Raw genomic sequence first — 144,179 nt, 5'->3', positions numbered from 1 at the left:
TGGCCACTATCACCTGTAAGGCGTGTCCTAAGAGTCAGTGGCAACTTTTACCTGTAAGACGTGTTCTATGAGTCAGTGGCCACTATCACCCTTAAGACGTTTTCTATGGGTCAGTGGCCACTATCACCTGTAAGACGTTTTCTATGGGTCAGTGGCTAATATTAATTTAAGGTGTGTTCTAAGGGTCAGTGGCCACTATCACCTGTAAAGCATGTCCTATAATCAGTGGCCACTATCACCTGTAAGGCGTGTCCTATGAGTCAGTGGCCACTATTACCTGTAAGGCGTGTCCTATGGGTCATTGGCCACTATCACCTGTAAGACGTGTCCTATGAGTCAGTGGCCACTATCACCTGTAAGGTGTGTCCTATGAGTCAGTGGCCACTATTACCTGTAAGACGTGTCCTATGGGTCAGTGGCCACTATCATCTGTAAGACGTGCCCTATGAGTCAGTGGCAACTATTACCTGTAAGGCGTGTTCTATGGGTCAGTGGCCACTATCACCTGTAAGACGTGTCTTATGAGTCAGTGGCAACTATTACCTGTAAGGCGTGTTCTATGGGTCAGTGGCCACTATCACCTGTAAGGCGTGTCCTATGAGTCAGTGGCAACTATTACCTGTAAGGCGTGTTCTATGGGTCAGTGGCCACTATCACCTGTAAGGCGTGTTCTATGGGTCAGTGGCCACTATCACCTGTAAGGCGTGTTCCATGGGTCAGTGGCCACTATCACCTGTAAGGTGTGTCCTATGAGTCACTGGCAAGTATCATCTGTAAGGCGGCGTGTCCTAAGAGTCAGTGGTCACTATAACCTGTAAGGTGTGTTCTATGGGTCAGTGGCCACTATAACCTGTAAGGCGGCGTGTCCTATGAGTCAGTGGCCACTATCACCTGTAAGACGTGTCCAATGAGTCAGTGGCCACTATCACCTGTAAGACGTGTCCTATGAGTCAGTGGCAACTATCACCTGTAAGGCGGCGTGTCCTAAGAGTCAGTGGCAACTATCACCTGTAAGGCGGCGTGTCCTAAGAGTCAGTGGCAACTATTACCTGTAAGGCGGCGTGTCCTATGGGTCAGTGGCCACTATCACCTGTAAGGCGGCGTGTCCTAAGAGTCAGTGGCAACTATCATCTGTAAGGCGGCGTGTCCTAAGAGTCAGTGGCCACTATCACCTGTAAGGCGTGTCCTAAGAGTCAGTGGCCACTATAACCTGTAAGGCGGCGTGTCCTATGAGTCAGTGGCAACTATCATCTCTAAGACGTGTCCTATGAGTCAGTGGCAACTATCATCTGTAAGGCGGCGTGTCCTAAGAGTCAGTGGCCACTATAACCTGTAAGGCGGCGTGTCCTAAGAGTCAGTGGCAACTATCACCTGTAAGGCGGCGTGTCCTAAGAGTCAGTGGCAACTATTACCTGTAAGGCGGCGTGTCCTATGGGTCAGTGGCCACTATCACCTGTAAGGCGGCGTGTCCTAAGAGTCAGTGGCAACTATCATCTGTAAGGCGGCGTGTCCTAAGAGTCAGTGGCCACTATCACCTGTAAGGCGTGTCCTAAGAGTCAGTGGCCACTATAACCTGTAAGGCGGCGTGTCCTATGAGTCAGTGGCAACTATCATGTCTAAGACGTGTCCTATGAGTCAGTGGCAACTATCATCTGTAAGGCGGCGTGTCCTAGGAGTCAGTGGCCACTATAACCTGTAAGGTGTGTTCTATGGGTCAGTGGCCACTATAACCTGTAAGGCGGCGTGTCCTATGAGTCAGTGGCCACTATCACCTGTAAGACGTGTCCTATGAGTCAGTGGCCACTATCACCTGTAAGACGTGTCCTATGAGTCAGTGGCAACTATCACCTGTAAGGCGGCGTGTCCTAAGAGTCAGTGGCCACTATCATCTGTAAGGTGGCGTGTCCTATGGGTCAGTGGCCACTATCACCTGTAAGGCGGCGTGTCCTAAGAGTCAGTGGCAACTATCATCTGTAAGGCGGCGTGTCCTAAGAGTCAGTGGCCACTATCACCTGTAAGGCGGCGTGTCCTAAGAGTCAGTGGCCACTATCACCTGTAAGGCGGCGTGTCCTAAGAGTCAGTGGCAACTATCACCTGTAAGGCGGCGTGTCCTAAGAGTCAGTGGCCACTATTATACGTAAGTCGTGTCATTAGGGCACTGTGAACACGTCATCCCCGGTGACAGAAGCCCCTGGGAGTGTTTCCAACGTGCCAGCAAGTTCACACACGGGTTTCTTGTTCTTTGTACGGATAAAGTGAAAGTTCCGACACCCCTCCAATTGAAGACATTCAACTGCACAATGCAGTCTTGTCCATGAAGACGTCACGTTGCTAGGGGACGTCAGCAGGCGAGATGCGACCGTCTTGAATGTTGACTCTAGGATGTAAAAGTATAAACAATATTATACTACTTGGTAATGCATGTACCTGCTAGAATCAAGAGTGAAATGTTTATCAAGGAAACAGTTGGTGAGTTGACAAACAAACTCAAAGTGGTAACTGGAAAACGATTGTATTCCGGCGTCTTGCTGCAAATTAGTAAATAACAATCGTGTGGTGCGTGTGTGTTGGGGTGCTGGTGTCTCTTGGGTGTATCAATTTAACATTGATTGTATTTACTGTATTCCAAAGACCTATTTGTTTACGTTTACTTTAATTCTATTATACATGTGAACTTTAATACTGACACCAGCTCATTCGTCTGAGGCGCCATAATTCACTCAGCAGAGTTGCGTGCCTTAGGCGTGTCAGCAACTTATGATTGTGGAATTCGAATCCCGGTTCGCCCTTATAATGATTCCAGGTTTGTCAGCACCATACCCCTGCTCGTGGGTTTCACCAAAGTGGCGAGAGTCTGAGATCTACATCACATCATGCTTTCCTCCACATCACGCTGACACGCCGTCATATATAACTGAAATATCGTTCAAAGCTGTGTAAATTTGTCACACGTGGAGTTTGACTGAACCAGTCTACCTATCAAAATACAAGAGTAGGAATGAGTGCTTTGAATAGCTTTGCTAGAACTATCGATCAGGAAAATGGTGCTGACAGTCTAAAGATCTTAAAAAGGGAAAAATCGTAGGCTGACCCCACGACAAGAATAACTTTGAAACACAGCGGAACCTTTGTACAGCGAATTCCAGCCTAATACGACTGGGCCACCCAATCTCCCTCTTTATGGTAAGAAAAATAACCTTAAGCAGTGTGACAAATAAACAAAACTTTAAATTACGAAAATGATCATAATTAAAGGATAGAAAACTGGTTCAAGTGAATAGTGGATGTACTGACCCTGGAAGCCCCGGAGGACGGGGTCGGAGAACACCTGCACTTCACACAGGATCAGAGGATTGGTCGCTTTGCGATTTGTTTTGGTAATCCGGACATATCTTCCTGTGACGGGCTCGTCACACTTCACTCGGAAGTTGTCGGCTGAAATCGGTGACTTCAGATGGTAGCAGAATACCCTCGGGGCGTCGGTTTCTTTCTGAACCTCGATGGTTATGTTCTTGAAGTTGCGGTCTAAAAATATACATTTCACCAGATAATACCAGCGTTCAACTGTAAATTTCGACAATAGTTGTGATAACTGGTCGACAAGTACCGCTGCTTTATCATTGTAAAACCTTAAGAACAATTATTATTTAAAACATTTTCGATATAAACCCGTGTTCCAATTGAGAGTTTCGAACATGGATTTGATGTCTATAAAATTCCTGCTCAACCTAAATTGAAAACACATTACTTTATCTTCTCAATGCCAATGCAAAATTTCGTAGCAGGGGAAGTGGTGAGTGACTATGTTATTTACAGAATAACAACTTTCAGAGATCAACGACGACATTGTACAATGCGCTTATGTTATCTTCAATATATCCAAATCATGATTTAAACTATAATCATCTAACTTGTTACATGGGAGATAATAAAATGACCTGGCAGAATTTCACGTAAAGAGACCGATAATATGATATCCTTGAGGGGCCTGGATTTTATTTAGAGAAAAACACGAATTTGTCAGATTAAAATAAAACATGCAGCAAGGAGGGTTTGGGGTTGATCCTGGCACAGTCAGGCTGGTTAGGCTCATTGTCAGCTCAGGGCTCTTTCCCCCTCTACAGCGAATGGGACTTCTCCCAGGAAGCGCTGCCTACTCGAAGCCACGTAAAACTTTTCGGAGAATGTGAATACTCCCCAACACTGCAGCCTTCTGCATTACCCAGTCAGAAGGGTTGTGTTCCTGGTAGCAAACCCGGGTACTCTCCTAATGTCAGTCAACAGAATGGGAGGTACCAAACCTAAGGCACCGAGAACAATGGGTAGTCGGACAACTTGGTACTTGAGACGTAAGCGTGACATTTAGAAAGCGAGGTCCTCATATTTGCTATGTTTTTTCCTGAATCTTGTCAATCACATTAACGTCAATAGGGACAGAACATTCAATAAGATAAATGATTTCACTGAATTAAAGATTCACTAAAGATCATTTTTGTAACCTAGATAGGTCTGAGGTTATATACGGGCCTATTCCAAAGACCTTTGTATTCATCATTTTCCATGACGCCCTCTACATAATCTGATGTCGTACCCATAGATGGACCTCTGTGTCAAAATCACAAGCATGGCGAAAACGGTACTAAAATAATCGAGTCACTTCATCATATCCTTAAGATACTGTGTTTGTGCCAAAGCTGTCCACTGCCAATATGTTGGAGAGTCTAATTAAATTCATTCCATAATCTACATTTCATATTTACATTTTGACACAAAATCACACATTGACGGTCCAGAAGGACAGAACCATCAACAAAATCAACATTGAAATTGAGATTATGTCCCACATCCTTGGCTCGATTAAGAAAATTGTGGAATGCCTTGTTTTCATCATGAGGTTTGATTTGCTTCACAAGAGGATTACTACTTGTTTAATATGAAGTTTAAAATATTACGAATAACCGTAGCACAATTTAGATGCAGCTCCCAAAGACGTATGATTGTAGTAGACAAAGATAGAAACATACCTAGAGAGTTGTGAAATCAATTGCTATTAGTTCTGTTACTTTGTCCAAAATACGACTATCTAGGAAGAACAAAACTCAAAAACTCAACACAAATTTATATCGATTGTCAGCAAATGATAATTGTACTCTTTAAAAACTGTCAATGTTCATTTTTTATGCTTTTTTGATATGAATTGTTAATTGGAACCACTCCAAAGTATATTTGTACCATTGCTTTTTGGCGAGCAATAAACTTATCTATATCTCTTTCTAAACAGAAAGATTTTGACATTATCCGGATTATCGGTATTTTCATGGCCTTAAAAAGAAAGTACCCGATACGTGATCTTTGACTACCATCAAGGAAGTGTTTGCTACTCTTTACGTCCAAGGGCTCCTGTACTGTGTAAACTCTCACAGATATTCCTAATGGAAAAAAGCCCAATATATTAGCAAAGCATAAAAAACAACATCGTGACGAGCAACCTGAAACTTCTTATTTCTCACGTGTGTCCCGTGTATGCATACCTCAAGGAAACGCGGTTTTCGAAAATTAATATTCTGACCACAAGCAGGGGTCGGAACTGATCTGGTCCAGGTTTGTGTAAAAGGTTTGATAGATGGGCAACGGCTAACGCTTTTATTCAGTGCTCTGTTCATGGACTGTAGGATCCTTCCATATCTTGCCCATTAATGTGATCTTCTCAAGGCAAAGGAAGTTTCCACGCTTGCCGAACCAGGCTGCAATTATGGAGTTACATTTTGGCTGGACTGACGAGTCTAAGCATAGTCCAATCAAATTCGCCTCACGAACTAGACATCTGGTTCGTAAACAACAAGGATTTCAACGTACGGATTTCGGTCGACTGCAAGAAGACAGATATTTTGCAAATTCTTTCATGTTTTTAATTACTCTCTACGACTAGACCACGGAGGTGGTGTCCGGACAGACGCTCTACGACTAGACCACGGAGGCGGGATTCGGACAGACGCTCTACCACTAAACCACGGAGGTGGTGTCCGGGCAGACACTCTACCACAAGACCATGGAGGTGGTGTCCGGACGGACACTCTACCACTAGACCACGGAGGTGGTGTCCGGACAGACACTCTACCACTAGACCACGGAGGAGGGATCCGGGCAGACACTCTACCACTAGACCACGGAGGCGGGATCCGGGCAGACGCTCTACCACTAGACCACGGAGGTGGTGTCCGGACAGACTCTCTACCACTACACCACGGAGGCGGGATCCGGGCAGATTCTCTTCCACTAGACCTAGGAGGTGGTGTCCTGGCGGACGCTCTACCACTAGACCACAGAGGTGGTGTCCGGGCAGATTCTCTAGCACTAGACCATGAAGGTGGTGTCCGGGCACACACTCTACCACTAGACTATGGAGGTGGTGTCCAGGCGGATGCTCTTCCACTAGACCATGGACAGACACTCTACCACTACACCACGTAGGTGGTGTCCGGACAGACCCTGTACCGCAAGACCACGGAGGACTGACGAGTCTAAGCATAGTCCAATCAAATTCGCCTCACGAACTAGACATCTGGTTCGTAAACAACAAGGATTTCAACGTACGGATTTCGGTTGACTGCAAGAAGACAGATATTTTGCAAATTCTTTCATGTTTTTAATTACTCTCTACCACTAGACCACGGAGGTGGTGTCCAGACAGACGCTCTACGACTAGACCAAGGAGGCAGGATTCGGACAGACTCTCTACCACTAGGCCACGGAGGTGGTGTCCGGTCAGACGCTCTACCACAAGACCATGGAGGTGGTGTCCGGACAGACACTCTACCACTAGACCACGGAGGCGGGATCCGTGCAGACACTCTACCACTAGACCACGGAGGTGGTGTCCAGGCGGATGCTCTACCACTAGACCATGGAGGTGGTGTCCGGGCGGACACTCTACCACTAGACCACGGAGGTGGTGTCCGGACAGACTCTCTACCACTACACCACGGAGGCGGGATCCGGGCAGATTCTCTAGCACTAGACCTAGGAGGTGGTGTCCTGGCGGACGCTCTACCACTAGACCATGGAGGTGGTGTCCAGGCGGATGCTCTACCACTAGACCATGGAGGTGGTGTCCGGGCGGACGCTCTACCACAAGACCACAGAGGTGGTGTCAGGACGGACACTATACCACAAGACCACGGAGATGGTGTCCTGGCGGACGCTCTACCACTACACCACGGAGGTGGTGTCCGGACAGACACTGTACCACAAGACCATGGAGATGGTGTCCGGGCGGACACTCTACCACTACACCACGGAGGTGGTGTCAGGACGACACTCTATCACTACACCACGGAGGTGGTGTCCGGGCAGATTCTCTACCACTAGACCACGGAGGTGGTGTCCGGGCAGATTCTCTACCACTAGACCATGGAGGTGGTGTCTGGTCGGACACTCTACCACTAGGCCATGGAGGTGGTGTCCGTGCAGACACTCTACCACAAGACCACGGAGGTGGTGCCTGGACAGACCTCTACCACTAGACCACGGAGGCGGGATGAAGGCAGACGCTTTACCACTAGACCATGGAGGTGGTGTCTGGACAGACGCTCTACCACTACACCACGGCGGTGGTGTCCAGACAGACACTCTACCACTAGACCACGTAGGCGGGATGAAGGCAGACTCTCTACCACAAGACCATGGAGGTGGTGTCTGGACAGACACTCTAATACTACACCATGGAGGTGGTGTCCGGGCAGATTCTCTACCACTAGACCACGGAGGTGGTGTCTGGTCGGACACTCTACCACTAGACCATGAAGGTGGTGTCCGGACAGACACTCTACCACTAGACCACGGAGGTGGTGTCCGGACAGACACTCTACCACAAGACCATGGAGGTGGTGTCCGGGAGGACACTCTACCACTGCACCACGGAGGTGGTGTCAGGACGGACACTCTACCATTACACCACGGAGGTGGTGTCCGGACAGACACTGTACCACAAGACCACGGAGGTGGTGTCCGGGCGGACACTCTACCACTACACCACGGAGGTGGTGTCAGGACGGACGCTCTACCATTACACCACGGAGGTGGTGTCCGGACAGACTCTCTAAGACAAGACCACGGAGGTGGTGTCCGGGCAGATTCTCTACCACTAGACCACGGAGGTGGTGTCTGGTCGGACACTCTACCACCAGACCATGGAGGTGGTGTCCGGGCAGACACTCTACCACTAGACCACAGAGGTGGTGTCCGGGCGGACGGTCTACCACTAGACTATGGAGGTGGTGTCCAGGCAGACGCTCTACCACTAGACTCTGGAGGTGGTGTCCGGACAGACACTCTACCACTACACCACGGAGGTGGTGTCCGGGCGGACACTCTACCACTAGACTATGGAGGTGGTGTCCGGGCTGACACTCTACCACTAGACTATGGAGGTGGTGTCCGTGCGGACGCTCTACCCCCAGACCACACGGAGGTGGTGTCCGGACAGACACTCTACCACTAGACCACGGAGGAGGGATGAAGGCAGACACTCTACCACAAGACCACGGAGGTGGTGTCCGGGCGGACACTCTACCACTAGACTATGGAGGTGGTGTCCGGGCTGACACTCTACCACTAGACTATGGAGGTGGTGTCCGTGCGGACACTCTACCCCAAGACCACACGGAGGTGGTGTCCGGACAGACACTCTACCACAAGACCATGGAGGTGGTGTCCGGACAGACACTCTACCACTAGTCTATGGAGGTGGTGTCCGGGCAGACACTCTACCACTAGACTATGGAGGTGGTGTCATGACGGACGCTCTACCACTAGAAAACGGAGGCGATGTCAGGACGGACGCTCTACCACTAGACCATTGAGGCGGTGTCAGGACGGACGCTCTACCACTAGAACACACGGAGGTGGTGTCTGGACGGAACTCTACCACTAGAAAACGGAGGCGGTGTCAGGACGGACGCTCTATCACTAGACCATGGGGTTGATCTCGATGAGAAAGGAAGGTTCTGGTCTGGTATAAAGTTTTTAAGGATGTCCGTATCCAAAGAAGGGTGATAACTGCATGAAGTCACATGATATGCCCTGTGTATGTGTGTGTGTGTGTGTGTGTGTGTGTGTGTGTGTGTGTGTGTGTGTGTGTGTGTGTGTGTGTGTGTGTGTGTGTGTGTGTGTGTGTGTGTGTGTGACATGTGATGTGTGTGACATGTGATGTGTGTGTACAGTGCATGTGAAATATACACATGTGTGTTGCATGTGATGCGTGTGTACAGTGCATGTGAAATATACACATGTGTTGATGCGTGTTTTCAGTGCATGTGAAATATACGCATGTGTGTAGCATGTGCTGTGTGTGTACATTGCATGTGAAATATACACATGTGTGTGGTATGTGATGTGTGTGTACAGTGCATGTGAAATATACACATGTGTGTGGCATGTGATGTGTGTGTGTGTACATTGCATGTGAAATATACACATGTGTGTGGCATGTGATGTGTGTGTGTACATTGCATGTGAAATATACACATGTGTGTGGCATGTGATGTGTGTGTGTACAGTGCATGTGAAATATACACATGTGTGTGGCATGTGATGTGTGTGTATACAGTACATGTGTAATATACACATGTATGTGGCATGTGATGTGTGTGTGTACATTGCATGTGAAATATACACGTGTGTGTGGCATGTGATATGTGTATATACAGTGCACGTGAAATATACACGTGTGTGGCATATGATGTGTGTGTACATTGCATGTGAAATATGCACATGTATGTGGCATGTATTATGTAATTGCACAGTGCATGCGAAGTCCAGTATACGCACCTATTGCTCGACGAAATATTTTGAGACTTGTTATGAGGTATTCTGACTGCAAGTCAACCTGCCACCAACTTGTCTGCTTCTTCTCAGTGTAGGCACAAAGGCTTCCTTTGTCTTTACCATTCCGCTCCGATCCATCAACAGCCCTGGAGGCTGGGAATATGGTTGTACTTTGCTCGGCTGGTTTCATGAAGGCGAGGTTTATAGGATCTGAAAGTGCAAGGCCTGGACACTGACTGTGTTATTCCAATGCAATACCTCCCCAGTGTTTTGCTGACATAATGCAAGAATGTTTGTTTCGTGTGTTTGTTGTTTAACGCCGCACTCAGCAATATTCCAGCTATATGAGCCCGGTCTGTAAATAATCGAGTCTGGACCAGACAATCCAGTGATTAACATCAAGAGCATCGATCTATACAATTGGGATACGATGGCATGCATCAAACAAGTCAGCGAGGCTAACAACCCGATCCCGCTAGTCTGCCGTTACGACAAGCATAGTCACCTTTTACGGCACGCATGGGTTTCCAAAGACCTTTTCTACCCCGGATCTTCACGGATAGAATGCAAGAATGAAACATACTCATGGTTTTATTGAGTGGGACGTAATGATGAAGTATTGCTGTTCTATTGATGAAGTACAGATGCAAATGAAGCATTCATGTTCTTTTAGATAGTTCATGATATTAATTAAGGTAATTTAGGAATTTAAGTCTCTTTATGATTATGGTGAAGCATAGTAATAAGTACCATCTAGATGTAGAGTGAGATTCAAAGTATGTAGAATGAAATAGCGTTATCCATATTGTTATGTGACTCTCAGGGCGAGGTGTATGATTAAATTGTAAGCTTACAGAATTATGATATTTTGCAGTTTTGTCTTACAGAAAACCAATGGGGTGGATCGCTGCTTGTTTTCACTGAGGTTCAATTGATCATCCATAAACTTTTCTCCATTATTTTGTCTTTGGAATCTGTTTCGGTAGTATGATGCGAAAATTCCAGGAAAATTGTTCAGGTTTCGTTTTCAAGAAATAAGAATATTTTTTTTTACTATAAAATTTAAGAATGACTATGAATTATCATGACGATGTGTTTTGGGATGGTAAATATCCTATATTAGCTAACTATAGATAGCTACGTGTAGTTTCATATAGTTACATATTCTATCAGGGGCACGGGTGGCCCAGTCGTCTAAGGCGCCGCGATTCGCTGTGCAGAGTTGCGCCCCTTGGACACGCCAGAAACCTATGATTGTGGGTTCGAATCCCGGTTCGACACGATTATGTTTCTAGGTTTGTCAGCATCATACCCGTGCTCGTGGGTTTCACCGAAGTGGTAAACGTCGAAGACATGCGTCACTTCGGGCTTTCCTCCCACATTTAGCTGACACGCCGCGATATAACTGGAATACTGTTAAAAGCGGCGTTAAACCCAACTCACTCACTCAGTCGTTCATCCATCTCATAGCCCAGATAATGCCGACAGCTTTGAAGGACAACCCAATGGAATACATTCCGATTATGTCCATCTTTGCTCACTCACTACATATTCTATCCTCAGAGGTTCAGATCAATTTGCTCATCTGCCATCTGAAGTTTACTGCGAAAACAATATGAGAAATGTTGAATTTCCTCATTGATAGCATCTATGTAGGCATCCCCATGGGCAACAATTGGCACCATTGCCCCTTTCATCCTGATCTGTTTCTTTATGCAAATGAATCCAATTTTTTGCTTGGTTCGGCATAGAAGAAATATGGTAATTTGGCCAAGTCGTTAAACTTAAGCTTCAGGTATATCGATGATCTGATATCATTCAATAACAAATAACCTATTCCCTTGCTCTGATTTACCCGCCTGAACTAGAAATAAAGGAGACCATATGTTTCATATTTTGATCTATGAATAAGGATTCAGAGTGACAAAACACTCACCAAAAGACTGCATGACAAGAGGGATGGCTTCAACTTTCCAGTAGTCAACTTTACCTTTATGTCGAGCAATATTCCAGTAGCTCAAGCCTTTGGTGTCTACATTTCACAACTTTTGAGGTACAATCAAGCATGCTGTTTCTACCAAGATTCCAAAGAGCATCATGCAACTCTTGATCAGAAGTTGTTTGATCAAAGTTACAACATTCAAGGGCCTTCAAGGCCAGTAAAAGGGGGCACGGGTGGCCCAGTCGTCTAAGGCGCCGCGAATCGCTGTGTAGAGTTGCGTCCCTTGGGCACGCCAGAAACCTATGATTGTGGGTTCGAATCCCGGTTCGCCCCCTATCATGTTTCTAGGTTTGTCAGCAACATACCCGTGCTCGTGGTTTTCACCAAAGTGATAAACGCCTGAGACCTGCATCACTTCGGGCTTTCCTCCCACATTAAGCTGACACACCGCGATATATAACTGTAATACTGTTAAAAGCGGCGCTAAACCCAACTCACACTCTCACTCACTCACTCAAAGCCAGTCAAGCCAAAACGTTTTATGGAGCACATTTCCAAATTTGATGCATCAGTGACAAAAATATGCCTGATGCAATTCTTTACATTGACCTGTACCATATGTTTTCGTGGTTTGTTTCAGGTGAACAATTGACTTGCCTTTGCATGTATTTATGACGGTGTCACCGATGGGGCATGATACGCTCACATTTTCAGCTGGTATCATCACTGTTTGATAGTGATTCATAAACACATGTTCGGAATGTTGTCGGAATCGTACAGTCGACTGTTTTTTTTTATAGATTTCTTATGAGAATGGTAAAGGGGTTTGTCGCTTTTATGTATATGAAGAATACGTGTTAGCACGCTCAGGATAGCTAAATAAATGTCACCCCTAACAGAGGATTATTACCATCCCAAATCACGCGTCCGTGATAACCTGTATGTAAACCAAATAAGTAGCTCACCAGACCAACAATAAGAAACAAGTTTTTTAATCATCCCGTATGAAAATAACCCGCAGCTATCTATGATTAAGATGATATGTAAATCACTTGGTTATAGAAGATCTACCATAACGCCATTAACGCCTGAACAGTATGGACAACTTGGAATACAAACAGACGGGATATGGTTTTTAAAAATCACTAGTTCGGCAAGACTATTAGCGATCACAGGCGGCTATTTCTGGTCTAGTTTCATCGTTCATCCGAGATGAGCAAGGGGTATTAATTATGGATTGCTCTAGCAAGCATGTCACTCCTGTTCGTCATCATGACGTTAAGTCGTGGCCGACGGCGAACACTTTTAAGGGACGAAAGGTCAAAGCAATAGGCGGATCAGATAATGAGCGAGATATATTTAACTGTTAAAATGCGAAAGCACTTTAGCCAAAACAAAGCTCAGTATCTGCTCCTAAATCTACCATTAAGAACTTTGTTGCAGCCATTTAATGATAACGTTGTTTCAATGGTTATCCGAGACGATATATATCTATATATATATGTCCGTATCCGTCTTTCCGTTTTATAAATTGTTTAACAATGACAAACTTTTACGAATGGAAAAAGAACAGATGTTCATTAGATTTTTGAAGCCTAATTATAAACTTAATTCAAAAGTATAATTTTCAAAACATCCCCATGTAGCTCATTGTGTATTTGTGCACTCACACCATAATAATTAAATTTTCGCTGTGTTCATGGAAATTCCTGCATTCTGATTAGCTGAAATGGTCACGTGTTATTGCATTCATTTCCCAATGAATGTAAAAAATTAAGCCACGCCCACCGCTGCGCACTACTTTTATTACTGCGGAATGTCGGGGAATCCCAATATTACAGTCGAGGGAATGCCCTTTCTGCTCACGTGTATCGTCATGCACAGGACATTTAGCGACTTTCATGCATATTCATTGTCCAAACTACCCTTTGAAACCGAAGGCCGAGAATGAATGAAACAGCAAACGTGCAGGTTCGCTCGGCAGTTTTTTTTCCCGCTCGCCTCGGTTCAACTTTCATGTCTTCGCGTTTCATTTCTAACTAGCATTTCTCCAACTGTTTTACCGTAATCAGAGAAGTAATGTTTGAATCACGCAGTAAATGACCATGTTATTTGAAACAGCCGCCTTCTCTCGGACATATTTCTTCCGGTTCGTTACAGTCTGACTGTTGCAAGTCTTTTCGCCTCTTGCCTTAATTGACAGGTCAAATGAACATTGTTTTAATCCCACTCTCCGTTGATTGGCTACTGACTGTGTAGGCGTGTCAAGTTATGTGCATAAATTAAACGATCACCTGATTCATGTCACGCCACTGTATGTATTCCTACACCTGGAATGTTCATCAATGCCGTCATTTTTGTCTGTTTTGATATATGCAACTGTTTTGGGTTAAACTATTGTAGATAAAACATGTTTTACGTTGTCGAATTTAATTATAAGCATTGACTGTGTATTTTTTTCGGTTCATTGAGGTATGAATCGAAAAACCGATGTGCAAACTTTTGTAAGAATCCGCTACGCGGACCGCTATGAACCGAAAAAAATACACAGTCAATCCTTAATGTATTCATGCCTCCCGCTATTATCACTAACTATGACGTCATATGCTTTATGACGTCAAAAGCATAACGTTGGCTGTCGCCTAGGACTACGTTGTACTTCTCCCTCTATTGTCACTGTTATACAATGTTTGGCCCTCACTCTATGAAGGTTCATACTCCAATGAACTCACACAAAGTGAAAGTCAATTCTTAGAATTTTTTTATCACAATTTCTTACCTCAAAGGATGTAGACCAGGATCTAAACACAAAATTATTTAGTACGTGTGACTTCATGTTTACACCACAGCCATACAACAACCAGCTATATCGCGGAGTAAAATAGTTCCTCAAAAAGAGAGGTGACATGAGGGTATGGATGCACAACTTGCTCTTCAGAAACATCTTACGCAGCACGTGTTCAAATCATATCCTCATTAGATAAGAAAGTTCTGTGAAGAACTACCTCAGTAAGTCAGTCACAATGACAGCGCGTCGTAATACATTTACATCAAGTACAAGACGTCAACATTGCCGACACGATAAACGTGACGGGGGAGATTTCCGAAGTTGTTAATGAACCTGTGGCGGTTACATGTGTTAGTCATCATTGATCATCTGGCCGATCATTGAAAGGTGAATAAAGATGCGTCAAACAGACACTAAGGTAAATTCATAGATGGCTGGAGGCGGTCAGTGTCAGCCTAGGCACGGATCGAGTCGATACTACGATAGTTTAGATGTGCATTTCTTCGTTTGTTCATTAGGATAGGCCGTAGCGAGGATATTCGTGAACAATCATGCAGTCACGCTCTCTCACATTTCTCAATGTATACTGAAACGCTGAGATCAAGAACAAAGGTTCTAAATGATCAGAAAGAACGCTTATGTATGTTTTTGTGCTAGGGAATTCCCAGGGGTTTCCCCAGGAATGTGGACGTAGTCCGTCAGTGTTAACGCCATTTCAAGAACACGGTTTCGTGAAAAACGTATGAACGTCAAATTGTTTCGTTCATACACTTATGAACGTCAGTTTCGCGGTCATGTGACCGACCTCTCGTCCAATGGAAATGCCGTATATCGCGTAAACTTCAAATTAAAAAAATATTGTAAGTTAAATTTTTCATTACACCTGAAGAGCCGTTGAACGGCGAAAGATCTTGTGTGGATAAAGGAGTTTTGACAAGCACGAATATCTGGACTTCCTCCCCACACCATAACAGCCCGACCATAACCATACGGCACGACCTGAACGCAACATGCCGCCATTCGTTCATCTCTTCGGCGGTAAACAAACTATCTTCCATCGGTTCTGAACAGATAGAACCATCTTTTATCAGTATAGACGACTCTCTGCAAGTCATGTCGCTGCCAACGGCGTAGAGTCCGGACCTATCTCAATCTCTGACGACGATGTTGCGCTGTCAATAACTGTCCCGTCTAAGGTCTGTAAGCCCTAATTCCTTGAGCCCTGAGTCGCGTGGTAACTATCTTTCGACTAACCATATGTCCCAAGGCATTTGTCGCTGATGACGTCACTCTCAGGAATCGATTACTGAGATGGAAAGTACGCAAGTACCGGTCTTCATTGGGCGTAGTTACCCTGGGTAGGCCTGTTCTTGGCCATTCTGATGTTTACTCGGTCTGTTTGTAGCATTGCTTCAGGTTAGTTGCAGCAACACGGGAGCAACCAAAAGTTCCAGCAATGTGGGCATGGGTGGCTCTCATGTGTACCGTACCCAGGGCCCGCGCGCGTTTTCGGGTGTCAATCGGGACATTTCTTTGATGGTATTTTATCAGTGTGAGTGTTGTCCGTATAATTTTTATACCCTTATTGCACGTGTAGTTTGAGCTGCCCAAGCGGCACATGTTTTTCACTTTTTCTCATTTTAAACAGAATAAAACGTACCGTAGACGTGTGTTAATTTCTGTAAAGAGCAGTGTTGTGTCTTGACGATGTGTTTTGCATTGAAGTATTTTTAACTTTTGTTTATATTTTTTTGCAGTTTCATCTTTAAAATGGAAATGTTTCATTTAACTGTCAGTTTATTTTGCCTTGCAGTCCTCGTGGAGTCACTATCATTTAGACGGACTCCTGTTTGCAAAGTACCGCTCATCTCAAGGACCCACATCGCAGTGTGTGGGACTACATTTAGTGTTACATCTTAGGCTTCTGACAATATGTAGGGGAATATTAATCTTTCCATGTAATAATATTCTTTCGATTTGGTGCTGTTAATGTACATCTGCTTTTGAAAAAATTGTTAAGCACCCCATGAGAATAATAGCATGGCACCATTAATTTCAACTGTAATGGCAGTGATTATTATGACAAGAATGGCGTATGACAAGAATCGTAAGGATGTGACCGTTCATGTTTGACGGTGACATCACAAATCGCCGTGGCATACACATGCAGCACGACACTCGTGCATTCTACAAAATGCAATAATTCAAATTTTGGTTTTAAATCCGCTGTCTTGCAAGGTTTAATCATTTCTAATGACCGTGGCAGGAAGGAGGATATCAGAGGCGCAAAGATGGACATAATCGGAATGTATTCCATTGGGTTGTCCTTCAAAGCTGTCGGCATTATCTGGGCTATGAGTGAGTGAGTTGGGTTTAACGCCGCTTTTAACAGTAGTCCAGTGATATCACCGCGTGCCAGCTTAATGTGGGAGGAAAGCCCGAAGTGATGCAGGTCTCAGACGTTTACCACTTCGGTGAAACCCACGAGCACGGGTATGGTGCTGACAAACCTAGAAACATAATCGGGGCGAACCGGGATTCGAACCCAAAATCATAGGTTTCTGGCGCGCCCAAGGGGCGCAACTCTGCACAACGGATGAACGACTGAGTGTTTGAAGGCACAGGAATACGGGTTTATACGCTGCTGTCCGTTCGAGCTATGGGGGTCATCTAGGGGCTCAAAGTGACATATTTATCCTGAAATAGTCACCTGAAATAGTCGTATGACATCTGCAGCACCACACGTAAAATGGATATTGTTTTGGGGTGAGGTGATGTCGCGTCCAAGATTGTTTCACTTATATAGCTACGTGCATGCACGTGTGTGTGTGTGTGTGACTGCTTGTACTAGTCCGGACTGATGCCGATTCATAGTGCTAGCTCACTGAGATACCATGCCGCAGTTTAACATGAATACCCCACTCAGACACAGTATACCGAGCCGACCAGTTTTATTTTAGCCCCTTAATGCCAAGCGCCCGACAGGGTCACAACAAGTACCATCTTTGAACGTCTTTTGGTATGACGCGGTCGGGGATCGAACCCCGGACCTTCCACTCTCCGGGCGGACGCTCTACCACTAGACCACGGAGGCGGTCTTGTTTTGGGGTTAAAAAATCACCGGTGGTTGTGGTTGTGCTAAATCGTGATTAAATGTAACCTCATTTGACAATGGTGGTTGTTTCCTATTGGCAGAGGGATGTTCTTAAAGATCACGTTCGTTTATCAAAGTTAATTTTTAGGCAATGTTTTTACAACGCTTAATTAATTAGTAATTGAAACATTTCCGGGCGTATATGTAAAGCCCGCAATAAACTCAAAACTACTCACCGGCATGTATTGTGTGGACAACGCACATCAACACGATGGACCCGAGCATGCTTCGGCAGATCGATTACTCCTACCTGAACACCACGCATTTTAACAAAACCTCCCAAACTCAGCCCAGTGGTGTCACGTGGTCAGAAGATAACCTATCAGTTCATCTGATGAGAATACTTATCTTGGAAACTCTGAATTGGCTATGCACAATCGGTCCCATCGTTTTATTGATTTCCTTTTTCTTGCCAACCGAGTTTGCGCCAACGGAGAAGGCTGAAAGACCAAAGTATACTGCCGACACTAAATAAAGGATCTAATGATTTAAAGGTAACTATCGTTGAGGTGTACATATACAATAACGAAACATCTGATCACAATGAATTTTCTAATCGTTCATGAACACGTGATGCACGTGCACACAGATGTAAAAATGTGTGCGCCTACAGAGGAACTTACAATCACTGATCCAGTTGAGCTAAGGGCACGTCTAAAAATGTCTCGAGGCAATATCTTAATGAAAAGACCAAATGGCATTTTGTGGGTACGATAAGGCCTCGGGTGGAGGGACGTCAATATCCCAAGTTGCCCGAATGTTTTGGCAAGTCAAAAGTAAAAAAAGTGTAATTTCTCGACTATGGAACAAGTACCGTACTGGGTGGGGTCACCATGAGGGGTTCCATCTCTATTCGCCTATAGTATATTTCGACTTTGAACAGTGCCGATCGCCTGCAACAAAGCTGTTTTAGTGCATTATGCCTACACTATGAAAAATGCACTACAAAATATACTGAGTCAAATTAAAAACCTCCCATTTTTAAAAGTAATCCCATATATGATATACAACGGACAAATGTATCAGAAAAGGTAATTTTTAATCATTAATGTCCAAAGAAGGATTTACGGTGGTAACCATAATTTGTTCCAAGTACTTACGGTATTCGGTAATAACATCAATAGTTTAAATCATAAGTCCCAAGTACGAGAATCTGATTGCACACAAGTTCAGACGCCATTGTTGCTGCAAAATGGTGCCATGATCTTGCAAATTCTGTGGTTGGTTCTGGAGAGTGCGCAGACTTCTGCCAAGAGCATCCCAGACGTTTTCGATGGGATTGAGGTCGGGAGACCTTGACGGCCTGTCCATGACGTTTACTCTCGCATTCTGAAGGAAATTCCTTGTCAGAATTGTTGTGTGGGGTCTGAGCATTGTCGTGTTGGAAGATCAAACCGAGTCCATGTGCTGCCATAAAAGGCAGACGTTCTGGTGCCAGTACCTGGTCGCGTTTAGCAGCAGCGTTGAGGTTGCCACGGATGACAAGAAGCCTGGAACGTGCATTGCCACAGAAAGCACCCCACACCATGACACTTCCGCCTCGAAATCTGTCTACTTCCTGTACACAACACTGGGCGTAACGTTCATGACGGCGCCTCCACACCCTCGCCCTACCATCAGCAAATCGAAGATTAAATCGGGATTCATCACTGAATACGACTTGGATCCAATTCCTCTGAGTCCATCGTAAGTGTCGCTGTGCCCACAATTGACGTTGACGTCTGTGTAATTGAGTCAGAATCGGCCCGCAGTATGGCCGTCGTACTTGAAGGTGAGCAGTTCTCAGACGGTTTCGAACAGTTTGCGCACTCAGTCTACCCCTAAACAGTTCATTTCTGGTTGATGTAGCCGTCAACAATCGGTTATGGAGGTGACGTAAAACAATCTGACGATCCTCTGCATGTGACGTCACATGTGGTCGACCTGACCGAGGGCGATCAGCGGTGGTACCCGTTTGCTGTAGACGCGTCTGTAAAACATAAACAGCCCGTCGACTACAACCCATCGTCCTTGCGACTTCAGCTACGGACGATCCCGTCTGCAACATGCCGATGGCACGTTCACGTTGCACATTTGAAAGGCGTGGCATGACAAATGGCCGTAAAGACTTTTGTTTTCTGGAGTTTGTCTTTTTTTTGTTAATGACTGCTAACAAGTATGGCTGAAAACACGTGCGGTATCAAGGCCACGTGACCAGTTGCACGTGAAAAACCACTTTTGCCACTATAGTTCTATGCACATGATGTAGATCGATTTACCTGCACAAAAACGGGTGTTATCTGAAGACAATACGTGGCCATTACTGTTTAAATACTACACAATAAGGACCCACAATGATAACTGGTCAAAATGTTAAAATTTTAGGATTGTAAAGTTTTTTATTTGGTTCAGTATATTTTGTATGTTATTATTACTTTACTCTCTGTTGAAAAACCTGTGAGTTGCTTTGAAACATGTTGCGGTTTATATATTTCCTCTCAACACCCAGTAGATGAAAGAGGCACTCTGTGCGTTCTATAAGTTATTAATCCTTCATCAGTCAAAGAAAAGCGGGGAGGAATGCTGACTGCTGGAGTTCTCCTATTTCATGACAATGCCTCTTCTCACACCTCTCAACTTGCAAAGACTGCTGTGCGACAATGTGGGTCCGAAGAGCTGCCTCACCCTCCATACTCGCCAGACCTGGCACCAAGGGATGTCCTACCTGTTCCCTAAACTGAAAGAACACCTTCGTGGAAAGCGCTCTGACGTCAACGATGAACTCAAAGCTGTCGTGAATGGATTTCCAGGGTGGCTTCAGAAAACTTTTTCCTGACTGGAATTGAAAAGCTTCACTTTCGATATGAGACGAATATTGAAAGGCAGGGAGATTATGTTAAAAAGGTAAAATGAAATACAAAGGAGTTGGTAAGTAACTTCCAGTTTAGTTGATTATGTCCTATCTTCATGTTTGTGCTTCCATGTTTTAATGAATTTGATATTTCTGAATTTTCCCATCTGTACTCAGATATTCACTCACTTTAAATAATAATACAACCATAGTCAGTACTGCAAGTAAGCAAGATATTTCAAACACCCCCTTAAAAGATCACGATGCAAAACCAAAACATGAAAAGGATAAAGCAAATGCATTTGTGAATAATATCAACAGAGAAGCTGTCCTAAAACTGACCCAGGCGTCTAGTCCGCCACGGCCTGAGAAAAGGTAAAAATAACAAACCCTGCTTTGGGACAGAATGTCGAAATAAACGTAATACATTTTATAAATCAAAACGTCGATACTTTAAACATGAATCAGAAATAAATAGTGAGTGAGTGAGTTGGGTTTAACGCCGCTTTTAACAGCATTCCAGCTATATTTCGGCGTGTCAGCTTAATGTCGGAGGAAAGCCCGAAGTGATGCAGGTCTCAGACGTTTACCACTTCGGTGAAACCCACGATCACGGGTATGGTGTCGACAAACCTAGAAACATAACCGGGGCGAACTGGGATTCGAAACCACAAGCATAGGTTTCTGGCGTGTCCAAGGGACGCAACTCTGCACAGCGAATCGCGGCGCCTTAGACGACTGGGCCACCCGTGCCCCCTGGGTATATTCGAAACAAGGTGACAGTATCAAGGGTAAATTCTTCCAGTTAGATAAAAATATACATGCAAATATAAGATCATGTGTGTAAATGGTGTTGTATCAGATTATTTCCCGTATTACTCGGCGTGCGGCAAGGAGAAAGTTTATCACCTCGTCTATTTTGTCTCTTTATCAATGATCTTGGCGATGTTAACGATTTACATGTACATCTATTTATCTTAAACCCTTCTGTATGCTGATGACACTGTCCTCTTTGCTGATTCTGTAACTGGACTCCAGAATACATTAGAATCTTTTAAAAGTGCAAAATATGTAGATCAGGCGTATACCTAAAAAATCAAAGTTTTTATCTTTGGAAGCGGGCCGTCGAAATAACAGTAGGTTATCTTTATATTTGGAAAACACGGAAATTGATATCGTAGACAATTATACGTACTTAGGTGTTATATTTAGAAACAACTTTCTTCTCCTATCTAAACAAATTTATTATCCTGTTCTGAAACATAGAGCCTATGTATGTCGCCAGCTATTGCCGATGAATTCCACTACCTCTTTAAATGTGAAGCTTTCTGTGAATCTTGATCTGAATTTATCTCGAATAAATGTACGCAGTTTCCTTATACAATAAAATACAAAAAAATTGAGAACCAGAAATGTAACTGAGATAAAAAAAAAAAAACTTTCAAAATTTATAATTATGTGGAATAGATAAGTACCTTTGAGTGTGATTGTATATATGTGTGCTTGTTTATGATATATGTTTCTGTTCAAATGTTCCTACAAATTTTCAAGCAAAATGTTAAAATGTCGCCAAATATTTGTATAGTATAACCGGCATCTTGTTAAATTTTGATGATTATCAAACTTCTTCTCCTGTACCACCGTGGGTGGTTCTTTTTTAGAAATAAAATTAATGATGACTGATTGATAAGATCGTCTCATGAATTACACTACGCAAAAGGTTCAAATCTGTCCCTATTATCAATAGAGAATTGACAATAACAGGAAGGCGAATTTCAACATCTACCGTCAAAAACCGTATCCATGCAGCTCGCTTGAAAGCAAGGCGTCCTGAGAAATACGTGACCCTAGCAGCTTGCCATAGACGGCAAATATTGGAGTGGGCTAGCCAACATCAGGGGGCGGACCATGCGCCATTGGCGTTACACCATGTTTCCAGACCCCCATAGAGCATCTGTGGGATGTCCTGGGGCGGGGAGTGTACCCTATGACCCAGCACCCGTCAACGTGGGTCTGCTTGCTTCAGGCGGAATGACGGGCAATACCAAGGGCAACCAGACGCAAGTTACTCAACAGTATGTCATCAAGGCGTCGTGCATGTATCGCCCAAGATTGTGATCTTCACGCAAATTCATTTTACCGATATTTATCGTCATTATACCTTCACTATTATTTCATCAGTTCCCTTATTTTGGTCGGTAGTAAATAATATGTCTTAATTTCAAATGTCCCAGGTTAACGCAACCACAATGCCGGTGTTTACCTCAACCGGAACCGACCGTTTAATGTTCTGTGTGAAAACAAATATTTATAAATACATAAAACGTTGTACAATGGAGGTGCAAAACAGTTATTGGGGGACCCACGATGGGAACCCAAATATTGTTTTTTCAAAAGGTCAATTGTATGTCTTGTGAGCTAAATTGAGGAGTTTTAGCTCAGTGGGTATATGATCTGATGGGTGGCGGTCCAGTCTATAGGGCGCCTTGTGGAGGTGTCCCATTTGGTGTGCGAGCGTCGTATGAAAACCAGATTCGAGTGGATCATGAACTCAGGTTTGTCAGCACTATACGGGTGCTCGCAGTAATCATCAAAGGGTTGCCAGGCTGAATTCTGGCTGAAATCGTGGAGGCGCACGGCTCACCGGAACCGGACGTGACGTCATCTTGGAGGCGAACCCCTCCCGGAAACGGACGTGACGTCATCTTGGAGGCGCATGCCTCCCGGAACCGGAAGTACTGCCATATGGAGGCGCACGCATTACCCAGCAGGTGCATGCGCAGAACCACTTCCGGACACTAGGGTTCTGTCCTATTCTACTACTGTGACGTGACTGATACTCCGTTGAAAAGGGTTGCCAGGCTGAATTCTGGATTTATTTTCGATTGTTATCATTAGCATAGATGTTACGAGATCACAAGCTAGTTTATACTCACCACAATCAGCCATCGTTTATGGAAGTTCAGTATGTGGTCGCTTTCAATCCTTTGCACCACATTCACCGTGTATATATAACTCCTGTTTTACAGACAGTGTTTCCAAAACCAGTTGTTTATAATCCTGACAGGTTCAATGTTAATTTCCCTTGTTATAAACCAAGCTGAGATACTGTATCAGGCATTTCTACCGCACAAATCTTATTCATATGTCATTGTGACACACACTTTTACTGGTTTGTAGAAGGAACTGCCCTCTGGCTTTAACTTATTTTCAGTTCCGTAAATTAAGGTTTTAGGGGCAGATGTTTTGATTACCCGGTGCGACTGCAGGGTAAAGGATATCAATTATTGCTGGTGGTTGTGCTGTGCAGTTACAGGCCACCTGTGAACTTTGAGGGGATGGTGCTACCGTTAGGGTGTCATCACTGATTTTCAGTGATCCATTCATATGATTTTAACCGTTGTTTTACCTTTTACGCCCCATGGAATATGTTTCGTCTGATAATCAAAACTGGTTATTGTCCGACGTTGGCCTTCTGTATTTACATGGAGACCAATTATATGTGAGCAGTTCCAGGATGAGAGAGTCACCTAATAATTCTGATGACATGGCTACGGTGTTATGAATAATGAACTACACTTTTGACGAATGGGAAATATATTTGAACACTTTTCCCACGGTTCTGATGTGGTCACCAACATGACATCTGCTCTAAATATGTTCTACAACTCTGATAAGACATTCCATATATAACAGGAAAACAACATTCCAGTCTCCATATATCTCAGGAAATTATGCTATTTTGTTTTCTGAGATATGTTTTGTAATAAAAAACAAAACCGTTTACCAGACTCTGTTATCTGTGATGCCATTAACAAGGTCTTTTGGAGCTAAGATCAACAGATACATACGTTCGTGGTAACTGATCAATACATGGATAACATCATGTAGCTCACCTGCCCTACAACCACTTTCACAAGGCGATCGTAGTTACATAAATGTTTGGAGTAATAAAGTCACTTCTGACATCAAGTATTTTAGTTATATCACGGCGTGTCAGCTTCATTTGGGAGGAAAGCCCAAAGTGTATGCAGGTCTCAGACGTTTACCGCTTTGGTGAAAGCCACGATCACGGGTTGGGTGCTGACGAACCTAAAACCATTATTAGGGCGTACTTGGATTCGAGGCCACCACCAAGAGGTTGCTGAGGAAGGTAACACTGCGTTGCAAAACAGCCTCTCAATTTACTCTGAATGACATGTCCATTCCCCTTTTGTACTGGATTCCAAAGCTCCATAAAAATCCGCAGTACAAACAGAGAAATATTCCTTGGTCCAGCACATGTCACAAAGTTTATGCATCATCAGTAACACAAAACAAGGAAGACATTCATTCTTTATATTCACGAAAGTGAGACAAGTGGAATTTTCTGAGGTTCAGTACATTAAGGGCAAAATGAAAGCAAATGTCATCTGAAGTTTACTCAGAAAGCAATATGTCAAATGATGGACTTCCAAACCTTATCGATAACATATTTAACAAGGGATATTGACATGCTTCAAAGAACACAGCGAGATGTAGACAAAATGTTCAATGTTTCTGTATGTCTGTGGTTTGCAGATTGGTAACAGGTTTATGCAGACACAAAATGTTAATAATCGGCCCCGTCCGAGATCGATTAATCAGAAACCAGACTTCACGAAATGTAAACCAATGGAGGCATTCTAGCCAGACGCCAATGGTGTTTAGGGCGTAGAAACTAGGGGAATAGCTGATGGTCTCGTGGACGTTCACTCTGGACTTTCTGTATCACCTTGGACGTTTCTGGGGGCGTTTGTTTGTTGTTTAACGCCGCACACAGCAACGTTCCTGCAATTTGACGGCGGTCTGTAAATAACCGAGTCCGAACCAGACAATCCAGTGATAAACGCAATTGAGATGCGATGACAAGCATCAAAAAAGTCAGCGAGCCTGACCACCCGATCCCGTTTGTGGACCCAATTCTAAACCGGATCTTCACGGCTGCGTCCTCACGAACTTCATCATAATGCAACATGACAGATTTGAGTGCGTGTCTGTTATGATATGGGACGGGGTCGCTGTGACTGCCAGAACAGCACTGCACATAGCCCGTGGAAGTGTTTCTGGACAGTACCACTGAGAAAACATACCGGCGCCATGCTCCTTCACGTTTTCCGTCAAGCCGATACGCTCGTGCCCACCATGCACGTAGCGTAACCTCCTGCAGCAAACCAGGGGAGATCCAGCACACCTTATATCCATCTGTTTGATTTCGTGTTCTGGGAAGGTATTAAGTCACTTAGCTTTTGTAGTCACTTTCAATGTTATACTAGTATATGTGTGCCAGTCTGTTTGACGAACAATGACAACACTGTTTATCAAGTAATTAAACTATCTAATGAAATCTGCACAGTAATTAATAAACATGTTTGGTGCTTAATTGTCCTTGACATCACATCATCACTAAGAAACAATTAAGGTCAAAATTGTATACATTCACATTGTGAGAACTGGGCTCAAGCTTAAACGTGAGTACGTTTTGATTCAAAACTGTTCCTCACAAATCATTCTGCATTGCTCAAAGAGAATGTGCATAAATATCTAAATGTAATACCGTCTACCATAACTGGTAAAATGCATATTACTGCTTACGTAATATTAAACAATTCACTTTACCTACAAATTCAACCTCGTTAGAACGATTAAGAAGACGGTGTTAGATTCTTTCAATCCAAAAGTTTTTTTTCAATATCATAATTCTACTTATGCCTAGATGCGGTTGGATTTGGGAGCTATGTATCACCATTTTCTTATAAAATGATTGTGCAATGGAACGTGTGTATATTCTCAACGACCATGTAAGTTTCACAACTTGTGTCAGTTCCATTTGCATTTTGACAATACGGTATGCTTTACAACAATACGAAACAAACTATACCGACAGAATGTATGTGATTTATGTGTACGTGTCTCGTTACCGTTCCGGCATTTATAAGAATTATGCTGGTGGGAGGTTACTTGGTCGCAGTAAGAGATTTTACGTGCGCCTCAGATTGTAATGGTAGACAATTTTTATTTTCGATGGGGTACAGTATTTATATAGTGAACATATTTATACTGAGTCAAATTAAAAAAAAAAAATTAGAAATAATCCCATATATGATATACAACGGACATATGTATCAGAGAAAGTAATTTTTAATCATTAATGTCCAAACAAGGATTTTAATTAACAGGGGTAACCATAATTTGTTCCAAGCACCTAAGTCCCCAGCACGAGAATCTGATGGCACACAAGTTTAGTAGCGTGTATGGCCACCATGTGCGTTGACAACTGCCACACAGCGTCTCCGCATGGACCTTGTGATGCTTGTGAACACATGATTGGGAAGACGACACCATTGTTGCTGCAAAATGGTGCCAAGATCTCGCAAATTCTGTGGTTGGTTCTGGAGAGTGCGCAGACTTCTGCCAAGAGCATCCCTGACGTGTTCGATAGGATCGAGGTCGGGAGACCTTGACGGCCTGTCCATGACGTTTACTCCCGCATTCTGAAGGAAATTCCTTGTCAAAATTGCTGTGTGGGGTTTGAGCATTGTCGTGTTGGAAGATCAAACCGGGTCCATGTGCTGCCATAAAAGGCAGACGTTCTGGTGCCAGTACCTGGTCGCGGTAAGCAGCAGCGTTGAGGTTGCCACGGATGACAAGAAGCCTGGAACGTGCATTGCCACAGAAAGCACCCCACACCATGACACTTCCGCCTCGAAATCTGTCAACTTCCTGTACACAACACTGGGCGTAACGTTCATGACGGCGCCTCCACACCCTCGCCCTACCACCAGCAAATCGAAGATTAAATCGGGATTCATCACTGAAGACGACTTGATTCCAATTCCTCTGAGTCCATCGTAAGTGTCGCTGTGCCCACAATTGACGTTGACGTCTGTGTAATTGAATCAGAATCGGCCCGCAGTATGGCCGTCGTGCTTGAAGGTGAGCAGTTCTCAGACGGTTTCGAACAGTTTGCGCACTCAGTCTACCCCTAAACAGTTCATTTCTGGTTGATGTAGCCGTCAACAATCGGTTACGGAGGTGACGTAAAACAATCTGACAATCCTCTGCATGTGACGTCACACGTGGTCGACCTGGCCGAGGGCGATCAGCGGTGGTACCCGTTTGCTGTAGACGCGTCTGTAAATCATAAACAGTCCGTCGACTACAACCAATCGTCCTCGCGACTTCATCTACGGACGTTCCCGTCTGCAGCATGCCGATGGCACGTTCACGTTGCACATTTGAAAGGCAAATGGCCGTAAAGACTTTTATTTTCCTTTTTTTGTGTTAATGACTGCTTACAGGTATGGCTGAAAACACGTGCGGTATCAAGGCCACGTGACCAGTTGCACGTGAAAAACCACTTTTGCCACTATAGTGCTGTGCACATGATTTAGATCGATTCACCTGCACAAAAACGGGTGTTATCTGAAGACAATACGTGGCCATTACTGTTTAAATACACAATAAGGGCCCACAATGATAACAGAAAAAAACAACTGTTTGCTGAGCATGCTGGTTGTACTGGAATATAACGTGTGTGGTTTCAACCTCCTGCTGAAAGATTCCGGATGTGTAATATAACTGTGATTTTGTTGATTGAAATTGCCACGTCTTTATCAAATTCTCACAGATATGAATGTGACTACCAAGGAGTAAGTGAGTGAGTTGGGTTTAACACCGCTTTTAACAGTATTCCAGTTATATCACGGTGTGTCAGCTTAATGTGGGAGGAAAGCCCAAAGTGATGCAGGTCTCAGACGTTTACCACTTCGGTGAAACCCACCAGCACGGTTGTGTTGCTGACAAACCTACAAACATAATCGGGGCGAACCGGGATTCGAACCCACAATACCACGATCGCTTTGTCAGTAGACACAACTTATCGCGTGAGTGACAGTGAACATTCAAAAGTAAATTGACCTTGGATTTTCTTGAATGTATTAGTCACTCCGTATCTGATGAGATGATTTGTGGGGTTCCAAGGGACGCAACTCTGCACAGCCAATCGCTGCGCCTTATATAATTATACTGGGCCACCCGTGACGCCGGCTACCAAGGCACTTTGTCAGTCTTGTGATTTTAGGGGAACTAGCAACTCCCATGACACAACAGAATATAAAAAATATTTATTTACACAACAGCATTCACCAGTCACATCCAGATAACAAGTCACAGAGGATAGCAATACACCAGTACATGATTCTGCATTGACTCCCACACATTCAAACTATTTTATTGTACTTCCAACTCTTACCATCACTCATCCCCCAACAGGACACCTTCCTCCCATCCCCATACATGAAACTACCCCTTCATCCCATTAAGGGCATCTACCCCGTCATCCCCTACAGGGCACCTGCACCCGTTTACCCTTAGAAGACACCTATATCCTCTCCCCCTCAAAATGACACCTACATCATGACACATCAAAATAATTGGTCATCTGATATAATATATATCACAAGAAGTAGCAAACAGTCATTTTCATACATTCATGAATATACAGCTTACATCGGCTAACAAGGCAAGAAATTCTAGAACTCTAAGGTACAAATCAACATGATGCCTACAGGAATGATATTCAAGTATTACATGTATCAAAAATAGATTTTTTTCATGCTGTAGAGGTCTAGATCTATTCAACGCATCTTGAAAACAACCCAATCAGCATGTTTTTATTACTGGTATTACAAATGCTGTGTGAAATTAAAAGATAAGAATATTTTCCTTTTATTCACATTTTTCTAAATTTAAATAATAATGAGTGAGTGAGTGAGTTTGGTTTTACGCCGCTTTTAGCAATATTCAAGCAATATCACCGCGGGGGACACCAGAAATGGGCTTCACACATTGTAAATAATAAAAAATGTCAGGAGCAGATTTATGTTGGAAAGGATGTAACACCTTGAAACCAGCCAAGCTGCATGCATTTTTCATCACATTTCTTTTCAACACAGAGATATTGTTAATTTTACATTACATTTAATATTTAATACTTATTCTGTGCTACAGGATGCATAGTGTGATCCAGGGTAAGTGCAAATTTAAATTTTGTAACCTTAGTTTTAAAACCAATCATAAAATGTGGCTTCAATTGTTTTCATTCCTTCCACAGCAACAAATAATACCAAGCTCACATATATGGTGAAGTCATATACTAAATTTTCTGAAAATGGTTTAAGGATGATGATAGACTTACAAAGAAACGTACAGATGTGTGTGTTTGTTGTTAAACTCAGCAATAGTCCAGATATTTGACATCAACCTGTAAGTATTCGAGTCTGGACCAGACAATCCAGTGATTGATATTATGAACAATCCACCCAGTAGAAACACGTTGACAAGCCCTCAACTGAGTCACCAAGCCTGCCAACTAAATTCATTTAGTCGCCTCTTACGACCAGCTAGGGACCAATTCTAACCTGGAATCCCCATGAGTACATCCTGTAAGTAGACGGCCATAACTGAGAGATGCACATGTGTGTTCCACAGATGATCAGAGATGCACATGTGTGTTCCACAGATGATCAGAGATGCATGCATGTGTTCCACTGATGATCAGAGATGCACACATGTGTTACACTGATGATCAGAGATGCATGCATGTGTTACACTGATGATCAGAGATGCATGCATGTGTTACACTGATGATCAGAGATGCATGCATGTGTTACACTGATGATCAGAGATGCATGCATGTGTTACACTGATGATCAGAGATGCATGCATGTGTTACACTGATGATCAGAGATGCATGCATGTGTTACACTGATGATCAGAGATGCATGCATGTGTTACACTGATGATCAGAGATGCACACACGTGTTACACAGATGATCAGAGATGCATGCATGTGTTCCACTGATGATAAGAGATGCACACACGTGTTACACAGATGATCAGAGATGCACACACGTGTTACACAGATGATCAGAGATGCACACGTGTTACACAGATGATCAGAGATGCACACGTGTTACACAGATGATCAGAGATGCACACGTGTTACACAGATGATCAGAGATGCACACGTGTTACACAGATGATCAGAGATGCACGCATGTGTTACACAGATGATCAGAGATGCATGCATGTGTTACACAGATGATCAGAGATGCATGTATGTGTTACACAGATAATCAGAGATGCATGCATGTGTTACACAGATAATCAGAGATGCATGCATGTGTTACACTGATGATCAGAGATGCATGCATGTGTTACACAGATGATCAGAGATGCATGTATGTGTTCCACTGATGATCAGAGATGCACACATGTGTTACACTGATGATCAGAGATGCACACATGTGTTACACAGATGATCAGAGATGCACGCATGTGTTACACAGATGATCAGAGATGCATGCATGTGTTACACAGATGATCAGAGATGCATGTATGTGTTACACAGATGATCAGAGATGCATGTATGTGTTACACTGATGATCAGAGATGCACACATGTGTTACACAGATGATCAGAGATGCACACGTGTTACACAGATGATAAGAGATGCACACATGTGTTCCACAGATGATCAGAGATGCATGTATGTGTTACACAGATGATCAGAGATGCACACATGTGTTACACAGATGATCAGAGATGCATGCACGTGTTACACAGATGATCAGAGATGCATGTATGTGTTACACAGATGATCAGAGATGCATGCATGTGTTACACTGATGATCAGAGATGCATGCATGTGTTACACAGATGATCAGAGATGCACACATGTGTTACACAGATGATCAGAGATGCACACATGTGTTACACTGATGATCAGAGATGCACACATGTGTTACACAGATGATCAGAGATGCACACATGTGTTACACAGATGATCAGAGATGCACACATGTGTTACACAGATGATCAGAGATGCATGCATGTGTTACACAGATGATCAGAGATGCATGCATGTGTTACACTGATGATCAGAGATGCATGCATGTGTTACACTAATGATCAGAGATGCACACATGTGTTACACAGATAATCAGAGATGCATGCATGTGTTCCACAGATGATCAGAGATGCACACGTGTTACACAGATGATCAGAGATGCATGCATGTGTTACACTGATGATCAGAGATGCATGCATGTGTTACACTAATGATCAGAGATGCACACATGTGTTCCACAGATGATCAGAGATGCATGCATGTGTTCCACAGATGATCAGAGATGCACACGTGTTACACAGATGATCAGAGATGCATGCATGTGTTACACAGATGATCAGAGATGCACACACGTGTTACACAGATGATCAGAGATGCACACGTGTTACACAGATGATCAGAGATGCATGCATGTGTTACACAGATGATCAGAGATGCATGCATGTGTTACACTGATGATCAGAGATGCATGCATGTGTTACACTAATGATCAGAGATGCACACATGTGTTCCACAGATGATCAGAGATGCACACGTGTTACACAGATGATCAGAGATGCATGCATGTGTTACACAGATGATCAGAGATGCACACACGTGTTACACAGATGATCAGAGATGCACACGTGTTACACAGATGATCAGAGATGCATGCATGTGTTACACAGATGATCAGAGATGCATGCATGTGTTACACAGATGATCAGAGATGCATGCATGTGTTACACAGATGATCAGAGATGCATGCATGTGTTACACAGATGATCAGAGATGCACACATGTGTTACACAGATAATCAGAGATGCATGCATGTGTTCCACAGATGATCAGAGATGCATGCACGTGTTACACAGATGATCAGAGATGCATGCATGTGTTACACAGATAATCAGAGATGCATGCATGTGTTCCACAGATGATCAGAGATGCATGCATGTGTTACACAGATGATCAGAGATGCATGCATGTGTTCCACAGATGATCAGAGATGCATGCATGTGTTCCACAGATGATCAGAGATGCACACGTGTTACACAGATGATCAGAGATGCACACGTGTTACACTGATGATCAGAGATGCATGCATGTGTTCCACAGATGATCAGAGATGCACATGTGTTACACAGATGATCAGAGATGCATGCATGTGTTACACAGATGATCAGAGATGCATGCATGTGTTCCACAGATAATCAGAGATGCATGCATGTGTTCCACAGATGATCAGAGATGCACACGTGTTACACAGATGATCAGAGATGCATGCATGTGTTACACAGATAATCAGAGATGCATGCATGTGTTCCACAGATGATCAGAGATGCATGCATGTGTTACACAGATAATCAGAGATGCATGCATGTGTTCCACAGATGATCAGAGATGCACACATGTGTTACACAGATAATCAGAGATGCATGCATGTGTTCCACAGATGATCAGAGATGCATGCATGTGTTACACAGATAATCAGAGATGCATGCATGTGTTCCACAGATGATCAGAGATGCATGCATGTGTTACACAGATGATCAGAGATGCATGCATGTGTTACACAGATGATCAGAGATGCATGCATGTGTTCCACAGATGATCAGAGATGCATGCATGTGTTACACAGATAATCAGAGATGCATGCATGTGTTCCACAGATAATCAGAGATGCATGCATGTGTTCCACAGATGATCAGAGATGCATGCATGTGTTACACAGATGATCAGAGATGCATGCATGTGTTACACAGATAATCAGAGATGCATGCATGTGTTCCACAGATGATCAGAGATGCATGCATGTGTTACACAGATAATCAGAGATGCATGCATGTGTTACACAGATGATCAGAGATGCATGCATGTGTTACACAGATGATCAGAGATGCATGCATGTGTTACACAGATGATCAGAGATGCATGCATGTGTTACACTGATGATCAGAGATGCATGTATGTGTTACACTGATGATCAGAGATGCATGCATGTGTTACACTGATGATCAGAGATGCATGCATGTGTTACACTGATGATCAGAGATGCATGTATGTGTTACACTAATGATCAGAGATGCATGCATGTGTTACACTAATGATCAGAGATGCATGCATGTGTTACACAGATGATCAGAGATGCATGCATGTGTTACACTGATGATCAGAGATGCATGCATGTGTTACACAGATGATCAGAGATGCATGTATGTGTTACACTAATGATCAGAGATGCATGCATGTGTTACACTGATGATCAGAGATGCATGCATGTGTTCCACAGATGATCAGAGATGCATGCATGTGTTACACTGATGATCAGAGATGCATGCATGTGTTACACTGATGATCAGAGATGCATGCATGTGTTACACTGATGATCAGAGATGCACACATGTGTTACACAGATGATCAGAGATGCACACATGTGTTCCACAGATGATCAGAGATGCACACATGTGTTACACTGATGATCAGAGATGCATGTATGTGTTACACAGATGATCAGAGATGCACACATGTGTTACACAGATGATCAGAGATGCACACATGTGTTACACTGATGATCAGAGATGCATGTATGTGTTACACAGATGATCAGAGATGCACACATGTGTTACACAGATGATCAGAGATGCACACATGTGTTACACAGATGATCAGAGATGCATGCATGTGTTACACTGATGATCAGAGATGCATGCATGTGTTACACAGATGATCAGAGATGCATGCATGTGTTCCACAGATGATCAGAGATGCATGCATGTGTTACACTGATGATCAGAGATGCATGCATGTGTTACACAGATGATCAGAGATGCATGTATGTGTTACACTAATGATCAGAGATGCACACATGTGTTACACTGATGATCAGAGATGCACACATGTGTTACACAGATGATCAGAGATGCATGCATGTGTTACACTGATGATCAGAGATGCATGCATGTGTTCCACAGATGATCAGAGATGCATGTATGTGTTACACTGATGATCAGAGATGCATGCATGTGTTACACAGATGATCAGAGATGCATGCATGTGTTACACTGATGATCAGAGATGCATGCATGTGTTACACAGATGATCAGAGATGCATGTATGTGTTACACAGATGATCAGAGATGCATGCATGTGTTACACTAATGATCAGAGATGCATGCATGTGTTACACTGATGATCAGAGATGCACGCATGTGTTACACAGATGATCAGAGATGCATGCATGTGTTACACTGATGATCAGAGATGCACACACGTGTTACACTGATGATCAGAGATGCACACACGTGTTCCACAGATGATCAGAGATGCATGCATGTGTTACACTGATGATCAGAGATGCATGCATGTGTTACACAGATGATCAGAGATGCATGTATGTGTTACACTAATGATCAGAGATGCACACATGTGTTACACTGATGATCAGAGATGCACACATGTGTTACACAGATGATCAGAGATGCATGCATGTGTTACACTGATGATCAGAGATGCATGCATGTGTTCCACAGATGATCAGAGATGCATGCATGTGTTACACAGATGATCAGAGATGCATGTATGTGTTACACTGATGATCAGAGATGCATGCATGTGTTACACAGATGATCAGAGATGCATGCATGTGTTACACTGATGATCAGAGATGCATGCATGTGTTACACAGATGATCAGAGATGCATGTATGTGTTACACAGATGATCAGAGATGCATGCATGTGTTACACTAATGATCAGAGATGCATGCATGTGTTACACTGATGATCAGAGATGCACGCATGTGTTACATAGATGATCAGAGATGCATGCATGTGTTACACAGATGATCAGAGATGCATGCATGTGTTACACAGATGATCAGAGATGCATGCATGTGTTCCACAGATGATCAGAGATGCACGCATGTGTTACACAGATAATCAGAGATGCATGCATGTGTTACACTGATGATCAGAGATGCACACATGTGTTACACAGATGATCAGAGATGCATGCATGTGTTCCACAGATGATCAGAGATGCACACGTGTTACACAGATGATCAGAGATGCACACATGTGTTACACAGATGATCAGAGATGCATGCATGTGTTACACAGATGATCAGAGATGCACACGTGTTACACAGATGATCAGAGATGCATGCATGTGTTACACAGATGATCAGAGATGCACACATGTGTTACACAGATGATCAGAGATGCATGCATGTGTTACACAGATGATCAGAGATGCACACATGTGTTACACAGATAATCAGAGATGCATGCATGTGTTACACAGATGATCAGAGATGCATGCATGTGTTACACAGATGATAAGAGATGCACACATGTGTTCCACAGATGATCAGAGATGCACACATGTGTTACACAGATAATCAGAGATGCATGCATGTGTTACACAGATGATAAGAGATGCACACATGTGTTCCACAGATGATCAGAGATGCATGCACGTGTTACACAGATGATCAGAGATGCATGCATGTGTTCCACAGATGATCAGAGATGCATGCATGTGTTACACAGATGATCAGAGATGCATGTATGTGTTACACAGATGATCAGAGATGCATGCATGTGTTACACAGATGATCAGAGATGCACACGTGTTACACAGATGATCAGAGATGCATGTATGTGTTACACAGATGATCAGAGATGCATGCATGTGTTACACAGATGATCAGAGATGCACACATGTGTTACACAGATAATCAGAGATGCATGCATGTGTTCCACAGATGATCAGAGATGCATGCATGTGTTTTGATGGCAGGATCATTCAATAAACATTAAAAACACAGCAAAACACGAGAAGGTGTGACAAAAGAGGCCACTAAACTCGGAAATGCAGTATATACAGAATAATGTTTTTTTGGGGGGTAGGGTGTATGCCTCAATACTTAATGAATAAAGTTTAATATCCCACAACAAACATTTGAACTGGTCCCTAAGTGATGCTTAACCTTTTTTAAGGTGTATATATTGTGTTTTTATGTATTGATACTATTGCTTTTTTGGTCGAAACCAAATGATTTGCCAGGTGCCTTTTTCAAAATTCTGGTCCGGTAATATGGTGTTCAAATGGAGTTGGACAGATGGAGAAGTTCACACATCTAAACAGAGCTTATGTGCTACTTATTTTTCATCATGTAAAGTCACATCCTTCATGTGTTGCACTTCAAAACATTTATCACTGCACACAGTAAACAATACTGAAACATATCCAAGATAATTTTAGCCACAATAAGTCATTTTGTCAACAATTCTCTGAAAACATTTTTCTAAACTTTCCCACAAATACACTAAAACGTAACCCTGAAACTGAGTTGATGACTCCTGTGCACACTGCACATAGACGATGGGAAAATGAATAAATACATCAGTGAAACAAGAATGCTAAATGAAGGCCATCATAATTCTTCCTTAATTGACTCTGGTTCCTGTTCATCTTCCTGTTCATCTTCCTCAGGATCTTCCTCCATCTCCTCTGCTTCTTCTTCAGCTTTCAAGGTGGCTAGGGGTTGACTCAGTTCAGCCTCAGTACATGCAGCTGAAACAAGAGATGAATGGTTTCACTGGAGATGAGTTATGAGACCTGAAATCATTTTTACTGTAATCCATTAAAATCTCCAAAGTTTGAGGGACGGTTGGGTAGTCCAGTGGTTAAAGCGTTCACTCATCACGCCAAAGACCCAGGTTCAATTCCCCACACGGGTGCAACGTGTGAAGCCCATTTCTGGTGTTCTGGTGTTGCTGGAATATTGCTAAAAGTGGCATAAAACCATACTAACTCACTCCAAAGTTTGAATTTGTTTGACTTCCTATGTTATGAACATTGTCAATATTATCTCAAAAGAAAGAGAATGAAGATTCAAAACTGTAACAATCACAATTGATCAATAGATGTTTCCCCATAATGATGAATGATGACGATTACTGACAACATTTGAACCACCATACGAAAAATACAAGCTACAGAGAAAATCCAGCAACATCTTTAGTGGGATGGCTTCACACATTGTACCCATGTAGGGAATTAAGCCCAGGTTATCAGAGTTAAGAGTGACCGCTATAAACACTCTGTGTGTGTGTGTGTGTGTGTGTGTGTGTGTGTGTGTGTGTGTGTGTGTGTGTGTGTGTCTGTCTGTCTGTCTAACAGAATGTTGAATATTCAGATAGAGGCATTAATGATTTTACCTTCATCTGCCACCAACAGTGTTAAAGGACGTCTACTTCAGATCACAATTCAACGGTACTACCAGTATCTCTTATATTTTATAATTAATTCTTAGGCTGCATAACAAATCGCATTTCCTTCCAAAACATGACTGGAAATATCTTCCTTGAGAAAAAAACCTGTTCATGACCACAGTTGAAACCGCTGGCCCGACCACATCCTGCCCTCACCGCTCCAGTCAACATACACATCACTCTTCTGTTTGAGCAAGCAGCAACATCAACTGAAGACACAAGCAGGGAGGCAGCGCCAGCCTGGGCAGGCCTTTTTCTGATGTAATGCAGGATAAGTATTAAATAAAAAATATATCAGACACTGATAAAATTTTACTTAATCCTGCATTACATATTGCATTTTATCCAACGGCAAGAGGGGGCGTACCTTCAGTGTAGATTCTCTGCACACCAACAGCTACTGCCACCTGCAGGTGGAGACTGGAGCAAGGCCCACAAGAGCTTGGTATACTCGAGGATCTTACCTTCGGTCACAATTTAAGTCGTATTGCGGCCAAATAACATCTTGTACAGAAGTAAAGGGAGGTTAACATGACCGTACTTCCAAGCTTGATGGACAAAAAGTCATACATTGGCTAGACACATCATGAATGTCACAACCCCTGTGTCCCCTCAACACACCTCCAAGTGGGGGACGCTCAGGTGGTAGTATCCGGGTTCCACTACCAGGATTGTTTGGGGTTGGTGATCTGCTGTGTTACCACCTGTGGCCCAAAAGAATGGACGCCTTCAAAGTCTTCAACAACTATGTCAAGGAAATAAAATAATGGCAGGCATTTAGCCCCTCCCATGAGATGGCTAGAGCATCTATTTCCAACAGATCCCAACAGATATGGAATTGGAGAGACGTAAACCAGGGGTTGACAGCTGACGCTCATTGCAAACAGGTCAATATTTGGCCTACCTAGCCTGTAACAAAGGAAGTGGAAGGGATACATCGTCGAATAAATGGGTTGCTCCACTGAAGACATTTGATGGGATTGTCAACTACTGGAGAAACGCCCAGAGAACAAACGTATGGCTGTAGTTTAGCTTCAGGTACAGCTGTAGGAAATGTTGCAGTGGCATTAACTGGGGTCTCCCTCTGATGGCGATCTCTTGGGACTAAGTCACGAGCCCCATTAGAACTTGCCAGTTGTGTAGGCTGAGAGGCCTTGGTATGGCAGTGACTGTATCCACCTGTCTGGGGTTACCTGGGGGAGACCTTAGTCTGGGCAAAAGAGGCCCTCTAAAAATGTCAGGGTTCAGTCTTTGTCTGGTTGATCGGCCAATCCAGTTGCAATAGTAACTTCTGAGTGGGGACAATGTCTGCCCTGATGGACAGAGGGCCAAGTTAGTTGATAAGAGGCAGGTTGTCTAGTCTGATGCTCCAGTGCTTGTATTGTTCGTAAAGTAGTCTGTGACTGTGACATCCTTTCCGTCTCACTAGTAGCCTTGTAAATTCGGCAACCCAAGATGAGGCGGACGACATTCTCTGCCTCTGCAGTAAACTAGTGGACATTAATTCCTAATAATCTCCAATTAGGCACTTGCCAACTAACAACAGACTGCAAATGTTCCACCCGGTGACTATTAGGTTGTACCAGGTCATGGGAAATTGCTGTATTAGATGAAGTCAACATTGAAAAAGAAAGAGAGCTCTGCATATATCCATATCAACTGCCGTAATTCTGTGAATCCTGCCCCTTATAAGAGCTGGGTTTTGTCGTTCTAGTTAAGTGATGAATGTCCTCATTGATAAGTGGTGCACAATTGGCATAATCCATGTCATGGATGGGCGGGAATCCTTTGCTGAAGCTCAGTGGTTTGAAATCATCATGAAGTCGTCATCAAGCATCATATCCCGTATAAACCCATCAACCGTTAGGGATAACTGATCAGCCAGCCTCTCAATGATGTCATAGTCGGCCAGGTGATTCTGGCCTTCCTTGTTACCAGGGAAGCAGTACTGTTCCGAGGAAGGAGAAAAACGAGGGTAAGAAGATCTAATCATTGTACGACTGGTCAGGCATAGAAGGAGCAAAATGCACTGGGTGCCTCCCATCAGACAAAGAGGGCCTCTAATCAGCTGTCCAACACGGAGCGCCTGTCCATCACTGAACGCCTGTCATGCTCCGAGCACCTGTTGTGCTTCGAATGCCCTTCCTGCTCTGGTTAGCCGTTGGACATGAGCGCCTGGCGTGATGACAAGATGTCGAACGCAGTACATCTGGAGTATCAAGTGTGAGGTTCTTTTCTGGAGTCTCAGGTCGTCTCTCAGATGAGGCAGGCACCAGGCACCTCTGACTAACTGGAGTAGCCTTTCGGTAAAGGCATGGCCACGTTCCTCCAATTGAGACGTCACCTGTGCCGTGACCTGGGAAATGATTGTCTGTTACATCTCTGGGGGGTGGGTCCAGAGTTTGCTGGAGTTGGTAGGATACTTGGGGCTGAAACAGCTGTTGCCCAAAGATGATGGAGGGGAGGTCAGCGGTGGAGAAGCATCTGCCATTGTGGAATGACGTCATTGATGTTGTTGCAGCCTCCTCTTCGGACACACTTGTAGATGATCAACGAAGGTAGAAATACTGAAGGGTCGACAAACGTCCTTGATAACAGCATACAGGGCAGCTTACAACCTGGGCAGAACTTTGTGGGTCCGTAGCCGACTTAGGCTTCAGACACACACAATAGAGAGTTATGTCATCTACAAAGATAGCAAAGAAAACATGCACAAAGAAAAGTCAGAATAACATAAACAATGTTAAACTGTACATGGTAGAAAGGCAACTAAACAAGAACAGGTTTTCTCTCAAGGGATGACGTTTCCAGTCATGTGTTTGAGAGAAACAGAAGGAAATGCAATATGTGAAGCAAGATTAAGTAAAAAATGTATAACACTTTATTCATTACATGATGATAGAGTACATGAGTAGGTGAATGCTGTATATTTCTAAAGAATTGTCAATTCATGTTTACCATATCATCTCCATGTAACAATTTCCATTGAGTTTGAATATATTCATGATTTTCTCCTCATGTTGATAAAACATACAGTAAACTATAGACAAACAAGCAACTCTCCAGAGGGACATACCTGAAACATCTCCACAGATGATTCGGTCTGCATTAGGTAAAGTCTTGCGTTTGAAGAGCCCAATGATGTCCTCCTCATGCTCCTCGATCAGTGAGTCACACTAAAACAGGACACACTGGCATCACATCTGTGCATAGCTTAATGTACAGAACAGAATTTGTCATCAATAGAGAAAAAATAAAAGGGAATACAAGCTCTCAAACTTACTGTTGACAGTTTTATCAGTATACCATCCATATGCACTGTATAAGCACCCTGGTCCGATAAGGGACCAAGCATTTGATCTTCTGGTGTGGGATTTTATCGAAAAAAATATTGTCCCAGAAAATGCTGTAAAAAATTATTATGCTTCAGACTGTTAAACATTTTTTTTCATTTGCCACAAAAATGCATTGTTGCAGTTAATGAATTTCAGCTAGTGAATGGTTTTAATAAGCACCCTACTTGGTCAACTTTTGACAAATATGGAAGTGAAATTCAAGAAATATTTTCAATTTTTGTGTGGATACTTTCATGCCTGTAAAGCCATTTAAAACTGACATAATAAAAAGCCATGGGTTACCAAAGAGATGAAATCAGTTCTTAATGAAAGAAAGAAGGCAAGCGACTTGAAGGAAAACTGTTCAAAGGAACACTGTCTCACATTCAACTAAATGCAAAATGCAGTAGAAAGGCAAAATCTTATAACAGTTTATCTTACCTTGTCTTAAAGTTATTGAGTGTTCACAATGCAACCTTAGTCCAATAAATGATCAAGGATACTCTGAAATGCTGTGTGAAAGCAGACATGTGATATCATCTTACATAGAATCCTAGTTGTTTCTGTATCTCTCTGTTGATGTCAATATTCTTGAGAGACAGAGGTTTGCCATTCCTGGAGTTGGTCCTGACAATGTTTTTCTTGCCATCATCATCTGTTGTCTGTGCATATTCATTCATGCGACCGCACACCTCTTCCACTAGCTCCGTCAAGTGAGTCTCTGATCTTGCATATGGAATCTAACAGAAAGAGAGACACACCTGAACACTAAAACAGTTGGTACACAACACAAAATTTGGTTCATCCATGTCTGCCATTGTTTACAATATAGTTTGTTTCTTTGTTGTTTAACGCCGCACTCAGCAATATTCTAGCTATATGACGGTGGTCTATAAATAATCAATTCTGGAACGGACAATCCAGTGATTGACATCATGCGCATCGATTCACGCAATTGGGATATGATCACATGCATAAACCAAGTCAACGAGCCTGACCACTCATGTTAGTTGCCATTTCCGACATGCATGGGTTGCTAACCGGAATCCCTTCACGGGATTTACAATATAGCATTATTAAACCTGACTGAGGATTAACGCCTACTGTGCTTCCAAACATGTAACTCAATTTAGTTTGTAATAAAATTGAAAAAAGTGAAAGTAGCAAATTGAAAGAAAGCTATGTTAACTGGCATAGCTATGTGTCAAGGTAGGCTCTGACATACCAAGACACCTTGTGTTCAGCACCTACCTCTTTGATAGCCTGGTTGCCTTTCGGATCAACACGGAAACTCCCAGCTTGCAGGGTTTTCTTTGGATCGACTTGACTTATGCTCCAGTTCATCTCATCCACCACAACTCGGCACACTGCAGGTAAATAGAAGACAGTTGCTTCATTATTTATAACCAAGCACTAATGGGAAACTAGACTGGCAAATTGGCAGTCCAAGCTTATTCTATTCAAGTTGTTCAAACAATGTGCATCCCGCTGTTAAAGATTACCATAATTGACAATGCCTAAATTTTACACATAGCACTAATAACAAAGTGTAGACTTAGGCTGGAAATGGGATCCAGACAGTGGAGCATTGTTCCTTCTTTAATACTGCCCCCATGAAGATCTGGGTTAGAATTGGTCTTCAGCAACCCTATGCTTGTCATAGGAGCCATGGACAGGCTAGCCGACTAAGTTGCAAAACGTCATCATGTCCCAATGGCATAGATCAATGTTCAAGATGTCAATCACTGGATTGCCACAAATGAGAAATTATGCTGTTCTTTCTTTTTTTTCTTACTGTCTGATTGACTGACTACTGTAATTACAAGTAACATTATGGAACCTGGCTATCACAGAAATATAAATGCGACCATAATAAACTTGACTGAAAATGATTGCATTTTTTGCAAAAAGTTCTTTTCAAATTTAAACCTTGTGATAATAATGGATAGAAGTTTGTGGCCATCATGACTATAAATACTCAGACTTGATTTATTTACACACGATCATGACATATACTTGTTGGTGTATTCCCTACAGTTTACATGATGTAAGATGATATATTAACTTAAAACCATACTTTACCTTTAATTATGATCAGTACCTACATGATAATGGACAAAAATCAGTGGCACATCTGTCTGTTCACACTTGAATTCCATATCATATCATAATTACTTATGGTGCCTGAACTCACCAGCACAATACAGTTGTTTATCTCTCTGTGTTTCTCCAACTGTAAACAACACCACTAGGCACAGGGCAACACCAAGCACATCCATCCTAAGGCTGTCAAAGAGAAAATCTAATTCTTCAATATTACTTCTAAAATTTTCATATTACTGAACACTTTGCTAATATATGAGGTATTTATTCAAGCATGAATGCCAATGCAAATAATGCTTAAGGCAATATGCATTTTGGAAGTAATATTATTGTTGTTGTTCACAAAATATGTAAACTTGTTGTCTGTGTAGACATATAGTTCTTAGGTTATACTTGTAGTGGTTTAACACATTTATCCGACCAGCTTCCAAAACTATAAATATTAGTGCATAACCTACTAGCCAAAACACAAAAATCATAGTGGTCATGTATTTTATGTGTTTTACAGTAATATTTGATGTTGTATTCAATTAAAATGTGAAGAAAGATGTTCAGTATTTAATCCTTACTTCTTCTTTTTTTGGGTTTTTGATGGTCATGATTGAGATTATCAGTGTTTATTTAGTCTTGAAATTAATGAGATCTACGGTTCTATCGATTGGTTGCTCAAGGATATAACCAGTTTGTCTCAAATATTTCGTGTGCTTCAAATAGGGAACTCACAAAATCAAAGGGAGGTAACTACTTATAGCCCAAACGCGCACCTGTCAAAATATGAACAAGCACGTGTGCACAAAAGAGCATATTTTTTCAATCTTTAAATATACTTTTGTTTTAATATTGTTTGAGTAACTGCCGACATTCCAGTCGGTGACGACTCACTGTTGCCAGCGTGGAGTGTACCGTTACTGCCCGTTCAGAGAGTCGTGGTGATTGCTCATTGGCGGAGAAGTGATTCGTTAACAGATCACAAAATCGAGCAATGTTTGTATGCAAATTAAAACAAGATTTGTTAAAGACATGTCGCATTTGTAGAATTCTTTTCTTTTTATTGTTCTTAATATACGTCACCTGTTTACTTGTCCAAAGAGATCGGTTTACTGAGTCCAACACGCAGGCGACACGCCGGAATGTTTTCGTCTGCACTTTCCACGTTTTGCTTAGAACACCGACAACGTTAAAAAAACTATTCTCATTTGATAAAACATTAATTTGGTACGTTGAAAAAAAAGTTATTATCCATTGCGTAGCTACAGCGTGATTTGTTGACAATTAAATCAGAGAAGAGCGAAATGTTTACAATTGTGCATGTTGTAAGTGTCACCATGCTTTTGGTTATATTTGAACGACTGTTTATGGTTCTATCAACAAACATTCGCTTAAAAAAACATGCCTCATCAATAAGTTAACACCATTTATGCCATTATTTGAACTATGGATATTGAAGATGACATTTCTGTTCACCACACAGTCTTTGTTCAAATAAATTGTGACATCTTGGATGTGTCTAGAACAAGAACTTGGCAGAAACGCACGGAATACATCGCTCGAATACAACCACTTAGAAGTCATCTGAGGACAGCAGAGTCAGCGCAGAGAAGTTGAGAAATGTTGAGCCAAGATCGATACCAGAGCAGCGATTTATAAGAATACATTTAGTGTAAACGAAATACCATTTGAAATAAGACATACATATCTGGTATTGATTATAACATGTGTCACACGGAGCTGTGTTTCATTTCACACCATGTCCAGTAAGAGATGCCTGTTGACGATGATAAGACATACAGATGTGACAATGTGTTCGAAGTTTAAGATAGGTCAGGTAAAGAGACATATATCATCCGGTGCTCTACAGTTACAGGGGATACAATCATGTCTCACCAACTCTGACATTCATACAGGCTGTCAAAGAAGACATTTCAGTTTGCAAAGATCACACAACCCTTCCAATATAATTAAAACGGGTCCTCCATTACTACACAGAAATTGTGTCCGCACACTGTACAGCCTAGTGCAGCCCCAGAAAGTAAGCAGTGTCAGCCATGTTCCTGAGCACATCAAGAGGCCTATGTATGTGCAGACAGGGAGCGTTCCTGCGGCCAGCAAGCCAATTCCTCTGAAGACCCAGGCACAGGTAGAAGGGATGAAGGCAGCATGCTCCCTCGCTAGCAGCATCCTCGCTAAGGCTGGAGAAGCCATTCGGGTAAGATGAACAGTACCTGTCAAAGTGGACCACTGCCAAACATACCAGACTATTTTGTCATAATAGCTGTTATTCAAACAGACGAGTTAATCTCATTCAAAACAAAGTAAGTCTGTGTATGAAGTGTGTTTAAAATATAGAACAACATTTGTGAATTCAAACTTCTTAATTTCCCCAAAAGTAACAAAAAGATGACTTTCAAACCAATAAAATCTTATTTAATATGTTGTAAGAAGGGTTCAATCTTTTTCAATTGAGGTAATCTGGTAGTTTAATACATCAACAATGATCAAGTGATGCAGGTAATTCAGATACTTCGAATATATATTGAAGTGAATTCTGTCTTGAAATATCTGTGCCTTTACGTCCCACCTTGCTTCACCAACCCACCCACCCACCCACCCACTCACACATCCACTCACCCACCCACTCACACGCCCACTCACTCACTCACTTCAGGTGGGTGTGACAACAGATGAAATCGACCAGCTTGTCCACAGACTGGCAATAGAGAACAGTGCATATCCATCTCCGCTGTTGTACAAGGGCTTCCCCAAGTCTGTGTGCACCTCCGTCAACAACGTGGCTTGTCATGGCATCCCCGACAGCAGGCCCCTGATGGATGGAGACATCATCAACGTTGATGTGACAGTAGGAACAATTCCTTTTCACAATAACAACCATGTTTTCTTTAACACCTCCGGGAGGAGTTCGGGTTAGATTAAGTCCCCAGTCTCACTTCAGAATTGGTAACAGAAAATTATTATCAGACAGTAACTTACAGATATGGTAAACTTCTTGATGTTGGGTCATTTGGGTTATCCAAAAGAATACCGTATTCGGCGTAATAAGCGCCCCGCTCTAATAAGCGCCCACAGCGATATTTGGTAATATATTGGCCAGTGAACAATCCTAATAAGCACCCTTTCTGATTGATCAATGTACACAAGACTTATTTATTCGCGTATAATACACACTCATGTGTTATATGCACACTTAATTATGGGCAATTAAATTCTGGAAAAATATAATTGTCGTACATAAACGTTTCAGGCTGTCAGCATAAACCACATAATATATTTTTTAACTCGTTTCTTTCACTAAAATGATACTCTAATAAGAGCCTCCTATTTCTAATTTTGAGAGCGCCCTGGGCGCTTATTACGTCGAATACGGTACTACTTGCTTGTTATTGTAATAGCCTTGCAGGGCTTGATTTAGCAATACGAAACATGTACCAGTGCAACCTGTTTTTGAAAAATACAACCTAATATTTATGTCCACATGGACTGCCTCCGTCGTCTGGTGGTAGCAAAATGAATCATTGATTATTAGGGCTGTGTAATGGCATATAGATTCTATTGCAATAAATTGTGATTCAGGTATCTGTATAGCGATATATTGTGAGCTACAGTGTTCGACAGTGATGCAGAGTGTACTCTCTGCATACAACACTGTACAAAAGGAAATATTACGATGCTGCATTTCAAAATGCATGTTGCTCTTAAAACACCTTTAACTACATGTAAATGGAATGTTGTGGAAGTGATTGGTGTACTGATATAGTGCTTCTTTGTTGTCAAGGTATACTTGAATGGTTACCATGGTGACTGCTCCAAGACATATCTAGTTGGCAACGTTGACAAGGGAGGTCAGCTGTTGGTTGATGTTGCAAGGCGTTGCCGAGATGCTGGGGTTGCTGTTTGTAAACCTGGTATCCGATTCTGTGAAATCGGCAATGCAATCAGGTTTGTTACAAATTTAATACCATGCAGAGATGTTTATTGCCTAACAGGTTGAGGGAATTGCATTTTGGCTTCGGTACCTTAACAGTTTTAATGTGTTATCAATCCTTTCACATTCACATTAGTTCGCTAGCCCAAGAACAAATAGGTTGTGCTGAGGACAAAAAGTATCCAGTGATGCTAGTACTCATTGACTAGTGGCATATGAGGGCTATGATTCTGACCCCGGGTGCCGTTGTACAAAACAACCTTAGTGTTAGGCTTATCGTAATTCTATGGATATGTTTGAGAATAGGAGGTACAATCACCTTGGTGCTGAGATCGCTTTGTACAACAGCACCCAGTTCTCAAAGCTTTTTTTGCTTCAAATTGGAACTTTAAAAGACTGATAGAAAATGTAAACATAGAAAACATTATTGTCATGTTCAAGCAGAACTAGCTACAAATTCTGAAGACTAGTGAAATGTGGGTTCTACTATAGACCAAAACGGATTTCCAAGGCTGATATGAGGTGGTGGTTGTAGAAGTTACAGATTTTCGTCATCCCATCGAAGTCAAAGGCAGTGTTTGAAATAAGCTGCCCGACGCAGTTCCGTGGCAGGTAGATCTCGTGTTGGCCCGCAGTTTCAATTTAGTATGAGTCCTTAAGGCCTGCAGAAAGTTTATGTGTGGATTTATTTGTCACAATAAGCTGCAGTTCCTCTACATGAGGGCATGAAGAGTTTAGTCAGAGCCTGCAGCTTCTAAAATCTGTGGGTCCTGATGGCAGCCTGGCAATTCAAACACTGGTAGCAGGCCCAATTTACAAGATGGGTACAATGTGTGATGCTTGTTTCTGGATACCCCTGCCCAGAAGAACCATACTGACTGACTGTTATGTATTTTACATCAAGTGTATGTCGTGAGTATTCTTCAGATGCTGATAATGATTTCCTATTTTCCTTAAGTTCTGCTGCTCACAGCGCTGGATTCTCTGTGATTCCTGAATTCTGTGGACATGGAATAGGAGAAAACTTCCATGAAAAGCCGGATATCCTCCACTTCGGTTTGTACAGCACAATATGTTTGGTCTAAATCTGGCAATATCTGGTAAAATATTATAGCTCTGGTATAGAGTAGGATCCTTTTATCTGAATTATTAGGCTTTTGAACATAGATTTACACTTGTCCAGACAATTGTCATGCTGATGATTAGAGGGGGAGAAGGTGGTAACATAGATTTACACTTGTCCAGACAATTGTCATGCTGATGATTAGAGGGGGAGAAGGTGGTAACATAGATTTACACTTGTCCAGACAATATTGTCATGCTGATGATTAGAGGGGGAGAAGGTGGTAACATAGATTTACACTTGTCCAGACAATTGTCATGCTGATGATTAGAGGGGGAGAAGGTGGGTGACATAGATTTACACTTGTCCAGACAACTGTCATGCTGATGATTAGAGGGGGAGAAGGTGGGTGACATAGATTTACACTTGTCCAGACAATGGTCATGCTGATGATTAGAGGGGGAGAATTTGGGTGACATAGATTTACACTTGTCCAGACAATTGTCATGCAGATGATTAGAGGGGCAGAAGGTGGGTGAGTTTGTAAGGCCGTAACTGAACTGACCATGTGGTGCAGTGACCGAGTTGACCATGGTGGTCCAGGGACTGAACTGACCATGTGGTGCAGTGACCGAGTTGACCATGGTGGTCCAGGGACTGAACTGACCATGTGGTCCAGTGACCGAGTTGACCATGGTGGTCCAGGGACTGAACTGACCCCGGTAGTCTTGGGACCAAGCTGACCCATCTGATTTTTGTCTGATTGTGAAGTGTTTTCCTGTTAGTGGTTGTCTCCCTTTAATCACCAGTTTACTGGACTTGTCATTGCATGGTGACATGTTTATTGTGTAGCAGCGTTAGAAATTGGCACTAGTCCTATAGTCCTTACCAAACTGCCCAATAGTAAAGGTATCCTAAGGACTAGTAGAAATTGGCCCACTTTTAAGGGTTTTGCTGTATGTTATCATTATAAGGACTAGTGGACAAAAACTGTTAGTTTCTAACCCTGTGTAGACATCATGACTGTCTCCGGATGTTTAATTGGTCTAATGTATTTGCAGAGCATCATGACAATGCTGTCATGGCACCTAGGATGACCTTCACTGTAGGTGAGTTTCACTATGTGTTAGTACTGTTTTGACATGTTACTTATGACCCTGACTGGCTCTCAGTTCTATATCTCTGCCATTATTCCTGTGTTAAGGCAAAAGTGGCCCAGATGTCTGAGTTGCTGCAATATGCTGTGCAGAGTTTCCTCCCTTTAACATGCCAGAAACCTATAATCATGGGTTATTTAGTTATTCAGTCTTTCCTCCCACAAAACTGACTTTCCCACTCATTCCTGTGTTGTTATCCTGAGTTACCAGTCTCATCTGTAAGGGTTTGGTGTCGGCCCTAATAATGTAAATTCTCCAGCATTCAAATCCATTAACAAAAACTATTTTCTTTCGGCTTGATGAATAATTTTGTCGATTGTTGTGTTAGAAATTAAGGGGGGCAACTGGGGACATTAAGGTTTTCTGTGACAGCCTTTGAATCAAGGAATCCCCTAAAACTTGGATCTTTGATATCAGAAATATGAAAAGGGCCCTAAACTTTCATTCTAAGTTTCCAATTTCAAACAGTGTGTGAAATAGTCTTGTTGCCTTTGGACATATTGTTCAAGGCTTATATTGTGATTTATTTTGTATAAATTTCTTCAGTGTATTAATTACTTCTAGATGTTACAGTGTACACTTGTCTCCACAGAGCCAATTATTTGTTCGGGGCAACCCGACTTCCGTATCTTGGAGGACGGGTGGACGGCCGTGACACTGGACAGCTGCCGGTCAGCCCAGTTTGAACACACAGTCCTGATCACAGAGGATGGAGCTCAGATCCTGACTCTGTGATGTCTTTACAGAGAAATAAATTTTATGTTTTTGAAGTGGTGATATTTGAGTTTTCATTTTAGTTTTGGTGACACAGTATCTGACACGTTACTGCCAGATGTCTCACACATTACCATCTGTTATCACACACATTACTATGTGATGTCTCGGGCATGACTATCCATAGGCGGATCCAGAGGTGGAGTCCAGGTGGCCCGGAACCCCCCATACCCCCCATACCCCCACATAACTTCATCTGACAGAGATTTGATATTTTGCACCCCTGCTTTTTTTAAAATGCTTCATCCGCCCTTGCTATCTGATATCTCGTACATTACTGCCAGATATCTCATACACTACTATGTGATGTCTCGTGCATGGCTGATTGACATGTCACATTACTGTCTGATATCTCACACATTGCTGCCTGATATGTCATACACTACTATGTGATGTCTCTTGCATGGCTGATTGACACGTCACATTACTGTCTGATAACACACGCACGCGCAGACGCGCACGCACACATCCGAGGTTTCGGTGGAAAATATAAAATCAGGAGTAATGAGACAGCATCAGGATACCTGTGGAACAATACAGTGTGTGTGTGTGTGTGTCTGTGCTTATAAAACGTCACAGAATTTCCATACGAAACGTGTGACTTTTAACCAGTCAAACATCAACATTAGATGATATTAAAAGGCTATGTCGGCCTTATAGACTGTCCAGAGGAAACCATTAGATTCGACTGTTGTGTACGGCAAAACCATATGGATGTAATGGCGAGAGGAAAGGTGTTGGCAGTCTTCATAACCACCAAACTGCCAACATCAATGTATTGTGTCTGTTTACAGCATCCCAAAGACGTCGACGCAGCCATGGTCACAAGAAAGGACGAAGGCAAAAAAATACCATTCATTTGGGAGATTTGTTGCCATTGAGATTGCACAAAGTAAGAACAAGATTATGATTTGCGTCATTCAAACACATGAAACGATACCAGCAACCTTTGCTGATGGGTGGGTCCACATACAGTAAGAGGCAACAGTATCAACAGTACAGTCCTTGAACTTGTTTTGAGACGTATAACCAAACCAGAAACATACCGCACTAAATAAGACAAAGACATGTTCTTGAATTTGAGATTTGCAAACAAGGGAATCCATGTGTTAAATTTAAGTAACATTCTCAGACAAAAAATCCGTTTCCTAAAATCTCCCAGAATATTTCAAATTTCAGGAACCATCAACAATTTCATTTAGGTTGTTCAGTTATAGGAGCCTGTTGCACAACGTGGACGTGGCAGCTTATGCTGTAAATTCCGCTGCTTGTGGCTGCCAAGACTCATCATACAGTAACTGCTACCAACCTGTAGGCCATATAATCACGGGTGACCTCCATTGTTGACAATAACAACATTCGTCAGTTTTACAAATATGGACCAAAATATCCCGGGCCGCCTTCTACCAATCGGGATCACTTTCGTTGTGAATGCTGTCGACGCATATGCCAAAAATGTCCCAAAAGAGAAAAGTAACTTGTTGAATGACTTTGAGAGTGGAGTAAGTCAGTGCGTGATTTCATTGGTAGAATGCACATACTGAAACAGAGGAAACAGATTTGGAAAAAAACCATTCTGTCCCAGCCAGTTGTCATCCAAAGACTAGCTACCCTACATGAAACGTTTATGGTAACTGTTGTTCCCACTGACAAGGCATCAAATGACATAACCATTATATGTAAGCATCACTACATTAATTGTTTGATCAACGACCTTGGTATAAATGACATATCAAATAATATATAATATAAGGCCGATATGTTATCTGAGGAAGAAATCTACCAAAACCATGCATCAGTACGATCAACTTTTGACTTGATTGTAAAACCTGAAGACATGTCCTTCCTTCTTTTGTACTGGATTCCAAAGCTTCATAAAAAATCCGTACATTGATGGGTCCAGCAACGTACCACTAAATCACTGTCTCAAAGATTAACCATAATCCTCAATACAACCAAGAAAGGACTTCCGTTATATTCACAGATAGTATTTGAGATAAGAGGAATTAGTTGGTTGGTTTGTTGTTTAACGCCGCGCTCAGCAATATTCCAACTCTATGACCGCGGTCTGTAACTAATCGCGTCTGGACCAGGCAATCCACTGATTGATATCATGAGCACAGATTCACGCAAGTGAGATACGATGACATGCATCAGCCAAGTCAGCAAGCCTGACCACCCGATCCCGTTAGTCGCCTCTTATGATCACAAGCATAGTCGCCTTTTATGGCAAGCATGGTTTGCTGAAGACATATTCTACTCCGGATCTTCACGGGTCTAAGTGGAATTAATCAATTTGGTTTCTCACAATCTCAAAGGATTTTGCTTGACTTTTTGCAATCTCAGAAAAGTTCAATTCTGTCAAACATTTGATTTTTCAAATTGTACGCCATATCCCCCATGGCAAACTAAAGGTTAAACTGGATTCTTTGATCAACGGGGCTTTCGTTACAAAACGTGGTGACCATGGATACAGTTACATCACTGTCTTTGAACAAAGATTCAGGGCAATCTGCTAATAATGAAAGCGTACTGATAAAACAACGTGAAATGCTGGACTTTTTTATATCACTGTGAAACTCGGGGGTAAGAGATATAGGCAAGAAGCATGCACCCCCATGCGCATAAGTTATGCTCCCCTTCTAGCTGATATGTTTCTATATACATATGATAAGACTGCCTATTCGGATTGACAAAGTCAAAACAAGGTACTTCAACCAAGACGTTTTAACTTAAGCTCCATGTATATCGGTGATCTCCCTCCCATCTCCATCTCCGCCTCATCTGTTTTATATTTAGATCTATGCATGAGGATTCAGAGCGACGAAAGACTTTCCACAAGACTGTTTGACAAGAGGGATGTCTTCGACTTGCCATTCATGTGGAACAATATACCTGCAGCTCCAGCCTTAAATGTTTACATAATTTTTCAACTTTTGAGGTACAATCGAACATGGTGCTTCTACCAAGATTTCAAAGTGCTCCATGTGACTCCTGTTTAGTTGTTTAATCAAGGTTACATGCATGGCCCCAGTAGAGCTTTCAAAATGTTTTATGGTAGTTATATGAGCAACCTTTCCCAAATTTCACGCTTCATTGACAAAACGTATGTCCATTGTAATTCCCTATTTTGACTTGTACGATATGTTTCGTTTTTTAGGTGAACAATTCACTTGCCTATGCGTGTGTTTGTATCGGGTGTACCGGCGCGTAGGATACGCTCATCATTCGCGAACACCTCGTATCATCACTATTTGATAATGATTCATAAACACAATCATGTTCATTACATAGTCGGAATCTACAGTAATATAGGTAAAAGGGGAAGAATGTTAATATTTAATCCTCTCATATATGTGGTCAATGATGAATGCATTTTCGGTTGGTATCTGTACAAAGGTATTCAATTACACGATACAATGTGATAGGGGATGTTTTTCTAAGTGTAGCTAAAGATGCTTGTCCCGGCATGCAGATTGTCTTGGCCATTGGAATAGTGACAGTAGAAGAAGAGGAACTATCATGATAAAGAGATCAAGAAACTATAGAGTTTTAAGCAAAAGTTTAGTACATCTTCGATGAAAGGCGAGCTTCAGTACCTAATGAAAATCAGATGTATCGTTGCGAAATAAGTGTTGGGCATGTTTAATGCCAAGTCAGCAAGTATCTCTGTTATTTAGTTTCCGGAATCAAACTCGTCATCAGTTCAATATTTGCGTTACGAGTCTGACACACCTATCATACTAGTGATGAAGTGATACATTTTTGTTGCTTTTGAAATATTTAGAGGGTTCATGTGTCTACGATCATCGATCTATGCAATTGGGATACGATGACATCAACCAAGTCGGCGAGCCTGACTACCCGATCCCGTTAGTCGCCTCTTACGACAAGCATAGTCGCCTTTCACGGCAAGCATGGGTTGCTGAAGATCATTTTACCCCGAATCTTCATGGGTCTATGGTGTTAAAGCATACTCCATATCTATATGTTTCTACATTTAAAGAGGGATGTATTTGTTTTCTACGAAAGACGCCCACTTAGAGTAGGTACCCTGTAACCAATGTGGTGTCGACCTGTGGTGTCGTGCAAAGTTTTGTTTTTGTTTGTTTGTTGTTTAACGCCGCACCCAGCAATATTCAAGCTATATGGCGGCGGTCTGTAAATAATCGAGTCTGGACCAGACAATTAAATGATTGATATCGTAAGCATCGATCTGCGCAATTGGGATACAATGACATTCATTAACTAAGTAAGCGAGCCTGACCACCCAATCCCGTTTGTCGCCTCTTACGACAAGCATGGGTTGCCTTCTAACCCGGAAACTTCACGAAGTGACGAAATGGATTGTGTGGTCAGGCTTAGTGAATGGTTTGATTGCGTGTAATACCTCGCCGGCGTGGCCGCTGCTTATAATATTCTACATTTGTTTCTCTAGTGGAGACTAGATTATTTACATAAAACCGGCATATTACCGAGAACGGCGTAAAAGAACAAGTAAAGAACAGACACACATTTTAACATAATATTCGAATATTGTTAGGAAGTGATACCCGGACAGATTATCGACCATAACATAGCTTCTCTTAGTTCAGTTTAGCAAACGCTCTATTCCATAGACATTGATTATCATCAATCAATTTATCTTTGATATGGCGCAATGCACAGAATTTAGAATCGTCGTGAAAGGTGACTGACCGACTCGAAATGCCATAACAGTAGTCGCTTGCGCGGGCTGATTTTTCCGCCGTCAGCAATCGGGCGACTATGTTTTAGCTTCATAACGGCGGGCTGCTTGGTGTACGTTAAATTAGGATTCTGGATCAAGTGAATCAATATTCAGCTGAATGAGCAATGACCCTCGCCATCTGGCTATGACGTCACAACAATGCAACCAATTGCTATTATCCATTGAAACTCTGACCTCGTTTTCAGATGTTCCCTTGGGCTAAGTGTCCCTAAACTGAAATCCATGGCAGTAATACAACTGGCCTACTTTAGACCCTTTGCATGTGTGTCAAATGTGCTTCCCTGCACGGCGGAGTATAATACTTTATAATTACTTGAAAACGTGTAGTCAAAACATTTTAGGCATCGGTTTACTGATTTTTAAATTTATTACCAGCTCCGAAAAAATATTTGCTGTTAAGTACATGCAGTCTAGGTCACTAAAACATGCGTGAAATAATTAGTCATTTATAATTTGCGGACAGAAACGTTTTCATTAATAATTGGGTGAACAGATCATGACGGACAAACACAAACCGTGCCTATATATAGACGAGAGGTAATCTAGAGTTTATATCCACGTTATTAACTGCAACACACACTGAACATATTATCAACGAGTTGTGTTCAATGACTGAGCTTAGCAGAGTGTTGTCCCCAATGCCTGAACATATCAACGAGTTGTGTTTGATAACTGAGCATACCTACGAATTGTGCTTAATGACAGAAGATCAGAAAGTTGTGCTTAATGACTGAGAATATCGGCCAGTTATGCTTATTGACTGAGAATATCGGCCAGTTGTGCTTATTGACTGAGAATATCGGCCAGTTGTGCTTAATGACGGAGAATATCGGTCAGTTGTACTTAATGACTGAAAATATCGGCCAGTTATGCTTAATGACTGAGAATATCGGCCAGTTGTACTCAATGACTGAGAATATCGGCCTGTTGTACTTAATGACGGAGAATATCGGCCTGTTGTGCTTTATGACTGAGAATATCGGCCAGCGGTACTTAATGACTGAGAATATCGGCCAGTTGTGCTTAATGACTGAGAATATCGGCCAGTTATGCTTATTGACTGAGAATATCGGCCAGTTGTGCTTATTGACTGAGAATATCGGCCAGTTGTACTTAATGACGGAGAATATCGGTCAGTTGTACTTAATGACTGAGAATATCGGCCAGTTATGCTTATTGACTGAGAATATCGGCCAGTTGTGCTTATTGACTGAGAATATCGGCCAGTTGTGCTTAATGACGGAGAATATCGGTCAGTTGTACTTAATGACTGAAAATATCGGCCAGTTATGCTTAATGACTGAGAATATCGGCCAGTTGTACTCAATGACTGAGAATATCGGCCTGTTGTACTTAATGACGGAGAATATCGGCCTGTTGTGCTTTATGACTGAGAATATCGGCCAGCGGTACTTAATGACTGAGAATATCGGCCAGTTGTGCTTAATGACTGAGAATATCGGCCAGTTATGCTTATTGACTGAGAATATCGGCCAGTTGTGCTTATTGACTGAGAATATCGGCCAGTTGTACTTAATGACGGAGAATATCGGTCAGTTGTACTTAATGACTGAGAATATCGGCCAGTTATGCTTATTGACTGAGAATATCGGCCAGTTGTGCTTATTGACTGAGAATATCGGCCAGTTGTGCTTAATGACGGAGAATATCGGTCAGTTGTACTTAATGACTGAGAATATCGGCCAGTTATGCTTAATGACTGAGAATATCGGCCAGCGGTACTTAATGACTGAGAATATCGCCCAGTTGTGCTTAACGACTGATAATATCGGCCAGTTGTGCTTATTGACTGAGAATATCGGCCAGTTGTGCTTAATGACGGAGAATATCGGTCAGTTGTACTTAATGACTGAAAATATCGGCCAGTTATGCTTAATGACTGAGAATATCGGCCAGTTGTACTCAATGACTGAGAATATCGGCCTGTTGTACTTAATGACGGAGAATATCGGCCTGTTGTGCTTTATGACTGAGAATATCGGCCAGCGGTACTTAATGACTGAGAATATCGGCCAGTTGTGCTTAATGACTGAGAATATCGGCCAGTTATGCTTATTGACTGAGAATATCGGCCAGTTGTGCTTATTGACTGAGAATATCGGCCAGTTGTACTTAATGACGGAGAATATCGGTCAGTTGTACTTAATGACTGAGAATATCGGCCAGTTATGCTTATTGACTGAGAATATCGGCCAGTTGTGCTTATTGACTGAGAATATCGGCCAGTTGTGCTTAATGACGGAGAATATCGGTCAGTTGTACTTAATGACTGAGAATATCGGCCAGTTATGCTTAATGACTGAGAATATCGGCCAGCGGTACTTAATGACTGAGAATATCGCCCAGTTGTGCTTAACGACTGATAATATCGGCCAGTTGTACTTAATGACGGAGAATATCGGCCAGTTGTACTTAATACCTGAGAATATCGGCCAGTTGTACTTAATGACTGATAATATCGACCAGTTGTGCTTTATGACGGAGAATATCGGCCAGTTGTGCTTAATGACTGAGAATATCGACCAGTTGTGCTTAATGACTGAGAACATCGGCCAGCTGTACTTAATGACTGAGAATATCGGCCAGTTGTACTTAATGACGGAGAATATCGACCAGTAGCCCTTAATGGCGGAGCTTATCGGCCAGCTGTACTTAATGACTGAGAATATCGGCCAGTTTTGCTTAATGACGGAGAATATCGGCCAGTTGTGCTTAATGACGGAGAATATCGGCCAGTTGCCCTTAATGACGGAGAATATCGGCCAGTTGTGCTTTATGACTGAAGATATGGGATCTTCAGCCACCCATGCTTGTAGTAAGGAGGCGACTCACCGGATCAGGTGGTCAGGCTCGCTGACATGGTGAATGCAGGTCATCGTATCCCAATTGCGTAGATCAATGCACATGATGTCAATCACTGGATTGTCGGGTCCAGACTCGATCATTTACATACACCCCTTATGCAGCTGAGCCCCGTTGCACAAAGCGATATTAGCACTAGGGTCATCGTAACTCCCATACTTAATGGGGTCCTGGAATATTTCGGAGTGCGGCGTTAAAAAACAAACAGAGAAATGAACTAAGTATAGTTGTGCTAATCCAAAGAGCATTCTGTCGGTGAAATATGTAAGATAAACACTGGTCATTTATTGGTTATTGCTGCAATGGCACTGAACATATTGGAAAGTTCTGCTGAGACACTTGGCTGCCAGGACATATCTGTGATCTTTTTTTTGGCGAGGTTTGAAATAAACAGTTTAACTCTTTCAGCTACGGGTCACGTCTAATTTGTGAAAGGAACTTTACTCCAGGGAGCTGCTGGCACAAATGAGTTAATAAAACGAAAGAAATTCCCCTAGGAATCTGCAGATTGGCATTGATCGCCACACAGTGCTCGGCTGAGAGCTCCATGCACAGTAAGTAGAGACGAGTGGTGATAGGAGCTGGTCAGCTGAACCACAACGGAAGCGCACGGACAAGTCTAGGGCTCTGATTCTTTGGTTGCTGCTGTGAGTGAGTGAGTGAGTGAGTGAGTGAGTAATGCTTTAAACAGGATCAGCAGTATTGCAACTATTTGCGGCTAGCCACTAGGAAGGAGATGAAAAAAATATATACGAAAGAACTGGTACTTTGCAATATACCATGTGTTTTCTGCTACTGACCCGTGAAGATACGGGGTAGACTATGTCTTCAGCATCCCATGCTTGCCGTAAAAGGCGAGTATGCTTGTCGTAAGAGGCTACTAACAGGATCGGGTGGTTAGGCTTGCTGACTTGGTTTGATTCATGTTATCATATCCCAATTGCGTGAATCGATGCTCGTGATTTCAATCACTGGACTGTCTGGTCCAGACTCGAATATTTACAAAGAGCCGTCATATATCTGGAACATTGCTGAGAGCGGCGTTTAACAAAAAAACAAAACAACAACAAAACTTGAAGTAGATCTGTTAATAGTTCTCTTTGGTTAATAAGAGATGTCTATACCAGCGTTCAGCCGTCCCTTTCTTTCTTTTCTGATTCCCCGTGGGATGTACTCCATCCCCTTGTTGAAGAGCGAGATCTCAGGTTAAGCAGGGCACATACGTAGCACCGTGAAGCTCAGACCTCACTAATGAAGACAGACTCAGGAAGGCCCCGCCACCAAGATGACGGCGCGGTGAAGTGGCTCTCGTGGTTCAAGTGCCGATATTCGAAATGAATTTCATTTAAAGAATTTTATTGGAAACGAGATCTCTGAGAGTTACATTCTTGGCGGTTGCCCAATTTATGGTTTTCAGATGCTTGTTTTATGGTTGGCCCTCTATGAACGAGTTAAAGATTGTCACCGAGCCATACTAAAAGACCTGAATTAACACGTTTCCAATGTGTGTCAATTCTCTTTCTGCACACGTCAGAAGGACACGTTCCTGTTAAGACGTGTCTCGCATAACCAAACAATTGATTGAGTAAACATTGCACAGTGCCCTATTTGAGTTACACAAAGCATCACTCCAGTCGCTCGTGCACCATGCCTACAGGCACATGCTGTGAAACCGATATAAGCAATATTTACATCAATAGGTTTTTATGTTTCTTTTTTTTTTCTTTTTTGGTTAGCGCCGAATTAATCAATATCCCAGTAAAATGACGGGTCTGTATTAATCGAGTCTGGAATAAGATAAACAAGTGATTGATAGTACGAGCAACCATACAGCCGTTTTACGATGGCAGCAATCAACCAGGGACCTGTTCCACAAAGCGATCGTAGGGCTACGACAGTCGTTAGTCCATGTAAGTATGGGAGTTACGATCGTCTTAGCGCTACGATCGCTTTGTGGAACGGCGACCAGGTCTATGATATCGTAAGGGCCATTCTCTCGATCTCGACTATTTGAAACGAGCTAAATATGTCACAAAGAAGAGAATGCGAGATCGCGATTTGGCCAAAACCTCGCGTTCTCGCGATCTCGCATTCTCGTACTTTTTTGTCGTTCCACAGGTCGAGATCGTGAGAATGTCCCTTACAGTATTCCATACAGGAGTACCGGGCACCAGCCTATTCTAACCCGAAGCCGTCAAGGGGGATATCAAAAGCGACAGTTAGGACTGTTTTGGAATAACAAGCTGGAGGAGAGTCTAATATCGTACATGGTGTCCCATCACATCTGCATGCCCAGTCTCAATGTTAACTCAGCACAAGGTTCCATCTAGACTCAACTTAGATGTGAGAAAAAAGCATATCTCTACAGTGATACCTCCCAATTATATGGTCTATATACTGTCAACTATGCAGACAAACTAGCTCACTGACTGTGACCAGACGATGCAGTACATGTAGCGAGTCTTTGTTTGTTGTTTAACGCCGCACTCAGCGATATTCCAGCTATATGACGGCGGTCTGTAAATAATCGAGTCTGGACCAGAGGATCCAGTGATTAATATCATGAGCATCGATCCACGCAATTGGGATCGATGAAATTCATGAACCAAGTCAGCGAGCCTGACCACCCGATCCCGTTTGTCAACTCTCACAACAAGCATAAACGCCTTTTACGGCAAGCATGGGTTGCTGAAGACCTTTTCTTTACGGGGAGAGTGAGTGAGTGAGTTTGAACAGTATGTAAGCTTTATGTCGGAGGACATCTCAAAGTGATGCAGTTTGTAGATATTAACCACCAGCACCGCAGGGTGCTGACAAACCTACAAGCATAATCAGGGCGAATTTTGGAATCGAACCACACGTTCCTTGGATGCATGAAGGACGCAACTCTACACGGCAAATTGTGCACCCTTGGTCACACATTACTCTTATTAAAGTACAGGGGGCACAGGGGGCACAGGTGGCCCAGTCGTCTAAGGCGCCGCGATTTGCTGTCCAGAGTTGCGTCCCTTGTGCACGACAGAAATGATTGTGGGTTCGAATCCCGGTTCGTCTCGATTATGTTTCTAGGTTTGTCAGCACCATACCCGTGCTCGTGGGTTTTATCGAAGTTGTAAAAGTCTGAGACCTGCATCACATCGGGCTTTCCTCATACATTAAGCTGACACGCCGCGATATAATTGGAAAACTATTAAAAGCGGCGTTATACCAAACTCAGTCACTCACTCACTCACTCATTCACTATTAAAGTACAGAAAGCCTTGGTCAATTTAGTTTGTCAAGGGATCTCCTTCGCAGACATGTTGCAAAAAGAATATTGTCAAGGTCTTTTTCACAATGAACCTTGTTTGTTATTATTCAGGTGAAATGTTTATTCAAGAAATTCCATTTCGGATTTGAAATTAATTTTATGGTCGTGGTGCTATTGATGCTATGCACCAAATCTATCGCTAGTCTCATACTTTATGCATGCCACTTTCACGAGACTTATATAGCAGATGCAAATTCAATTACGAATATAAAATAGTCTGCTCAATTAACGTCACAGACAATGGATATACGAATCTAATTCCGGCGGAAGATCCCTTGTCGTCAGAGCGCGGCCCACGTCGACAAAGACGTGGACATCCCGGTGAGAGAGCAAGGTCTGGAAGCCGGCCGCGTAATGTGTCCCGAGTGTGAAGTAGTCTGCGAACGCCAACACATCAATACCGCTCGTGACTACAGACACAGACTTTAGACAACCGTCTTATTTCGAGCTATTTCATACGGGACTGTATATCCTGATGGTAGAAAGACAACCTTCTGTAGATTGTAGACAACATTATGTATATACTGAGAATATAGACAACATTATGTATATACTCAGCTTATAGACAACATTATGTATATACTCAGCTTATAGACAACATTATGTATATATTAGATTACAGACAACATTATCTATAAACAAGATTATAGACAACATTATGTATATATTAGATTATAGACAACATTATGTATAAACAAGATTATAGACAACATTATGTATATATTAGATTATAGACAACATTATGTATAAACAAGATTATAGACAACATTATGTATATATTAGATTATAGACAACATTATGTATAAACAAGATTATAGACAACATTATGTATATATTAGATTATAGACAACATTATGTATATACTCAGATTATAGACAACATTATGTATATATTAGATTATAGACAACATTATGTATAAACAAGATTATAGACAACAGTATATATATACTCAGCTTATAGACAACATTATGTATATACTCAGCTTAAAGAAAACATTATGTATACACTCAGCTTATAGACAACATTATGTATATACTCAGGTTATAGACAACATTATGTATATACTCAGGTTACAGACAACAGTATGTATATATTAGATTATAGACAACATTATGTATATACAAGATTATAGACAACATTATGTATATACTCAGATTATAGACAGCATCATGTATATACTCAGTTTATAGACAACATTATGTATATACTCATATTAGAGACAACATTATGTATATACTCAGGTAATTGACATTATGTATATACAATGATGTATATGTATATACTTTGTTATAGACAACATTCTGTATATACTTTAAGCACCCTCTTTTTTCAATTTTCAATTTTGATACATATGAACACCTTCACCTCGTTACAATTTAGTAACACAACAGTGCAGTAACACAACAGTGCAGTAACACAACAGTGCAGTAACACAACAGTGTAGCTGAACAGGCCAAGTCCGAAATGCGAAAGGTATTTTGAAGATGGCCGACTCGTTAGGTGATGACATATCCACCGCAAGGTCTTCGTGTCATGTGAGAAAATGTCGAACACTTCTGTGCAGTCTTTTGAGGTGATTCAACGATCCCATCCGCATGTATGTTTACACAAGCAACACTTGGCATTGTCTGACATTCATGTTGATAATCACTACTCTTCTCAATAATCTTCTTACGGTGTTTAAGTAGTAACTATTGACTGCATTCGATTTTCATTCAAGTCGTAGTCGAGACCAAGCTGACCCGGTGATGTCAGGTGCTGCTGCAATTCTCTGTGTGTAGTTGCCTCCCTTAGCCGTGCTAAAAAAGATCTGCTGGATTTAGGTTCGAATCTTACACTCACCATGGCAATGATCCATTGTTTGCCAGCACCATGACCTCTGACTCGACCTCTTGATTTGTTTTTTGATTTTCTCAAACAACTAGCAGACACGCAAGACTATAAGTAAAATGTTGACGAATTCACGTTAAGCTCACTACCTGTTGTTACAGAACAAGCAATGTCATCTGCGCGTCATCCTACTAAGCATATTGAAACTACAATCACGTACAATGTGATGTGTGCCCCTGGTCAGGAAATAGTCCTGGTCATTTCAAATACCGTATTTCTCCTAATGGACGCCGTGTCAAACCCACCTCTGCACAGCGAATTCCCGTGTCTTATACAAACCCATGGTCCCCTAACCACAAATGTACGGTAATAATGAAAGTGTATAAGTGGTCTTAAAATCTTAAATGAAGATGGTAGTTTGGTAGTTGTAGAGATGGTAGATGTAATAGTGGTAGCAGTTAGTTGCAGTAGTGCTGTTGGCAGAATTTAGGCTTGTATGGGCCATTAAAATGTCTGTTGCGCCCAACTCTTTACATAGTTTTTAAATCCATATTAAGATTTGTAGGAATAACTGTCAAGTTTAATCAAGCCATGTGATAACATCTTTAACATGGTAAGATATTACTGCTCACGACAATGAACTTCTATTCCCACCTCGGGTATATAATTTTATACAATCTGTAAAGTTAAGAACATTTAAACAAAGATTGCCTGCAACTTCTGCTGTTGACCACCAACAATATGCAGTGTCCACTGTTGTCTGAGGCACCTGTGTACAGGGTCATATGCATTCCTCTGGAAGCACGTCTTGATGTCAGACCCACAGTTTTATCCTGTAGCGTACAGTTGACGTTGAAAGTCGGATTCCTGTGGCAGCCCTGACGTTGGGCCCTGATGCAGAAATGGATCTGTTCCTCAAGGAAATGATGCGTGCATATCGAGCCTGCTTGTGAAAAGTCTTTCTGGGCATTCCTCTACCCACCCTAATCCTAGCCCCAACTTCAGGCGATATCGTTCCGTCAGTCGGGATATCACACTTTAGATTTTCCAAAGTGTCTGACAACTGCATTCTGTGATTTGCCACATTCAATATTGCGCACATTTTTTTTCACTTTCTGTCATGTACACTTTTGGAGGTATTTTCTTTCGTTGTACCCGATCAATGAACCATGTGGTTGTGACGTTTATTGACACATGCAAGTATCCAGGATGTGTCACCGTGGACGGCATGTAAAACGTGTGCGATGTGCAGAGTTTGCTATCCGCGTTCTGTAACTGTGTCGCGTGCAACAAAGCTGGTCATTTCGTTTTTGTAGCTGAAATGGTAGGTGTTCCCTTAACTAGTGTTCCTCGTATATTTTAGAGTAAGTGAATGAGTGTGGTTTTACGCCGCTGTTTGCAATATTCCAACAATATCACGGTGGGGGCGGCAGAAATGGGCTTCACACATCGTACCCATGTCGGGAATCGGGTCTTCGGCGTGACGAGCGAACGCTTTAACCACTAGGCTATCCGACCGCCCCCGTATATTTTAGAGATATCCGGGTAAATATGTGTCATATGTCAAATACATTGCCATATTAGTTTTGTCTTCAACCTTGAGTCAATTCCGTTGTGTCGTTATTATATTCATTCATTCATTCATTCATTCATTCATTCATTCATTCATTCATTCATTCATTAAATATCTACTAATTGAAATAGTTTATTTGACGATTTCATTTGATATTTGAACATTGGACTGTCTACTGCAGAATCACGACTACGGCAGCAATATTTGGTGTGGAGCCATTTTTTAGTAAAGTCAGACTATTGGCAGAACAATTTAATCCATGTTGACTTATATTCCCAATAGGTTTTCCAATACTGTACCGTGTTTTCATTATAAACAAACTGATGATCAGTTATTATTTATTTATTTATTTGTTTCTATGTATTTGGTGATATTATCGATTTCAATACTACTAAACATCACACTACATAATTTATTTACAATACTTTATGTGACATTCCATTGCCTTATACTATCAATTATACCAAGGCCCAGTTCCACAAAGCGATCGTAACGCTAAGATGAACGTAACTCCCATCTTTTAACATAGACTTACGACAGTCGTAGCTCTACAATCGCTTTGTGGAAAGAGGCCGAGAGGAAAAAATGGTATTTATTTGAGAAACAATGCATTCTAGGCCTCATCTGTCGTCTGTTAGATAATTGGTCCCGAAGTGTTATAGTTATACATATAATCATAAGTTCATTAAATTAAATATATTCCTAACTATATGGTACATGTGTCAACGCACGAATGCAAATCCCCAACTTCAAACATCGGAAATGAAAGTGCATACAAATATAGTATTTACTTGATGGAGAGCATTTTTTAACCAAGCTAAAACAAAAGTTCAAACGACACCTTACACGGCTAATATATTCAGAGATCAGAACTGATCTCTCATATCAAATTTGGATGATTTGGGCGTGAACATCCAAACACCTATAGCTTCTGTGGAACCTCACTGCGTGTGTTAGGTAGACAATTCAACTTTAGCATCACCTCTATTTCATTGTATTGCATAATAAACGCCTCTCTGCTCAGCTGAGTGAAATTGGTAATAGTGGATTGAATCACACAGTGCACGATTTCTTATCTAAATTTACCAAGTGGATGTACAAGACCATGGCCCATTCCAGTGTCATTTTGCACTTGAATTCACATTATGTCTAGTTTACCGTTATCTGACCTTTCAGAGACTAGACCGTGAGATCGACCACACACTCCAGTCTGTTGATTAATTGAACTGAGTATTTTATCTCTCTTTAGTAATGTAAAAGTAATGTATGTGTGAATCGTATTTTCACCATTAATCAAAATATTGTTAAAAAATCTTAAATCGGTTACACTGGGTAATCTGTATATACTCGGTAGTGTACCCACTGTGCTACTTGGCGTGTATTTAAGGTCTTATTTTATTCATTTCATTTGGCAGATCGTTTTTGTTTGTCAGTGTGTTATGTGTGCTTTCTTGTCAATTTGGTCATGCCATTTGCCATCTTCCCGAGGCAAGAGAGTTAACTGACTTTAAAAGTCCAATTTCCACCCTTGCCGAACGAGGCTGGAATTCCTTGGCTCGATCGTAGCGCCACCAGTGGCTAATACGAGTTATGTCCCTTCTAAGCATCTCCTATGGACCAATCATGTTTCACCTCTCGTATCAGTTGCATTTCTTTCAAACAAAATGGCGGCGCCCAACCAAGACGATCTGATTGATAATCAAGATATATATTGTGATAAGACGGGTCTTACATCGCGAAGTGCATCAAATCACGCGAGCACTTTGATTAAAACATGAACAAATTTGGAAAATATCTGTTGACAACAATTTGGCGGTGCACATGCTTTGCAAATCCTGCAATCGACCGAAATCTGCATGACACTTTACGAAACGGATTTCGATTAATTGCGCAATTTTGATTGGACTATGCTTAGACTCGTTAGTCCAGCCAAAATGTAACTCCATTATACCAGCCTTGTTCGGCAAGGGTGGAAACTGGACTTTAATAGTCAGTTAACTCTCTTGCCTCGGGAAGATGGCCATTTGCAGAATTATAAAATTCATATAAAAATGAATATTTTTAATAATAACGACAGTTTATCATAATTGTCTTCATGAAAATCGATATGATGCCTTGTAAACTATACACCCACTCTTATCACTAGAAATAACAACAGATTGAATTTAGAACTCAAATAGCCTAAAGGGATGAAAACATTTCGGTAAAATAATTCACTTGTACTTTTCTTGAAAGCAATTTATGACCAAATCGACAAAATAAAAACAAACCCGGATATTGTAAATGTGTAGATTTCGAAGTATAGTAGACAGATGGATACAGAGCTTATAATACGAGCTTGTGTGTCATGCTGATTTTATGGAACGTGCGTCAGAATTCTTGTTTTTCCCGATCGAGAGCGAGGGTACAACAGGAATTCTTACACGAGTTTCGTAAAGTCAGTATGGCACATGTGCGAGTTTAATAATTACTTTATTACCCATTATTCCTTAATTTTGAACTCAAATGCACTGATCACGACCGCCCTCTCAGGAAACCACAATTATTGTCGAATGACGTCTTCAGCTGTGACGTCACTTCTAGTGTGACGTCATTCCGACCAAAAGTCACAACTCGAATGATGTCAACAATGCCGTCCGGATGAGGAAGCAATGCACTGGTGTGCGTAAATGAGTGAGTGAGTATCGTTTTACGCCGCTTTTAGCAATATTCCAGCAATATCACGCCTGGGGACACCAGAAATGGGCTTCACACATTGTACCCATGTCGGGAATCGAACCCGGGTCTTCGGCGTGACGAGCTAACGCTAAGGCTACCCTAGTGCACATAAGACTTTTATGAAGTCGGTCACGTCTAACCCAACGGGTAATATTACCAAATACTTTATTAAACCAAACAAGACAGTCACTCATCAAATTCGGTTTGCATTCTATACTAGTTATGCACAGGGCTTCTACAGACATTATATATAATCGAGCTATATTCATTTACAATGCACGACTACCGATCAACAGATCGAGGGTCCCTATGAGCGTGACGCACGCGACCACTTTCGCAACTTTCAATTTGATTTAACGTTGAAGGATAACCTTGGTAATGAAGTCAAATTGAAATCCCAAATGTGAACAATAACATAAATTCACTATCTCCAGTGTAAAACGTTTTGAGTAGATCCCGGTTGTCTTTTCTTATTCCGGTGGTGACCTTGCCCTTCGTTCGAAGCCGTCCCTGACTTGCAAGCAGGCTTGAGTTCCTTGATTTTCTAGTCTTCAGTATAGGGTGGCCATGGTTCAGATAACATGAATGTCTTTGACGAACACTCTGATTTCCCTCTTCCAAAACGGTGCGGACAGAATATAAATTCAGCTGATAGATCAGTTGATAGTGCGAGTGACCGACTGTTGGTCCGATATTCAAAGTGCGGCGCTAATGTGACTTTTCAAATTTTCTTATAGGTGTCCTGCGTAGTGCGTACTAACAACAATGCGCTTGAATTACCATAAGTTGAAGAATTTTTTCAAAAAGGATCTCGAGCGTGGGTGCTGTTATGGTTGCAAACACAACAGCAAGAGCATGTTTTTAATGCGTATGCATAGAAATGTCAACAATGCCCATATTTGGGCATATGTCAATATTCATGCGTAACCAGATTTTGCATCCGGTTTCAGTTTTGTTTGTCAACGAACGAAAAATGTATTATGTATTTATACTTAAATATAAATTTAAAGTGGGTGATAAATAAAATACCCCACTCATTTGATACCAATTTTACGAAACTCGTGAACTTTCTATGATATTTGACCTCGCTTTCGTTCGGTCAGATACCATAGAAAGTTCACTCGTTTCTTAATAACGGACTCTAACGAGAATTAGTGTAGTATTCTCTATGTATGTTTCACCTTCTGTGATTTGTAACGCTGAATGTGATCTGTTCTGTGTAGGTACATTACTGGAGTAAACTTGTGTTAGCGTCACTATGTTATTTGTTTATCCTAATCCTTGATCATGAAATATGTGAACAGTTATCCAAATAATAAAGCAGCTGATATTTGATTGGCCCGGTGTGATCGCAAGCGTATCCTTTCCCATGGAGACCACGTGCAGTGTATTGACTATGTATATTTCTTGTTAGTGGAATGTGTTTTACAGACAGCCGTTATCCACAAAAGGCTGTTTAGGTAGATTAGTTTTACACAGAACACTTCAATGTCCAGTACACTAACAAATAATACAGTCGTATGCTTCATTGGTCTTATTTAAAGCCAAATGTACTTATCATGCTTTCCGGTCTGACGACAATTTCTAGTCTAGGTCAAGACGTAATAAGATCTATGTGTGAATGAGACAGTGAGCGAGGAAATGCCGGAGGTTTAGCGCCGCTTTCAACAGTATTTCACTCACAGTGTGTCAGTTTGATGTGAGCGGAAAGCCCAAAGTTATGCAGGTCTTTGACTTTTACCACTTTGGCGAAACCCACGATCAAGGGTGTGGTGTTGACAAACCTAGAAACATAATCAAGTTTCTGGAGTGCCCAGGGGACACAACTCTGCCAAGTAGGGCAGTCAGACTGCGAAAGTAGTTTTCTGAATTGGATCAACGTTGCCAGATTCTCCTGGATTCGCCCCTTTAGTGCTTGGCTCGTTACACCTTGATAGTAACAACAGTCGAGGCTTTAGCAGGTTGTCAGTGCTTGACTAGTATCATATGAAGTACATCTTATTGTTTTCGAAACGTACTCACTGGTTTTAACACATTTTGAGAAAAAATAATGAAATTAAAGGTAGTTTTACACCGTATCTGTCGGGTATCTGTGTAACTCCACTCTCCAAAGTTAGCCGATATATGGAGTTACATAATGGACTCGTTAATCCGTGGCGACACAACGTCTACAGCGCTCCTACAACCCTACACTTTTTAAAGCCCCACACTGGAGTATTTTGAGCTAGGGTTGAGTCAGTTGGGTTTAACGCCGCTTTCAACAGTATTCCAGTTCTATCGCGGCGTGTCAGCTTAACGTGGGAGGAAAGCCCGAAGTGATGCAGGTCTGAGATGTTTACCACTTCGGTTAAACCCACAAGCGCAGGTATGGTGCTGACAAACCTAGAAACATAATCGGGGCGAACCGGGATTCACCATCATAGGTTTCTGGCATGCCCAAAGGACTCAATTCTGCACAGCGAATCGCGGCGCCTTAGATGACTGGGCCAACCGTGCCCCCAAAATTACTTGTATGAAAGTGTCAACGCTCAAGCACGGGTATGGTGCTGACAAACCTAGAAACATAATCGGGGTGAACGAGCTAGCACACCGGGTTGTCATGAAACGAATGCATATTTAGAAGAAAAGGTTTCATATTCCAGTCAGTCGTATAATCAGGTCTACTTTTGAGATGCCTTCATAATCCCATAGTATTTGTTCCCAGCGAGGAACACGATGTTGACGGTACATATTATTAGATCCTTATTCTCAGTTTCCCACCGAGAGCTCTGTTAGTGTCGACCCGCTGGGATATTTAGCTCATCACAAAGACCTTTATACATAATACCATTACTGTTTGGCGCCATGGATGAGATGACACGTGTACAATACTATGTCGTTATTGGAGAAACACATCAATTCTGGAGAGTCTGTTTCTGCCGTGTCTTCCCTGCGAAGTCTACCGCACGGCCTAATCAATCGATACCGAGATTGGCGCGTGGTGTCGACTGCCATCACACAGTCGTCAGGCTGTAGGTAGCGCTGGGTAGCCCGACTGTAGCTAGCGTGGGTACATATCGATGGTTGGGGTAATTACGACCAGTCAACGCCATTGCTAGCCGAATTGAGGACCCATATGATCAAGCTAACAGGGATCGCCATTGCGACAGCTGTCGAGAAAGAACCAGGCTCGCTTCTTCCAATATTCGCATCCTTTAACTGCCATCATTTTCTCCTAACTTAGTGAGTACCAACATCTTGTGTCGTCTGCCTCGGCCAGTGCTAGTGAATGAGCTGGTTCCTTAGAAGCAAACAGCGAGCAGAGTAAGCGACTCCTAGCGGTGCTCTTGGATCAATACAAGGATGTGGGGAGAGAAGCCACTGGAGCTCAGATTCATTCGCCTATGGTTATGACCTTGGATGGAGCGTCTCTGCTGGAGCTCCTCGGGGTGTACGTGTAGGTCCTGTCTGGGTGGATACCTACCCGAACTGGGATAATGCCGTACGCCGGGAGTGTGTCTTCACTGGGTAGCCATGGTTTCCGGCACCCGTCGTACATGTCGGTGCAGGATGAGGAGGATGACGACGAGGAGGAGGAGGAGAAAGACGGAGAGGTAAGACGCCGACCATGTCGTTGATAGTATCTGTGGTGTGGTAGGCGATGGGGTGTCGAGGGTGTGGGTCTGTATACAGTATCCGCACCCTGGGGGAGGGTTGTGTGTGCATGTGAGGCACAACATACTATAACCCCTACAACTGTTACCATCATGCTGGGGGATCCGGGTGGGGGTGGGGGACACTTCTTTGATCTTCTTGCAGGGTCTGAAGATGAAGCATCATTCCTTCGCTGTTGAAATCATGCATTAAACGTGCACTACGGGGCCACCATTATTGCTGATTAATATTTAAACATGTGCTTTACAATGCACCATTAGAACGACTGATACTACTACTACTACTATTACTACTACTACTACTACTACTACTACTACTACTACTACCGCTACTACTACTCTCCCCACCACTACCATTTTTTCTGCTACTACGACTACTACTACTACCGCCACCACCACCACAACCATCTCTGCTGCTACTACTACCACCACTACCATCACTTCTACTAGTACCACCACCACCACTATCTCTGCTGCTGCTACTACTACCACGATCACCACCACCATCTCTACTACTACGTGTTATACCACTACACATACAACTACTACGACTACTACAAGTACCATTCCAACATTTCAACTGTGTCATATGTATTAACATGTCTACGTTTCAATATATAATCTTAAGTCCTGGCGGGCCGGGTGCTATCTTGTGTTATCAAACATCCCCCAATTCTCCTTCGTTCAGCCACATCTTCCTCCGAGCTATCGCATGCTGATCGGCTCGCGTGTAAGCTGATACAACCAAGATATATTCATATAATGTATATAGCCTTTGACATTTATTCAGTAAACTATTTTCGTTCTGGTGCATAAACTCAGATCAGATAATGCTTCTGGAACCTATATGTCGTGCCGAGCACAAGGCGGATCAAATGTATAGTGTTTATTTCTTCAACCTGCACACGATATGTTTAGGTCTGTTAGACAATACTTAATTACACCAGCACAGCGACATGGAACGTGACTGTGATGTATATATGCATCGCCTACATTTATGCATCACATCACTTTATATAACCAGCGGTATAACGTTTACACTTCCCAAGGCCCCCAAAGCCCCCAAAGACCTAATACCCGCGCGGTTCGCGTGTTTCACACCTGTACGTATTAGCATGGCTGGATAATGTTCATTGTTGATGACTGTATAACGAGAGAGTCTATCATCTCTGCATCTCCACTCCGAGCATCCGTTCATTACGTGATGAGCTGGTGTTAGTCTACATCACATGGTCTCTGTCACCATGCCATGCATAGGGACCCTCGTTCCGCAGAGCTGGGAAAAGTACCATCACAGCAACGTGCTCAGTTGGCATGCGAGATTCACATCAGTGTGTCTTCAGAGATCAGGGGCTACGTCTACCTCCATACTTACTGTCAGACGCATATCGTAGAAATGTAAACATACGATTTACTGATTATTCTTGTTTTTCTATAAGTAAGACAGAGCGGACCATTATGTAATGGTATTGACATTTTTGTGTTTAGGGTGGTGGTGTTGATTTTATCCTGTAAGTCTACCCCATGACACATGCTGGAGGAATGTGGTTTGTTAGTCACCGCGCTGTGACAACGTCGTTATGGGTGACTGCGGGTGACATTATAGTCTGGTGATGTCACGTCTCATGTGTCCCGATGATGACAGGTTGTGCCTTCTGACTCACCTGTTTTCCACAAAATAATACGTCCCGTTTGCATACATAGATAGTATTGTCGTATTGTAGTTGTCCATTCAGTCACGCTGTAGGGCCGTCTCTGGGTGAAATACACATGGACAGATCAGACACCCACCTTTGTCTGACTCGTCCTACCGAGACATACCCTGTCTCAGGTATCTCACCATACTCTGTATAACCAGTCCTCACCCGACCCTGTCACTGGTGACAGAGGGTCACGTTAAAAGACAAACGCAGTGTCAATACATAACATATAAATTCAATACACAATGTCAAGACATAACCTCAAGACACAACGTAACCTTAAGACACAATTTCAAGACACAGCATGACGTAGGACCAGGGCACCGTTCCACAAAGCGATCTCAGTTCTACGCTGATCGTAAGCCTATGATAAAGTATGGGAGTTACGACCAACTTAGCAATAAGATCGCATTGTGGAACGGATTCCTGGTATAGTTGGTTTGTTTGCCGCACTCAGCAATATTCCAGGTATATGACGGCGGTCTGTAAATAATCGAGTCTGGACAGTCCAGTAATTAATATCACGAGCATCGATCCACACAATTGGGATACGAAGATATGCATCAACCAAGTCAGCAAGCCTGACCACCCGATCCCGTTAGCCGCTTCCTACGACATGCATAGTCGCCTTTTACGGCAAGCATGGAATGCCTAAGATCTATTCTACCCCGGATCTTCAGGGTATACTAAGAAGATGAGCAGGTATCTACCCATATTTATATCTGTTGCAAAAGGCGGAACGTAACGGATACAAATCTCCCTCTGCGCAATGTGAACAATACGCCGGTAGTAAGTTACTCTCACATAAAGCATGGGCAATCAGCGTGTACTGTTGCCCTCGGGTGCGTGAACAATCACCAGCCTCGCACTGCCTCCTAACAGTTTTTTTATATTTCACCAATTGATTTGTTTTCATTAACAAGTGTGTTTCCCCTTCATCAACTGTGTGAGCGCTGCGTGTCACAACACGCACTATCTCTTAGTCAGCACTGTTCATCCGAGACCAAATGTATGACAGCTTTTTTTACAATAATGCTCTAAACATCGATTTTTGTCAGCCGCGTTTTCGAGGAGTGTAAAGTTGTACATCAAATGGTGATGACGCGACTGGCAATCTGCCTTGTTCGTTCTCTAGCCTTTCTATACCTTCGCTCCGTCGATGATGCGACTGGCAATCTGCCTCGTTCGTTCTCTAGCCTTTCTATACCTTCGCTCCGTCGATGATGCGTCTGGCAATCTGACTCGTTCGTTCTCTAGCCTTTCTATACCTTCGCTCCGTCGATGATGCGTCTGGCAATCTGCCTCGTTCGTTCTCTAGCCTTTCTATATCTTCGCTCCGTCGATGACAAACTGGAACATTGATATCCCCGAGTGCCTACGCGATATATATATTGCTTTACTCGGGTTCCCATCCAGGGTGTCTTTTAAGTACGGGTATTGCCCCAAGTGACTGGTAGGTCGTGACGTATTTTGATACTTTAAGAAAACTGCACTATCATTGATGAGCTTGAGTATTAGCCATGACACCCTGTGGTGTTTATTATACTATATATATAATCGGGGTACGTAAAGGATATCCTTTACCATTGAAAGGCCCGGGCACCTATATCTATAATACTATTTGGTATTGATATCCAATCACGTATCCATGATACTATTTGGTATTGATATCCAATCACGTATCCATGATACGATATAGTATTGATATCCAACCACGTATCCATGATACGATATGGTATTGATATTCAACCACGTATCCATGATACGATATGGTATTGATATCCCATACCTTTTCCAGGATACATGGTATTGATATCCCACCACGTATTCATGATACGATATGGTATTGATACCCAATCACCTGATACATGGTACGTATTGATATCCCATCACTTATGCATGATACATGGTATTGATATCCTATCACTTATCCAAGATACATGGCATTGATATCCCATTACTTAACCAAGATACATGGTCTTGATATCCCATCACTTATCCAAGATACAAGGTATTGATATCCCATCACTTATACATGATACATGGTATTGAGACCCCATCACCTATTCATGCTACATGGTATTGATATCCCATCACTTAACCAAGATATATGGTATTGATATCCCATCACTTAACCAAGATACATGGTATTGATATCCCATCACTTATCCATGATACCCTGCAATACCGAGAAGCCTTGGCATAACTGGAATCCTTCTCAAACATGGTTTCTGCCGAGATCAGGAGATGGTGAATAAACCCCGTGGAATAGAACTCGATTATTGTGAATACACGCTTAAGCTTACAGCTTGAGGGTTTTGGGGTTGGGAAACAACACTAGTGGTTAGAGCTCGATGCCTCGGTGTGTTGTAATGCACACACTGGATGAGATCTCGATGGTCGTGCTGTTTGGAAAGATTTAGAACTCAGTAGTTCTTGCTTTGCGAGATGGAAAAGCTATTTAAGTAGCCACTAATGTTATCAATATCGGTGCTTATCTAATCTCCATCGCAGTTAGCGTTGGAGGGCTGAATCAAGATAAAACCAAGGCAAACAACGCATATTCCTGCTGTGTGTGCCGTGTTGCTGTCAGGCCTGCGCAAGGTCCTATGGTTTGAGATTGTCTCACAGCATCTCTAGTCCGGCGGTTATGCGGGATATAGAGCGAAATGCGGCGTTATTCCCTCTGTGTGGGCCAATTGCCGGAATCACTCATCTTATGAAACAGTGATAAATATTCATAAAGCTGATGGGGCTATTAATCAAGCCGATGTGCGGGGAAGACAAAAGCAGCAGGCTGTTGAATTGTCGGACGCCTGTGTGGCAGCTATAAGAATCCCCCGTCTCCATTCCACGGTCACGCGCTGGGGTCCTAGATCATCCCAACGCCGCCAACACGATCTGGTGGCGATATTTAAATGTATTGATATGTCAAGTCAATATTACCATCCTACAACTTTGGGGCATTTTTTATCGTGTCTGTTGATGTATTGTTTCGACGTTGGTGCCTTGGCTGTTTACACAGCGAATAGGACACAATACTCACATCAAAACATTGATATTCATGCATAGATAATATATAGCGCAATAAAGATTACTATGTAGTAGACTGTATGTCATATATTGACGATGAACCAAAACACGGTCGGTCATAAGGAGCATTATGGTAAACATGATAGGTCATAGTAAGCATTTATTTATCAATTGAAGTGTAGTGTAGGTCATATTGAGCATTATCCATTACAGGGTAAGCCATTCTACAGGATCAGTCAATACTAATAGGTCAATCCCGAAACATCGAACACACAGGTCATATTGAGCATTATCCAATACAGGGTAAGCCATTCTACAGGATCAGTCAATACTAATAGGTCAATCCCGAAACATCGAACACACAGGTCATATTGAGCATTATCCAATACAGGGTAAGCCATTCTACAGGATCAGTCAATACTAATAGGTCAATCCCGAAACATCGAACACACAGGTCATATTGAGTATTATCCAATACAGGGTAAGCCATTCTACAGGATCAGTCAATACTAATAGGTCAATCCCGAAACATCGAACACACAGGTCATATTGAGCATTATTCAGTACTAGGTACGTCGTATTGAGGATTATACACCAAAGGTAGGTGGTGATATTATAGAATAAACAACATATAGTTGGTCACATTTAATTTTATTGTATACTAGTACAGTGGGTCATATTAAGCAATATCGAATACATGGTGTCACATCATCCAATACATGGCGGTTCCTATCAAACATCATCCAATACATGGCGGTTCCTATCAAACATCATCCAATCCATGGCGGTTCCTATCAAACATCATCCAATACATGGTGCTTCCTATCAAACATCATCCAATACATGGTGCTTCCTATCAAACATCATCCAATACATGGCGCTTCCTATCAAACATTATCCAATACATGGCGGTTCCTATCAAACACCATCCAATACATGGCGGTTCCTATCAAACATCATCCAATCCATGGTGGTTCCTATCAAACATTATGCAAGACATGGTGGTTCATATTAAACATTATCTAATCCATGGCGGTTCATATTAAACATTATCCAATACACGGTGGATCATATCAAATATTATTGAATAGATTTATAGTGCTACAAGGGCCACGTGGACACGATTTCTCAAGGGCAATCGATTGTGTTTTCACGTCCCAATGAATTCTACATCATCTATCCAATGCGCAAAAAGTAAACCATCAATGTTATTATGGGATACCACAATCCCCGGGTAACCGACTCGTTTGGGGACGGCGTTTTATTGTTTTGAGATGGCTAAGAAATTGTCTGAAGGATAATTTTAAGGTTTGAATACGAACGCGTGTAGTGCTTTCTATATAGGTGAAATTAGCAGTTCAATATTTGCAGGTGTCTAACGCCTGGTTCAACATCCCCATTGTATACACGAAATGCGTATATTCATGATACGTCTAAGGCCTGGTTCAACTATTGTATACAGGAGATGCATATATTCAAGATAGTCTAACGCCTGGTTCATCACCCCCATTGTATACACGAGATGCATATATTCATGATACGTCTCTAAGGCCTGGTTCAACTATTGTATACACGAGATGCATATATTCGAGATAGTCTAACGCCTGGTTCATCACCCCCAATGTATACACTAGATGCATATATTCACGATACGTCTCTAAGGCCTGGTTCAACTATTGTATACACGAGATGCATATATTCAAGATACGCTTCCGGCCCATAAAAGCAGAATTTCTGCGCAATGTTCGAATGTGTTTGTAAAATGTAGTGTAGTGTTCCTGCCACACGACCTCGGGGTAGTGGTGTTCCTGTCACACGACCTGGTGGTAGTGGTGTTCCTGTCACACGACCTGGTGGTTGTGATGTTCCTGTCACACGACCTGGTGGTAGTGGTGTTCCTGTCACACGACCTGGTGGTAGTGGTGTTTCAGTCACACGACCTGGTGGTAGTGGTGTTCCTGTCACACGACCTGGTGGTAGTGGTGTTCCTGTCACACGACCTGGTGGTAGTGGTGTTCCTGTCACACGACCTGGTGGTAGTGGTGTTCCTGTCACACGACCTGGTGGTAGTGGTGTTCCTGTCACACGACCTGGTGGTAGTGGTGTTCCAGTCACACGACCTGGTGGTAGTGGTGTTCCTGTCACACGACCTGGTGGTTGTGGTGTGACTGTCACACGACCTGGTGGTAGTGGTGTTCCTGTCACACGACCTAGGGGTTGTGGTGTCTAAATCACATGACCCGGTGGTGGTGGTGGTGGTGGTGTTCCAGTCACATGACCCGGTGATAGTTGCGTTCCAGTCACATGACCTGGTGGTAGTGATGTTCTAGTCACATGACCCGCTGGTTGTGGTAAACATGATATGCGATACGTGTAAACCTGTTTCAACACACACATGGTTTACATTGTACACGTGCGTCTCATATAAGTAGAATTCTAGTGCAAGTTGTCCTAGTCACATGGCCAGTTGGTAGTGATGCCCTAGACACATGACCAGTTGGTAGTGATGTCCTAGTCACATGACGAGTTGGTAGCGATGTCCTAGCCACGTGACCAGTTGGTAGTGATGTCCAATCAAAAATGACCCCAAAAGGGGGACCTTTCCACATGTCAAATGACGTTTCAGAAATGTTTTTTGACAAAGATAGAGTAAGAAATATGGCATGTCCTAAATTGTGCGCCTGTTCCCAACATCTAGATTCGTAACAGCTGCCGGATTAACGGCGCACTGCTTCCGGGACCAAATGCCAAACATGCCTCGCCAGGGAGCAACACTGTCGCCAGTCTGTATACCGTTGATCGATTCTTGTACCGATACTGACATATTAATAATTAAGTATTAATTGTTTTTGACACACAGTGGAATCCCGGATACACGAAGACAGAAAATAAAGCCCTGTGCCCCTGTGTATAGTGCTGTGAGCGGCGGCCAGTACGCTCCTGTCCGGGCGGAGAAACCCGTATTACGTTTATGTCAGAGATACTCAGTGTGTTCGGGGAGCCTATATGGCCTGCATCGTACAACAACCACATAGGTTATAGAAGGAGATCAAAGAGCAAGCCTACTACGAGGCTCGGGTAGAGCCGTTTACCTCATGTAGACGTCGTTGAGGCCGCGTTACGTAGCCTAACACCCTGGCGTCTGAATGGCGCATTAAAGCTTATTTAACTGTCAAGCGTTCCATTATTTGGAACAAGTCGAAGTGAGACCTTTGCGACAAGAGTATGCCTTCGTCGGAGTATTCACAATTACTGCCGTAGTCAACTGTCAACACCTGTTAACTAACAGCGTGGAGCTTTCAGTGCATGTTCCATCGCAACTTTCAACATACGATATTACACTTTCAGTTATAACTTATATCCCGTAGTTTTCGTCTGGTGTTTTCACTGCAAATTTGACTGGTTTCACTGTAATTTTGGTCGCTTTCGCTGTAGATTCGGTCGCTTTCACTGTAGAATCGGTCGCTTTCGCTGTAGCTTCGGTCGTTTTCGCTGTAGAATCGGTCGCATTCGCTGCAGATTAGGTCGCTATCGCTGTAGCTTCGGTCGTTTTCGCTGTAGCTTCGGTCGCTTTCGCTGCAGATTCGGTCGCTTTTGCTATAGATTTGGTCGCTTTTACTGTAGATTCGGTCGCTATAGCTGTGGGTTCCGTTGTTCTCAAAACAAAGGGAGATAACTATGCCACGGACGATAAGGGAAATAAATAGTAATAGTACTTGACTGGCAAAAGCACTCCGGCCCGGCAAGACAGAAAAAAACGTGGTCATACCGTCATCTTCTTTTATTACACAACCCACAAAAATCCGGGCAATTAACGTCCACTGTTACCCGTCCTCTTTTGTCCGGGCGAAAACCACAAATTGGCAACGAAACTTCTTAATAAGTGTGAACATTTGTATACAAGAAATCTCATCATAGTTCAATAAAATAAGACGTACAAAACACCTAATTTATCAGAGATAAGTTGGCTAGGCTTGCTGTGTCAAAGAGAGTTAGTCTGTACACAATTAAAGTGGATCGAATTTCACCACAGGGAGAGCCGACAGACGAGTCGATGGAACTCTTATTCCAGAGCGTCTAGACACTTGCCTGCTGGAGGGGTCAGGGTCACCGTGATTAGACGGGGCAACCCACCTACACTTTACAAACCCCTGTATACACCGTGGGATTCCACCAGGCGGCGGAAAGCAGAAAAGTGCAGTGGGATTCATGGATTCGACACCGACGAAACAAGGCTGGACACAGACAAAACAAGGCTGGACACAGACAAAACAAGGCTGGACACAGACGAAACAAGGCTGGACACAGACGAAACAAGGCTGGACACGGACGAAACAAGGCTGGAAACAGACAAAACAAGGCTGGACACAGACGAAACAAGACTGGACACAGACGAAACAAGGCTGGACACAGACGAAACAAGGCTGGACACAGACGAAACAAGGCTGGACACAGACGAAACAAGGCTGGACACAGACGAAACAAGGCTGGACACAGACGAAACAAGGCTGGACACAGACGAAACAAACCTGGACACAGGGCAGACATAGACCAGACAACGATCATCCATACATACAGACTACATGAGACCTAGACAAAGGCTTGAGAACGACAAGAGAAGATATTATACAGACGTAGCAATCAAAATGAGACAAAGACTAGACAATCTAGACGACACAAAAGCTTGGTCGTCTTTTGTTAAACTAGAACGATTCTAAATGGGACGATAGTGATGATGTAACGAAACAGGAAACATCAACACACCGCGAGAGATATGACACGAACACGACTTAATTGATACACACACTGCAATACTCACATGTCAGACTAAGATCGATGGTACGCACCACTGCGAACATTGATTAACCGATTAGTTATTATCATATTGCAATAACGCTAATCAATCAAGTGATCCCGACATTCTTGTGATAGAGTGGAAAGCGGGGCTAATGACCCATGTGATCCACTCATGACAGTGAACCCGCTGATCAACCGAAGATAGCAACGCCAGAGATCTGCTGACGCAACAAGAACAGGGGATTTTCGGAAACGGGTGTTCTACTAGGACCGATGTTTCCGCTCAAACAGAATGATCAGCCGTCGTATTCTTGTTGTGGCAATTACTTCCTCCATCATGGGATGTGCCCCAGAGAACATCACCTGCTCCTGACAGTCTACAAAGACAGCAGCCGCCCACAAGAATGTTTAATACAATACTTCTGTCCCATTACCCAGTCTTGCCGCGCATCGAATCATCAATGATGTAAGAAGCGAACACCCCCCTCCTTTGGTCATATCACGTTCGTGCACGTGAGGGGCAGTAAGATAACCTAGTGGTTAAAGCGTTAGCTTGTCACGCCTAAGGTTTGGGTTCGTTCCTCACATGGGTACAATGCGTGAAACCCATTTCTGCTGTCCCATGTCGTGATATTGCATGGAGTTTGCTAGGAGCGGCGTAAAACGCACTCACTTACCCTCAGCCTTTTCCTCGCATAGGGTATTGTCAGAAAGTTATGTTTCTGGGTCAAATCAGATATGTGTCCGTGATACAGTCTTCACTGCACTCGCGCCCAAGTTCCAAATACAAGAATACATTTTGCTCAACTTAATTACACTGCCAAATATACGACCTGATTATCTATTCTGGTCATGAGATGGAAACACCTCACACGAGAAGGATTTTGCGCCCAAACAAACGCCTCCCATCGCCGTGGTCTCAGCCGGTATCGATCTGGTATCACCGATCCGGCAGATGCGGGTAATCCGCGGAAAACATCCAGTTTACGAAGGAACAATGCAGGATTTAATTATTCACTCGGCTGCATGAAACAATTATTTAAATGACGCAAATCTATCCATTGTTCAGACATTGCTGACATCATATAAAAAAAGAGTATATGTGTATTGATTGTGCATGTCATTGTGGCCGACAGCGTTTGTGTTGATTGTGCGCCGGTCGACATGATCATATTCCTGTCTCAAAGCTGTGTTGCGTGACGACAGATATCACAACGAGCTTTGTTAGTGCAAACCGATTTTGAATTGATGGTTATATCCCTCAATAGACATGCTGAACCAAACTTAACTGCAAGTATGAAATATTAACGTATCGGTTCAATTAGATCTACACGACTGTTTTACATTAAGTTTCATCTGCCCAGATAATGTGATATACCGAGCAATTTATTGTTGTTTTACGCGCGTTCAGCAGTTCTCCAGTGTTATCACGACGCCCTGTGAGGCCAGGTTCACACAGTGCCGATTATGGCTCCCGTTTGAGATCCGACAGCGCTACGACACGAAAAGTGAAAAAGTCGGATTACTTTCCTCAATGATCTGGAATGTCCAGCATTGTCTGAACGCAGTCGTATACGTTCGTTACAGAGTCCTACGGATCGGGAAAGGTCCAGAGAGGTCGGCCAAGCACTCCTGACAGTATGGTGCGTCCCGTAACATTGGAGAAACTCAGCCGATTTTGTCTAGTCGGATTACAATCGTGACTATTCTGACATATTTTGCTGTATCGGATCAAAATCGTAACAATGTGTCTGTGTTGTCTGGACGGGGCGCTGTTCCATGACAGATCCACGTTACATTATTTAAATCCAAACTTTACTACCAATGCCCAAGTTTGCCCTGGCGATCTTCTGCGCTCACAGAACACATTAACATATAGAAAAGAGTCGTTTAGCCACAGTCTCGTATGTCAGTATGTTGGTGACATGAAACATATTGTACATGATGACCTGTGATAAACTTCAGTCACATACAACCAGGCGGTATAAGATTGATCTGAGTGAGTGAGTGAGTGAGTGAGAGTGTTTAGATGGGTGTTTGTGTGTTTGAGTGAGTGAGTGTTTGGGTGGGTGTTTGTGTGTTTGAGCGTGTGAGTGAGTGAATGGATGGGTGGGTGGGAATGAGTGAGTGAGTGTTTAGGTGGGTGTTAGTGTGTTTGAGTGAGTGAGTGAGTTGGTGAATGGGTGGTTTGTTTGGGCTTTGGTTGGTGAATGAGTAAGTGGTGAGTGAGTGAGTGAGTGAGTTCCGGACAGGCACGACGAGGGCTATACCTGTGATAGACGGTTCTTTCTTCGTCATCAGACTAAGTCAATTACAAATAATATGAGGTAATCTATTTATCTCACTCATAACATCTCCCTCTAATCAGCTCTTAATAGTGTTAGTATCAATAATACACGGCCCACCAGATAGCTGACTCCGACCCTGCCAACAGAGACCTTCAGCCGACGTTCAAGAGATGTGTTATAGTCGGAAGACATGCATCACAATTCACATCTCGCTCATGGACCAGTATTTCCTCTACAGCTAATTGTAAAGCCGTCGTCCAAATGTTCGATGTTGGATAAAAATCCTAATCTCTTTAGTTAAAAAACTACATTTTTTCATTCGACAAAAATCAACTTTTCAGGGTGTTTCTATTTCAAACAAATAACTAACAGATCTAATTCCAATAGTTCACTCTAAACGTGACCAGCATCCGCTTTGTGGGTATACATATATTAATGAAAAACAGTTATGTATGCTAGAAGGTAATTGCTTGAACGATTTTACAACCGCCAGCATTACAGATCATTGCGAAGTGGGATTCGCTTGACAAAATCTCTTTGTCTCTTCTATAAAGTTATGTTTTATCTCACATTTCTCGTTTGAACTACTCCGTAACCTTTGATGTGAGGACATTGATGACTTATTGGTGGCAGATAATGTGTAATCAATGTGTCATCACCGTGTCACCAGTGTGTCACCAGTGTGTCATCACTGTGTCCCCAGTACACAATTAGTGCGGGTTGAATCAGTACGGGGTAAAATCGGATAAAAAAGGAGCTGAGAAAATATCCTGGTCTAACGTTCATTGAAAGTATTATATGGGCGCCATATTACAGCGAGTAACGGATGCAAATCTGTTACTGTTTTTTTGACTGTATAAAAATAAACATGGACGAAATATCGGTAAAAACGTTAACATTCCATAACCAGCCATTATTTCAAGAACTTTGAGAGACAGAAAAGACAACAACATATTTTATGGATGAAAACGTAAAAACTATTCTATTATGCAGCGACGTTTGAATACCTGCTTAACAACAGCATAAGAATCTTTTTAGATGTTATAGTTACATTTCCCAGAGTCAATTTCATGACAGTTTTAGTCACATGTCCCAGAGTCGATTTCATGACAGTTTTAGTACTAGTAACATGTCCCAGAGTTGATTTCGTGATAGTTTTAGTCACATTTCCCAGAATCGATTTCGTGATGGTTTTAGTCACATGTCCCAGACTTGATTTCATGACAGTTTTAGTCACATGTCCCAGAGTCGATGTCATGACAGCTTTAGTCACATATCCCAGAGTCGATTTCATGACAGTTTTAGTCACCTGTCCCAGAGTCGATGTCATGACAGTTTTAGTCACATGTCCCAGAGTCGATTTCATGACAGTTTTAGTACTAGTAACATGTCCCAGAGTTGATTTCGTGACAGTTTTATTCACATATCCCAGAGTTGATTTCATGATAGTTTTAGTCACATGTCCCAGAGTTGATATCATGACAGTTTTAGTCACATGTCCCAGAGTTGATGTCATGACAGTTTTAGTCACATGTCCCAGAGTTGATGTCATGACAGTTTTAGTCACATGTCCCAGAGTCGATGTCATGACAGTTTTAGTCACATGTCCTAGAGTCGATGTCATGACAGTTTTATTCACATGTCCTAGAGTTGATTTCATGATAGTTTTAGTCACATGTCCCAGGGTTGATTTCGTGACAGTTTTGGTCCCAGAGTTATTGACGCGACAGAGGTGATCACGTGACATAGTGGAGCGATGGTCCCATCACAGAGAACAAGGTGTATTGAAGTGATACATTGTCTTTAGTAATGAGACCAATGGACACACGCATTTTCGCATTAATTTCATTACTCACGTGGTAGGATGGAGGTCACATGTCCCATAGGAGATCATGTGTCAAAGTGGAGGTCGCATGTCCCATATGTCCAATCGCCATCATCATCAACAATATGACGGCGTAGTGCCATGGCCTACAACAATGACTGATGAATGCATGTGCTTAATGCGTTGTGCCGACAGAATCTAACGCGGGATGCCGAATGTTGAGCCGGTCTAAGTTCACCATTCACGTTGTCTGAAGTGTCGACCGCCAAAACGTACGTCTTATTTCCTTTGCATGGTGTTACCTTGATGTTACAGACACTTGATGATACTCGATCCTGCGCAGGTAAACATTACCCCTACACTCTACCATCAATTCTCCTACCCTCTACCACAACACCAACCCTCTACCACAATCCCCTCCCCTCTACCACAACACCTACCCTCTACCACAACCCCCTCTACCACAACACCTACCCACTACCATAACCCTCTACCCTCTACCACAACCTCTCTTCCACAACCCCCTCCCCTCTGCCACAACCCCTCCCCTCTAACACAACCCCCTCCCCTCTAACACAACCCCTCCCCTCTACCACAACTCTCTCTACCTCAACCCCCTCCCCTCTACCACAACCCCTCCCCTCTGCCACAACCCCCTCTAACACAACCTCTCTACCACAACCCCCTCCCCTCTAACACAAACCCTCCCCTCTACCACAACCCTCCCCTCTACCACAACCCCCTCTACCACAACTCCTATGCCCTCCAACACAACCCCCTCCTCTCTACCACAACCCTCTCTACCACAAAACCTACCCTCTACAACAACTCCTATGCCCTCCAACACAACCCCCTCCTCTCTACCACAACTCCTATGCCTTCCAACACAACCCCTCCCCTCTACCACAACCCCTCCCCTCTGCCACAACCCCCTCTAACACAACCTCTCTACCACAACCCCCTCCCCTCTACCACAAACCCTCCCCTCTACCACAACCCCCCCCTCTACCACAACCCCCTCTACCACAACTCCTATGCCCTCCAACACAACCCCCTCCTCTCTACCACAACCCACTCTACCACATCACCATCCCCTCTACCACAACCCTCTCTACCACAACCCACTCTACCACATCACCATCCCCTCTACCACAACCCCCTCTACCTTAACTCCTATGCCCTCCAACACAACCCCCTCCCCTCTACAACAACTCCTATGTCCTCCAACACAACCCCCTCCTCTCTACCACCACCCTCTCTACCACAACCCCCTCCTCTCTACCACAACTCCTATGCCTTCCAACACAACCCCTCCCCTCTACCACAACTCCTATGCCCTCCAACACAACCCCCTCCTCTCTACCACAACTCCTATGCCTTCCAACACAACCCCTCCCCTCTACCACAACTCCTATGCCCTCCAACACAAACCCCTCCACTCTACCACAACTTCTATGCCTTCAAGCACAACCCCCTCCCCTCTACCACAACCCTCTCTACCACAACACCTACCCTCTACCACAACTCCTATGCCTTCCAACACAACCCCCTCCTCTCTACCACAACCCTCTCTACCACAACACCTACCCTCTACCACAACTCCTATGCCCTCCAACACAACCCCCTCCTCTCTACCACAACCCTCTCTACCACAACACCTACCCTCTACCACAACTCCTATGGCCTCCAACACAACCCCCTCCCCTCTACCACAACCTCCTCCTCTCTACCACAACTCCTATGCCTTCCAACACAACCCCCTCCCCTCTACAACAACTCCTATGTCCTCCAACACAACCCCCTCCTCTCTACCACAACTCCTATCCCCTCCAACACAACCCCCTCCCCTCTACCACAACTCCTATCCCCTCCAACACAACCCCCTCCTCTCTACCACAACCCTCTCTACCACAACACCTACCCTCTACCACAACTCCTATGGCCTCCAACACAACCCCCTCCCCTCTACCACAACCTCCTCCTCTCTACCACAACTCCTATGCCTTCCAACACAACCCCCTCCCCTCTACAACAACTCCTATGTCCTCCAACACAACCCCCTCCTCTCTACCACAACTCCTATCCCCTCCAACACAACCCCCTCCTCTCTACCACAACTTCTATGCCCTCCAACACAACCCCCTCCTCTCTACCACAACTCCTATGCCCTCCAACACAACCCCCTCCTCTCTACCACAACTCCTTTGCCCTCCAACACAACCCCCTCCTCTCTACCACAACTCCTTTGCCCTCCAACACAACCCCCTCCTCTCTACCACAACTCCTATGCCCTCCAACACAACCCCCTCCTCTCTACCACAACTCCTATGCCCTCCAACACAACCCCCTCCTCTCTACCACAACTCCTATGCCCTCCAACACAACCCCCTCCTCTCTACCACAACTCCTTTGCCCTCCAACACAACCTCCTCCTCTCTACCACCACCTTCTTTACCACAACCCCCTCCTCTCTACCACAACTCCTATGCCCTCCAACACAACCCCTCCCCTCTACCACAACTCCTATGCCCTCCAACACAACCCCCTCCCCTCTACCACAACTCCTATGCCCTCCAACACAACCCCTTCCCCTCTACCACAACTTCTATGCCCTCCAACACAACCCCCTCCTCTCTACCACAACTCCTATGCCCTCCAACACAACCCCCTCCTCTCTACCACAACTCCTATGCTCTCCAAAACAACCCCCTCCTCACTACCACAACCCTCTCTACCACAACCCCCTCCCCTCTACCACAACTCCTATGGCCTCCAACACAACTCCCTCCTCTCTACCACAACCCACTCTACCACAACACCCTCCTCTCTACCACAATTCCTATGGCCTCAGACACAACCCTCTCCTCTCTACCACAACTCCTTTGGCCTCCAACACAACCCCCTCCTTTCTACCACAACTCCTATGCCCTCCAACACAACCCCCTCCTCCCTACCACAACTCCTATGCCCTCCAACATAACCCCCTCCCCTCTACCACAACTCCTATGCCCTCCAACGCAACCCCCTCCTCTCTACAATCTACAACCAACTCTCCTACCCTCTATCACAACCCCTCCTCTCGACCACTCTACCATATTTCAACTACCCACTTCCACCTTGCCCAACCCTACCCTGGCTATACCTCCAAGACCACCAACTCCACCCACCGCACTAACCTCTACCCCTCTACACCCTTCTTCCAAACCTCCTTGCCTCTACCATCTACCCTTTACCCTCTACGACCACCACCCACCCACCCCCTACTACTCCCCCGATCTCACATCATTCACCACTCCGCCCTGTCTGCAACGTTTAAAGGGGTGTGGCCAACTGCGAACGTAAATCGTCGCCAGATGGCCGACTTCTAATGGACACTCAGCTCAATACAATTAACTCTGCGATTTCCACTAATTACCCACCCAGATAATTGGGCAATTTACATACTTGCGACGCCATCACGACTTGTGGAGCAGCAGCACAACATTCACACGCAACTGTCTTACGGAGTACACAAATTACACTAGAGATGGGAGCAAACGTAAGTAGGGCATATGTATATTTTACGAAAATGGGTAATATCTATAATCACATCAACTATTACCACTGAGAGCGCTGGACGTGTCCCTTCACTCCCCCATTTGCATATGCATGTACTTACGTTTACCGGGAAGGAATGTGGCGCTTATATCGTGAAGCATTTGTCATCGCTGTTAATCATTTCAGACTCCATGGTGGATTGAATGAGAACCAAGGCTTTAAGTGAGATGCATGGCTTTGATTATGAGATACCTGGCTTTGAGTGTGAAATACGAGGCTTGAGTGTGAGATACGAGGTTTTGAGTGAGAGATTCGAGGCTCTGCGTGAGAGATACGGGGCTTTGAGTGTGAGATACGAGGCTCTGCGTTAGAGATACGAGGCTTTGAGTGTGAGATACGAGGCTTTGAGTGTGAGATACGAGGCTTTGAGTGAGAGATACGAGGCTTTGAGTGTGAGATACGAGGCTTTGAGTGTGAGATACGAGGCTTTGAGTGTGAGATACGAGGCTCTGCGTGAGAGATACGAGGCTTTGCGTGAGAGATACGAGACTAGGAGTGTGAGATGCTTGTGTGTTTTTGTGGGGGGGTGTCTGGTGGTGTTCACGTCGTCTCCTCGATGTACTGTGAAAGTGGCCACAGACGGTTCTTATACTCTTTGCAATGTTCGAAGAATCTTTGAAGCGACAAGTTATGTTGTATGATGCTGACATATGTAACAGCACGGACCTACATAACACGTCCGTGGCAACAGCAATGAAAATGCCACTCGAGTTCTTTTTCAAATACATTTTGTCATAAACCAAAATAGCTGCGATACTGCCACAAATAAGTGTTGATGTTAATTATTTCAGATTACAAAAAATAGAAATACGCCCTTATACTGACACGAATACGTAATACTGCCACAAATTCGTTCTGATATTGCCACAAATACGCATTGATTTTTCCCCCGAATATGCACTGATATGACTCGAATATGTGCTGATATTGTAAAAGATACGTGCTGATATGCCTCAAATATTCGCGGACATTGCAACGAAAACGCGTCACAAATACGTGTCAACTTTACCATAAATACGTGCTGATATTTAGTACTCTACAACAAGGCAGGTCTTAGCCAGATTTGAGTTGACAAGTGTGGAAGACCCTTCTATTGTAATCTAATTCAGTAACTACAGACCAATATCATTGCAATCTGTGAATGTTAGAATAGAACGTGGTTATTTCAGTCCAATCCCATCCTCTATGACAGCCGATCAGCCTCCCAACATTGAACCACACAGAAGTAAGTTCTACTCAATATACAAGGCCCGGTTTTACCGTATATCCACAATGCGCCATGTATTGGTTCCGTGTCGCGTACGCTTATTAAATAAACTCATTATTACATTCCGAGTCAGGCACAGACAATAAATAATATCCTCATAGATATATATGAGTAATGTTTAATATCCTGTTGGCGTCTGAGGCGCCGCGATTCGCTGTGCAGAGTTGCGTCCCTTGGGCACGCCAGAAACCTATGATTGTGGGTTCGAATTTTTCTAGGTTTGTCAGCTCGTGGGTTTCGCCGAAGTGGTAAACGTCTGAGCCCTGCATCACTTCGGGCTTTCTGGAATAATGATAAAAGCGGCGTTAAACCCAACTCACTTACTCACTCTGATGGAGTTGTATATACCCCTATACTAAACCGTCAACACCAGAAAATAACCAGTCTTGATTATTTTCCGAAACAGATTTCATTGGGCGTAAAATGCAAAACTGTTGTGCCAATTTTGTGAATGGATGACAGAAAACCAGTGATGACACCGGGAGTTCGCGAAAAGGGGGAAGCATGGCCTGCTCTACCAGTAGCACCCGCCACTCATACAATGTGTGACCTGACGCCCCACAGCAGCACTCCTGCCATACCATGGCGGCCTGAAAACAATCAAGTTTTGACCAGACAACCCCGTGACAGACCAAACACTAGATAACGCGTTTACTGAAATTGTTGAATCTAAGTAGACACAATTTATGGGTAACAACGTCTTTAATGCTGTAAAGGCGACGTTTCGGTATACATCCATAGTCTACTTTATCATCCGTCAACTTCTAAGTAATGCTTATCAAACAATTAATTTAAACGCGATACGTTAATTTTGAATTACTCTGCTGCGCATAGGGGCAGAGATTCATAGAGGACACCACCTCCTGGCTAGATACTACCGTCCCTTACTTGCAATGATATACCATCGAGGTGGCAATCAGGTGCATCTAAAGGCATGGTTCCCTTGAAACAGTTATGAGTAAACCTATGTCTAGGATTTGTTACCTCTTAAATTCACCGTATTGTCTCTTGGCCGGGCACTTGTATACACCAGATACAGCTTTGGTCAGTTGGCTGGTCTGGGTCTTAGCAAGTTGGAATAATAGGATCACTCAAACAACCTTTACTTGTCTGCCAGCTCATATTTTATTATCTAGATCAATATAAAGAAGAGAATTTATGGATGTCAACTTCTTTATTATGAGGAACACAACGTTTCGGAGTAGATGCTTACTCCTTCCTCAGGTGACCAATGAAGGAGTAACTATATACTCCGAAACGTTGTGTTCCTCATAATAAAGAAGTTGACATCCATATATTCTCTGCCTTATGTGAATCACTTCTAAATGCCTCTCAAAGACCTAGATCAATATAGAAATACACGAGTGTCCTAATTACATAGTGACAATGCCGCCACTTGCACACAAGGCCGTAATTATAGCGTCTAGACCGCATTAGACCGCGCCATAACCAGAAGCCGATTCTCTCTCAGGAACCCCAAGCATGTGTTCTGGCTGTGCATGGATGTTCAAACCTACTTTAAACGCCATCACAGTCCATTCCGTAGTGGCCGTTTCCCTTTAGGATGAGGGTAATTGAGGTGCAATGGTCCATACTGCATGGAACGACAGGCGTGGTCGTCCTATACGATGTACATGCTCAGATATAATGCCAACTCGATGGCTCTGAACCCTAAATTCGGTGCGTAAGGGACACAACAGTGATAAACGCGGTTGTAACGGCAACACGATGGCTCCCAATACAGAGTCGTTACGTTAGGGTCACATCAGGGATAGACACAGCTGTAAGTCGATGGCTCCAAAATTTCGATTCAGTGCGTTAGGGCAACAACAGTGGTAAACGCGGTTGTAAGGACAACTCCATGACTTTAAAGTTCAGACTCGTTGCTCAAGGGCAACTAAAGATTTATCTAAAATATTCGTTTGTCTTGTAGTTTTATTAACTAAACACATACCGCTACTTCATTACATGGAAACCGTGAAGATCCGAGTAAGATCGGCCTTCGGCAACCCATGCTTGTCGTAGGAGGAGACTGACGGGGTCGGGGGTCAGGCTCGCTGACTTGGCTGATGCATGTCATTGTATCCAACTGTGTAGATCCATGCTCCTGAGGTCACTCACTGGATTGTCTGGTACAGACTCGATTATTTACAGACCGTCATCATATAGCAGGAATATTGCTGAGTGCGTCGTTACACAACAACCAAACAAATAAATAAACATCATTACATTTAGGGTCATCACAGTAAACACGCTAGGAACTGACACATTCACATCCGAGCACCCCCAAACTGCCGGCGACCGTGTAGATGTAGAGAGAAAGCGAGAAAATATGTTTTTTCTCAGTGTCAACAACTACACGCATATATACAGTATCTATGAAGACATGAATATATAGTTTACCTAATCAATTAGCCTTTTACAACGCAATCAAACATAGAAGATATATTTTGACAGTTTGTCTAAAATGGTTTTATTGTTAGAAATCATGAGGTAGATAAAAGAAGTATAATTAGGCGCATTATTTAGATATTATGTATGTAGGAGTTTCGAAGTTTTAAATGTAGGACATCAGTACAAAATGTTGCCAATCTTCAGATACGTTTTCTAATTTACAGAATGGACAGTATCCAGCCCTCCCTAACAATCTCCATCTTTCTGTCGTTATGTCCAGAACACCCAAACCCATGTAGTGCGTTCCATATCAATTATTTATTTCATTCTGTAATAGTTATTTTTCAGGATTTAATACGTGGAAAATTTGGATAGTGTTGTAACATTTGTATACGTTCAAAAATCGTTCAGCTTTTTAGAAAGTTGTAATACAAAAAATAGGCATATTACATCCTGAATAATCTAACAACAACCAAAGTAATCCTTGAATATTTTTTTTCCAAATTCACCCATGATGTCTGAACTTACCTAAACATTGTCTAGACTACACATATTAAATAATATGCATGTTTCGTCACGAAAACGTAAAACTCTGGTCCAATAAGATACCCTGCGCTTCGTATAATGAACATACAAAGAAAGACGACCGCATCCACCGGACACAGCTCAATTTGTTATCAACTTTGTTAAACAAAGATATCTATGGCATGATTTAACCACCCTTAAGAAGAATAGGCAAATCGTTATGTAAAAACCTCATCGGTTATAGCTGGCTTTGTAAGAATCTGACGTCCAGAAAAGCGGTTGCAAACAAGTTACGCTGTCCCAGCCCGACTGGCCAACGAACTTGGCCGAGGAACATGCGACATATCCCTGTCAGAAAAAGATCCCCTTGTGAGTGAGTGAGTTGGGTTTAACGCTGATTTTAATAATATTCCAGTTATATCGCGGCGTGTCAGCTTAATGTGGGAGGAAAGCCCGAAGTAATGCAGGTCTCAGACGTTTACCACTTCAGTGAAACCCACGAGCACGGGTATGGTGCTGACAAACCTAGAAACATAATCGGGTCGAACCGGGATTCGAACCCACAATCATAGGTTTTTTGCGTGACCAAGGGACGCAACTCTGCACAGCGAATCACGGCGCCTTATACGACTGGGCCACCCGTGCCCCCGATCCCTTTGTGGGATAGACAGCGTCTCTGTGTGTAACACATCTACATGTCATTTACTTATTGGTTTTTGTCTTCAACAAAGTTCGTTAGGCTCAATATGTAAAGCAGATAATACACTCCACAGAACAGGAATGTGTAAACTTATCGTAGGATAGAAATCACCAGTAGGGTAGGAAGTTGGAGGAGGCGTACATAAAATCCCTGTTTGGCCCCCGAGTACGACAACGCTGTACTAATATCTGAATGTGAAAGTATTGAGTGAGTGAGGTTTACGCCGCTTTTGGCACTATTCCAGCCCCATCACGGCGGGGGACACCACAAATGGGAGCACACATGATTTACATCATGAACAACGATACACGCAATTGGGATCGATGACATGCATCAACCAAGTCAGCGAGTCTGACCACCCGATCCCGTTAGTCGCCTTTTACGACAAGCATAGTCGCCTTTTACGGCAAGCATGGGTTGCTGAAGACCTACTCTACCCCGGATCTTCACGTGTCGTATTTTAAGAGATACTCCAGAGCTCTATAAGTGTAAGAACTTTTTGTGGGACGACCCTAGGTGATGCACGTGACATATGTTCCCTCAACCTTTCGCCCGTGCAACTCTCTCTCTCGGACCATGAAATGCGTGTTCCGGGACAAGAATGCAATTTCTCATATGACCAACTTTAGAAGTTTCGTCAATGCCAAGAATGACTGGCTCACAGGAGCCATAGTTTCAATACGTTAATCAATTTATTAGGCAATATGGACAATGTAATATATTTCCCCCGAGGACAGTGCAGCAACATGAGCGTAACACGGCATTGTTCCTGAACACATCTGCCATCCACAAACAGCCTGGTGACTCATTTGTCAATACCATTTTAGTCCAACTGCAACCTCGACTTGGATTACAGTAGTGTATGGCTATTGTCGGTGACGACCTCGACTTATATACAATACTGTAAGTCAACAGTGGGTGACACAACCTCGACTTTAAATACAATACTGTATGTCTATTGTCGGTGACAACCTCGCCTTATATACAATACTGTAAGTCAACAGTGGGTGACACAACCTCCACTGAATGAATCCTTTATGTCTACTGTCGGTGACAACCTCGACTATATATAATACTGTATGTCTACTGTCGGTGACAACCTCGACTATATATAATACTGTATGTCTACTGTGGGTGACAACCTCGACTATATATAACTCTATATGTCTACTGTCGGTGACAACCTCGACCATGTTTAATACTGTATGTCTACTGTCGGTGACAACCTCGACTATGTATAATACTGTATGTCTATTGTCGGTGACAACCTCGACTATATATAATACTGTATGTCTACTGTCGGTGACAACCTCGACTATGTATAATACTGTATGTCTACTGTCGGTGACAACCTCGACTATATATAATATTGTATGTCTACTGTGGGTGACACCTCGACTATATATAATACTGTATGTCTACTGTCGGTGACAACCTCGACTATATATAATATTGTATGTCTACTGTCGGTGACACCTCGACTATATATAATACTGTATGTCTACTGTCGGTGACAACCTCGACTATATTTAATATTGTATGTCTACTGTCGGTGACACCTCGACTATATATAATACTGTATGTCTACTGTCGGTGACAACCTCGACTATATATAACTCTATATGTCTACTGTCGGTGACAACCTCGACTATATATAATACTGTATGTCTACTGTCGGTAACACAACTTCCACTGAATGCAGTACTTTACGTTCTCTCTGGTGTTCCCTGCAACTCATGCTAGGTTTATGGTACATACATGATATGTTTAGGGTGTTGATTCCCTCGGGGTGTTGATTCCCCAAACTTGTTTATTACTGAATTTGTATCACGTCTAAATTGTATTTATGAACAGGATTGACATTCAGCAATTTTCGGAAACTAAAATGTATCATTTTTCATTATTTAAAATGTCATTTTGTGTTGTACCATATATATCTGCTGTAACTGTAGGTAAATTTAGATTGGCAATAGCTCGTTTTCGTTGCAGTTCGCATTCCTTATATATTGAAACGGGAAGATGTAACAATGTACCTGGAAACTTGAGGATTTGTAAATCGTGTAATATTGATTATGTGGGAAATGAATACCACTTTTTGTTAATTTGCTAAGCCTATGATAATTTAAGACAACACTATAGCCAAGAAAAGTTTTATGTCCGTCCTACCCTGGATAAATTTAATATGTTAATGTTTGACTGTAACCAAACTACAATTCGAAATACCGCAATGTATAATGTTGTAATATGCCTTTATCTACCGTGAGTCAATAATTAATACTGTGGATCAATATATGTACCATGGGTCGTTGGCCTAAACATGTACGAAATAAGGAAACTTGATATGTTGTACTGTTCTTTACTGAACACACTTGCAATGTACTGAATACGTCGACAGTTGACCGTCATAAAGTGATACTGAACTGTTTTACATAGATTGTCAACTGTTAATCATAGGGGATGAACAGTTAACGATAGGAACACTGAATATAAGCGAGAATGGTAGACATCCTGATGAACAGAAACGTTCGTCTCTCGCCTTCACACATACACGTCCAGATTATGGTTGGCAAATATGTTGACCTGCATATTGTACGCAGGTCATTGATGCCCTTAGATGCCTTCCAGTGTTAACTATTAAGAATACCTTGCTCAGGGTTGTCAGTAGTCATTTATTATTCACAGTCGCTGACTTCATCGTACTCCCCTGGGGATTATCGACATCCACGGGAGTGCGGACTTGAATTACACCCCCCTGTATCCCCCGTGACATCAACCGTATCATTTCAAGGCCTTGGCCGTAGTGCAGTCTAATTCTCCCACTCCCCCTGACCCAGTAAATTATCCACAGTTGAATGTGGAGAGATACTGTGACGCGATGGTGGCGCGTGTATCGATCCAAGCGGCAACCAGTCACTGTCGTCTGCTCCACTTGAAGCGCGGGAAGCACATCCACTGCACATCCTCCCTTATAGAATGATAACAACTGTGTGTATCTTTTACAGACTGCGGACGACATGAAGAAGAAAGAGAATGAGTTCGCCTGTGAGATTACAACCATCCTGCAGCCAACCGACAGTATGTATTACCTTAGTTTCTATGGAGGTCACGCTAGTGTATAGTCTGCCCGTCCTGGAATGGCAATTGACCAACCGTCCGTCTGTCCAGGCATATTATCCACCCGCATGTTTGGGTGTGCCGTCGTGGTTCAGCTGTGGAGGTCGTAGGTGCAGTGCATGATGTCCACTACGTCTGTGTATGATAATAGATTGGATGGGGCAGTGCTCATCCCATGCTCCAGTTATCGATTCATTCCTCTTCCTCGTGTTTGCATGTGGAGTTACACTAAAACATTACAGTGGATCGCTGTGACATTCTGTAAAATATGCCTCTAATATGTGTAATTCTCCAGGAGATTATCGTCTACGGACAGTGTGTACATTCACCAGTGTACCCGGGTAGGTCTGCCCTGAGCGGGGTACTTGTGGCATGCGGCAACAGGCCAGTTCCTGCAAGGGCAAATCCCCGTAATGTGTCTGAGGTGATATGCCTGTTATAATCAGACATCAGATCCAACCCTTTTACAATAAATCTATATCATACGTTCAGGAATCGTGCTTTGTATGTGTCTATATCATCTTACTAAGCTCGAGATTAGGCGGTTTTAACGTCATAAACATTCCATATGGGATCTAAACATCGTATATAGATCTTGTACAGTTATATGGGCAAGACTAAGGCTGAAATAACCGATCTACACATCCGAATATACAAACTAGACTCATTACAGACAAGGCATGCGGACAGTTAGTCACATTAGAATGTATAAAAGCCCGGGCAATGAACAAGCTGCAATTATTAGTCAAACATATAAACACAAGGTCAGGAATAAAACATTAACTATGAACTAAGATATAAACACCAGGGTATGTATGAGACAAAGTAGGAACTAAGATATAAACACCAGGTTATGTATGATACAAACTAGGAACTAAGATATAAACACGAGGGTATGTATGAGACAAACTAGGAACTAAGATATAAACACGAAGTTATGTATGAGACAAACGAGGAACTAAGATAAAAAAAGGTTATGTATGAGACAAACTAGGAACTAAGATATAAACACCAGGTTATGTATGATACAAACTAGGAACTAAGATATAAACATCAGGTTATGTATGATACAAACTAGGAACTAAGATATAAACACCAGGTTATGTATGAGACAAACTACGAACTAAGATATAAACACGAGGTTATGTATGAGACAAACTAGGAACTAAGATATAAACACGAGGTTATGTATGAGACAAACTAGGAACTAAGATATAAACACCAGGTTATGTATGAGACAAACTAGGAACTAAGATATAAACACCAGGTTATGTATGAGACAAACTAGGAACTAAGATAGAAACACCAGGTTATGTATGAGACAAACTAGGAACTAATATATAAACACCAGGTTATGTATGAGACAAACTAGGAACTAAGATATAAACACAAGGTTATGTATGAGACAAACTAGGAACTAAGATATAAACACCAGGTTATGTATGATACAAACTAGGAACTAAGATATAAACACCAGGTTATGTATGAGACAAACTAGGAACTAAGATATAAAAATCAAGTTATGTATGAGACAAACTAGAAACTAAGATATAAACACGAGGTTATGTATAATACTAAGTCGTGAACTAAGATATAAAATCCAGGTTATGTATCAGACATAAGCTATGAACTATGATAAGGAGAGCAGAGAAGCTTTCGTTTCAATCTCATATGCCACATATCTGTCCTGATAATGTTAGCAGTAACATGTTTGAAATATCGGTCAGATACACTGAAACGCCTTGTATTGTATAGGTTATTATGCTTTGATGAGAGAGGTTTGACACATTTAGTTGTTGTTGGTGGTGTTGGTTTGTTGTTTTACGTCGCACTCAGCAATATTCCAGCTATGTGACGGCGGTCTGTAAATAATCGAGTCTGGACCAGACAATCCAGTCATTGATATAATGAGCATCGATCCACGCAATTGTGGTCAATGACATGCTTCCCCAAGTCAGCGAGCCAGACCACCCGATCCCGTTAATCGATAAGATATCGATGCTCATGTTGTCAATCACTGGATTGTCTTGCCAAAACTTATTTACAGACTTCCGTCATATAGCTGTAATATTGCTGAATGCAGCGTTAAACAACACACAAACAAAACAAACGGGGGGAAGTGGTGGAATGGGAAGAAACCGTAGAAGCATCGTGTCTTGCTAGAATGTGTAGTTTCAATCTTATTACGCCATTAACACGCTGGACTGCCCGACACCCTAGTGTTGCCCTGGTAATGAAAGCAACCATGTACTCACGCATTTCCCAGACACCTTGTTTTTATATATTTAGGATTGACATTTAGCAGCGTTTAAAACATCACAGACGTCAATATCTCCTCCCCTAGAAACTGTCAGTACTGTTTGTTTGGCTTGTCGAACATGAAAACCGATATTACTCCTGTCTGCACAGCTGACATACGGTTCTCGCGAGATATCAGTTATGATATCACGGTTGTGGAGGGCCACGTTCTCCAAAGACCTCTTAACGCCACCGCTATCGTAACACCCTTACCTTAAAATAGACGTACTAACATGTTCACGCATTTGTGACATTGTGCCGAAAGCTAATCGTAATTATTACAACATAAAAATTAAAGAAAAATACATTGATACTAAATCTTGAAGAGCACCTCTGTCAAGGTCAAAACTATTTGTTGGTCGAATCCAAAACAATGCTAAACTGTTAACAATATGATCCCTTCCCACAGACAACCTTCTGGGTTCAGGCATTTAAAGACTATATACCTACCTGTATAGGTCAGTATGGCCCGTGAAGATCCGGGGTAGAATAGGTCTTCAGGAACCCCATGCTTGCCGTAAAAGGCGACTATGCTTGTCGTAAGAAGCGACTAACGGGATCGGGTGGTCAGGCTCGCTGACTTGCTTGATGCATGTCATTGATCAGAATTGCGTGGACCGATGCTCATGATATTAATCACTAGATTGTCTGGTCCAGACTCGATTATTTACAGGCCGCCGTCATATAGCTGGACTTTGCTGGGTGCGGCGTTAAACAACAAACAAACAACCAGTACCTCTATAGTAGGTGTATCTCTGTGTTTCCTGTATGATTATCAGCATTAGAAGCCACACGCCGCGCCACTCCGGGACGATTCCCGCCATTCATCCAGAACCAGACCTTTGGGTCACCTCGTGATGTCCCGGGGGTAGTTTTGGTGCTGTCTAACTGTGGAGAAGTAGTGCTGTGTATACAGCGACGACAATGCTGTGTGCGGAATGAGCATGTGCGCGTGGTTTGGCCGACGACACAGAGGCAATCATCTGATAAATCGGTGTACAGGAGCGAGACGACGGTTTTGTTATATGGCGGCAATATCACTGCTGGGGCTGCAGGGATGGTTCTACTAATTAAAGGCATGTTGAGAATCGAACTCGAATCGGCAACGTGTCGAGCCACGAGGCTAGTCAACCACTCCCCTAGCAAATGAGTATGCGATTTGTTATAAAAAATTAAAAAAACGTGCATCCATGTTGACTGATGCCAGGCCCCAGAGCGAAGATGGCTTTTAGGCTGTATGGGTAATGATAGCTAATGTTATTTGACGCATCTGGTAGAAGATTTTTGTTCCGACCTGGTTTAGATCGAAGTTTCAATTATTAAACCATTATGATGACGTCATGTACGGAAGCCTTTTAGGGTCATTTGTTTTTTGTTTTTTTTCTTGAAATTTCAAGACCGCCGTCAAATAGCTGGAATACAGTGTGTACAGCATTAAACAACAAACAAACAAACAAACGAGTAAACATTCCAGCCAAGTAAAACTGAAACAATTGTAGGTCACTGTGCAGAATTTTAGAGAATTGCAATATAAATTACATGTAGAAAAAACCACTCGATTTTGTATTAAAATCAACTCGCCTTTCAATAGTTCTCATGAATTCTCCATGACTTATACTATATCTATTGTCGGACTAAATATCTATAATCCGTATATTGTAATCCTCATGACATTTAGGAATACAAAGAACGGCGTTTCTTCTATTTCACTGAATGTTTATAATGACCCTGTATAAAGGTTTAATTTCCCTGGCGCCCATGCGTTGGTCTCGAAGTGTTGGTTTGTTACATAAGAACACGTGCGGGGTCGATACTGCAGGCCGTGTGTTGTATCAGGTGGAAGGAGCCAGCTGCAGATGTTGTTGTACATCACACAACACATGGAGAGTTGACACCTTGACTAGCATTATTGTGTTAAAGGTTATCTCCTGGGAAATTAACGGTTTTCTTATAAAAATGGTTACTTCATCGTTAATTGCAGTTTCAAATATCTAATTTGCTCTGATATGTTTCTGTGACATGGGTTGGGGTTGAGGGGTGTGGTGAGAGGTTGAGGAATGTGTTGAGGGGTTGGAGGTGTGTTGAGGGGTTTAGGAATGTGTTGAGGTGTGTGTTTAGGGGCTGAGGTGTGTGGTGTTTGTTTCTTTGTTTGTTTGTTATTTAACGCTGCAGTCAGCAATATTCCAGCTACAGGATGGCGGTCGGTAAATAATCGAGTCTGGACCAGACAATCCAGTGATTAATATCATGAGCATCGATCCACGTAATTGGGATCGATGCATTGCATCAACCAAGTCAGCGAGCCTGACCACCCGATCCCGTTAGTCGCCTCTTACGACAAGCATAGTCGCCTTTTACGGCAAGCATGGGGTTCCTGAAGACCTATTCTACCCCGGATCTTCACGTGTCGAGGTGTGTGGTGTGGGGTTGAGTGGTTAAAGAATGTGTGGAGGGGTGTGGTGAGGGTGTTGAGTTGTGTGATGTGGGGTTGAGGAATGTGTTGAGGTGTGTAGTGAGGGGTTGATGAATGTGCTGAGGGTGTGGTGTGGGGTTGAGTGGTAAAGGAATGTGTTGGAGTCGAACCTGGGTCTACTGCATGACGAGAGAATTCTTCCACAACTAAACTACTCGACCCGGGAGAGTATAATATGCTTTGTGATTGTACCTCTGGTACTTACAAGTATCTGTCGATGTGAACAGCCCGTTTTCGCCATTACAGTTTCATCCAACCGGCTCATAACGCGGTAACTATAGTGACCAAGATACCTGCACGCCGTTACAGGAACATATTTCAAAGTCACCATTTGATGAACTTGTTATGGATTGATTAGCACGGATTTAGAAAATGTACCTTAGGTAGACCTAAATTGAAACTATGTTACGAAGGCGTGAATCGTAGTTATTTGTTAGCAACCAGTGGATGTCGGATAATACAAGCGTAGGAGTATAATACTGCTATTTCGCAGTTGGGTTTAACCAAGTTGGACAAATATGTCAAGTTGGATAAATAGATCAAGTTAAATAAGTTTGTTTACCTCACTCGGAATGAACAATAAGAACGGCTGTATTCATCTTCAGGAAACGTCAGACTTTGCAATGTGCTACTAATGGATTTTTCCACTTTTTTTTCCCTTTCTTGGAATAAGTAGAAAGTTAAGACCATTTCAAGCCGTGTCTTAAAACCGTTTAATGTTTGTTGGAGCCGGGGGTATGCCATCTCCTGATGACTTGTTTCTGTCCACTGTTAATCTATATTCATGGAACCATGATCTAGGTGTTAGCGTTCCGTAATGTCCTGAAAACATAGCTCGCCTTGTACAGCAGCCTGCTTTAGAATGTGACGTAATTAAATCTGATGCTTAACAATGGACAGAGTACCAAACACAAAGACAAATCCCCCTCGTCTTTACAACGACGTCATGAACGGCACCAGCACCAAGTGGCGGTGAAGGTGTGATGTTATTGCTGACATTGTATTAACTAGTTTTCTGGGTTAAAATGAACTGCTTCATCTGTATTTCAGTGTTATCGGGCTTCAGGACACCGCGGCCTCCGCGCCCCTTGGTATCTTTGATGTTTTACCAATACGTGTCTACGAAAATTAATCTTCTCAGGGTCCATATCTATGGAATAGAGTAAGGAGCATTCTCGCGTTCTTGCTGTCTCGATCTTTGGAAACAAGCAAAAATGCCAATGTGCAAGAATGCGAGATCGGGAGAATGTCACACACAGTATTCCATACATATCGTAGGTACTCGTACATTGATGCCGTGATCGTCACATTTCGGATTCTAGTGTTATTTCTTGAAGAAATTATTATGTGCGTGCCGATATTCCATTTGTATTGAGTGCGTCATGTGGCCACTCTTCCGGAATAATACTGGGTATGGCGTCAGGCAAGAATATTACTGGGAGTGGCGTCAGGCGAACATATTACTGGGAGTGACGTTAGGCAAGAATATTACTGGGTGTGGCGTCAGGCAAGCATATTACTGGGAGTGACGTCAGGCAAGAATATTACTGGGTGCGGTGTCAGGCAAGAATATTACTGGGTGTGGCGTCAGGCAAGCATATTACTGGGTGTGGCGTCAGGCAAGCATATTACTGGGAGTGACGTCAGGCAAGAATATTACTGGGAGTGACGTCAGGCAAGCATATTACTGGGAGTGACGTCAGGCAAGCATATTACTGGGTGTGGTGTCAGGCAAGCATATTACTGGGTGCGGTGTCAGGCAAGAATATATTATTGGGTGTGGCTTCAGGCAAAAATATTACTGGGTGCGGTGTCAGGCAAGATTATTACTTGGTGTAGCGTCAGGCAAGCATATTACTGGGTGTGGTGTCAGGCAAGAATATTACTGGCGGTATTACTGGCAAGTACGGATACCAGACATGCTTAACTCTTTTGGCGAACACCTGGTGTCATCACTGATTTTCAGTAATCCATTTATATAACCATCATCAGTATTTTTCCTTCTAAGCTCAGTGAAATCAGTTTCGGCAAATAATCGAGAGTGGTTATTCTCCAGAGTTGCCGTTTTATATATCTGGTACTTGGACACTATACCTCGGGCGAAATGTAGTCTGTCTCAAACAGGACACATCCACCAAACACAGAGGTATAATGTGTATGCATATGATGACGTCTCCCTTTTGTATTGCATGCGATGGTTTCTGTACGTATGAATTCCAATCTGAAAGCCTTTGCCTCTCTGTGACCAATGTGCATCCATGGTTCAGAATCTGTCCTGAGTGTTGTACATCTCACAACATGGAACCGTGCAAGAATGTACCGCCTGGACGCATTGTATTGACTGTACCTTTCCATAGCAACTGAACTATAGCCCACACTCTGGGCAAGGAACCTCTTTCCTCTGTCAAGCATAATTTCGCTTGTGTTTCAGTGCGGAGCGGCGATTTTGACATCAGTAAGCATAACGCATGGAGTAACTGCATTTTGACGGTTTCTCTCTCAAATCTCTCCTTTGTACACGGTGTCATTTTCAGCTTTTAACTGTACTGTTGAGTATAGCACAACTTTCTAATGTATGGTGCTCTGAAGGGCCCATAAAGCGAGTCTCCGGTCAGAGCACCACCATTGTCTACATGAAGGTGTACATTTCCTACGTATCTCCGTTTTTATCTTCATATCTTCTTGAATGTAGTGTTACTCTTATATATTCTTATATATCTTAATGAATTTTTAGCTTTTGTTTGTTTTTATTTCGTGAACATTTATCCCGGAAAGATCGGATACATGTGTAATGTTTGTCTATGTATTTTCTCTCGAATGTCCACGTCGAAATAAACATGTTTCTAATAGATCTGGATTTCATGCACAATTTGCACAGTGTTATGTGTGTTTTAAGGTATGTGTGTCGTCAGGAATTTTCAAGCGTGAAAAATTAATGCTTAATTATCATTTTATTAGAATTTGGATATTCCTATTTTTCAATCCAATGTCATATCAGCATCAAAGAAGAGAAAATAGGAATGCCCTTGTCTTTTGTAATATCGTGCATCGAATGTATTTATTTTCAGTTCTCAATGTATTTTCAAAGTTGATGATGTTATATGTTAAACAATATTTAGAAGTGTTTACCATGTAGAATTAGTTCGTACTTTCGCTATAAATATTGTTTTGTTGTATTTTACAACTACAATTCTTGCTACTACAAACATATACTTCAAGTAAGACCGACGGGGATGCAGATGGTAAGGTATGGGATGTTTCCAGGGCAACGCATAGCAGTATCCGTACTTTAAAGTTACGCAAGCTGAATAATTACAGGAAGGTGGTCAAATGCGTATCTTGGTAACCCAAAGGCGTTGATAATCGTTCCTCATTGGTTTGGCCGCCGTCAGGAAGCTGAAACATGTTGCACACATTATGTGTCTTCGTAACCGTTCGTTTCGCACGCTAGAAACCTATGATCGTGATTTCGGATCCCGGTTCGACCCGATTATGTTTCATGGTTTGACAGCACCATACTCGAGCTCGTGGGTTTCATCAAAGCAATAAGCGTCTGAGACCTGCATTACTTCGGGCTTTCCGCTCACATTAGATGACACGCCGTGATATAACTGGAATACTGTTCAAAGCGGCGTGAAACCAAGCCCTACTTCGTTACCCGAGTGCGTGAATCGTTGCTGATCACTGATGTGTCCTGTGATATAATAACGCCCTGATATAGCTTGAAGATATTTCCCAGCGGTAGTTGAAGACCTCGTGACGCGAATGCGAGGTCGCTTCTCGTCCAAGGTTTGTCTGGTTTAGGCCAATATGTAGGACATTGTGTGGGGCTGGTGATGTAATCGTCGTCGTCCACGTCGTGTTGCAGTGTCGAAGCGGGAGCACCGGCTGCATAAGGCGGCCAGGGACAACGAGGTCGAGATCATTCGGAAGCTCACCAAGGAACGGGTGGACCTGAACTGCAGGAACAACGTATGTCCGTTATCTACATCAAAGTCTTTGTGTCAGGTTGCCATGGTGATAGGGATAGAAGATGCAGTAGAATCTACCTATAGGGACCGACTATTTGAACGACTGGTTCGATACACCTTTCTAGAGGCCAACAACTCTTGTCTCAAAAGAGTGACCGAAAAGTGTATAGTAAAAATCCTACTACCCGATTTCAGTTGTTTCACCACTATTTTGCCTTCCAGCCCAATGTAATCTGTTGCGGTAGAAACTCGAGACTCATTATTCTCTGGCGGTGTAGTTAAATATTTACACAAGTAAAGATCAGTGTAGCGTGAGCCTAAGATGAGCCTCGGTTGGACCACGACAATGAAGTATGAGTCTCACTTATGGTCATTTTACTTAAAAATAATGAGACTATGTCGGCTTAGCGGTCGGGTAGCCTAGTGGATAGGTGCGTTAGCTCCTCACGCCGACATGGGTACAATGTGTGAAGCTCATTTCTGGTGTCCCCGCCGTGATATTGCTGGAATATTGCTAAAAGCGACGTAAAACCAAATTCACTCACTCACTTTGTCGGCTTTAGAGCACGCACCTATATAATGTAGAATGTAGAATGGGTCCTTCATACTGGAGTCTGACTGGTCTTTGAATATTTGTATCCATCATTAATAACCACGGAACGTGTTCTACAGAACTGAATATGACCTTGTATATGCGTGGTGCCATGTTTTAGTTGGACCGGACTCCTCTTCACTGGGCCGCGGCTAACGGAAATGTTGAATCCGCTGAAGCTATCATAGAGGGCGGGGCCGATCTGGAGAGTAAAGACAAGGTATTGTATCTAGTAAAGACAAGGTATGGTCTCTAGTAAAGACAAGGTATGGTCTCTAGTAAAGACAAGGTATGGTCTCTAGTAAAGACAAGGTATGGTCTCTAGTAAAGACAAGGTATGGTCTCAAGTAAAGGCAAGGTATGGTATCCAGTAAAGACAAGGCATGGTATCTAGTAAAGACATGGTATGGTCTCTAGTAAAGACAAGGTACGGTCTCTAGTAAAGACAAGGTACGGTCTCTAGTAAGGACAAGGTATGGTCTCAAGTAAAGACAAGGTATGGTCTCTAGTAAAGACATGGTATGGTCTCTAGTAAAGACAAGGTATGGTCTCAAGTAAAGGCAAGGTATGGTATCCAGTAAAGACAAGGCATGGTATCTAGTAAAGACATGGTATGGTCTCTAGTAAAGACAAGGTACGGTCTCTAGTAAAGACAAGGTACGGTCTCTAAGGACAAGGTATGGTCTCAAGTAAAGACAAGGTATGGTCTCTAGTAAAGACAAGGCATGGTATCTAGTAAAGACAAGGTATGGTCTCTAGTAAAGACAAGGTACGGTCTCTAGTAAAGACAAGGTACGGTCTCTAGTAAGGACAAGGTATGGTCTCAAGTAAAGACAAGGTATGGTCTCTAGTAAAGACAAGTTATGGTCTCTAGTAAAGACCAGGTATGGTCTCTAGTAAAGACAAGGTATGGTCTCAAGTAAAGGCAAGGTATGGTATCTAGTAAAGACAAGGTATGGTCTCTAGTAAAGACAAGGTATGGTATCCAGTAAAGACAAGGCATGGTATCTAGTAAAGACAAGGCATGGTATCTAGTAAAGACAAGGTATGGTCTCAAGTAAAGACAAGGTATGGTCTCTAGTAAAGACAAGGTATGGTCTCAAGTAAAGGCAAGGTATGGTATCTAGTAAAGACAAGGTATGGTCTCTAGTAAAGACAAGGTATGGTATCCAGTAAAGACAAGGCATGGTATCTAGTAAAAGCATGGTATGGTCACTAGTAAAGACAAGGTATGGTCTCTAGTAAAGACAAGCTATGGTCTCTAGTAAAGACAAGAAGGTATGGTATCTAGTAAAGACATGGTATGGTATCTAGTAAAGACAAGGTACGGTCTCTAGTAAAGACAAGGTACGGTCTCTAGTAAGGACAAGGTATGGTCTCAAGTAAAGACAAGGTATGGTCTCTAGTAAAGACAAGTTATGGTCTCTAGTAAAGACCAGGTATGGTCTCTAGTAAAGACAAGGTATGGTCTCAAGTAAAGGCAAGGTATGGTATCTAGTAAAGACAAGGTATGGTCTCTAGTAAAGACAAGGTATGGTATCCAGTAAAGACAAGGCATGGTATCTAGTAAAGACAAGGCATGGTATCTAGTAAAGACAAGGTATGGTCTCAAGTAAAGACAAGGTATGGTCTCTAGTAAAGACAAGGTATGGTCTCAAGTAAAGGCAAGGTATGGTATCTAGTAAAGACAAGGTATGGTCTCTAGTAAAGACAAGGTATGGTATCCAGTAAAGACAAGGCATGGTATCTAGTAAAAGCATGGTATGGTCACTAGTAAAGACAAGGTATGGTCTCTAGTAAAGACAAGCTATGGTCTCTAGTAAAGACAAGAAGGTATGGTATCTAGTAAAGACATGGTATGGTATCTAGTAAAGACAAGGTATGGTCTCTAGTAAAGACAAGGTATGGTATCCAGTAAAGACAAGGCATGGTATCTAGTAAAGACAAGGCATGGTATCTAGTAAAGACAAGGTATGGTCTCAAGTAAAGACAAGGTATGGTCTCTAGTAAAGACAAGGTATGGTCTCAAGTAAAGGCAAGGTATGGTATCTAGTAAAGACAAGGTATGGTCTCTAGTAAAGACAAGGTATGGTATCCAGTAAAGACAAGGCATGGTATCTAGTAAAAGCATGGTATGGTCACTAGTAAAGACAAGGTATGGTCTCTAGTAAAGACAAGGTATGGTCTCTAGTAAAGACAAGAAGGTATGGTATCTAGTAAAGACATGGTATGGTATCTAGTAAAGACAAGGTATGGTCTCTAGTAAAGGCAAGGTATGGTCTCAAGTAAAGACAAAGTATGGTCTCTACTAAAGACAAGGTATGGTCTCTAGTAAAGACAAGGTATGGTCTGTAGTAAAGACAAGGTATAGTCTCTATTTAAGACCAGGTATGGTATCCAGTAAAGACAAGGCATGGTCTCTAGTAAAGACAAGGTATAGTCTCAAGTAAAGGCAAGGTATGGTTTCTAGTAAAGACAAGGTATGGTCTCTAGTAAAGACAAGGTATGGTCTCTAGTAAAGACAAGGTATGGTCTCTAGTAAAGACAAGATATGGTGTCTCGTAAAGACATGGTATGGTCTCTAGAAAAGACAAGGTATGGTCTCTAGTAAAGACATGGTATGATATCTAGTAAAGACAAGGTATGGTCTCTAGTAAAGGCAAGGTATGGTATCTAGTAAAGACAAGGTATGGTCTCTAGTAAAAACAAGGTATGGTCTCTAGTAAGGACAAGGTATGGTCTGTAGTAAAGACAAGGTATAGTCTCAAGTAAAGGCAAGGTATGGTCTCTAGTAAAGACAAGGCATGGTATCTAGTAAAGACAAAGTATGGTCTCAAGTAAAGGCAAGGTATGGTATCCAGTAAAGACAAGGCATGGTATCTAGTAAAGACACCGATAGCCTCTAGTTAAGACATGGTTTGGTCTCTATGTTCAGTAAAGACGAGGTATGGGGTACATATTTAGTAAAGACGAGGTATGTTCTCTAGTAAACACAAAACATGGTCCCTATGTTCAGTGAAGACAATGTTTAGTCTTCATGTTTAGTAAAGACGAGGTATGGTCTCTGTGTTAAGTTATAGCAAGGGTATAGTCTTAATGTTAAGTGAAGACAATGCATTGTCTCTATGTTTATTAAAGACAAGGTATGGTCTATATCTCTAGTTAAAGACAGGATGTGATCTCTATGTTTAGTTAACACAGGGTGTGGTCTCCATGTTTAGTTAAAGACAGGGCATAGTATCTATGTATATTTAAGACAGGGTATAGTCCCTATTTTCAAGCACGATATAGTTGGTGAAAGGTCTGAACCATATTTACGGTGATTCCACTTGGTCAATTTGTGAAGATCATGGATTGTGCATGTGATTGGCTGCCTATATTCGGCCAATCACTTATAATGCATGTTGCTTTTGCCCGTAGTAGGGTAGTTATTGCTAATCCACGTTGATGATGTGCCTGCATGTGTGTGTTGGTGGTGGCCCGTAGTAAGGTCTTCACATATATGAGTGTGATGGTGGTTGCCCGAAGTAGGGTCATCATATGTATGTGTGTTGATGGTGGCCCGTAGTAGGTATTCATATAAATGAGTGTGATGGTGGTTGCCCGAAGTAGGATCATCATATGTATGTGTGTTGGTGGTGGCCCGTAGTAGGTATTCATATATATGAGTTTGATGGTGGTTGCCCGAAGTAGGGTCATCATATGTATGTGTGTTGATGATGGCCCGTAGTAGGGCTTCATATATATGAGTGTGATGGTGGTTGCCCGAAGTAGGGTCATCATATGTATGTGTGTTGATGGTGGCCCGTAGTAGGTCTTCATATATATGAGTTTGATGGTGGTTGCCCGAAGTAGGATCATCATATGTATGTGTGTTGATGGTGGCCCGTAGTAGGTCTTCACATATATGAGTTTGATGGTGGTTGCCCGAAGTAGGGTCATCATATGTATGTGTGTTGATGGTGGCCCGTAGTAGGTCTTCACATATATGAGTTTGATGGTGGTTGCCCGAAGTAGGGTCATCATATGTATGTGTGTTGGTGGTGGCCCGTAGTAGGTCTTCACATATATGATGGTGGTTGCCTGAAGTAGGATCATCATATGTATGTGTGTTGATGGTGGCCCGTAGTAGGTCTTCACATATATGAGTGTGATGGTGGTTGCCCGAAGTAGGGTCATCATATGTATGTGTGTTGATGGTGGCCCGTAGTAGGTCTTCATATATATGAGTGTGATGGTGGTTGCCCGAAGTAGGATCATCATATGTATGTGTGTTGATTGTGGCCCGTAGTACGGTCTTCATATATATGAGTGTTGGTGACGGGTATCATATATATGTGTGGTGGTGGTTGCCCGAAGTTTGGCTATCATGTGTAATGCACGCTGATTGGTTGCCTATGGTAAATATAGAAGCACGTGTATGACAATATTTGTCTGTTTCAGTACGGGATGAGAGCGGTGCTGTGGGCGGCTTGGTTCGGACACCTGCCAGTATTAAAATGCCTTCTTAACGCTGGTGCTACCCCACACTGTCAGAACAAGGTGAGCGAAGTATGCCTGATCGTTTGGCAACCCCACACAGCATCTTATATGGAATCGGTTATCGAGCATTACTGCTGGTGGTTCTCAAGTGAACAGGTATCTGATAAATGGTCAGAGTTCTTATAGCTGCATAGTATCTAGAATTTGTCAGTTTTGTGAACACTGCAGAAAATAATATCCTGATATGTTCGTTCATCTTCCCGAGGCAAGAGCGTCCACAAGCCTTTTTATCAAAGTCGTTCCTGTGCTGAATATGATTGGGCCATCCGCACATATCGTTAGTCCAATCAGAGAACGTTTCATAAACTCAACATCCACGACTGGTACACCTTCGTATGAAAGTAATTTACCGCTGTAATGTGTCTTTTTCATCTTTTAAACCCCCAAATGATTGCCTATGTTTTGTGTCAGGGATGAAATCGCGAATGTTTTCGTTGTCTGATCGACTTGGTCGTCGCCATCTTTGTGAAGCTATACAAGGGGCACAACTCGAGGTGGCGCCATGGTCGAGCCAAGAAAAGTAGCCTTGTTGTGGCAAGGGTAGAAACTAGGCTTTGATATAGGGTAGTGGACACGCTTGCCTCGGGAAGATGATGTTCGTCTTTAAACAGAATACAATTCACGGATAAGTATTATATGTTTTATGCGAATATGCAGAAATGCGGCTTTGTTAATGTCAAGTTACAATGTAGTATAACACAAAAAAGTCAACATACATATTGCATGGTATGGACTAAGAAGTTCCCAATTTGTTACTTGATAATGTCATATACACCCATGACCGTATAGCATGTGCTGTAGGTCCATGACATGAGCATCTTCAACGTCTACATGTCCATGTGATAATATTCCAGCAAGGTGTACATGTCCATGTGTTAATATTCCAGCAAGGTCTACATGTCCGTGTGTTAATATTCCAACAAGGTCTACATGTCCATGTGATAATATTCCAACAAGGTATACATGTCCATGTGTGAATATTCCAGCAAGGTCTACATGTCCATGTGTGAATATTCCAGCAAGGTCTACATGTCCGTGTGTTAATATTCCAGCAAGGTCTACATGTCCATGTGTTAATATTCCAACAAGGTCTACATGTCCATGTGATAATATTCCAGCAAGGTCTACATGCCCATGTGTTAATATTCCAACAAGGTCTACATGTCCGTGTGTTAATATTCCAGCAAGGTCTACATGTCCATGTGTTAATATTCCAGCAAGGTCTCGGACTGATCCACTGCGCTGCTGAAAATAACCAAGTGGAAGTCATGCACTTCCTGTTCGAAGCCTTGGAGAACCCGAACGTCAACATCACGGAGAAGGTAGCTACACTAAACTGCCTGTATAACTGAGGTCTTTGTAAGTGGCTAACATGTGGCAAGCTGCACATTGTTACATAGCTGTAAAACAATTGTAGGGTAAATGCAGATTAATTCTAATGCTACCGACTGCTAGATGTTTAACAAATTATGCATAGATGGCACAGATTCCTTTAGCTTCTTCAACGTTACCTGTGTGGCCTAGTACATCGCCAGGTGTCTCCTTTGTCCAGTTACATTTCCTTGAGTTTCGTGATTTAGCCTGCTGCTTGTGCATGACGACACCGTGACTGTGTCCATCTTAACCACGCTCCCGTACCCCCTCTAATAGAGAATCTGTTTGCCGATCCCGCCATTACGCTGTCACATTCTCCATAGTCTCCATCACTGTGTCATGTACAGCGAAATGCACTACGTCAACTTATACCATGCTCTATTGGCCAAATGTCTGCTCTTATTGCTTTGTATACATGAGTTATATAATGACATAACAATATGTTTCCTATGGCTCAACATTGGCATGCGCAAGTTATATAATGACATAACAATACGTTTCCTATGGCTCAACATTGCCATGCGCGAGTTATTTAATGACCTAACAATACGTTTCCTATGGCTCAACATTGGTATGCGCGAGTTATATAATGACATAACAATATGTTTCCTATGGCTCAACATTGGCATGCGCGAGTTATATAATGACATAACAATATGTTTCCTATGGCTCAACATTGGCATGCGTGAGTTATATAATGACATAACAATATGTTTCCTATGGCTAAACTTTGGCATGCATGAGTTATAGTCTGGAAGGTAATTTAAGGTACCGACGTTTACTACAATATCTGAAAAACTATCGGACCTACTGCTGTCAAAGTTGGTATGATATTATTAAACAGTCATACATAACTGGATATTACATTTAAAGACAATCGGGGCATGAATAAAAAATCTGTCTATTTAGCTATCACTATATTTCATCAACAATCAGACCTGTTCGTCACGGGTGGAACGAGCATTCATTGAAACAGCCATCTGTATAATGCTACCCCTGTGTCACATGGCCATATGACACAGTTTAACCAATCAACTCAACTCGAAAGATTGCACGGGAATCACGCACGCACGAATACGGTATTAGCGTTGGGCGTCTCAACGTGCGAGACTATATATAATAACATGACGTTATGTTTCATTTGGCTCAATTTCGGCATGCGTTAATTATATAATGACGTGACGTAAATATGTTTCACTTCTTTATCTTAAGAGACTTGGTATATTTTCCAGGTTGCAATATGTATGCATGTCAAGCTAAGATTACTCTTGTCTCACTAACACTTCTCACATTCCGTTCAAGCGACGAAAAATACCGTTTGTGGACACACCTATCAAGGTGGGGATAAGTAACCATCCTGTACACGTTTACTTTTCTCTGATAAGTTGATTGACCTATTTGTGCACCTGAGTCCATCCCACCCCACCCCACCCTGCTTAATTGGTGCAGGTATCACTGGTTCAATGCAGTCTAGACGCCAATCCAAAAAGTCTGGCGCGAACTGGTGACTCTCGTTATGTGAAACTCGGTTACCCAGAATGCATGCTAAACAAACACTTGGCACCGGGTTAGTCACGTGGCACCCCTCTCCAGATCCGCTAATGCCCTTCTTACCATTTCCAAATAACGAGAGTCACCTGCACATGACGGAAGTGACCCATACTTCCGGTTATAACATCTTCCGGTTAAAATATCAAGTGAATCAGTATTCAAATCCAGACTGGACTTTACAGATTGATGTTTTTCGACTTTTTGGTTCTGGTCGTCCAGTTTTGTCGTAAATTAAGATATATCCGAGGATAAGTATGGGTTTCAGTTATTTCGTCTGCCTATCCTAGTCCTAGCCGCATATCAGTGGGTTCTAGACATGCCATTGCCTAGTTGTTCAAGAAGCTTATAGGTTAAAGAGATGCGAGTTCATTTTCTAGATTCCCCAAATGCTTACCCGTAAGTTACGAGATATTAGCTGATTGCCAAGCTGCTCTGTTCGATTAGTATTTTACACGTGCTTAACAGTAGTCAGTCCCTTGCACCAGAGTAATAAGCTGTAATCGATATCACCTGGGAATAATTAGAATCTCGTATTTTAGTCTCACAGCTGTAGTTAAGGTTCGGTAAAGGCAAAACGCCCGTTTTACCGAGTTGCACCACTCCCTAGTGTCAAGTTACACGGAGATCAGCCGGGGAAGGGGTCAGTCGGGTATAATCACCGGCACCATCGTTCTTCTCAATACAACACACGTTGGTGGCATAGTTTGGTTGTTGAAACGTCCATTCGTCATGCCAAACTCCGAGTTCGGGTCCCTTTTTCGATACAATGAGTTCATTCTTGTGTCCCGCCGGGATATTTTTTAATATTGCTAAAAGCACTATGGAAATGCTACATCCGGATCTGGTTACATGTGTTCCAACCATTTCAACGTTATATTTCACCGGCACAATGTACATGTTACACCCAGACTGTGCAACTGCCCGTTGCATACAGCTTGCCCAATGCATGCAATGTGCATACAAGTATCTGCTCATTGCATGCGAATGAAAAATAAGTCTCCAAATGTTTCACAATATTGGCAACCAGCTCGCTCATTTCACGCCATGGGCAGGAATTGTTCTGCCCAAAGCACGCATTTAAACTTGGTAGGTCTTAGGCAAACGGCCTGCCCAATGCATGCAATGGGCAGTTGCACAGACTGGGTGTAACATATAAACTGAGAAAAAAGCCTACTACCTTAATTAGTAACAGGGGCTAGAAGGTTAGTAAACAATCACTATCCTGATTGGAGGTTCACTTTCGGAGCCAAGACCTGATATAATTGCTCACTTTCGCCTTGGTCAGTGTCACGTTCGCCATTTTGAAACATGAAAGATGATTATGAGTCAGTGTGTTAGGTATTGACTTTGTTACGTTGTTAATGTTATTTTTCTCGTGACTGACAAAGTTATGAACTTCATAGCATGTCCTCAATGAAAGGAGGTTTTCGTAATATTATGTAAATAAACTTAAAATGCCACTGAAAATCAATATATGTTAGCTTTCTCCTGTTTTGTTTATGTCAAGTGTTATTTTTATATTTTTTTACAAATTGTATTTAGCAGATGTCAACAGGGAGAGCAGAAAGACCTAGAAACGAGCCTTAAATAAAGTGTTGTAAAACGTAAAAGTTTAGTAAACATACTATTACAGTTTGTAAATTATGAGATTAGTAAATAGCACTGATTAAATTAGTATACTAGTAATTCACTACTTAAACCATTAGCTCTTTGTTAGATCGATAGTGATTTTAACAATCTACGCTGGGCCATTACTAATCTAAGTAGTAAACAGTTACTTTTTGCTTAGTAAATTCTACTAACATGTATGTGCCTGAGTTGACAAGGACTACGTCCGAAAACTTAACTAACTATTTCTGTCAGTGTAGCAGTTTCGGATCAAGATCACGTTTCCCTTCAGCCTAGGCTGACCCTCCAGTAACATTGTAACTGGTTCTTTGTACTGTAGCTCACCTGTTTCTGAACCCCTGCAGTGTGCAACGGCCTGGTCTTTTTTCTCAATTTCTCTTTACATTGCATCATATTTCTACTGACACACTGGACAAGACTATTTTCATCGTGTGGGTTCTTTTCGTTATCAATTTGAATCAATTTTTATTCCAGTCTTTTATCATCTCAAATGTTCATTGGTAAGGAACTATGGTATTAGATACTTTACATATATTCTTTTAACACATCTGTATTCAGCATCAAATATTATTATAATTTTTAAAAACATACATTTTCATGATATATATTTTTTGGTTCGTTTGTCTCCGTTAAATTACAACTTTTTCTATCTTATTACATCGACTGCCTGCCACGTGATATCTACAGATGGTGTGGCCAAAAGACTGCATGGCATGTTTCTTCTTTAACAATAAATCGTGCTGAATATTACAGTATTGCTAGTATATATACCACCCCCTGCACAGGCAGTGAGCCTGTCTAGATATGACCACTCTAGAGACGCGATAACAGGTGGCAACCATGCAGGACTTCTTTTAATCCTGCAAACGCTGTTTGTTTTTAACAGCAAAAATTTTTAGAGTCATAATACAATGCAACTCTATTGTTGTTTTTAATTCTCCATTTATCCGATTATTTTCCTTTTATTAGACCGTCCATTCAATATTCTGGATTCTTGATAGAGGGAAAATATATTTTCCGTCAATGCTTGAAGAAATACGGTTTGCTTTCTAGTCGCACAGTTTAAGGACATTTATTGAACACTTTTTTGAGGAAAGGCAAAACTGTTTTTTAAGTCCTTTTCTCCTCTTAGGTCCCCTTGAGATTGTGAAGTTATGGTGGATGCAGATACAACGATTCTTGACTAATTGTGTTAATTAACAAACGCTTCTAATCACCCACCTTTAACTGTGATATAGAACATGAGACATGTAATGTTAATGATAGCATAACTACATGATTGAATAGTTGATAAGGTGAATTTGCGTCATACTCCAGTTAATTAGATGTAGCCATTACCTAACTCTTCCGCTCTAAACATATCAATTAACAATTATGTCACATATAATGTTTCTAATCAAGGTTCAACATTTATAAGCACGTGCTTGTTGACATTCTTCTGGTTGACGGGTAAATTGTTGATTCATATGTCCACAGAATGACAGAACTGCGCTTCACCTAGCGGCTGAAAACGGAAACCTTGACGTCATTTTTAAACTCCTGGAGATGAGGGCAGAGATCCAGCGTAAAGATAAGGTAAAGCTCAGATGACTGATCCCGTCCTTGCTGGCGTCAGATCTCCCTCTATGCTGGCGTCAGATCTCCCTCTATGCTGGCGTCAGATCTCCCTCTATGCTGGCGTCAGATCTCCCTCTATGCTGGCGTCAGATCTCCCTCTATGCTGGCGTCAGATCTCCCTCTATGCTGGCGTCATATCTCCTCTATGCTGGCGTCAGTCTCGCTCTATGCTGGCGTCAGCTTTCCCTCTATTTTGGCGTCCGATCTCCTCTATGCTTGCGTCAGATCTCTCTCTATGTTGGCGTCAGTCTCCCTCTATGCTGGCATCAGATCCCCCTCTATGTTGGCGTCAGTCTCCATCTATGTTGGCGTCAGTCTCCCTCTATGCTGGCGTCAGATTTCCCTCTATTTTGGTGTCAGATCCGCCTCTATGTTGGCGTCAGTCTCCCTCTATGCTGGCGTCAGAACCCCCTCTATGCTGGCGTCAGTCTCCCTCTATGCTGGCGTCAGATTTCCCTCTATTTTGGCGTCAGATCTCCTCTATGCTTGCGTCAGATCTCTCTCTATGTTGGCGTCAGTCTCCCTCTATGCTGGCATCAGATCTCCATCTATGCTGGCGTCAGTCTCCCTCTATGTTGGCGTCAGTCTCCCTCTATGCTGGCGTCAGATTTCCCTCTATTTTGGCGTCAGATCTCCTCTATGCTTGCGTCAGATTTCTCTCTATGCTGGCGTCAGACCTCCCTCTATGCTGGCGTCAGATCCCCCTCTATGCTGGCGTCAGATCTCCCTCTATGTTGGCTTCAGTCTCCCTCTATGTTGGCGTCAAATCTCCCTCTGCAGGCGTCAGATCTCCCTCTATGCTGGCGTCAGATCTCTCTCTAAGCTGGTGACAGATCTCCCTCTATGCTGGCGTCACATCTCCTCTATGCTGGCAACAGATCTCCCTCTATGTTAGCGTCAGATCTCCTCTATGCTGATGTGCGTTGTTAGTAGCTGGATGCCATTGTCATTTCCCAAGTGCATACCCTTGTATTAGTGTCACAGATACGTTTTGTTGCATTTACGTCAGTATACTTGAGAGTGAATGTATTGACATTGATTATTGAGAAATATTAATGATTAAACATTTTCTTAAGGCTACTATTTGAAACTCACTCAATTTCACAAGGGGTGATTGTTTGTCCTGGCTGTTCGCATCGATTCGTCATATGAAAATTAGTGTAAAAGCGGCGTAAAACTACATTCACTCATTTATACGTTAAAGTCAGCGCTGTCTTTCGAACGTTCTACATCTCAACCACGAAACGCGAGTTCCTGGTGGCCTTGACCCCTGCAAAGTGTAACTGATGTTTTCTGTGCAGAATGGCGAGACCGCCGTCCACCTGGCGGCTAAAAACGGCCACGCAGAAGTGCTGAAACGTCTACTGCTGTGCGGCGTCGAGGTTGACGACAGGGACGTGGTAAGGCCGCGGGGCAGGGGGCGGAGCCGGGGGTGGGGCGGGGGTGGGGTGGGGTGGGGTGGGGTGGGGGTGAGGATGGTGGTGCAGAATTTATAGGTCACATACATTGAGTGACCTGACCTTACAGTGCACTCTGGTTATATCAAAGTATGTATACAAAATGCCTACTATGTCACAATGCCGCGATGTAATACTTTATGTCTCGAATTCTCAGATGATCGGTATTAGATAGAGGTAGCTCATTATTGAAATTTTAAAGACTGAAACACACGTAGTTTTGCTTTATATACACACTGGAGACTCGCCTGATACAATTCTCAAACGCATTTTGATGAACGACATTTTTGTAAATTGAAACAATGTTTGTTGACCATTAACACTTCCGGCTTTAATCCCATGTCCCAAAGATGCTTATACACACTACACTATTGTCATGCACATCGTGTTCTGACATGCGCTCTGTGATCTTTTTATCAATTTTTAATCAGACCGGATCAGCTTACAAACTGACCGGATCCTAATTAGCCTACTGGTGTAATACTTTTGCGTGTCTGAGTTCACTTCTCAGTTGGTCATTTGTAAAACTGTCAATACCAACGGATTAATATTGTATACGTTGGCAGGCATCAGACATACAACGGCAACCTGGTAGTGTCTGATCACTACAAAGCATGTTTTGGGATTAGCGACTCCTTGTTGTCCGATGGTTAATATGTATTTGAAACTGATGACGGTGGAAAAAGCTGACTCATTTCTGACAAGGGAGCACTTGCGTCGCAATTCGCAGCGGAGAGATACATACATCAACCGCTGAAACCGCTGAATGTGGGTTTGAATCCTAGATCTTCCCCCACTAACAGTTCTGGTGTTGAATGTTTCTGATGTTGAATGATTCTATGTGACAGCGGCCTTGGCGCGGAATTCAAATTCCGTTTCTGATGAAAAATTGAACTTGAGTAGTGCAGCCTATTGGCGGCCATTTGGTCAAGAAATACAAAGTTGAAATACAGGATAAACGTACGCAATAATTATCAAATGTTACGAATAAAGAATGAATGTTCCAATTAAGGGTCATTATTGACATTCGAATAATGACTCAAAATACAAAACGATACCAATGAACAATTCGTCATGTGTGAAGAAAGAATAAAGTGTACTAAAGAACGTCAGTACACAAAAAGGACACTGATCTGCTAAAGGACAACGTTAACAATAAAGAACGCCAGATGGCGCTACAATTTGTAAAACATTCCGAGTTAACTGCTTGTCCCGCCGTGTACAAGATAAATGCATGCTGAAATGTATTACGTCATTCCTCGTGCACTCACGAACGGACATGCCGAGTTATATTTCTGACGCGCAAATTCGTAAGATCGGAAAAGTGAACGTTGTGCAAGAATATTGCGGCACTTGGTTTACCTCAGATTATCATAACTATCATGTTACTGAGAACCTGCATGCACGTCGCTATATAAGTGAAATAATCTTGAATGCGACGCTCAAACTTATGTCGACCGCCTCCGTGGTCTAGTGGTAGAGCGTCCACCCGGAGAGCGGAAGGTCCGGGGTTCGATCCCCGGCCGCGTCATACCAAAAGACGTTAAAATATGGTACTTGTTGTTACCCTGTCTGGCGCTCGGCATTAAGGGGCTTAAACAAGGACTGGTCGGCTCGGAGTCAGTTTAGCGTGTCTGAGTGGGATATTCATGTTAAACTGCGGCATGGTATCTCAGTGAGCTAGCACTATAAATCGGCATCAGTCCGGACTAGTACAAGCAGCCACACAAACACACACACGTACATGCACGTCGCTATATAAGTGCAATAATCTTGGACGCGACGTTAAACCCCATTTCACCTCACCACCTCAAACCTATCTCACCTCACCTCACCTTTTCATCCAGACCCTCTCCGTGATATAACTGAAATGTTCAAAGCGGCGTTGAGCCCAATTCGCTCTCTATAGAAGAAGGTAGAGAGACTATTTCAAATGCATGGATAGTTCATTTTTTGCATTGAAATCACTTTGTTTCTGCTGCTGTAGGAGGGTAGAACAGCCCTGCATGCTGCCGCCGAGAACGGCCATCGAGAGGTCGTTGACCTCCTCCTCGACTACACGGCCAGTGCCAATGCCGAGACTGTCGTGAGTACTACTCGGCATCAGAATAAATAGAATAGTTTACTTTACTTTCATATAACATGTCGGTCACGTCATGGCATAAACATGTCAAATGCTTAGGTTACGAGATGAGAAGATATTTGCCACACACGCCAAATTTGGTATTTTTAGCCTGAAACCTTGGGTCATTGAGCGAGGGTGAAATACGCATATAGTATCATGAGATAATCATGTTCATATTTTCAAACAAATAGAGTATTTCATTTTTATTCAGTTAATGCTTTTGGTATGTTATCGTAAAATACTGTCATTTTGTGTGTTAAATATGGATATCTCACTGTTGAAAGTTACGTCGCATGTGTAACGGCCGCCATGTTTGCTTGCAGCGTGAAGTCACTCCGCTCCACCTGGCGGCAATGCATGCCCACGTGGATGTCTGCCAGAGCCTCCTCAAATACGGATGCAATGCTAATGCTCAAAACTTTGTAAGTTTTTTATTTCTAACTTCTTCAAATCTAGACTGTTTTTAGTCTCGCATTTATCTCTTGTCCGATTAGTAATTAAAGCTTGGCGGAGATGCGATAATGAGTAATAGTTGAACAGCCTAACATCATCACCTTTTGTTCTGAATGTCGGGTGGCCTAGTGGTTAAAGCGTTCGCTCGTCACGCCGAAGACCCGGGTTCGATTCCCGACATGGGTACAATGTGTGAAGCCCATTCCTGGTGTCCCCCGCCGTGATATTGCTGGAATATTGCTAAAAGTGGCGTAAAACCATACTCACTCACTCTGAATGTCTCAGTGGGTGACATTGTTGCGACACTCAGTCGTGCCAGGATCCGCTGATACAAAACACAGCCCCGGCTATGTTGATGGGTTTATCAGCAATATGCCCGTGCTCGTGGGTTTCACCAATGTGATAAAGGTCTAAGTGTATCACCTTGACACTGACGCGTGGTGCCAGTACTGTTCAAAGTTGGGCTAGCCTCGACAGTCTCTCTCACACCATCTGGGGCGGTCGGATAGCCTAGTGGTTAAAGCGTTCGCTCGTCACGCCGAAGACCCGGGTGCGATTCCCGACATGGGTAAAATGTGTGAAGCCCATTTCTGGTGTCCCACGCCGTAATATTGCTGGAATATTGCTAAAAGCGGCGTAAAACCATACTCACTCACTCACTCTCACACCGTCTTCCCGAGTCAAGGTAACTAACTGAATATAAAAGTTCAGTTTCCACCCTTTGCCGAACTTGCCTGCAATTCCAACGTGCAGATTTCGGTCGACTGGAGGATTTGCAAAGCTCGTGTACCGTCAACTAGGCGTCGACAGATATTTTCCAATTCCTTTCATGTTTTTAATCAAGGTGTTCAGGTGATTTGATGCACTTCGCGGGGTACGACCTGTGGTTTTTTCAATATAGATTATCGATCAGATCGTCATGCCTGGGAGCCGCCATTTTGTTTGAAGGAAATGCAACTGTTGGCGCTACGATCGAGCCTGGAAATTCCAGCCTTGTTCGGCAAGGAAACTTTTATAACTCCCTTGCTCTCACCCAGTTCCACTGAGGTATGAATCCTGAACACAGGGTGCTGTGTTGTACTGTACGGACCGATGTTGCTGTGTAAATCAATGCTTGGATGTTTTACATTTCAGCAGGGGAATACCGCCTTACACACGGCAGCTTTAGCCAACCACAAAGAAGTAGCTCTGGTGCTTGTTGAGAGTAACTGCGAACTAGATCTTCCTAATCACGTACGTTATTCAACTGAATATATTGTAAATGGTAAACATGTTTGGTGTGTCTTATCTCTAAAACCTGTTAATATTATATTAGGTAAGCAGTGAAAGTGGGGGTCATTTCTGAATTACTAAAACCGGTTTGGTATATTTCAACACTGAAACATCTTTGGAATATCTCAACACTGAAACATCTTTGGAATATCTCAACACTGAAACATCTTTGGAATATCTCAGCACTGAAACATCTTTGGAATATCTCAACAATGAAACACGTTTGGGATATGCCAACACTGAAACACGTTTGGGATATGTCAACTCTGAAACACGTTTGGGATATGCCAACACTGAAACACGTTTGGGCTATGTCAACACTGAAACACGTTTGGGATATGCCAACACTGAAACACGTTTGGGATATGTCAACACTAAAACACGTTTGGGATATGTCAACACTGAAACACGTTTGGGATATCAAAACATTGAAAACACGTTTGGAACATCTTTGGGATATCTAATTGGCATTTCTCAAACTCTACAACCTGTACTTTGGAACATTCATATGAAGTAAAGATAATGGACCGCCGACTTGATCTGAATAGAAAGGCACAGGGATACGGATTCCTTGTCCTGAAGGGATGCTCAGCGTATAGATACTTGTTCATAGTTACGTTGTGTGTATCTGTTTGGCAGCGTCTCCAGACGGCGCTACACGTGGGGGTGGAAAACGGCTACCTGGACGTGGTGGAAGTGTTGCTGGCCGGTGGAGCCAGTCTCGAGGCCAGAGAGAAGGTGGGGCTTCCGGGACGTCACAGACACTGCCGGGCAAAAGAAAGTATACACTTGAAAATTGGATTTGACTAATAAATCAGAAACATTATCCAAATGTTACGAGGCTGAAGACAGTCGTCGAAACACTGCTATTGTTGGGTTCAAAACACAACTAGGATACCGGTAACGGCATAAAATACATCATTATCGAATAACCATTTCTCGTTTATTTCATATTTTTTTGGCCACCATCAAACATGGGGGGTGTACTTTCTTTTGCCCGGCACAGTTGGGGTCAGATAGATGTCGCACATTGTGGACGTTCAGCAACAATTGAGCCGGTCAGTACAGTGGAAGTGATAAGACAGTATAGTCAGAAAATGTGGGGCGATCAGACAGCAGTTGCACGCACCAGAGAAGCTCACTGGAGACAGACAGGAGCCATGAACACTGGAGACAATTATACAGAAGTCACGCACACAATAGACGATCAGACAATAGTTACACACACGGCAGATAAGTAGAAAGTAGTAGCACAAACTAAAGAAGATGCATTAGTTGCCAGACAAATATCATACAGTAGTCATACACTAAGCAGATCGACAGTTTAGCATGAAAGTCGAGATTTGTGCATTGGAACAGTTACACCACGCATAAGACATAGTCAGCCATATGTACGTTCTATGTTGACGGCCGATCAAGGACGGATCTGATTGAATATATTGTTGAATTCCAGACGGGTAAGACGGCTCTCCAACTTGCCGCTAGGGGGAGCTTTGTCGCCATAGTAGACATGATCATCAAAGCAGATAGGTACTACGCCATAGCGAGGGTGAGTGTTATAAGTAGCGCTTACTCCTAACCATCAACCATGTTCACCAACGCTGCTAAGACTCATGATTTGATTCAATCCTTTAAGTAATACTGTTAAAGCCTTTAGACTTTATCCAGTTGGCTGGCCCAGTCATCTCAATTTGCTGTACAGAGTGGCGTCCCGGAGGCGTTCCATGATCATATGATCTTCGAGATTCGCCCTGATTATGATCATTAGTTTGTAAGTAATATACCCGTGCTCGTAGGTTTCATTTAAGTGGTACAAGTGTAAGAGCAGCATCACCCCTACATTGGTTTCCCAGGTGGAGACTCGATTATATACATGTTGCCTTGATGTAGAACGAATATCGCTGGCATTAAACAACATCCATCCACTCTCTGTCTGTATCAGGACTACCACGACATGGACCTCGGCTATGTGGACCCGCACCAGTACCTCCGTCGTCTTGCCCACCCCGCAGCCTCGCAGATGAAGGAGGTGATGTGGAAACTCGCCACAAAACAGCTCAAGCAGTACGACTGGAAGAAGCTTGCAGTTCAGTGGAGGTTCACACCAGAACATATCAGATCTATAGAACACCAGTATACAGGTTGGTCTTCATAGGTTCACGGGTGGGTTTTACTAGAGCACTGATACGAGGGTGGGTTTTACTAGAGCACCAATGCACGGGTGGGTCTTAGACCATCAGTATATAGTTCAGTCTTCTTGGAATGTAGGTTCACGGGTGGGTCTTCGACCATCAGTATATGGTTCGGTCTCCTTGGAACAGAGGAACACGGGTGGGTCTTACTAGAGCACCGATACACGGGTGGGTCTTAGAACATTAGTATATGGTTCAGTCTTCCTGGAACGTAGGTACACGGGTGGGTTTTACTTGAGCACCGATATACGGGTGGGTCTTAGAACATCAGTATATGGTTCCGTCCTCCTGGAACAGGGGAACATGGGTGGGTTTTACTAGAGCACCGATACACGGGTGGGTCTTAGAACATTAGTATATGGTTCAGTCTTCCTGGAACGTAGGTACACGGGTGGGTTTTACTTGAGCACCGATATACGGGTGGGTCTTAGAACATCAGTATATGGTTCCGTCCTCCTGGAACAGGGGAACATGGGTGGGTTTTACTAGAGCACCGATACACGGGTGGGTCTTAGAACATCAGTATATGGTTCAGTCTTCCTGGAACGTAGGTACACGGGTGGGTTTTACTTGAGCACCGATATACGGGTGGGTCTTAGAACATCAGTATATGGTTCCGTCCTCCTGGAACAGGGGAACATGGGTGGGTTTTACTGGAGCACCGATACACGGGTGGGTCTTAGAACATCAGTATATGGTTCCGTCCTCCTGGAACAGGGGAACATGGGTGGGTTTTACTAGAGCACCGATACACGGGTGGGTCTTAGAACATCAGTATATGGTTCAGTCTTCCTGGAACGTAGGTACACGGGTGGGTTTTACTTGAGCACCGATATACGGGTGGGTCTTAGAACATCAGTATATGGTTCCGTCCTCCTGGAACAGGGGAACATGGGTGGGTTTTACTGGAGCACCGATACACGGGTGGGTCTAAGACCATCAGTATATAGTTCAGTCTTTCTGGAACAGAGGAACACGGGTGGGTTTTACTAGAGCACCGATACACGGGTGGGTCTAAGACCATCAGTATATAGTTCAGTCTTTCTGGAACAGAGGGACACCGGTGGGTTTTACTAGAGCACTGATACGAGGGTGGGTTTTACTAGAGCACCAATGCACGGGTGGGTCTTAGACCATCAGTATATAGTTCAGTCTTCCTGGAATGTAGGTTCAAGGGTGGGTCTTCGATCATCAGCATATGGTTCGGTCTTCTTGGAACAGAGGAACACGGGTGGGTCTTACTAGAGCACCGATACACGGGTGGGTCTTAGACCATCAGTATATAGTTCAGTCTTCCTGGAACAGAGGAACACCGGTGGGTTTTACTAGAGCACCGATACACGGGTGGGTCTTAGACCATCAGTATATAGTTCAGTCTTCCTGGAACAGAGGGACACCGGTGGGTTTTACTAGAGCACCGATACACGGGTGGGTCTTAGAACATCAGTATATGGTTCAGTCTTTCTGGAACACCAGTACACGAGTAGCTCTCCCTAGAACATCGTGAAACTATTACATGTGCGCATGGCATGATTTTATGGCTTTCTGTGCAGGTCCTAACAGTTACAAGGAGCATGGCTACAGGCTACTGATGATCTGGCTGCACGGAGTGAGAAAGGACGAGAATGTTCTCAAACTGCTGTTCGAGGCTCTAGTCAGCGTAGACAAGAGACAATTAGCAGGTGAGGCCTCAACCATTCTCCATGTTAAAAAGTCGACACTGTCTTTTCTTCATGTCACAAAGTCTACACCAACCATTACCCATGTTAATACCTTACACCAACCAATCCCCATGTTACAGTCTCATTAAAGTTAGATGTTTCACCACGCTAGGCTACCTCTCTGACTTATATGTCCATGAGCATGTACCTGTACACCTAGTTATCCTCTGTCTTGTGCTCCACAGAGTCCATACGAAGGAAAGCCAACTTACAAGCTCAGAAACAATGTTCGCCAACGTTTTGTGAAATATCTTAGCAGCTCCTCCAGGTATAGACTGGACATATAACCAAAGCATGTCGCTTCTTGTCAACGCTGCATGGGACAGAGATGCGTCTTGGTGTGAGGCTGTGTGTTAAATTCTCAGGAGTCTGCGACACGTGCATGAGAACTGAAGATGTTCAAGTATTGTCACACTGACACCAATGTCAAGGTGGATGAAGAACACCAAGGAAAGAACACATCCATGAGCAGCTAATGACTGTATCTCCTCGGTATAACGCGCCATCTGCTGATGTTCCACGTCGGGCGATTCCAGTCTTCTTGCCTTGCTCGCGGTAACACGTTACAGTGAGGCCTTGTCGTGGTATACGAACGAAATGGTGCGATATTTGCTTTTCCGAGGAGTAGAGCAAAGATTGAGGACTGTTTGTGCTATAGCGGCGATTCCGTATAACGTAGGTTGCCTTATTTAATATACATATACTACTTCGTGGTATCCTCATCATCACAAACTGACTTTGCAAGTGTACTCCGGATGTGGTAAGACAAGCTTGATACCAGCAGGCGCTCCTGAAGCGTCGACATGCCGGAGTAATTGATCATTCATTATACGTGATTATATAATTACATCATGGGGACTCTACTACATGGTACTACCTTCGCAAAGTATACTAATGTACGTTACTGTCTGCAGGGTGAAGGTAAATACGGGGTGTATACACGAGTCAGGGGTTAGAGGATCAGTACCCAACACGCTAGAACTTGACGCTCCCTGGAACTCCCGTTGGCACTCCCTGGAACTCCCGTTGGCACTCCCTGGAACTCCCCTTGGCTCTCCCGGGCAACCGCTTCCCTACACAACACATCTTTACAACATAACAGCCAATGCATCCGGTCAGCCTGCCTTGGCAGAATATGGTGCAATATCATCGCTTTAACTTACGTGTTATTGAAAGGGTGTTACCATGGAAATTGGTTCCATTGATGTTTTGAAGGATTACAACCAGGATACGCCACAGTGGACGGAGTGACATATCAAAGGCATCTTATGTGCCGTTTGTATGAATACAAAGTGACTGTAGCCCTCAAAGCATCTTCCCACGGCAAGGGCGTCAACTGACCATAAAAGTCCAGTTTTCCACCCTTGCCAAACGAGGCTGGAATTTCTGGGCTCGAGCGTAGCGCCACCAGTGGCTATTACGAGTTACGTCCCTTCAATGTTCCTCCTAGTGACCAATCAGATTCCATCTCTCATATCACATGCATTTCCTTCAAACAAAATGGCAGCGCCCTGTAAAGACGATCTGATCGATAATCAAGATCTATATTGTAATAAAACGGGTCTTACCCCGCGATGTGCATACAATTACGTGAACACCTTGATTAAAAACATAAAAGAATTTGCAAAATATCTGTCGACGCTCAGTTGGCGGTACACATGCTTTGTAAATACTGCAGCCGAAATCTTCACGTTGAAATCCATGTCGTTTACGAATCGGATGTCTAGTTCGTTACGCGATGCGATTTTGATTTGACTATGCATAGACTCGTCAGCCCAGCCATAATGTAACTCCATAATTGCAGCCTAGTTCGGCAAGGGTGGAAACTGGACTTTTATAGTCGGTAAACTCCCTTGCCTCGGGAAGATGCCCTCAAAGGACCACTCAGTGTTACAGCCAGTTCCGGTGCAGCATTCCGGGAAGGCATTGTTACAAGTGGTCGTGAAGGATATGTTGTTTGATGGAATAACAGAATCAGGCAACACAATTCTATTTATCTCTTTTCTTGCCTGGGCCATCGTATTATCGTGGTACTTTCCATCACCCGTGACAGAGTAAACCCTTGTACATGTTACAGTTTCAGTAACCATGAATTTTTTTATCTTTTCATATGAAGTGATTTCCTGAGCCTGCTAACTCCAGTGATTTCAGGTGTGGCAATCGCAGAGTTATGTCCCTTATCGTGTCGGGATCCGTTGATCCTCAGCACTATACCCGTTCTCACCAAAGTGGTAAACCTCTGCTTCACTTTGGGATTTCCTCCCACTTCAATCTGAAACAACATGGTGTAGCTGAAATACTGCCCATGGTCTAGTGTCTGTCCCAGTTCATGCAGTAATCACGTGTCATGTTATAAAATCACACGTACGAATTCCTTTTATTTCTGTAGTATCCAATACAAACACCGCTTCACTGCTTGAATCTATCAGATACATTACTCGTTCCCTAAAAGTTATCCCTGTAACTTCCGGTAAACCGCTTGGACTCTACCAGGAACCCAGGAACCTCCGGTCATATGCTTATCTCTTTCAGTGCAGAAAACTAGCAAATACGGTTCATTGAAAACTAGCAAATGCAGTTCTTTGCTTAAATCTGTCGTTTCAGCAGCCCAGTAACTCGTGATGATATAACCATCACTGAAGTAACCCGACGCAGCCGTATAACTTCCTTTTAAATGCCTACAAGTTTCTGTTACTGCTTGTACGACTGTACCCATATAGAAACCCTGTACCTCCTGACAAACCGTAAATATTTTTGTACCCTACTTGTAAACTAGTAACCCTCCGCTAAACATGTTTCTTGTACCCTAACAGTAACCCAGTCACTAATGGTGACCAATTACATCCGGGTATGTCCCGAAGAAGTCTATCAGAGTGATGACGTTCAGTGGGATGTCGTTCAGCGTGACGGCGTTCTGGGTGATGGCGTTGTGGATGCTTGAGAGTGGCTACAAGGTGTACAGGCCCTCAGGAGTGCTTGCTTCTACCTCTGTGCAGGGAGACCTGGATTGTGATATACCCGTTACCTTTAGCGTGTACGTTTCATCTTGTTGCCGAATCGGTACACAAAGACATTGACATTTGTCAGAGTATGTGTAGTGTATGGTTGTTACCAAATAGAATCATATATCTTACCTTTGTTGAGTGAATTTTAAGTCGTGTTTTAGATGAGCGTCGACAGTCCTATGTATATATGTACACTTCGTGAACGATCTTTATTTATTTTATGTATCAGAACTCGTTTGTTACCGTTAAATTTTGACATTGCTGTTTTTATCCGTGTTCAAGTGATTTTTCTACAAAGATGTGTATCGTGTTTTCTATTTCTTGTTATTCCCGTGGGGAACTTACCCTTGCAGTCAACTGTTTCTAGAGATGTTTCAAGTTGTTCGAAATACGTCATATATTTCCAACGTCTCTCAATATTTATAATGCTCTAAATACACCCCAGGCATAATACCCCGTGTATAACCCAGTTGTAATGCCCAATAATGCCAAGTTGTGATGCCCAATAATGCCCAGTTGAGATGCTCAATAATGCCCAGTTGAGATGCCCGATAATGCCCAGTTGTAATGTTCCATAAATACCCCGTTTGTTATGCTGCCTACTGCTCCCAGTTCCAGTACCCTATTCGAATTCCCTGTTCCATGCATCAGTCTTCAACAATGCTCAAGCGTCAATCCTCCATAATGCTCATGTATCAATCCTTTATAATGCTCCTGTATTAATCCTACATATAATCCAGTATCAATCCATCATAATGCCCCTGTACCAATCCATCATAATGCCCCTGTACCAATCCTCCATAATGCCCCTATATCAATCCTTCATAATGCTCCTGTATTAATCCTTTAAAATGCCCCGTATCAATCCTTCATAATGCCCCTGTATCAATCCTGCATAATGCTCCTGTATTAATCCTTCATAATGCTCCTGTATTAATCCTACATATAATCCAGTATCAATCCATCATAATGCCCCTGTACCAATCCATCATAATACCTCTGTATCAATCCTCCATAATGCCCCTATATCAATCCTTCATAATGCTCCTGTATTAATCCTTTAAAATGCCCCAGTATCAATCCTTCATAATGCCCCTGTATCAATCCTGCATAATGCTCCTGTATTAATCCTTCATAATGCCCAGTATCAATCTTTCATAATGCTCCTGTATTAATCCTTCATAATGACCCAGTATCAATCCTTCATAATGCTCCAGTATTAATCCTTCATAATGCCCCAGTATCAATCCTTCATAATGCCCCTGTATCAATCCTTCATAATGCTCATGTATTAATCCTTCATAATGCCCTAGTATCAATCCTTCATAATGCCCCTGTATGAATCCTTTATAATGCTCCTGTATTAATCCTTCATAATGCCCCAGTATCAATCCTTCATAATGCCCAAAGGTAACTATGCATACATGGCAGTACATAAAAATATCAATCATGCTTGTATAACTAATCACAAACCAAATTGTCTGCAACAACCAATCAAACAAGAGCAAAATCCAGTTATATGAACTAACAATTCGAGATTCAATACATATGACCCCACGAAGGTAACACTGTTCCATAACCAATACAAAAAGCAAAATCCAGTTATATCAACTAACAATTTAAGATTCCATAACTATGGTACTAACATTCCACTAATACTGTTCCATAAAGTGTCATCACCCCAGTTGTAATGATATGTAATGCCCCAGGTGGAATGCGCCATAATGCCTTGGTGGATATTGCTCCACAATGCTCAAGTTGTAATGCTTCATAATGCCCCATGTGTAATGCTTCATAATGCCTCAGTTGGTAATGCCCCACAACGGTCAAGTTTTAATGCATCATAATGCCTCAGTAGTTAATTCTCCATGCCGCTCAAGTTCTAATGCTTCATAATCCTCAGTTGGTAATTCTCCATACCACTCAAATTATAATGCTTCATAATGCCTCAGTAGGTAATTCTCCATACCACTCAAGTTATAATGCTTCATAATGCCTCAGTAGGTAATTCTCCATACCGCGCAAATTATAATGCCTCAGTAGGTAATTCTTCATACCACTATAGTTATAATGCTTCATAATGCCTCAGTAGGTAATTCTGAACACCACTCAAATTATAATGCGTCATAATGCCTCATTAGGTAACTCTCCATACCACTAAAGTTCTTATGCTTCATAATGCCTCAGAAGGTACTTCTACATACCACTCAAGTTATAATGCTTCATAATGCCTCAGTAGGTAATATTCCATACCGGTCAAATTATAATGCTTCATAATGCCTCAGTATAGGTAATTCTCCATACCGCTCAAGTTATAATGCTTCATAATGGCAAAATAGTTAATGCCCTACAACGGTCAAGTTATAATGCTTCATAATGCCTCAGTAGGTAATTCTCCATAATGCTCAAGTTATAATGCTGAAGTGATAATACCTGCTAATTTATGTATCCATGCAGTGTGAATAGTTCTATAGAATTATGTCAAGGAGCTACTTAGGACGTGGGTAATCTGCACTCTGCTTAATTTCCTTGACTACTCGTTACACTTGGACATGAAAGGGGTGAGTTATGCACATGGGTCAGTGAAGAGTATGGAACTTGCTCCATAACTTAGTTCCTATTATGGATGGTTATGTGTGATACCTTTTTGAATTTTCAAGATGTCTTAATTTTTGTTGTAAGACGCTCATTACGTTGTGTCTTCAGAGACTGATAACATCAGTGTTTTGTAGGATGAGGGTTTATGGATCTGTGTGTAATGATGTTTGTTTGAAGGGCTTGAATTTACAGGTGAAAACATTATTCAAAAGAAAAATACCTGAAAAATAAGAAGCTATTATTATTATTTTCACATTATCCTACTTATCCTCCAACTATAAAAGGACTGTGGTCAGTCCTTTAAACAATAATCAGTGTTAACAGCAGTTCCAAATGGTGTTTCCATTTTACATTGCCTTACTCCAGCCTGGTCATCCAATAAACCAGCCTGCTGTTTCATAACGACAGTTTGCATATGTGGTTGCTCGAGTGTTTTGTTGTTTCTTACATCTTGTACCGTATATGTCCACAGAAAAGCCCAATTTCGAGGACCCAAAAAAAGATTTTGTAGAAAGAGGTCAGCTTATCCACGGGATACACTTTCAAGACAGTATTTTTCAGATCGTGATCTGTTAGAAACATTGCCTTATTTGCAATATTCCAGCTTTATTATGGTGGTCTGAAAATAATTGAGTCGGGCCAGACAATCTAGTGATCGACATCATGAGCATCGATCTATGAAACTTGGATATGATGACATGCATCAACCAAGTCAGTGAGCCTGACCACCCGACCCCGTTAGTCACCTCGTATTCTAAACCGGATCTTGTAGTGGACAGATAGAAATTACTAGCATTCCAATAGCGGACAGGTGGGGATTACCAGCACTCCAATAGTGGATAGACAAATAGGAATTACTAGCACTCCAATAGTGGATAGAGATGAGGGAATTACTAGCACTCCAATAGTGGATAGACAGGTAGGAATTACTAGCACTCCAATAGTGGATAGACAGGTAGAAATTACTAGCACTCCAATAGTGGATAGACAGGTAGGAATTACTAGCACTCCAATGGTGGATAGACAGGTAGGAATTACTAGCACTCCAATAGTGGATAGACAGGTAGGAATTACTAGCACTCCAATAGTGGATACATAGGTAGGAACTACTAGCACTCCAATAGTGGATAGACAGGTAGGAATTACTAGCACTCCAATAGCAGGAATAGTGGACAGGTACAAAATATGGTTATCAAAACAGTGTTATTTCAGCAAGTTAGGTACACAGCTTGTGAGCCATGGCTTAAATAGGTAAGATCACTAGGACCTAGATGTCTAATTGGTGAAATGGTTAGATCAAACTATATAACAGACCTAACTAATCATTTCCATGAATTGACATCGAGTCCTCATGGACAAACCTAAGCCATCAAGCAAGTCAACTGAAAGCAGGAGGAAATGTATTGTCAACACAACCAATGAAAGACAGCCACCTCCAATGCTTAAGTTGGTATCCATTACTGGTTTCTTGGCGTACATCGGAAATATGTCACAGGACTATCATCACAATGTTTAATATTACCACACTGATAAGGCTATAATACAGAGAGCCTTTGTCTCTAGCAAACTCCCTGACTGACAAGTGTTTGGTCAGATACAGTAATAATAACCTGCCATCATTTAATGGTCTGGTTAAAAGAAATCCTCTCCAAACTTCATATTACAAGGTCACACGAATAGAGATATTCCTGATGTCCTTACAAGCAGTGTGTCATGTTCTGAACCTCATTTTCATTTCATTTGTTTGTTGTTTAACGTCACATTCAGCAATATTTCAGCTATATGACGGCGGTCTGTAAATAATCGTGTCCGGACCAGACAATCCAGTGATTAATATCATGAGCATCGATCCATGCAAATAGGATACAATGATATGCATCAACCAAGTCAGCCACCCTGATCACCTGACCTCATTAGTCGCCTCTTACCACAAGCATGGTTTGCTTCTGAACCTCAAGTGAAGTCTGTAAGGATGTTGAGGTGTGCCCTTTGAGATTTACAGGTGATAAGGCTAAAAAAATAATAGACTTGGTTCTCAGGCACCGGCCGCAAAATCATAAAATCTGCCACATATTTTCTAATTTTTCTTTAAAAAAAGAAGAAAAATCTTTAAATATTCTGTGTCTCGAACACATGAGCCCGCCAGTGAAATGCTACAATACTTAAGAAGAACATGATTTCACTGAAATTATTGTAAACAAAATTTAGTTACATACTTTAATACTTGAACAACTAAAAAACAAAACAAAAAACGACACCTGCCCATCCACACTATATTTTCAAAAGCCATTGCCTAAGAGCCAATTCTTTTATTTTCTTAAGAATAACCAGAAGTATAATTTTCATTGACAAAGGCAATAGGTGATTTGAAATTTTGCTCATTTAGCCTAGTATGTTCATCATTTTCGATGTGTTTGACATGTGCTGATGTACGTTTATCTCCAGCTTGACAATATACAAAGCATAAAAGACTCAGAAGGTATGTTCATTAAACAAAATGGGATTTCTAAGTGTGCGCTTTAAGCACCAGAAACTTATTTTATTCATGACATTATGATTTTTAATCAGGCCATTGACACTTTCATACAAGTAATTTTTGGGGCACGGTTGGCCCAGTCATCTAAGGCGCCGCGATTCGCTGTGCAGAATTGAGTCCTTTGGGCACGCCAGAAACCTATGATGGTGAATCCCGGTTCGCCCCGATTATGTTTCTAGGTTTGTCAGCACCATACCTGCACTTGTGGGTTTCACCGAAGTGGTAAACATCTCAGACCTGCATCACTTTCGGCTTTCCTCCCACATTAAGCTGACACGCCATGATATAACTGGAATACTGTTAAAATTGGCGTTAAACCTAACTCACTCAATCACTCACTTCAAGTAATTTTGAACTCTGCCTTATCATCAAATAACCTTTATATTAGATTCACCCTGCTGAATGTTCACATAAAGACTGACATCAAGGCAACAGTCAGATCATGGACGCATCAACTCTGCACAGTAAATGTATTAGGCTTAAACGAATAAAAGATGGCTTCAGGCAAGGATTTTTGAAAATATAGCACAGACGGGCGGTTTATATGGTGTGGCTTGTTCAAACTACTATGTAACCAAATATATAGTTGTGAACCATCAACCTGGGAAAGGGCCTCCCTACATAGTGTGCATGTAAAGGGAAGTAACTGTGTGCTATCTTGGATTGGATTATTTTTAAGTACCAGGTATTAGGATTTTTTAATGTTTTTTTTTAAATGGCAATTAAAACAAAACGTGTGGATGACTTTATGATGATGCGGGTGGAGCCTGAGAACCAAGGCCATTTTTTTTAAAGCCTAATACATCCACTGTGCAGAGTTGATATGTCCATGAATCAAAACCTTCACCAATATAGCAGCCCAACTAATATCGACCTCATCAAACGAAGGCAAATTCAAGAGATATAGTTAGGAATACAAACTTACATATGATACATGGAAGACTTAGGAATTAAGTTATTTAACAACATACACCACTCAAAAGAAGTTAAAGAACCCTAAGTCTTTTCATATGAATAATAGTTAATCTGTCATGGCCATCGGGAAATAAGGTGTTTGAGTAGCATGCCATCACTGTATAAGAAACATTTACAAGACTGAAACTGCTACCCCTCAGAAAACATTAGACTAGGTTTCACATGTATCACTCCATCGTTTGTCCATGGAAGCAAGAGATTTCACTTCATTACATCTTGACAACACAAGAATAACAAAGGCTGTTGAGCTAGTCAGTCTGATCTACTTCCGGACCTTTGCCCAGGACCTTGGTGCCGGCTGACCAAGAGGGCTGCTCCAGGTCAACAGGGTAATCTGAGGACACTGACAGCACACCGAGTCGAGATCTACTCTTCACGGAGGAGAACCTCCCATGCACATCCTGCATGTGTATAGCAAGGGAACGGGAAGACATGAACCTGTTGGCACAAAAAATACACAAATAATCCGAGGTGGTTTCATCAATGAAATCAGGTGCTTCAGTTTGGGCACTGCAGCTGGAGTCTGCTTGCACTCTGTTTCTGCTGACATCACCCTCTGACAGATACCTATGTCGGACTCCCGAGCTGCTGCCAGGTCTTCCAATACATATGCTGCTAGGGGCTTCAGAAGCTGCCGAGCTGGGTGTCCCAGAGTATACAATTTTGGCCCTGCCTGGCTCCTGCCCTGACAGACTTCTGCCCATCTTGACACTCTGGCCGGGGTGCTGCTTCCTCATATGGACTTGGAAATTATCTCCCCTTTTGATCATCCTGCAGCAGATCGGACACTGGTACAGCACACCCAGGATATGCAGGGAAGCGTGTCGCAACAAGTTGGCCCTGTTGGAGAAGATCTTAAGGCAGACTGGACAGTTTTGCTGGTAGTCTACACTGTGTAAGGATGCATGGGCTGCAAAGTCGTTCTTGTCTCTGATCTCAGCATTACACAGCGCGCATGTCGGAAAGTTGGGGGTTTTCTTCCTGTGGGGTTTTGAATGCAAGCGAGATAATGATGATTGATACTGAGGCAGGAAAGATGACGTCTGCCCATGCAAGGACGAGGAATCAATATGTGGCATAGACTCCCCATGACCCACAAAGTTCTTCCATCTCAACACAGATCCTGCTGAGGGAGATGCTCCGTGAGGAAACACGGAACTAGCTGGAGCAGACTTCAATGGATCCATGACTGGAATCCCAGGGAATGTTGTTTCACCGTGGACAGAGGTGGGGTAAGCCTGCATGAAGGGGGAATCCATCTCTCCAAGAGCATAGGTACTTAACGATAGATCCGACTGTCGGAACAGAGCACTGTGGTCCTGGCTGCTGACATCACACTCCTCGAGCATGTCCTCATCTTGATCATCGCTGTCATCATCTTTGTTGTCTCCTGCAGTCGAGTCCTCCATGTTGACACTAGAGTTGCACAAATCATCATATACTTCAGCCTTAATCAGAACGTCCTCTACATGACAGTCAAGTCTGTCCTGGCCGTGAGATTCCTCTGGGAGGTACTTACACTGTCTGATATTCTTATGAAAGGGTCGTTGCTCAATATGTTCATCATCAGTCATAAGCGATTGAGGCGTTGACAAAATATGACCAAATTGTTTAGAGGTGCCATTCTGTGAGTGTTCACTATCACTTGAATGACATCTACTGGATTCTTTTGCTGCAGCAGAATACTGCAAAGTTCGGACATCCTTACCACATAAAGCTTTTCTGTGAGAGAAGCCACTATTTGACACAGATGGACTAGACAATTTCTTGTGATCCCTTTCAATGTTACCATGGTTACTGACATGAGATGAAGATGCCTCAACTGACCTACAGTCTTCGCTGTATCTGTCCAATGAGTCACTGCAGGGTCCACCAACTGCTTTTCTTGGAAAACTAGATGAGTCTCTAAAAGGAGGTTTCTTGTTTCCAGTTGTAGATGGCTGTGCACCTTCTCCATTGCTCTTCCTTTCTGGAACAGACAACTCACACAGGTCGTTGGCACTTGACACAATCTCAGGAACGGATCTCTTACAGCTGCCTGTCTCCGACTTCACCCTGGAGGGAGCCTGTGGAACGCTCTCCACCTCACTATCTGACCGTGACACAGGACTGAGCTGCTGCGGGATGGCATCTCCATATTTGGAGGAGCCTGGCATGGGGATGAAGGAGAGGGAGGCTGGGATACCTCCCCAGACCTTGCTTCGGTCCAGCAGGAACTGGGACACCTGGTCGGAGCTCTGCACCTCGTCAGCCTCATCTGCAATACACAAACACCATCTCTTACCTGGTTCGTCAAATGACATTACCAGACACATTAACTAGGCATGACTTTCAGACTTCACATGCTAATCCTGCATGAGACAAATGGTGTATCTGGAGTCCTGGATCGGCTATGTCACATGTGACGCATTTATGAACATCAGTTTACACAACATACCAGTATGTTCGTTTGTACATCAGACCAATCTAATATCTCTTGAATATGAGTAATTCTTCAAATATTAACTAACATGGTATTCAGGTTTGGTGGTGAGTATATGGCTATAACGAATTATTAGACAACATGTTAACTAGGCATGACTTTTAAAGGAGTTATATTATTATGTGTTCTTGAATCTAGGCAGTGACAGTATGGTAAGTTAACTGTATTTAGCATGTTTTCCAGGATGCACAGCACAATGGGACGCCAGTGATGAACAAACTGATATGTGCGCCACCTGTATATTTTCTGTACTCTGGGCAGTCTAGGTTTCATACTAATTTACATCAATGGAAAAACGCTAAAAGAAAGGTGAGTTGAGGTGAGGTGAAATGGGATTTAACGTTGCCTCCAAGATTATTGCGACATGCATGTATGTGTGTCTGTTTGTGTGGCTGCTTGTAATAGTCCGGACTGATGCCGATTTATAGTGCTAGCTCACTGAGATACCATGATGCAGTTTAACATGAATACCCCACTCAGACACAGTATACTGACTCCGAGCTGACCAGTCCTTCTTTTAGCCCCTTAATGCCGAGCGCAAGACAGGGTAACAACAAGTACCAGCTTTTAACGTCTTTTGGTATGACGTGGCCGGGGATCGAACACTCTCCAGGTGGACGCTCTACCACTAGACCACGGAGGCGATCGCTAAAAGAAAGTACTATCAATGCTGACACTATTTATATTTTATACACATGCCATCTTTTTGTGATAAATGATCATCTTAATAGCTAAATAGTTCCATATTGTCCTCAGAATACCCACACAATATAGAAGTATGCATTAAGAAAGTCAGACCATGTCATACCAGTATCATATTTAGCTTCTTCCTCCAGAAACGCCACAGTCACTGCTCCTATGATCTTTCCCAGGGACTTGAGGCTGTTACAGTGATGAACACTGGTCACTCGAAGCTCCTGTCGAATGTTATCAAAAAACACCTCTGCACTACTTGACTGGGCCAGCATTATAGTAGGGTCTGCTTTTTCCTTCGTACCTGAAATGAAAATGGATTCATATTGTTTATACGACTGTTAATTACACCACATACTATAATAAGGCATACAAGTATTGTATTAGTAATCCATAAGGGCATTAACACCATGATGTTAACCTAAAGATGTTTCAACTAATGACAGCTCCTATGCTCTCAACTGTCCAACTGTTTTGTATTTTCACTACTTGCATAATATTGTCATAGCGACTGATTTACGACACCCATTGTCTGAAGAACATTTAATTGCAAAGGCTCATTATCCTGGAGCCATGACATCTTTATGCCTTGAAACACTTAATTGCTGTTATTTATAAGATGCTAATCCTATTTGTTAATCCCCATTTTTGTGTACATCGACCGTCTGCCATCCTGAACAAGATGTGCAAGTATGTCACTGATGATTTACTGTTTACATTTATATTTATTACTTACTAAATGTCAGGTGACCTTGGCTATATAAGCCTTGGTCCAGAGAGGAGAGAAAGAAAGGTCTTACCCTTAGCCTAGCTAGGGTTAGGCTGGGTGCTCTGGGGCACCAAGACAACAACCACAACCACTATGTGCTGACCTGGCACAAAGTGTCTTTTGTATGTATATATCTACATGCATAAAGTAAAACTGTATATACCGCAAGCCATCGTCTCCAAGTTGTCACTTCCAACTGAGAACCATACATCGGTCCCTTGCATATACGAGTATGCAAATTGTTCAACGTCAGACCGACACGCGTTGTTAATATGACAAGACGTGGAGCACTAGTGGCTAGATATGCACTGTTAACATATTCTGTCCTTCATCAAGGCTATAAAGCCTGAGGTCTTTGAAGTTTGCTGCTATAGTATTTAAATCAAGGTGAGGTGATGGGAAATGGGGTTTAACATCATGTTCAAGATTATTGCACTTATATAGTGATGTGCAGGCATGTTTGTTTGTTTGTTGTTTAACGCCGCACTCAGCAATATTCCAGCTATATGACGGCGGTCTGTAAATAATCGAGTCTGGACCAGACAATCCAGAGACTGACATCATGAGCATCGATCCACGCAATTGTGATCAATGACATGCATCAAGCAAGTCAGCGAGCCTGACCACCCGATCCCGTTAGTCGCCTCTTACGACAAGCATAGTTTCATGTGTGAGTGTGTGTGGCTGCTTGTACTAGTCGAGACTGACGCCGTTTTCATAGTGCTAGCTCGCTGAGATACCATGCCGCAGTTTAACATGAATACCCCACTCAAAATGATTCCAAGCTGACCAGTCCTTGTTTTAGTCCCTTAATGCCGAGCACCAGACAGGGTAACAACAAGTACCAGCTTTTAACGTCTTTTGGTATGACGTGGCCAGGGATCGAACCCCGGACCTTCCGCTCTCTGGGCGGATCCTCTACTAAACCAGATAGGCGGGCAAATTATTTTGGCATGTCAAAGAGCAGAATGAGTGTAAAGTAAACTGTTCTCTTTTCAGCAATAATGGCACCATTGGCCTCAACATTGTTGACATGGACAACACTGACGTCTGCTCTGACACTACATCTCCATCAGAAACAAAACCCGCTGGCTCTCTATCAACTGGTTGGGGATGTTTTTTGTACATGGGATACAGTTGATTTTCCAATTTAAGAGCATCTTGTTTTGCGTCTGAAACACTCACATGTTGTCTACTACATCTCCATCTAAATCAATTCAGCATCCTGTAACATCAGGAAGGCCTTACCACAACTCATGGGAGGCAGCAACAGCTTACTAAGTAATGACAAGTCCTTCCTTATCTGCAATACTTATCATGTCATACAACGGAACCAATTCTTTTTGTATAATTTAAAGACATTTAAACAATGAATAAAGAATAGAAATCTATGTAACATTCAATATAACCCAATTAGAAAGGGAAAACAGACACACATGTAAATGAGTGCACTAGATCTAGATCTACTTGTCTACCTTTCTCAAACAAGAAAAAAACTTCCAATTTGGGAAATTCTTTCTCTAGATGACATTGCTTGTCCTAATTATAAGATCGCAAAAAATGGCATCTTGGGGATTCTATGGTTCCAAGGTTTTCGGAGAACATGCAACCAGGATTGCCCAATCAGTGAAGTGGGCAAGCGCGGGCCCTTTCCAAGAAATAGAACGATCTGAAACCTTGTAGGATGAAACACACAAAATAGTTGTGGTTTTTTTTCAGTTTCATCATCTTCAGAATGAAATATACAAACGAACATCAGTAAAAGAAATGAGTCGATCTATCATAAAATTGTCTTTACTGTAGCAAGGCCCACAAACGCTGGTCGTAGTCCTGTGACGGCCTTTCATCACTTAGGCCCTATATTAGGCTACATCGGTTCAAGTATTGCTGTTAGAGCTACACGCTTCATCTGGCCTTGTCTGCTATCTGCAGTCAGGTCGGTGCATTTCACGATGTCGGTACTAATACAGTACAGCACAGATAAATCATCGCATATAAAATGCCCCTCGTACCTGCAATATGGTTATATCTTGTGATCAAACTGGATCATTGCGAATGGAGGACAGACACATCCACTGCTACTTGTCGTCAAAATTCTCAAATTCGTTTCCGCATCTCAGGATTTACCAAGGGACATAACTCTAATATGCTTCTTTCGACTGGGTGCTTGTCAAGATTTGGCGAGCGCCCTTCTAAAGAAGAACCAGTTGTATCCGCATCAGTGATTAGGTGAATGAATATTGGTTTACGACGCATGACTAATTTTATAGCTTTTATGGTAAGATTCCATGTAATTTCATACTAAGGAAGAAGAATCATGTGCACATGATGTCGAAGACGACACCAATTATCACAAATAGGCTATAACACAGGCTCGTTGATATTCTCCTATCAATATGGAAAATGCTCCTTTATGCTTGGTCAGTCAGAGGTTTCAAATCACAATAACAACCACTGATTAGAAACAGGATGCCATTTGGACATAGGGCCTACATAAAACGCAGTTGCTGTACCAAAGGGACATAAGCATCATGTTAAAAGAATTGATATAAAAACAATATTGATTGCCCCATGACCAAATAAATTGCAAAAACGCAAACAAAATTAGTAATTTTCCAACACATTAGTGTCATATCTCCAAATGTACTGTGAATAAATAATGCATATGGAGTTAGTTAAATTCCCCTTGATACACTTGCACTCAAATGTGCTGCTATTAAAATATCTTTTCAGTTTGAACAAATTGCACCAACTGATTGAAAAACCACATTGCAAAGGCATGTTTGAAACCTTAAAATATATATTGGTTAAAAATTTGAAAAGGATCAAATGTCTGCACATCTATGTATTAATAACCTTACGAAAACCACTAAATCCCCAGTTTGTCAATGGTGATTGGAGTGGATTCTTTTCTTCAATGTATTTGTGCAAGGCATTGTTTATCACATCAACTCCCAGCCAAAGTGTATAAAACGTGGCGTTCAAGATTGTTGCACTTATATAGTGATGTGCATGCACGTACATGTGTGTCTGTGTGCCAGCTTTTAACATCTTTTGGTACGAGGCAGTCAGGGATCAAACCCCCAACCTTCCGCTCTTCGGGCAGACGCTCTACAACTAGGCCTCGGAGGCGGAGACATAGGCTAAAGGGAACGAATAATATCACAGAATCCCAAATCCATGTTTGTTTAGTGGGGACCGAATGACCTACTTATGCTATTCCTAATTCTACTACAGCTTCTACAAAGTCATTTTCATAATGAGTAATATACAAAGCTCCTAGGGTCAATGATTGTGGTTGTTCTGCATTCCTACTGGTCATGTGAATGTAGTTTTATGAGTAGCTATATCAAATGGGCCTGTAAATAAGCAAGTGAGAGCCAGACCAACCGACCGACCTGTTGTCTATGGCATAAGCTGTGATCAACTCCACACAATCAGTCAGGTCAAACATTGCAAAACACATTTCCCCCCGCTCTTACACAAGCATGTATTACTGGGGAATAATTCCATACTTACTTCCAACAATTGTTGTGCACCTATATTGCTTTCTTGTGTGTGTAGTGCTGGTTTCAGGTGCCCATCTAAACCAGAGAGCCTAGAGAAGAGAAGGCTAAGGGGTTCGATTCCCTGGCTGTGTCCAACCAAAATATGTTAAAAGATGGTACTTGATGTTGTCCTGCCTGGAACTTGGCATGACAGGGATGAAACATGGACTGTCAGCTTTGAGTCAGTATACTGTGTCTGAGTGGTGTATCCATGTTGAACTGTGGCATGACATTTCAGTAGGCTAGCACTTTAAAACTGGCATGGGTTTCACACTTGTACCCATGTGGAGAATCATGACCAACCAACACTGTAACTACTAGGCTACCGGACCCGTGAAGATCCGGGTTAGAATCAGTCTTCATCAACCCATGCTTGCTGTAAAAGGCGACTGTGCTCGTTGTAAAAGGCGACTTACGGGATCGGGTGGTAAGGCTCGCTGACTTGGTTGATGCATGTCATCATATCCCAATTGCGTGGATCAGTGCTCATGATGTCAATCACTGGATTGTCTGGTCCAGACTTGATAATTTACAGACCGCTGTCATATAGCTGGAATATTGCTGAGTGCGGGGCTAAACAACAAACAAACAAAACAAAGGCTACCCCACCGCCACTGTAACAGTCTTAGCCCTGAGGAACACTGGACTATTAGTGTTGAAATAAAAATGTTCAACAAATTGTTTTGAAGATAAAAAATATCATTTTATTTTTAACTACATACATGTAATTACATACCATGTAAAACACAAATTACCAACAATTGTATAGTTTTAATACATGTAAAATACAGCTGTCCGAACACACACAACACTTACTATGCAGACAAAACCTGTTGCATACAGAAACCTCAGAATGTTGCACTGTATATCCAACCACACAATACCTCTACAGGGCAATGTAGAATGTAAAGACATTTGCAGCAGGGAAACTACTTGCTAAATGTGACACATTAGATCCACCAATGTCCATTATGCCATTCTCTACGCCTTCATGAGTCTACTACCAGACAAACAATATGCTATCTGAATATATTTCTGGATAAGTTTAGTAGAAGACACGATGAAACATTTCCTATATATAGTGTATGTCTGGGACTCTCAATATCAGAAACAATCAAAGACACTTTTGGTGCCAATAAACACCTATTACGGCAACATAACAGTAACATGGCAATCTGAGCCAGAAAAACTAATGGATGATAGCATTAGCAGCGATCCACTCTGCTATGATACAATGAGATCCAAACTTTGTTGTTTTATGGTGCACATTTCTTTTTCAAATTTATCTTCATTCATCATATTCATTTTGTGAAGATTTTATCATCAACAATTTTAAAATAGTGTATTGGCGATCTGCCGCACCTAAAGTGAACATGTTTTAGATGAGCTGTCACCAGTGTCATAATGGCAGGCCCAACCAGGCTCCAGTACCTTGTGTTCATATGGTCATATTTGGTACATTCTAAACAAATCTATGAAAAGAGGACATTTGTTCACAATAAAAATGACCCTGACATGAACAAGAACTGTCAGCTGAGCAGCAGCATCTCAATCAAGGTTTCAATATCAGGAGCAGAAACTTAATAGTGAGTGAGTTGGGTTTAACGCCGCTTTTAACAGTATTCCAGTTATATCGCGGCGTGTCAGCTTAATGTGGCAGGAAAGCCCGAAGTGATGCAGGTCTCAGACATTTACCACTTTGGTGAACCCAACGAGCACGGTATGGTGCTGACAAACCTAGCAACATAATCGGGTCTAACCGTGATTTGAACCCACAATCGTAGGTTTCTGGCATGCCCAAGGGACGCAACTCTGCACAGCGAATCGTGGCACCTTAGACGACTGGGCCACCCGTGCCCTCAGAAACTTAATAGCATCATGGTCATAGTGCTCACATGCTTACTGACTTCCTTTTGATTTTTCCAAGCCTTTGTTTTCACCATGTACACCTACAGAAGATGTAAATAGACTTACATAGGTATAAAGTTTTAGTAAGATACAGATAATGGAATACATTTTACTTCAATTTGAATTGAACCATTTATATACAGCACATATATGGTAGGATAAACGTTCCTTACAATCTGTAAGCATATCTCAGCTGAACATGGGAAATCACAGTCAGTACTTTCTTCTCAGAAGTTTCAGTTTGTTATCTTTTGATCACTGGTCATTGTATATTTGTACAAATGCCATACAGGAATATGAAAGCATAAGATATATCTGATATATATGTAACAACACAAATA

General features: G+C 42.6%; 4 protein-coding genes across 4 annotated transcripts; 2 read left to right on the top strand and 2 right to left on the bottom strand.

The window, feature by feature from the left end:
* Positions 1-36,165: 36,165 nt before the first annotated feature.
* LOC139463165 (protein canopy homolog 2-like) lies at positions 36,166-44,317 on the bottom strand. Its single transcript, XM_071244565.1, has 6 exons — positions 44,238-44,317; positions 43,258-43,349; positions 42,315-42,430; positions 41,609-41,803; positions 40,805-40,904; positions 36,166-37,027 (listed from the first exon to the last, which is right to left on the bottom strand). The coding sequence occupies exons 2-6, from the start codon at positions 43,340-43,342 to the stop codon at positions 36,888-36,890; spliced, it is 636 nt and encodes a 211-aa protein (XP_071100666.1). The 5' UTR covers positions 43,343-43,349; positions 44,238-44,317; the 3' UTR covers positions 36,166-36,887.
* Positions 44,318-44,726: 409 nt separating this feature from the next.
* LOC139463149 (methionine aminopeptidase 1D, mitochondrial-like) lies at positions 44,727-50,064 on the top strand. Its single transcript, XM_071244564.1, has 6 exons — positions 44,727-45,372; positions 45,832-46,023; positions 46,957-47,120; positions 48,065-48,162; positions 49,231-49,278; positions 49,919-50,064. The coding sequence occupies exons 1-6, from the start codon at positions 44,914-44,916 to the stop codon at positions 50,059-50,061; spliced, it is 1,104 nt and encodes a 367-aa protein (XP_071100665.1). The 5' UTR covers positions 44,727-44,913; the 3' UTR covers positions 50,062-50,064.
* A 20,500-nt stretch (positions 50,065-70,564) lies between these two features.
* LOC139463133 (ankyrin repeat and death domain-containing protein 1A-like) lies at positions 70,565-129,154 on the top strand. The gene is made up of 16 exons (XM_071244563.1): positions 70,565-70,757; positions 95,946-96,018; positions 104,697-104,800; positions 105,513-105,611; positions 109,835-109,933; positions 111,151-111,255; positions 115,964-116,062; positions 117,406-117,504; positions 119,549-119,647; positions 120,010-120,108; positions 121,274-121,372; positions 122,051-122,149; positions 122,865-122,960; positions 123,354-123,552; positions 125,157-125,285; positions 125,510-129,154. Exons 1-16 carry the CDS (start codon positions 70,641-70,643, stop codon positions 125,578-125,580), a joined length of 1,686 nt encoding a protein of 561 aa, XP_071100664.1. The 5' UTR covers positions 70,565-70,640; the 3' UTR covers positions 125,581-129,154.
* Positions 129,155-133,199: 4,045 nt separating this feature from the next.
* On the bottom strand, positions 133,200-140,489 carry LOC139463116 (zinc finger and BTB domain-containing protein 11-like). The gene is made up of 3 exons (XM_071244562.1): positions 140,395-140,489; positions 137,729-137,917; positions 133,200-136,695 (listed from the first exon to the last, which is right to left on the bottom strand). Exons 2-3 carry the CDS (start codon positions 137,886-137,888, stop codon positions 134,687-134,689), a joined length of 2,169 nt encoding a protein of 722 aa, XP_071100663.1. The 5' UTR covers positions 137,889-137,917; positions 140,395-140,489; the 3' UTR covers positions 133,200-134,686.
* Between the last annotated feature and the right edge of the window lie 3,690 nt (positions 140,490-144,179).

Source organism: Haliotis cracherodii, unplaced genomic scaffold (genome assembly GCF_022045235.1).
Source record: "Haliotis cracherodii isolate W230 unplaced genomic scaffold, xgHalCrac1.p SCAF_1, whole genome shotgun sequence".
NCBI classification, from domain to species: domain Eukaryota; kingdom Metazoa; phylum Mollusca; class Gastropoda; order Lepetellida; family Haliotidae; genus Haliotis; species Haliotis cracherodii.
This window is presented reverse-complemented; position numbering and strand designations above follow the sequence as displayed.

Bases quoted from the DNA above. Each gene is read 5' to 3' on its own strand.
- LOC139463116 (XM_071244562.1), bottom strand. From the start codon at position 137,888: ATGCTGGCCCAGTCAAGTAGTGCAGAGGTGTTTTTTGATAACATTCGA. The intron at 136,696-137,728 runs GTATGACATGGT...TGTGTATTGCAG, and splicing joins AGAAGCTAAATATGATACTG to ATGAGGCTGACGAGGTGCAG.
- LOC139463149 (XM_071244564.1), top strand. From the start codon at position 44,914: ATGTCCAGTAAGAGATGCCTGTTGACGATGATAAGACATACAGATGTG. The intron at 47,121-48,064 runs GTTTGTTACAAA...ATTTTCCTTAAG, and splicing joins GAAATCGGCAATGCAATCAG to TTCTGCTGCTCACAGCGCTG. The intron at 48,163-49,230 runs GTTTGTACAGCA...ATGTATTTGCAG, and splicing joins GCCGGATATCCTCCACTTCG to AGCATCATGACAATGCTGTC.
- LOC139463165 (XM_071244565.1), bottom strand. From the start codon at position 43,342: ATGGATGTGCTTGGTGTTGCCCTGTGCCTAGTGGTGTTGTTTACAGTT. The intron at 42,431-43,257 runs GTGAGTTCAGGC...ATTTACCTGCAG, and splicing joins TAAACAACTGTATTGTGCTG to TGTGCCGAGTTGTGGTGGAT. The intron at 41,804-42,314 runs GTAGGTGCTGAA...TCTTTCTGTTAG, and splicing joins GCAACCAGGCTATCAAAGAG to ATTCCATATGCAAGATCAGA.
- LOC139463133 (XM_071244563.1), top strand. From the start codon at position 70,641: ATGCCGTACGCCGGGAGTGTGTCTTCACTGGGTAGCCATGGTTTCCGG. The intron at 111,256-115,963 runs GTAGCTACACTA...ATATGTCCACAG, and splicing joins ACGTCAACATCACGGAGAAG to AATGACAGAACTGCGCTTCA. The intron at 116,063-117,405 runs GTAAAGCTCAGA...TTTTCTGTGCAG, and splicing joins AGATCCAGCGTAAAGATAAG to AATGGCGAGACCGCCGTCCA.